The sequence below is a fragment of the Stegostoma tigrinum genome, chromosome 25, assembly GCF_030684315.1.
Source record: "Stegostoma tigrinum isolate sSteTig4 chromosome 25, sSteTig4.hap1, whole genome shotgun sequence".
Lineage (NCBI taxonomy): Eukaryota > Metazoa > Chordata > Chondrichthyes > Orectolobiformes > Stegostomatidae > Stegostoma > Stegostoma tigrinum.
In genome coordinates this window covers 34,723,894-34,868,072 of record NC_081378.1, presented here as the reverse complement: position 1 = coordinate 34,868,072, position 144,179 = coordinate 34,723,894, and the positions used below count along the sequence as shown (strand labels likewise).

Genomic DNA, 144,179 nt, shown 5'->3' with positions numbered 1-144,179 from the left:
GTATGGCGCTATGGACAGTGTTGCTTGATAGTCTTCAATTTCTTTCCATCACATGAGTGACCAGGAATCTCTCCATTTTTTTTACCACCTGCCATCAGCATACATATGGAGGATTTGCAAGTTGATATTTAAATTTAAGAGGCTAAGAGGCAGGGAAACTAGTGACTCTGTCACAAGGCCTCCTTCCCATGCTATTGTCATGATTGATTTTCTCAGAGCCGCTCTTCTCAGTTTTGCGCCAAGGTAATAAATCTGAAATATGCTACATCTTTCCAGGTCCCATGTTACAGAGAGGTTCTGTCCTGAGCTATTAACAAGGCCTCTGAATGCTTAATACTCACCAGAAAACAGGGAAGACACCACAGTAGCCTGCAGCCTACTTTAGTTTGGCATTTGGTGTTAGCTGGCTGTTAGCTAAAGGTCCAAAAATCATCTTAAAGGGTGACAATAAAAATTTAATTGACTGTCCTCTTTAACCTGATCCCTGTCCATGACCTCTCCCCACTGACCCTCAGCATTTAATAAGACCATAAGACATAGGAACAGAAATTAGGTCATTCTGCCCATTAAGTCTATTCTGCCACTCAATCATGGCTGATGAATTTCTCAACCACATTCTCCCACTTTTCCCCCATAATCCTTAATGCCCTTGTCAATCAAAAATGTTTCTATCTCTGTCTTAAATATACTCAATGACCTGGCCTCCACCAGCTCCCATGGCAACAAATTCCATAGATTTACCACTCTCTGGCTGAAGAAGTTTCTCCTTATTTCCGTTCTAAAGGATCTTCCCTGTAGTCTACGGATGTGCTCCCAGGTCTAAAGTCTCTCCTCCCAATGGAAACATCTTCCCAATGTCCACTCTGTCCAAGCCTTTCAGTATTCTGAGAGTTTCAATTAGAACGTCCCTCAACCTTCTAAACTCTATCAAGTACAGAGCCAGAGCCCTCAAATGTTCTTCATATGTTACACCTTTTATTCCTAGAATCATTCTTGTGAACACCCCCTGGACAAGCTCCACGTCCAATACTTCCTTCCTGAGATATGGGGTCCAAAATTGTTCACAATACTCTAAATGTAGCCTGACCAGAGTTTTATAATACCTCAGAAGTACATCCCTGCTTATATATTCTAGTCCTCTGAAAATAAATGCCCACATTGCATTTGCCTTCCCAACTACCCAGCCTGCAAGTTTACCTTCATAGAATCCTGCACCAGAAATCCCAAGTCTCTTTGCATTTCAAATTTATAAATTTTCTCCCCATTTGGAAAATAATCTATGCCTCTATCTTCGTACCATGACCTCATGACCTCACTTTCCCATGTTGTATTTCCTCTGCCACTTCTTTGCCCACTCTCCTAACCTGTCGAAATCCATCTGCATGTTTCCCGCTTCCTCAATACTCACTCCACCTATCTTTGTATCATCTGCAAACTTAGCCAGAACACCCTCACTTCCTTCATCTAGATCATTCATGTAAAAAGTGCAAAGCTGTGGTCCCAACACGAACTGTTGTGGAACTCCACAAGTTACTAGCCATCCTAGAAGAACCCTTTCATTCTCACTCTCTGCTTTCTGCCAGCCAGCCAATCTTCTGTCCATGCTAGTACCTTGCTTCTAACACCATGAACTGTTATCTTACTCGGCATCTTCCTGTGTGACACCTTGTTAAAGCCCTTCTGGAAGTCTAAGTAGATAACATCCATTGGCTCTCCTTTGTCTAGCCTGCTCATTACCTTCTGAAAGAATTCTATCAGATTTGGCAGGTATGACCTTCCTTTGATGAAGCCGTGCTGACTTTGCCCTATTTTACTATGCACTTCCAACTAGTCAGAAGTCTCGTCCTTCACAATAGACTCCAAAATCTTATCAACGACCAAGATCAAGCTAATTGGTCTGTAATTTCCCATCTTTTGCCTTCCCTTCTTAAACAGAGGGTTACATTAATGACTTTCCAGTACTCTGGGATCCTGCATGCCTCCAGTGATTCCTGAGTAATCGCCACTAACACCTCCAATATCTCTTCAGCTATCTCCTTCAGAACTTTAGGGTATAGTCCATCTGGTCCAGGTGATCTATTCACCTTAAGACTTCTCAGATTCTCTAGCACCATTGCCTTGCTGATGGCCACCATACTCGGCTCTGCTCCTGACTCTCTTGAATTTTTGGTATGTTATTCCTGCCTACCACCCTGAAAACTCAAAATATTTATTCAGCTCCTCTGTCATTTCTTTGTTGCCCATTACTACTTCTCCAGCATCATTTTCCAGTGGCCCAATACCCACTTCTGCTTTGTTTGTGCACTTTTATATATCTGAAGAAACTCTTGCAATCTTCTTTTATGTTACTGGCTAACTTATCTTCTTATTCAATCGTTTCCCTCCTTATTTCTTTTCTCATTATCCTCTGTTGGCCTCTGTAGGCTTCCCAATCCTCTGGCTTCCCACTACCCTTCGCCACATTATATGCTTTCTCTTTTGCTTTTAAGCTATCCCTGACTTCCATCGTCAGGAATGGTTGCCTCACTTGGTGTAATGTCTACTTTTTCAAATATGATCAATCGATAGAAGCAGAGTCATAAGGCTGGAGAATATCTGTGCCCAAGGAAAACCCAATTATATTATCTGGTCCTTTTCTAACAAGTTACTGATCCATTTACCACGTCTGGGAAGCTCTAGAAATTCTAGGTTTTGTACAATGGATGGAGACCTATCAAAACCTGCCTGTCCCCTTTTTGAATGAACCTTCTCTCTGGTGTATTGCAATACCTGGGACAAAGATCAAATAAATCAGTCCTGAGAATTCTTACAAGAAAATCCCTACTAATTAATCTGATTAAAGATACACAACAACAGTTTGCACTTATATAGCACCTTTAACACAATAGAAAATGCTTCAGTATATTAAAAAAACACACCGAACTGTACACACCTAAAATGTTGTATCCCAGTTTTTCTCTCTATTGTTCTGTATTCCCAGTTTTGTTCTGTATTTGTGACTTATTTATTTATATTTCACCTTTGCAAACTCTTCTGTTTTCCATCTTTTCTGTTCACAAATCATGTATTTGTCTGACAGTGCTTTGCTTCTGCATTTGAGTAAACAGCTGCTCCCCTGTTGGCAATTTTCAAAGATTAAAACCTACATCTAAGGCTGTGCTGGAACACAAAAATGTTCACATGGAGCTGCTGATTTATTAGGCACCAAAAATCACTGGAACCAATTTATCTCGACAAGAGCTTTTTGCATCAAGATATAATTGTTGCTGATTTTAAGTATAAGAGTTAAAGGGTAAAGGATAAATATTTCCACACCCTATCTTACTGTGCATCTCTGAAACCACCCTCTGGAACATTGCTCAGTGCTGATGGCTCTAATGTTTCTAAGCATTTTTTGTATAGATTGTTGTTCCAGTTTCCACCAACAGCTTAATACATATGGACTGAAGTTGTTTTAGGTTGCAGAGTTTCCACAAAAAGACATCAGATGGTCTTCAGTCCAGGCTGTAATTCTGGTCTGAATCCCAAACTGGGCCTCACTTCAATACTTAAGCACAGTTGGTCCCATTAGTGTTTGTATTACCTCTGATCGAACTCAAAATCCCTCACGCTCTGAGAAGATGCAAATTTCCTGCGTACCTGTGTCCAACTGGAAAGCCTGTGGGTTATCAAACTGTTATATATTTCCTTCAAATAGAACAACAATCAAGAGTCAAATTCATGTCATTTTTTATTTGATACTTAAAGTAATTGTCACCATTCCTACATTTCCAGCTTAAAACAGAATTGATATACTTCACGAATGTTGGAAAACACTGCTAACGATGAAAATTTCTTGTACGGCCATAACAGACTTTGATTGAATAAAAGTCAGTAACAAAATTCTCAGAATTTGAGGATTTCATTAAGTACAATCAAGTGCAATGACCTAGCAATTCTAAATGCCTCATCTGTTCCACCCTAGCAATGGGTAGTTCAACAGTAGAAATGGCAGGAACTGGTGGTTGACTTCACAGTGTCAGTTAAACTTTAACCAGTTAGTATTTGGATAGGTGCTACTGGCTGCTGACCTCTGACCTCAATCCCAAGGAGAACATATGTTAGGAATGGTAATTTGATGTGTGTGGGCTGGTTTGCTCAGTGGCTTGTGCTTGTTCGTGGAAGCCTGCTTCCTTGACTTGCCTTGTGTTTCCTGTTGAGCGGTGTCCCTTCAGCTGTATAACTATGTGTCTCTCTCTGACAGAGAAGATACACTGTAGCCTTCAATGATGATGGCTAATTACTACAGATGAAAAATTTACTCTGGTGTCCCGAAACAACTCAAAGTTGATATTAGAGACTCCAGCCCCCTACTTTTGATGTTAACACGGCCCTTGAAGGCTTGGGGATTGGTACGTGACCTGAAATCCTTCAGTATCTATTTTGCGACTTGGATGAACTTTGGCAGCCTATAGCTACTGTCAGACTGAGAACAGAATTTGTCGTGCCAATACTAGTTGATCAGTGAACATGATCAAGGCATAGGCGTCACTTTCATGTGAGACAGCTTTAGGGAGATGCCAGGTATCAATAATAGAAAACATGGTTTTTTTTTCAGTCATAACCTTGAAAATCTAGATAAACTAACTTGAACTGGATAACACTCCAGTTATACAGGAAATTACTTTTAATGTAATTATTTTCTGTAGAATTATTTTGACATTACCTGTTCAAACGATTGAAACTTGTGTTTGAACTTTTCAGTTTTATGCAATGTCTGGTAAGAGAGTTTTCAGTATTTGCACATTGGCGTCAATGTTACTTATTTACTAATTTTCTGGTATTGATATAGGTTTTCAGTTATATTTTACGTGGCATATCATGATCATTCTGTACCTCTGACTCTATGGACCTGTGTGCGCATGGGCTCATACAACAAGTAGGCACATGTGAGCTTTCCTACAATTGTTGTAAAAAGCCAAATACAGAGGGTGACCCTGTGTACCAATACAATTGCCAAAATACATCATCCAAAAAGTTGCATTTTTAGAGTTTATATGCCCATTGTCAAACAACTTATTAACAAACAGAATATTCCTTTCTACTGGATAACATGCTCAAATACGGAAAGTTCAATCCTTCTTTTTTAAGTGTAATACATTTAATACATTGCCACCGATTTAATACAATAATAATAAAGAAGGCATTCCCTGGTTAATCTTCCAGGGACATATGGAGATGGGATTGTTTTAAGAGGCAAAAACCAATATTATTGGTTTGGGTTGGGTTTGGGTGCCTACGTAAAATTAATAAAAATCAAAGCTTGACTGCAACAAAGTTTCAATGCTCCAAATTCCAAGGTGTGTTGTGCTATGTGCTATGTGTGACCAATATACTGACAGGAGTTGACCCAGTCATGAACACAGGCAGATGGGCAATGAAGGCCATTATTTTAGCATTCCCTGTGATGGCCAATATGAGAGGCACTTGTTTTATTTCTCTGGCTGGCTTCCCACAGGTATGCCAGGCATGCCTTCATAGCACAAAGGTTCAGTTAGTTTTTACAGCTGTAATTAATGCTGAGTGGAAGCTGGCCAGCTAAAGGCACCAAGTCTATGGCTGAAACCAACTGCCCCCACCCCTTTCACCAAATCAAACCACACATACACTCATTGTACATTTATCCATGGGCATCAACATAAATTGATGTTCATCATGAAACAAGTGAACGATCAACAGGCACTCAAGCCACAATAATAGGCAAGAAGTGGTAGTGGTGTTGTAATTAAAGGTTATGGTGTTATATAATTTAGCAACATGATACTTTGTGAAACACTTTAATCAATTACTAATACTTTAACTTGGACTTCCTGTTGTCCTATTGTTTGCATCTGATAAGTGCAATGTAGTTTCAAGAGGTGGAGGCAGGCATTTCAAATGCTTACCCTTACAGCGGAGATGCTTTTGGCATGCATCCATTTGCAGCCCCTCATGACACCACTAAAACGGATTCATCTGTATCTATGGAAAGGTCAACTTGTCTATCGGGAGACAAGATAACATGGATAAATGCTTCCATATCCTGTTCCACCATTTCCCTTTCATTGGCTAGTGGCACATTTCTCCTACCTCTCTGTTGAATGCCAGCTTGGTGGAGATCATAGAGCTATGGATATGCTAAAGCTGCCAATGTGTTGGCATCCAAACTATACCTGGCCTTGTCCATGGCTTGCATGGATTTAAGTCAGATTTATGTTTGAAGCACTCACATTGCAATCATTCTCTCCATGACAGTCTTTCTTGCAATTGTCTGACCCATCCATTCACTAGTGAATAAGTGGATTATAGCAGTAGAGAGAAGGTAAGGATTCAGAAAGGGTGTTGGCGTTAGGTGTTAATCATAAAAACACAGCAGCTCTGCTGGAACAAATCCATTCAAACAAGATGTAGGGGGATGGTAAAGGGTGTATGCAAAAAGCAACATACAGGATTCAACATTGAGTTCAAGAACACTCATTTTAGTTACATACTTTTTACTCATCTCCTCCATACAATGTCCTGTTTGTATAGGTTTGTTCTCAGCAGAACTGACTTACTTTCTGCAATTCACAATTACCATCAACACACGTTTTGCATCTGTATCTCTCTGCTACGAACGATTAGCACTCCTTTTGCTCTGGACACTGTCATAATTTGTTCCACTTGTTCCTCTTCCCTATTAGTCAATAACTTAATATGATTATTTTTCCAGCCCTTTCAATTTGAAAGAAGAGTCATATTCAACTTGAAATGTCATCTTTGTCTTTCTCTCTCCACAGATGTCACCAGAACTGCTGAGTTACTCTAGCACTTTCTGTTATTATTTTACTTGTCTTTGACCTCTGAAGCCCTAAGGCCCTAAAACCTTTGCTTGGATGACCCAAAATGGCCCTGGCAAGACATAAACAAACTTCAAACTCTTGTTCCTGGTGACGCTGTCGGTACTGGATAACTGCTGAATTCTTCTCGGCCAGCAGCGACTTGAACAGGGATTTTCTGTCTGTTAGGGACAGACATCCAGCCTTTAGTCTAACAGTGGCTAATGGTTCATTAAATGGCTCTGGACTAGCCACACTGTTGGACAGGCACTCCACTCCCTCCAAACTTGTTAGATGTAGATAGAGAGGGTTAGCAGGAATCATGGTGCGCAATAAAATCCAACCCAAAGGACTAGAAAACTTCAGGAATTCAAAGGCTAGCGTCCTGGCAGCTAAAGGCACAATCACCCATGTGGTATGATCAAAATCAGGGATGTACAACAGGTCAAAATTAGAAGAGCTGAGAAATGTTGAACTATGAGAGGGCTGGAGGATGTTACCAAGATTGTGAATGGGATGAGGTCTTGTGGGATCTGAAAGATTTGAGAATTTTAAACTCAAAGCATTTCATAACGACAAACTAATTCAGGTACTCAAATCTAATATCTCTGGATGTCAGGAATTTCATGCTTTCTGTTATGAAGATAGATTGGAGAAGGTGGGACTGTTTACCTTGGAGTAGAGAAGGCTGAGATAAAATCTGATTGGATCGTTCAAAATTATCAAAGATTAGGACTGAATAGATAGAGAGGGAAGGTGGAATCTTATAGAGGTCTGAGTGACTTACTCTACGGCAAGACACATGACAGAATCTGACAAGAAGTCGAATGAGACAAATCTAGATGTGGGGAGCAAGCTAGATGTAAAGAAAACTCAACATGGAGACCAGGGCAGTTCAGCTCATTACTTGTTCTGAATGCCATTCGTGTCACCTGTGACCAAACTGCAGCCCAGGGCATGATTACACATGCACCCCTCATCTACCGACATGGCACCCAGCATCTGTCAACACCTTATGGCCATCATGGTCCCACTTGCAGTGTGCCATGGAAACACAGACTTGTATTGCAAAGCACACCAACAATGAGGTTTGAAATGCTGTACCAGGGACACTTTCCACACACAGCTTATGGATCGGACTCGGCGGCATGACAGCTGCTTGCTTGCTCTTTTAGTGATTGCTCTCTTAGTGGATGATTACAGTATCCATGCCTTGACTTGTCTTGTGTAATAGCACAGTCACAATCTCTAGAGAACCGAGGATTACAATTTTGAAGGGAGATAACAGTATCTGCAAGGTGGCGGTGTATGGTAAAGCATGGCTGAGAGGGTGTTAATGTGGGAGAGAGAATTGCGCAGTCAGGACAACTCTGGTTTTAAGAAGGGGTTTGATGACAATGAATGACCACTGCTGATATCATCACTTCATATGCCAGGGAGGCTGGGTAGGAAAGGTGGGCAGGTGCAGGCACATGTACATTGCTTGGGTGGGAACTTGGGAAACTGTGAATCCTACAGCGTTTATGGGATGGGCTACTAGGAAGGGATTGTGGATACCTGGAAGTTCGTTAACATGTTCAGGCAGATGTTGCAAGCCATCAGCTCTACCGTCAAGCAGCTGGAGAAAGAGTGGCTGTGAGCACAGTCAGACCGGTTGGGTAAGTGACTCAACCTGTGATGAAAGAGACTGCAAGACCCACCAATATGAGGACCTTTAAAGGAAGCAATGTTATGCACAGATTCATCTGGTTATCTATCATTGAGTGGTAAGTTGGAATGCTGCTTTGTAAGATGGGGCCAGAATCATAGATGACAAACACCATGGGAGCCTGATAGGTATTAATGTGGAAAATTTGGTAAGAAGTGTGGTTAGGCCTTGCAGTGAAAAGTCTCGAGGCAACTTGGAAATCCTCCGAAAACCTCAAGGCAACTTTGACTCAGCCAATATAAAAGAATCAGCCCAAAATGTTCTCATTCATTCAAGGATCAAGGACTAGAGGGCGCAGGTTTAAAGTAATTTGTAAGAGAAGCAAATGAGATATGAGGAAAAGCTTTTTCATACAATGATTGGTTGGTGTGTGGAATCCTCTCCCTTAGCCTTTGGTGGAGCCATTCCCATTGAGGCATTCAAATGGGAATGAGACAGTAATTTGAAAAGGAACAATCTGCAGAGTACAGGGGCAAGGCAGAAAAATGGTTCCAAGTGAACAGCTCATTTGGAAAGTCAATAAAAATACAATAGGCAGAATGACCTCCTTCTGCTCTGTATAATTTCTGAGAGTCTAAGGTGAGCAAGCACAGCACTGATAGGTGAATGAGATTTGATGCATTGAGGAAATGGATAGCTTGTTGATAAGGTTAAGGTTCTGGAGGATGGAAGGTGCAAGACCTGCGACGAGTGCATCAGAACAGTCATATGTTGAGATAAAAAAAATGTGGATAAGTTTCAGCAGCAGATGAGTTGAGTCATGGGTGGACTTGGATGATGTCATTGAGGTCTGAGTGATGGCATAAACTTGTACACCATCTTTGGGTCAAATATGACATGAAAGTCGCAAAGCATTTTTTTTTGTTGGCGATTGCCAGGGAAATAGTTGTCCATGTATTTACAGAGAATGCAGTTTGTGGAGGGGACCAGAAACAATGATTTCACTCTTCCCAATATTTATTGGAGTACTGGATGTCAAGTTAGCAATCTGCCAATGAAGCTGTAAAGGTGTTGAAGTAATCTGCTCTGTGGTCAAATATCACACCCACATCTGAAGCCCATTAACGTTCTCATAATTCACTTGCTGTAGTCTTTGAACGCCAGGCTTCCCAACTCCTCTTTGTGCTCCTAAAATTTTTCATTCACTGAATTCTCTTAACAACTTAGCATTGTCTTTCCATTCCTCTTGCAGTACAGTCTCTTTGACTCTCATTGTTTTTCTCATCTTGTCGAGTTTTAACAATCTGCTGTTAAATATTTGCTATCCTCCAAAAAACAGTGACATATATTTTAATAAATTAATTGATGGTGGAAGGAAATTATTTATCACCTCTGAATTTAACTTGTGTACCCATTTTTGTTTTGTTACAATTGTTTTCATTTCTCGGTTGTTAATGTTACTTTTTCAGTTCTCTGCTGTTTTCCTGGTTGCACGTTGCGATGTGTTAGTTGAATGTTTGTTTGCTGCTATGGTAGCAATTGGAGGAAGCGCTCTGTGTGGCACACTGGGTTTTAATGCTTTGTGTAGACTGTGTGTCTGCCAAGTGGGTTTAATGTCTCTTGTTGCAGTGGTTCCCAAATATGGCGTCAAGTAATGCCAGGAAAACAATCATGTCCAACATTTATTGTCCAATGGGTCCAACTCCACTCTGTAAAGAGCATTTTCACTCACCTCTCAAAAACAGATTCAATGCCAAACCCAGTTTCTAAAAGTAAAAATGTTTACTTGTGCTGGGGTTTTGAATTTTGTGACTCCATGTAACTGTTTCGTGTAATTCTATATAATCTCAAAAGTAAAAGCAATATCTGTAAAACACTGTTTTTACTGATTTGCTTGTGATTCCATTGTAGATTATTGCTACTCACCTGCTGAGCATTTCACTTAAATCTCATCCTTAAAACATAAAGCTAGCAAATTCAATCATCACTGATTTCAATTAACGATTTAGTCCACTAGCTAACTTAAATAATTTCACTTAAGGTTATTAATTATTCTGAACTCAAATGCTTTATGAATGTACAAATAAGAATACGAGAATTTTTTAAAAATTAGCTGGCTATCAGAGCTGCATATATTCTACATCGCACAACAGAAGTTGAAACAGAAGCATTAGCAATTATTATGAGTAAGAAAGGGAATCATATTTAAAAGAATACACTTCATTTTTTAATTCTTTTCTTCAAATTTCATTTCTAACCTATCCCTTCGGTGCATCCATGGCAATTCTAGCCTACTTTCACAGATTGTAATTTTGCTTTCTCATGGACCTATCACTGAATAAAACAAGGACATTCCAGCAAAACAAAATAACTTCAAGAGCCGTGCATTTCCAAGGGCAAAGCAGAAATAACATTGTCAACCTCCAGGCAACCGCAGCAAACCTAAGCCAACAATGGCAAGACAGGGCATCAGCTCCACACAACCAGGTCAGGTTCAATCACTGAGCACTGCACTTTTAGACTGCTGCAGGACTTTTAAGTCCATTCACAGGCACAACATATACTTAGTATGTTGCTGCATCTTACTATCAACTAACATTCCTCTGTTGGTACTCATTGCACCTCTGGTTGCTTCTGGCACGGCACACGTCTCACCATCGGGGGATAGGTGCTCCTGTGGACATCCCTTGTGAGCACCCAATGCAACCGAATGCTATCATGATATCACACAGTTCGATTGGTACAGGGGATCCCCATTTATTAAATGTGGATCTGGAAGATCCATTCAATAAATTCATACGTCACTTGCAATTGTCTGGGCATTCACCAGCCAAGGGCATCCTGCACTCATGTTACTTAAAGGGTCAAGTGCCCAACTTGCTGGTAAGACGATTTTTGAAGAACGTCTATTACAAAGTTGCTGAAGGTTTCTTGGAGTGTTTCTGAAGATTTTGTGGCATGTTTCTGGAATTGTCAGAGACTGTTGTATTCCCAGCAGTAACCTGTCCACACAAAGACCGCTACAGTTATGGGGGCAGCAGTGGCAGTGTCTCTGTGTTTGCACCATTATAGGGAGAAGGCGTAGCAGCTGGGAAGAGGGAAGATACGATGACCTTTCCAGTCTTGCAGCTGGGAAGAGGGAAGATACGATGACCTTTCCAGTCTTGCAGCTGGTCTGTGCTCCTGGACAGTGGAAGGAGGCTGTCAGGTAGGCCAGCCATTGCATCCTGCAGCTAACTGCAGATGTCTGAATATGCTCTCCTTTATATCACCTGAGCAAGTCCTCTACTGAGCTGGAACATGAACCCATCCAATGGCCTGTCTTGTCTGCAGCTCCCTTCTAACCCAGTGAACCCAACATTATGCAGCTTTTAGGATAACCACAGTGCCACTACCTGACGTTTTGACTACAAGTATCAAATGAAGTGATGAGGTCTCTTCATCTGTGATGCACTATTGCTTTCTTTGCTGCTGCGGTTGTTCTCATTAGCCACTCCTAGAGTAAACCAGAAGGAGGACCTTAAAATGGAATTGAAGTGGTTGAAAGCCTGATGAGTTCTATGGTAATGTCACCTGCATCTTGCTCATAGTACCAGGTAGCAGAAAGAAGGTGGCATAATGCAGGAGCATGCCAACATGTTCACAATGTTCACAGCCACCCTCATGATGTGGAAATCCGCCTCCTCCATTGGGCTCAAAGAATGCAGGCTTCCTTGTTCATTGTCAGCTCAGCACTGCCCCATTTTATCATGTGCCATCTTTTCCTGAAAAGGGAGGGCAGAATGTGTTACAATGTGTTTAGGTGATGTGCCTTCTACAGCTGAACAGCTGGAGGCATGTGGAAGCAGCAAGAAGTGTGTGTGTGAGGCTGGTAGCACGGGGAGGTGTGTGAGAGTCAGCTGGAGAATCTGGATGTTAGCACTGAGTGCTCAGCAGCAGACAAGTGATGGGCGAGTGATGTTAGCTGCAGTGCATTGAACAGCAAAAGAGATTGGTGGAACAATTGGGAGGAGGTGTCATCTGAGGACAGATTGACCCAACTTAATAACCCATGTGTGATCATCAGATTTCCTGTGGCAGTGAAAGTGACCTCCCCTGGATACCTGCTTCCAAGGCTTCTGGGGGTCAATTTGGATGGTCTCCTGGACCCTTCACTGAGCTGAGGTATCCTCCCTCCTAACTGTTTGCATCAGTAAGGCCTCAAAGCAAGCCACTGACCCTCCAGCTCAATGGAGGACATTCATTCATATATTTGGAGCTCCCTCTGTGTCATGATGTTCCATTCTTTTTCATTAGGACTATGATCAGACTATTTAGCAGCATCATGCTGTTATTCAGTACAGCTTTCTTTTAAGAGGGACAGAAGGCTGGCTGTAACACTTGCAATCAGCAAATGCTTGCTTGGCTCCGTGCGGAGTGCAGAAGAAGCCTGAAGTACAGCAGAGATTTATCCCATCCTACAACCAAACAACTGTGGTGGCAGCACCAAAATCATGTGAATATACAGAATTGGAGTTAGCTCGTCATAACCCATGACCCCTGTGTCCAGAGAACATTACAATATAATTTTTAGCCTTTTGTGTTTGTGAGCCATTTAATTCCGTAAACAAATTATTCAAGTTGTTGTATCTTTTTGTTAGACCTTCAGTTCAGATGCCTATGTCCATATTGGAATGGACATGATCAATGTCAAGTGATTACTATTGCTGTGGAATCACAATCCCTGGCCAATAGATTTAATAGTGAGTCAGTGGCAATAATGATCAAACTGTATCAGTACTTTGGATGATACGGGGGCCCCCAATTTATGAACACCTGATTTACAAATGTCTGTACTTACAAATGTGATTCTATATGATGGGTAATTTTTACAATCTAACATATGAATGCTTCCTGTTCTTATGAACACCTGCTTTACATTGCCCTGCATTGCGTACAAATTGATTTGTGAACAGACTCAGGAATGGAGCCCATTCACAAAGCTGGACTGTCTATACCTCCACTGTCTGTCTTCATCCTACTTATGGGTCATATCTAAACTTCTGACAAGTTTCAACAGTCTTTTGTTGCCTGCAGCTATCTTGGCATCAGCTGATAGTATGCTTTTGCCAATTGGCTGGACAATTTTATAAGCTCCCAAACCACACAGAATCATAGCATTACAAAATCATGCAGTACAAAGAGGCCCTTCAGCCCATCAAGTCTGCATTGTCAAAAACTACTGTAAATCTACACTAGCCCCAGTTATCAGCATGGCATGAATGTGATTATCCAAGTCCTTCTTAAGTAATATTCAATAGGGACATGCTGCCCACTGGATAATTAAGCAAAAATTCTGAATTGAACCTTTTGTTTCCAGTTGAGTGGGATTAGAACATCCCTTTTTTTATTCAGCCATGGATGCAGGCTTCGCTGGCTTGGCTAATGATTATTGACCATGTCTAGTTACCGTGGCGAAGGTGGCTTTGAGATGCCTCTTTGAACCACTGCAGTCTATTTGTTTTGCATAGATCCACAATTCCACAATGTCCTACTGATGAGGTGCAGACTATGACATGAAGAATCACAGTGTTACAGCAATGGTTACATAACAAAATTAGTTATTTGGCTGAGGAGAAATTTAGAATGTCCTGAGGATGTGAAAGGTGCTAATCAAATGGCAATCAGGTCCTTTTCACATTCTTCTGTACCTTAGAATGAAAGGGAGATGCATCTTAGAAAATGATGGAAATTCAGTAGGATGGATTTTACCAGACTAAGCTATGGCAAGCCTGTCTCCATATAGTCAGGACACTCGAGGACTGCGCAAAATGTAAAGAAGAGTTTTGCGTTTCACTAGGAAAACCTGCCAGCTCCGTGGTAAACAATGGTGAGGTACCAAATTTGGGAGGGAAGTGGAGATGGAATAAGCCGGACGAGGGTAATATCCTTAGGCAGGACTTCTTTATTGACACAAGGGAGTGATGAAAAAAACTCAGATATTCAATGGCCTGTGCACTTCCTGTCACTATTAGAATTTCCCCTTTATTCAGAAGTGCTCCTACGCTGAAGCCTCTTATGAGGAAGTTCTGCCCTTGGTCTTTGGTTTAAATTCCAGAATTCATCACTGATAGGCAGCGACAGAGCAGATAATGTTACCCAATGTTTCAAAAGGAAAGGTCAAACAAACTAGAAAGGACATCCAGGATTCTCAAAGCAAAGAATGGAGTCAACAAAGCAGTTGTCTTGTGGATAGGAAATACTGAGCACTACCAATAAATCATCTATGTTTTCCAATTGAATAATTTACATGCAAAGCCCATCAAGGGCAATGCAACCACCAAAGAGGAGAAAGAGGGGGTGGGAGGCCACTGACAGAATATTATTATCTCTAGAGAAAGTGGAATTTCAGCATGTGTGTATCCACAACACCCACTGGTAGAATAGATATTTTTTAATCAATCTGTTCACGGAAGCTGTTATAGAGCTGTTGCACCTCTGGAGCAGGTGAGACTTGAACCCAGACTTCTCAGTTAATGGTAGGGACAGTACCGCACATTCACAAGCATCCCCATCTACTGATGGAATATCAGCGGCAGTGGGAGGAGACACCTAAGTAGCATTTAATGAGCCACTGTTGGTCAGGTGACCCAACCTCTTCCTTAACTCTGCCAAATACCAGTAGAAGAGGACAGGTGATTGGCAGGGAGCCAGGACACCTGATTTTACACCACTCCTGGTGAGTTGTGGGGAAGGGGTTAGCGGGATGTTGGATTTCATCTGCTGGTAATTGTTGTTGCCAATTATGATCTTGCATCTTAAAAAGAGATTCCTGAAAATAAATGGTGACTGGAACGCTTGTTCCATTTTAAGGCAGTAAGGTAACAACTTTAGCAACTTGAACAGGGCTAAAGCAAAACAAACCTCTCATGGTTAAATAGCATCTCTCATATACAAAAAAAATTCCATGTTCGTTTGCTCACTGCACAGATTGTTGAGGTGGAAAACTGTTCAACAATAAACAGGGGCAAGGCACTTTTAATAGAACTAGAGCTGTGTACATGTACTTTCCTTTTTGATTTTCTGCACATCCTATCATGATGCTGGATTACAAAAAAGGTAACCACATTTTTAAATGTGAATAAAGTACTTGCTTGCACATGTTTGAGTACTTCCCCTTGTCATTTAGTTTTCTTCTTTCTGGAAAATGTTCGCTTTTTAAACTTCATGGTGCAGAAAAAAAGGACTGCCTAATTCCAACAGTCAGTAGGGTCTTTGAGATAACATTTAATTTATCCATAATCAGTTGCTGAATAAAGGAAACATCTGTTCTTGTGTTCTCTGATTGAGAGCCTGAAAGAAAGAAAAGCTTCTCATGTGTAAATGAGTAACTGCAGCCGTGAACTACCAGCTGCTCCTAGAATCTGTCTTCTGGGCAGTCAAAAACTGTCTGTGGTTATACGTTGTTTAATTCTACTGCAGCATTAACAACACAAAGGGGCATGGTTAGCATTTTAAACTACTGTGGATCAATTTAAATAATACTGAGGCTGGTCTATTGCTGACCAGTCCAGGGAAATTGATTTGCCATTTAACTTGCTTTGCAAGCATAAGCATCTAAAGAGCTCCACTGTGGAGTTTCAAAGGTTCTGGCATTCTGTGGGTTTCTGCGAATAGTTAGTGAGCAGTAATGAATGGCAATGTGATCACAGCGCAACCATATGTAAGTCTTGCACATGTACAGCTAGTTTCCTCTGGGTATGAGCTAAATTTGCTTAAACTGATTTAACAAGTCCCATCTATAGCACTTGGGCATGCTGTGATGAATGCCAATGTAATAGAATGCAGAGCTGTACTGAATCATTTCCTTCATGTATGTCTTTTAAAGTTTTTGTTTTAATATGGCTACATGTTAAATGTCTTTAATACTGTGGCAGTTTCAGTGCTCACGCATTTACAGGCAGATTATTTATGTTCATGGTTGAATTGATTTTACTGTTCCTTGCTTTGTTTTGTGTTCTTCTTTCATGTAATATTAATGCCTGCTGATTGTGTGTTTCTTTGAAAGCTAATCACTTCTGAGCATATATTATATTTTGCATGTTGTTTTTCTTTGCAGCAGTGAACTTATTTTTCCAAGCAAAACAAAGGTTCATTTAATTAAAGGATTCTTTTTAAAATCATGGAAAAGTTCAAGTCTTGATTTATTAATTGATGCAGGCAGGACTGAGAGGGAAGTGGCTTGGTGTAGAGCTTATCCTTCTGGTTAATTGAGGAACAAAATCAACTACGTAATCAAATGTCAGTAGGCTGCAAAGACAATTGTCCGCAGTGTCTTTCTGTATATTTTGGAATTGACGCTTCGTGATAGTGAATGCCTGCTGCCTGGTTTTACACCTTGATTTTACAGTGCACTTGCCCTAGCACTGCAGTCATGTGTGTGGTCTCCACTTCCCCTCACAAGAGCGCACAAAGGATGCAGCATACTGGAATACAGAAAGTTTTTGTTTGTTGCTCACGAATGTACTGAATGCAACTTAGTTTTAACATTTATTTTTGCAGAACATTTTTCTGAATCATTACTTTAACATGTACCAGGAGGAAAAGTTCATTTGATGAAGTGTAAGAATTGTTACATTTTGTTGATGGCAGCTGTGGATAACAGTAATTCTTTTTTTCTGAAATACATGTTCTTTTGTCAGAAATTGAACTCACTTTTCTAATGTGATGTTCAGAATTAACAGTACAATTTAATGGAGCAGAGCAAAATCAGAATCGGCACTTCACATGGTTCAACACATTTCCCAGACTACATCAGTGATTACACTTCAAAAGCATTTCTTTGATTTAAAATGCTTGGGACATTGTTATGCTTATAAATGCAAGTCTTTCTGTTCCTCTTAACGTGTTCCTTAATCCAAATGTCCATACGCTAAGCACCCCATTAAGTTGGTAAGTCATCTTTGTGAATTCCCTTTACAGTTAAAAATATCTCTCAACTTCACTACAATATCATAAATAATGAAGCCAGCAGCTGTAATATTTTTAATTTGATTTAATGAGTTCTAAAACTGTTTTGTTGTTCAGGTAAATAACCATTATTAAAGATGACTTTAAAGGCAGTATGGAAAGAAAATGTGAAAGTTCAACGCATGTATCTTCATAAGTGTGCTCTTTTCTGTTGTGGAATTCCAATGCAACTACTAATGCAAATCTCATGATTGAAAAGTAAATTGAACAAATTTTTTTGATAAAAACCAAAAGAACTGCAGATGCAGAACTGAGTTCTGAGAATGGGTCACTGGACCTGAAACGTTAACTCTGTTTTCTCCTTCACAGATGCTGCCAGTCCTGCTAAAATTTTTTTTTTGGAATTCTACTTACGTACATTTTTTAACTTGTGTAATTAATCAGGAAGGGTAATATTTTCATAGGTTTTTTTTTCCATTTTATTCCTTCATTATCAACCAGCTGCTGATCCTCCTTATCAAAACTCTGTTGCCATCCTCAGAGAAACCTTTCTACAAGGCTTTGGCTCTTCTCTACATCCTGAACTGTCATTAGCCTGTGCTGTGTAAGGCAGTCACAAATAAACCCTCGAGGATTTGAGAAACTTCTTTATTCAGAGTGTGTCTAAAACGTGGAGCTTGCTAATGTGTAAAGTCAGAAGTCACATGACATCAAGTTATAGTCCAACAGGTTTATTTGAAATCAGAAGCTTTAGGAGCACTGCTGCTTTGTCAGGTGAAGTGCTCTGAAAGCTTGCGGTTTCAAATAAACCTGTTTGGATTATAACCCGGTGTCATGTGACTTCTGACTTTGTCTACTCCAGTTCAACTCTGGCACCTCTACTTCGTCGCTAATGTATGTAATGACTCCGGTCCATAGTATTAATGCATCAAAAGAGCTAAATACGTTTGAAATGATGGAGGTTATGTTGATTGGATGAGAGGAATCTCATGTGGAGCATAATGAGAACATATAAGCCTGTTGGGAAGATATGATTGTTTCTGGGCTTTAAATTTCTAAGTACATGGTACATACCCTCAGACAAGTGACATTCTCCTTCATCACATCACTATTTGTTTTTATTAATAATACTTTTAGATAGTATCCCACAATAAACTTCATGGTTTTAAGTTTTAGGAACATAGATGAAAAGGGTGAAGAAATAACCACGCATCCGTTTTTAAAAAAAACGGATTGGTCAGGCTATAGTTAAAGTACTGTGTGTATTTTTGGGCACCTGTTAGAGAAAGAACACTAAAATGACCAAGAGTGCTAAGTAAAGATTTACCAGGATGATGCCATGGTTCAGGAACTAAAGTTATGAGGACAGACTTGAAATACTTGGACCATTTCCACTAGAGCAGCGTGGCCTAAGAGAAGATTTAACAAAGGTTTTTAAAAGAGATTTATGAAGTGCTTTGATAGAGTGGCTAGAGAGACCATTTCCTCTGTTTGGGGTTAAGTGTTAAGGAGTGGTGTGACTTAATGTAAAAAAAATCACTAAAAGATTGGGGAAAAAGGTTAGGAAAATTTCTTTCCACAGAGCTGTTTAATCATGAAATCATTTCTACAGTAGCTGTTGAAAGAAAAACTATTGCTTCTTAACCCGGAAACAAGATAAACGTATGTTGGAGAAAAGGGCTGAAATAAACAGTGGTCTTCCTGTCCTTCAATTTCTTTTGTATCAAACATTGAAGAAGTCTGAAATTTTTAAATTTGAGAATCACAGAAGTATACCTATTTTAAATTCTAAATGTCAGTGTTGGTAACAAGGATAATCAAACCGAAAGTATTAATTGGAGATCCATTGTCAAATCTTTCTCATTTCCTTATTGACTCCATCCACTGAAACTATACGTCCAGCAAACTCCTTGATGTCAACCAATATTGTTCTGGAACTCACTTCATCCTCACTTTATTTCATTGAACTCGAGAATGTACTCAAAGAAGAACAAACTGTATGCATTGCCTTTGAAGTCCTTCAAGCACCTGGACTTAGGCCCTCCTCCTATTTTACCTCATTGTAAAAAGTCAGTGTGTAGATATCACCAACAGTTTTAGACAACTTGAACACAGGAATAGGTCAGCACAATTTCTCCAACCAGTAAACCCATTGTGGAGAGGTTTTCAAAGGTCACATTATTTGTTGTTTTGTTTGGACAGAAAACAAAGCTCAAATGATTGACAGAAAGAAAATGTTTTTCTTTTTTTTTCTGATCTTTGATTTTGTTTTTGTCTCTGAATTAAAAGGTAAGCTTTTACTAACAGTCAAATCTGAACATATTTTCCTGAAGATTTTGAACATTCTTCTATCATACTGTGAATGACTAAGCTGCTGTCAATGATAATTCTGCAAGCTCCCACTGTTAAGTAACATTTGTCTAAGATAAAAGAACCTAAAATTCATGGTTTCCTGTTCTCAGACTTTCATGCAACAGATAACATATTTCCCACTGCTTCCCAAGAGAGCCAGATCTACATTTGGACCCTGTAAATCTCAGGGTCACACACCCCAGCGCAATTGCCAAGATGCATCAGACTTTAGCCATAGAGTCACACAGCACGGAAGAAGCAAACAGGGGTTGATATTGACAATGTTTGTGGATAAAGTGAATGTGGATCAAGGGAGGAAAACCTTCAGTGTGGGGTAATTTTCAGGAGCTTCAGAGAAACCGATCTTCACTTTTATACGGACGTTTCTCAATGCACCTGTCCTCTCCCCATCAATCAAAAATACTGGAAGCACCAGCTGTATCTGGAGAAATGAGGAGAACTGTTGTGGGCCTCCCCCACTGATTCAACAGCAAGACCAGTTTTTCTCTCCCTGCGGCTTTCCTAAAGAAGCTTGTGTTGATTAAACTTTGGTTCCGGACTAAAGATCCAGGAGCAAAATGTTCTGAATTAGAGATTCCCACCAACTACTGGCCTTGTGATGCTGGGTTTGTAGGAGTAGATGGAATTCCGTCTATCTAAAGACTATCTTAGAAAGACGGCTACAAGACTAAGACTCAGCCAATGGCCACTCTAGTCTGACAACGACATGATTTAATGCAGGAGTCTATTTGAATGGTTACAGATTTTCACCTCCTTTGACCTCCCAAGACTCATTTTATAATATGAATGCAGACACATCTTTTTTCAGCATTAACATCTGCTACATCCATTGTTATATTCAACTAATTAATGCTAAATGTTCAACATTTAGATTTCCATCTTTAGATAAATACGCACCATTTAAAGTACCAAATCTATTCTTCAGTTCTTCACCCAAAGACAGGTCTGAACCACAGTAATGCAATATCCACCAAGGATAGGGCAGGAAGGCAGGTCCTGAATCCATTCCACCTGGATAGGTGATCAATTACTGTGCTGTTGCATCAATCTGATCCACATTGGCCAAAAACCTAAATTATTGTGATAAATGTAATAATGACAAAGAACTAGTTCCATTAATTGTCACCAATAATTGATGGTATTGTGATAAAATTCACCAAATAGGATGCAATAAGCAGAAAGTATTCTTCAAATTCTTGATGAAATACATTCCAGTTCAGGGATGGTACAGGAATGATTGTACTAATAAAATCTCTAATTAAGGCTGCAGATATCTTGGAGGCTAATATGGAACTGTCTGTTTTTGCACAGGTGCAGCCTGTGTGTTGTAGTCTGGACCTAAGTATAATGATGCTAGTTGCTCAAAATGTTTTCTATCACTTCCTTCTGTCTCTAATGGACCCACTTCCCACTAAATCTCATGCTCCTCCACTCACTGTTACCTGCAATATCTTCCTCACTCACTCTCATCCAGCCTGTGACACCATTGACCCTGTGTGCCCTTGACACAGGGCTATTCACTTGCACAGGTAACCTTCCAACCAGCACTAACAGTAATAACTGTGTCACCTACTTTCAGACTGAGTGCTGCTAACAACCTAAGTAATGTTCTGCTCTAAATGACATGCAATACAGTTATAATATGAGCCTGATATTTCTGGCTGACAGGGGCACTACATTAAATGACAATGCAAGGTATAGACACTGTCAGCATCCAGGTAGGCTCAGCGGTGGTGTTATGGAGTGGACTGATAATTAAAACTGAAACACCCAGAGAGGGCTTGCCTTGCCTTGTAATCAGCTAAAGGAAATGGGAAAAATGGTATAACCTGCTTTTCACCGCCCAAACTGTTATGAAGGGCATTTTAAATGAAATGAACTCTTGACAGTCACTCTATAGTCAACAAGTAACAATTTAATTATCTAACTCTAACAATGAACAAATTAACAGAACTATTAACAAAACAAACAATTCCTCCCTAACTATTAATTATTCCCTAATAAAACAAAATTCTAATGGTATGCTGTTATAATAAATACAAGTCCAACTTATATAAGCCAAAGTAATAAGAAAAAAAACTTAGACTCTCAAAATATCAGTAAGGATGCATCTTCCAGAAGGCTCTGCACCCTTCTTCTGATCCTCAGTCAGGAATACATTTCTCCATTGAATTTTGGCGTCTGAAACACCTCTCTCCATTTGAATTCTGATGTCAGGAATGTTAGCTAAGAATGTCATGATACCTTTAAGATGGTGCTTAATCAGAGAGCTTAAAGATTTCTGTGAGGGCTAGAGTTTTACTCTTCCGATGGCAGTTTGCTCTCATCCCAATTTTTCAAAACTCGTCTTCTTATATACCCTTGATGATTTGTCAATTTTTTACTAATAAGATTGGTCAGAGGTTATCAGTACCATCAGATTTAAATTCAACTGGTTTTCAGTCTTTAAGTGCCTGGTTTAAATTCATTGGCTGATATTCAAGCTAGTTGACTTCACATCAAAACAAGCTAGGTTTCCAACCATACAACCAATTGATACATATGTTTCATTTTCAAAATTGTCTGTATATCTGCATCTGCTACATTTTTCTGTCTAAATCTCCAAGCTTAGAAAAGCACATCACCTCTTTAAGGGACAAGGCACTCTTCCTCCACCTCCATCATTTTTACAAACAAATTCTAGCTTCCTGCCTTCCAAATCACAAATACCCCACAATCTTCACAATATGGGTGAATGTTATGGCAGCAAATGAAGAGCCCAGAGTTGCAGCCTGGTCCAGTGAATGAGCTGGGTGTATATCCCTGATGGCATTTCCTTGCTGCAACATTACAATGATAAGTGCCAGTGTTTTTCAAGTTAAAGCATTGAAATTCAGAAGTGTACTGTAAATGGATCAGAGATGAGGGTCCTTAGAGGCTGGCACTTGTCAGATGCCAATGTCCAGAAATGTGGGAGCATGGCGCTGGTGTCCATGGAGTGTACTCGAGATGTTGGTGGTTGGTGACCAATATGGAAGTCTTTTGGACTTGAACCTGCCAACAACGTACAGGAGTGTTTGCAGCAGCTTTGGATTGGAGCTGATTCATTCATAACTACTACCAACCTTCTCACTGGTAGCTTGGATGTGGCATCATTGATGAAATTTATGTTTTTCAATTAACTTTGTGTTTTACCTATGCGAAGACTTTGTAATAAATATAAGATATAAATGAGTACTTCCTCACACAGGTTCTGCAAGCTGTAAAGACATCTATTATGAATGCAGTAACTGCAGACATGAGAAACCACTAGACTGATTCACATAAGCACACAGAAAAATAAAACATAACAATGAAAGGGGGAAAGAAAATCGAACAAGGTTCCATTAAGAGGAACTTGTACAGCAACAGGCTTTGATTCCACAATGAGTTTTTCCAACTGCTAGTTTGTACGGTGAGTTTGGTAAAATCAGAGGCTGTGGTGAGTAAGACTGTTAAGAGCATTTAACAAGCAGTAATGAATGCCAGTTGGAAACTCACTGCAGCCAAGTGAAAATGAACCAAGCCACTTGAGAAAAGAATAAGATGTAGCAAGATGATATCAACATGGAGACGGGGCTTAATGAACATCTCACCCAAATCTGCCACTCATCTCACCATAACTCATATCATTCAGACCCTGACAAGATTCCACACATTAACTCTTGTTTCTTTCTTCACAGATGCTTCCAGATCTGCTGAAATGTATAATACTTTCTGTTTCTGTTTTCATTTCAGATTTTCAGTGTCCATAGCATTTTGCTTTTGTTAGTGATTTTTTCTTGTTCATTTATTCTTTCAATTGAAGTGGCATTTAGCTATCAATTATTCTTCCCTGTAATTCATACAGCAGCTGGCTGCAGGAAGCCAGTTCCTTGTTGTTCTTCAGCCATCGGCTTATTCCAGTTGGCCTGTGCATTTTTTTTTAAACATTATGTGCCTGGTGCTGCATAAGTTCCTCTTCGTGCTTAATGGGGCCTTGTTAGATTTTCTTTCCCTCTTTCATTATTATGTTTTATTGTGTTGTGTGCTTATGTGAATCGGTCTAGTGACTTCTTATGCCCACAGTTATTGCATTCTTAATTAGTGCCCTTACTGCTCATGAATGCTATGTGAGGAAGAATTCAGTTTTTTCTATCGGCTGCAATGTTATCTCACAGTTTAAAGATAAGTCACAAAATTAGTTGAAACACATGAATTGTATCAAACATGCCATGTCCGAGCCAATGGGGAGAAGGTTGGTAATAGTTACGCACCAGTTGCCTCCAATTCAAAGCTGCTGCAAATACTTCCACACATTTCCTCCTTAAGTAACCCATGTTCATTGCTGAGACTGAAATTTGCATATTAACATTTTTAATGCATAAATTGGAGACAAAATTCCACTTTCTTTATTTCCAAAAGTAAGAGTATTTATTTTAATATCTGTGGAAGAGCAGTCTCACCTGTTAGTGGAATTAAGCATTCACTGCAGATTACTTCCTTTGCCTTCATGTACAGCACTATCTCCACATTCTCTCTTACACAGCAACATTTTTACAGTAGTGTAAAACATCTTCATTGTTAGACAAATTTATCTCTACCTTAGTTCGCCATCAATAAAATGTTTATACTTACGTTAAAGCAGGCTCTGAACTATACCATTACAAAGGGCTTATGACAAATGATGCGTAAATAGACAACTTCAGCTGTGCCTAATACACTGGAACATAATGGCATGCCATTACAGTCGGTTTATATTAGGTAATGTTCCTGTCCTGTTTTAAGCTGTTCTCTCAAATTAACTGTCAGAACACATTGAAATACAGTGGACCTTACTGTACTTTCCTTAGTTGCACATGATGTGTACTGTATTTTTTTCCGCGTTATTTCTTCTTAATGCAATTACAAAGTGGGAAAATTATGAAGGTGACTGTGCCATCATACATTGCTTGGCTATTCATGCCAAGTCTAATCATAAGATTACCACCCATGTCTTGCTTGATATCTTGAATATCAGTCTTCTATCCCCCAGTAGATAAGTCAATATTGTATACATAATGGACAGGCTACGCTAACAACTCCTGTCATTCCCTTAACATTGGACAGTTCTTAACATTATCAATGAGTTGTGCTGAAGTTGTCCAATGTCAGGAGGTCACAGAGGCATTAAAAAGGGCTCTAATCAATCTGATTCCTCCACAGATTGAACCTATGCAAAATAGACGTCTGTATATTAGCATCAAAGACATCAGCAGCCTCAATTAAAGGTCATGTTAGAAAAATCATACCTGCACTTAAGACACTATTTCCTGGAGTGGAATATATTTGATCAAGAATTTGAAGAACATTTTCCATTTATTGCATCCTATTTTGTAAATTTTATCTGTTACAACACTACCAAATATTGGTTGCAATGAATAGAAATAGTTCTTTGCCATTATTACAGTGATTATAATCATCTAGATGTTTGGCAAACAGAAAGAACCTTATTACTTTCCTTCCCAAATCATTTTTAAAAGTCAACAATCTAACTCAAGGCCATTACAGATTCCAAAAGCATCAGGAAATGTATGGCCTTTTATCTTTAATTTAATTTTGACATTTTTTTGCAGAAGCCTGCAGACTTTGTGCAAAGGTATAGAAAAGTCCAATACCCATACCTGTGCTGCATGACCACTTAGCCATAGACCATGTGCATGTTTGTGGACTAACATGTTTAGCTTCAGAAGCTTACACGGTGACAATGGAACAATGATGTTGAGTTGCGTAACTGGTTAGATCCAGAAAGGGGCAGAAAATCTAACCTCCTATGAAAGCCCAATTTATGTGCATCATTAGCTGTAAATAGAGAGTTCCTGTGCAAATAAAACTGTGGGCACATACTTCTGAGAGCCTAGATGGTCCAATGTAACACTCTACACACCAACCACACAGGAAGACAATTTTAACCTCCTGTCTTCCAGAGAGAAAACCCTACTTTTCAGCATTTAGAACTGTAATGTTCAGTATTGAAACCATTGTGGTCAATCTTTGGTGGGTTTTAATACTTGTACTATAATGCCGAATACTTTGCCATATCCTAACTGTACTAATCAATGTATTTTATAAGTCCTCTGTACACTGGATGTGAAAATCAAGGATGAGTCCAAATTAACAGGATACATTTCTCTATTTTAAACAAACTTTGTAGGAGTAAAGGTATTTTTTGAATTGTTTGTTAAATTAGAAAACCTGATTTTATGTTGGAACCACTTTACTGCTCTGTTTTATGTAGTTTATAGTGAATTTTATTATGTCTCAGTGAGATCCTTGATATGTCAAGGAGCAAACCTTAGTAGTAAAGTAAAGTAAATCCTTTCATTACGTTACTCACTTCCTTCAGAATTTGGTGAATGATTTCCAGCTGATTCTTATTTTATAGCTAATAACATTTTGTGGTCACTTATACAGACTGCCTGGGTTGTCTTGACTTTTTTGTTATGGGATTGATGTCCCTGTGGATTCACAATTCCCATGTTCAATTTTCAATGAAACGTTCTCATTTGAGTGCACGCTTATACAGCTTTCCAAATGTTTTCATACAATATGTATTAAAACAAGTTATTTTACATGTTTATTTCCAAACATAATTGTGACAAACAAGAAATCACTTCAGGGTGATGTATTAAATTATATGTTTTGAAATTAAAATGTGAGTGTGCTACTTTAAATTGATTACTAAAGGTATGATTTTATTGAATGTTGGAAGGGGATCTACACTTTTATTGCTTAAAGTTTAAACACATTTTGAGGAAAAATTTGAATGATGCAGTCCTTTTAATCACAGACCTTTACCTATTAGAATCTGAATTTAAACCCATTCCAGAATGAACAGAATGAACGTCTCCTTCATTGTTTTTGAGAAGTCGTTCAGGGTATCCAGGCCCTAGCAGTTTGGAGTCTACAGTTTTCTGTACTAGAATCCCGACAGTATGGGAGCAGGCCATTCAGCCCATCAAGTCCACACTGACCTTCCAAATAGCCAGATCACCCAGATCACACCCCACTGACCCTATCCCTGTAACCCTGCTTTTGCATGGCTAATTCACCTAGCCAGCCTATCCTGGACATTGTGGGCAATTAAGTATGGCCAATCCACATCTTTGAACATCCATGCACATCTTTGAATTGTGGGAGAAAACTGGAGGACCCAGAGGAAACTCACTCAGACACGGGGAGAACATACTACTTTAGGTGAAGTTAACAATCTCACTCAAAGAAACCATGGAATTATTGGTGTAAGAAGTGGAAATAACAGACACATTTTCTTGCATTGGGTAGTAAGGTGTTGTTGATATAAACGAGAAAAGGTTTTTGGCCTTTCCTGGAGGTGTTTGCTGCCTTGTGTCAGGGTCACTTTCCGTGGAAGGTGAATAACTGAACTGCAAAAACATATAGCTTTGAAAAGGTCAGTGTTCAACCATGCAAACATCAGATGGTGTTAATGACTTTCTTACGATTCTGACCAGAAAAGTGTTATTATGAGAAATGCTGTTTGCTGAGTTTTGAAGGTAGATAAATGCTCGTTCCTGATCCACCGGGAGAGATGTTAGATTTGTTGACACATTACAGTAGATATTCTAGCCAGGCTTTCAATGGTTTTTCTTTCTATTGATTGACAGCTCTAGTTCATAAATTTATCCTGTTTCACTGTACTGTTATTAGAAGAGAAAGTGTGAACTAATGCCCTTTTCTTTCAAAATCAAGAATGTGTAAGCTTGATATTGTAATGTAGTATCATACTTTGTCTTATATTGATCATATGAAACACATTCATTAAAGGCATTAAATAAATAAAGTTTGTTGGTGTAATGTATCTTGCAGCGTTGATCATTTGTACAGTTTAATTTTTACTTTTAATAAATGTATTAAATAAAATGCAGCAAAGGCTACATGGCCATACAGAAACTCACATCAATTAAGTTACTTCAAGAAAGAAATTCTGTATAGCCCTGTGGAATCTGAGATATTATGCAAGTAACATCACACTTTGATTTGTATGGACATAGCTCATTTTACAGAAATTACCTTTTATGTTGCACACAGAAAATTATTATGCTGGCAGCGAAGGTGAGGAAGAACAGTGAATGCTAAACAGAAGCAGACCTCTCAAATTTTATAAATGAACGTAGGTTGTCATTAACAGACAATGATGTTTGGAATGGCTATCAGAAGCTATTGAGTCCATCCAATTAACAATGGAGAAGTACTTCATCTGGATGCTAAGTGCACACACATTGCGTGCTAGAGGATGACAGGAAATGACATTAGGATAAAGAAGTAGTATTTTAGTATAGGTCCTAAACAGGAGGAAATGGTGAATAGGGCAGCATGATCTTGCAATGACTGGACATGTAACAAATAAACTTGAGTAAAGCCACCATACGTGCTGGTCTAACTAAATCTAACAAAGGGTGAGTGTTTAAGTCTGACAGAAATAAGTCTGTAAAGCCTATTAGAAGGATAATTTCTCAACCACACGTACTTCTATCCAGAAATAAAGTTTTCAGTTTAAGCCAGTTTTGACCCTTTAAATTGCACTTTTCTTTAACAGCTGATCCTGGCAAGTCTGTTTGAAACAGGCACATAATACATTCAATGCAAATGAAGCAGAAAATGACAGGAAATTAGATGGATAATGTCATCCACTATTACTGCAATATTTGCATACATCTGCACATAAGTGAGCAGGCACTTTTCTTGCAGCAACCTGGGCTCCCAGTGAAAAGCCTGACCAATAGAAATAACTAATAAAATGTGAGGCTGGATGAACACAGCAGGCCAAGCAGCATCTCAGGAGCACAAAGAAATAACTAATGGTTTGGTTTCACTGTTTGTCACCTTATTTTATGTAACTGCTCTTCCATGATTCAGTGGTGCAACAGCGGGGAAAGTCAGCCATGACACTAAAATACTTATATTTACATGGCACCCTTCACTACATCCCTGAGGACTTCCAATGTAGTGGATGTGGGTGATACAAAAGGTTACTTGTGCACAGTGAGCTCTCACAAACAATAACTGAATAATTTGTTGCTGTGCTGTTAAATAAAGGATAAAGACTGGCTAGGATGCAAGGGGTATCTCTTCTTTTGTTTCAGAAAATTCCACCAGAGATCCTCCACTTGTATTGGAGAGGAAGCAGGATTTTTATTCAACATCTCACCTCCAACTGTGTGGCAATGAGTGAACAGGTTTGAAGTGGAGTGGAATTGGAGCCTTCTGACTAGAGAGAAGACTGTTACAGCTGATTCTGTTGTACCTGCAGCTGATAAATAGTGGCCAGTAACAAAAATATGAATTGCCCACACTTTTCATGGCATTAGAAACAAAGCTTGGGCTAAGCTTGGCTGAGAACATACAATCAGGGCCAATGAGTAAAGGTTGGGACTCAGACACTGATCCTGAAGGGGCATTAGAACTAGAAAGAGTGGCAATCCACAGTTGGTTAACAACACAAGGAAAAATAGGACACAGAACAGACATGGCCATGGGTACCCACATGGGCACAAGTTATGCCTGCCTCTTTGTAGGATACGTGGAACAATCCCTCTTCCAAAGCTACACTGGCTCTAAACCCCACCTCTTCCTCCGTTACATCGATGACCGTAGTGGCACTGCCTCGGGCTCCCACAAGGAGCTCGAACAGTTCATCTACTTCACTAACACCTTCCACCCCAATCTAAGGTTCACCTGGGCCATCTCTAATACTCCACTCTCCTTCCTGAATCTCTCTGTCTCCATCTCTGGCAACTACCTGGAAACCGATAACCATTTCAAGTTTACCGACTCCCACAGCTACCTAGAATACACCTCCTCCCACCCACCTTCCTGCAAAAATGCCATCCCTTATTCCCAATTCCTTCACCTCTGCAGCATCAGCTCCCAAGATAAGGCATTCAACTCCTGGACACCATAGATGTCCTCATTTTTCAAGGACCACAACTTACCCTCCACAGTGGTCGAAAATGCCCTCAACTGTGTCTCTCGCATTTTCCGCAACTCATCCCTCACACCCCCTCCCTGCAATAATAATCAAAACAGAATCCCCCTCATCCTCAAGTACCACTTCACCGACCTTTAAACCAACGCATCACCCTCCGTCACTTCCGCCATCTGCAATCTGATCCCACTACCAAAGACATTTTTCCCTCCCCATCCGTATCTGCCTTCAGGAGGGACCACCCTCTCTATAACTCCCTAGTCCACTCCACACTCCCCACCAGCCCCACTACCCCCGGCACTTTTCCCTGCAACCACAGTAAGTGCTACACCTGCCCCTACATCTCTCGCCTCACCTCCATCCCAGGCCCCAAGAAGACCTTCCACATCAAACAGATGTTCACCTTCACATCTGCTAATGCAGTTCACTGTGTCTGCTGTTCCTGTTGTAGCCTCCTTTACATCAGGGAAACCAAGCGGGGGCTTGGAAACCGCTTTTTGGAATACCTATGCTCAGTTTGCAACAAATGACTGCACCTCCCAATCGCAAACCATTTCAACTCCCCCTCCCACTCCTTGGATGATATGTCCATCCTGGCCTCCTGCAGTGCCACAACGATGTCAGCCGAAGGTTGCAGGAGCAGCACCTCATATTCCGCTTAGGAAACCTGCAGCCCAATGGTATCAATGTGGACTTCACAAGCTTCAAAATTTTCCCTCCCCCTACCACATCCCAAAACCAGCCCAGCTCGTCCTGACCTCCCTAACCTGTCTGTCCTTCCTCCCATCTATCCACGCCTCCCACCTCAAGCCCCAACCCCACCTCCTACATACCAGCCTCATCCCGCCTCCTTGACCTGTCCATCCTCTGTGGACTGACCTATCCCCACCCTAACTTCCCACCTCCACTCACCTGCACTGGATCCATCATCATCTCTTTGCCCTGTCCATCTCCTCTCCAACTATCTTCTCCTCTATCCATCTGCTATCTGCCTCCCCGTCTCTCCCTATTTATTTCAGAAACCCCTTCCCCTCCCCCATTTCTTAGGAAGAGTCTAGACTCGATACATCAGCCTTCCTGCTCCTCTGATGCTGCTTGGTCTGCTGTGTTCATCCAGCCCCACACCTTGTTATCACAGATCTTCAGAAGATGTTGTTAAACTTGAAAGGGTTCAGAAAAGATTTCCAAGGACATTGCCAGGATTGGAGAGTTTGACCTATGTGGAGAGGCTAAATAGGCTGGGGCCTTTTTCCTTGGAGCATCGGAGGCTAAAGGGTGACCTTATTGAGGTTTATAAAATCGATGGATAGGGTGAATAGCCAAGGTCTTTTTCCCAGTGTAGGGGAGCCCAAAACTAAAGGGCATATGTTTATGTTGGGAAGGGGAAGATTTAAAAGGGACCAGAGGGGCAACTTTTTTTATGCTGAATGTGGCGCTTATAAGTAACAAACTACCATAGGATGTGCCAGGAAGGGTTTAAAAGGATATGGGACAAATGCTGGCAAATGGGGCTAAATCAGTTTAGGATATCTAGTTGGCATGAACAAGTTGGAGCAAACGGTCTGTTTTCCTGCTGTGAAACTCGATGACTCTGACTCCACAAATATATAGACCCTTAAAACTTAAAGATATATAACACAAAGTGGGAGTCATTGTCCGTGAAAGAAGATTGCGCAGTCCAACTGATGCAAAAGGCCCAAAACATTTTTATGATTGGGCCTCATAAGAGTATAAGAATTAAGAGCAGATGTAGATCATATGGTTCATTACGCCCAGTCTGCCATTCAGTCTGAGCATGGATGAACTATACCTTCACCTCCTTTTGTCTGTCTGGTATCTGTATCCCTTGGTTCCCTGAGAAACCAAATATCTGTCCATCTCAGCCTTAAATGTATTCAACAATGGAGCACCTATTCTGCAGTTGAAAATTCCAACAACTTACAATGACAGTGTTGGAGGAACTCAAGGTCTGGCAGCATCAATGGGGAATAAAAGAGTTAATGTCCCAAATCTCATGTGACCCTTTGTCAGAACTTTCAGTATTTTGTATATTATATTTTATTATTTCTCATGCTTCTAAACTTCAAACATAGACCTAATTTACACAGCCTTTTGCCTTTCATCATAGGGGCCAATCCAGTGGACACTCACTGTACAGCTTCTGAAATGGAACCTGAATCTGCACAGAAAGGTATGGCTTCTTGTCAGTCCATTGGCTGAGTGCTAACTGCTCCCCCAACCAAAAGCATCAATGATACCTCACTCTTGTCCAAGTTTAAAAAAAGTGTCAAAAAATCACAAATAAATGATCATTTGTTTCAAGGTAATTAAGATGTCAATTAAACAAACTATAGATTAGCTTCAGTAGCATTCAAAAATCTTGACAGTCTTGCCCTTTGGCTCTTTACACAGTTGTGTGAGGAGGTTTGGAGGAAGCATACAGTGCATTTAAGGGAGATGAGGGTATTGACGGAATATGAAGCAGCATGGAGCGAGTATGGTAAATATGAAGGGCCATGGTGGAGTTTTCGCGATAACAGGGAGCATTAGCAAGCCGTTCCAAACTTGCCTGTGGAAAGCTTCCCAATTCCACATGAGGTTTCCACCAAGGTTCATGCACTGAATTAACAGGCAGAGCTCCCACAGTCATCAGGGACCTGCTCATCTACAAGAAGATACTGACAGTAGGGAAATTTGTATTTCTGGCTGGGATTTATATTCTGAACTTGGCCTCACTTTAAGTTAGTTTTAGCCACAATCTGCCATGATTCTGGACACAATGAAAATGGCAAACATGGGGAATCAATGAGGAAGTTCAAAATTATGGTCACTTATGCTTCCACCCCTCTGGCTCGTGTTTGCTCTGAGCCTGGAGTCAAAAGATTAAGCAATTTGTGTCCTTGTCACAGCTTACACCTAGTCACCTAGCCTTGTCACCTCGCCTTGCATCATGATTAGTTTTGGTGAGCTGCTGGCACTGACTGACAGGAGGTCCATTAGTTGGGACTGGGTGTGAAACTCGCCAAGTCAATATTGAATGCATAAATAGGAGAGATAAGCAATCTGAGGGTGAGGGTGAGTTTATGGGACTGTAAAGGGGCCGATGGCAGATTGGAAGATTTTTTTTGCGAGGCCAGGGGTATTCATGTCAGACAGGAAAAGCAAGCAGTTCTCATTTTATTTTAAATTTATCTGTAGCTAATTGCAGCTTCAAACATACATCAAGTACTTCTGTAAAAATATTTAACGCATTAGCACTGAAAAACACCCACAGGTTGTCTGAACCGATGAAGCCAAACGCAGATTACCATGTACTTAATTTTCTAAGTTAAAAATGTTATAGCCTCCATTAAGCAAAGTGATTAAAGAATGAAAACAGAATATTACTGGCATCTAATCAACAGAGAATCTGCAATGGATGAAATAAATAACTTTAATACTGCAATATTAACACCTTTCATGCCTGAGTTATGTAATGTCTGATTTGTATGAGCCGGAGGATACTACTCTTGATCAAGATGGCCTATCTTTGTAAGTATGGTCTGTACCAGTTAAACCATTTGACATGAAGCATGACTTACAAATCGGAACTCATGGGTAGTTGGGGATGATCATTCATTTTGGGCAATAAGATCCTTCTAAAAATTTGTCCAAACATTAACAACTTGACAGTTGCAAATTCTGCTGAATGCAAATGCACAATTCTTCAGAGATTTCACAGAGTAAAAATGAACCCTTCATGTATTTAGATAACACAGTGTGGAGCTGGAGGAACACAGCAGGCCAGGCAGTATCAGAGGAGCAGGAAAATTGACGTTTCGGGTCAGGACAATTCTTCAGAAATATTTGTACTTTTAAAGGCTCAGTGGTTACCATAAACTACTTTGAGTTAAGATTCATGGAAATGTGCTAAACAGGAGAGAAGAAAAAACAAAATGCAGTCAGTATTTCATAGGAAATCATCTGCCTTGTTTAAACTTGCTTATTGTATTTAACTAGTTTCCTCTTTATAACATATTTTCAAACTCTCTTAGAAAATAGGCCCCATACATTTTTTTCTCTGTTTTAAAGCCTAAGTCATGTGTCAAATCTTTAATCTTTTGCAATCTTCAGCTGCTCGGTTACGTTTTTATTAATGGCAAGGCAAGCTGAATGAAGCAGTATCGCACAGTACTCTGGGATACCATCAAATCTGCTTAGCTGGATTCCAATGATGTTTCATGCAATGAAATGATAAGATATCCCTTTGTAGTCTCTCAATAACATTTTGTTTAAACAACAAGCGTGCTACATTCCAACTATAGGTTCCCTTAAGACCTACTTGAGCTGAGGACAATGCAGTTATCCAGAGCTTGGGACTAGCCCCCTTCTTTCAGTCAGTGCTTCATTGTTCTCCACTGCCAAGGAGACATCTCTCTGTCCGATTTGTCATCATTTCTAGGAGAATTCCAGCTGCCTTCTGTAAGGAATGTGAGCGGGAAGAAGCAATTGCTTCCCCCGCAATCATACCCACCCCCATCCCTTTCTCTAGTGAAAGCTTTCATCTAGAAGGACTTGTCTGAGATGCTAGAGTTTGTGGACTGGCAAATGAGCCTGTGTTATTCAGTTCACAGTTCTACACAGTTAAAAATGAGGACTAAAGTCTGTAGCTTCATATGTGGATATTTTGATATTGCATTAGTGGATAATGATTAAGAGTTCCTCTTGCTAGAAAGAAAGATGTGATCTCAGCACTGAAGAATTTGATCTGCTGTGCCCATCTCAAGAATTAACTCTGATTGTTCCACTGGACAGCTCATTAAAGTAGTAAACTATCAAGTACAATACAGTTTCCCCAGCAACAACATGCAAAGTAGCTCAATTGGCCTAAACAGTGGGAAATAAATGTAGTTATATACCTTATACACAGAGTACAAGTTCATTCTAATAAATGAACACCATGATTTGAAATGCCTGATCCTAATTAAAAAGTAAAAACTCAACAGTTTCAGACTGTGTCCAATGGGCTTAAGAGCAATGTAACTTTAGTCAAATTCCTTGCCAGTCAGCAGCTATAATTGCTTCCTATCACTGTCACTGGGTAGGAGTTTAATGCAAACTGTTTATTTTAATCAGAGAATTTATTGCTGATGATGGATGTTTGTCATGCTGTGCTGAAATATATGAGTGCTTTTACTAACATGTAATATGGACTGAGGTGTTTCTCATGGCTCAAAGTGATGTAAATTGGATGGAACGAGCGTTGATCATTTGTATGTAAACATACCTGGAGATCTCAAAAGTTCACATCCCCTGTGCAGTCAGTCAAAAAAACAGTGAAACAAGAGTCTTATTCAGAGTGTTTGTTTTTCAACAAGAGCATGTTTGCAGCATTCAGGTTACTAATACTTTTAATATGTTTAAGAGCTGCCAAAAATTATTAACTGTTTATTTTTCCCCTGAAGTAAGCTAAGTGAGGCTTTATTTTAAACGTTTGCTTGTCCTTCACTTACATCATTAAGAACAGCAGCATCACTGATGAGAAGCTCCAATACACAAAATACTGCAGGGTTAGAAATACTTAATGAATTAACTTAGCAGGACTGTTTAAAGCACAAGTTTCCAATTTCTTTTCAGAAGTTAAGAAAGATAAATTTTGAAAACATGAATGAGTGTTTATTGTAGTAAGTTGGCAAATTCAAGTTTCTTCTGTATTTGCTTGTCAAAAATATCAAAATCCACCACATTTTACTGAATAGTTGTCTAATGAATTGTATTAACATGAAATAGTTGTATAATAGAGTTGCTCCCTTCTGGTTGCTTCCCTACAGTGAATTATATTGGTTAAAACTATAGACAGGTCCTGAAAACTAATAAAGGAAACAGAAGCTAAATAGGATAAGTTTAGATTTCACCAGTGAAGGGAGTATGGCAAGGTTTATCTCTCTGGTAGGCTTCATTTGATTTTTGATGGATTGACGTTAAAGTTGAAAGAAAATTTCAAATGGAATAAATTTACTTATTGTTGTTCCATTCTGCATCACATTGTGTATCAGTTGTAGATCAATCAACTGTACTTTTGGTTTTGAGTCAAATGTTATTGATTCAGAGTCCCAGTCCAATGTCTTGTGTGCAAAAATCTAGACTCCTACCCCAGTGCAATACTGCAGAGAGTGCTGCAATGTCAGAGGTGATATCTTTTGAAGGTGGTGTTAAATCAGGGCCCCATCTGCAGCCACAGCATTTGAAAAGAGTAAATGTTGAAGTTGGTGAAATGGGGAAAACCTCAAAAGTGCAGTATTGACCTGAATGGTGAAGCTTCTTGAATGTTATTAAAGCTGTACTCATCCAGGCAAATGGAGAACATTCCAGTACAGTCCTGACTTGTACCTTGCAGATTGTGAACTGGCTTTGGGTAGAGTGGAGATGAATTACTTGTCAGAGAATTCCTAGCCTCTGACCTGGTTTTGTAGCAATAGCATTTTTATGGCTGGTCCAGTTCAGTTTCCCAGGGATATTGATAGTGGCAAATTCAGTGATGGTAATGCCATTAAAAACCAAAAGGGCAATACTTCAAATTTTCTGTTTTTGGAAATGGCCATTGCCTAGCAGTTGTGTGGTGTGAATATCTCTTGCCACTTCTGAGCCTAAACCTGAATATTGCCCGGGTCTTGCACACAGACTGCTTTAATATTTAAAGAGTCACGAATGGTAATTATCGATGAGCATCCTCACTTCTGAGGGAAGGTTATTGATGAAAGAACTGAAGGTGGTTTGGCTGAGGATACTACCCTGAGGAATAACTGCAGAGATGTCCTGAAGCTGTGATAACTGACTTCCAAGAACCACAACCATCTTCCTATGTGCCAGGTATGACTCCAGCCAATGGAGAGGTTTTTTTCTTGATTCTCATTGAATCTAACTTTGTAAAAATGCCTCAATACCACATTCAGTTAAATGTAGCCTTGGTGTCAAGGGTAGTCCCTTTTGCCTCCTCTCTGGGCTTGAACACTTTAGTCCATGTTTGGACCAAAACTATATTGAAGCCAGGAACGAAGTGACCCTGTTGGACCTCAGTGACAGTGAAGAGACATATTCCAAGTCAGATTGGTGTCTGACTTGGGAGGTACTGGAAGGTGCTCCCATGTATCTACTGCACTTTTGCTTCTAGGTGGAGATCATAGGTTTGGAATGTTTACTCCTGGAACTTTGGTGAGACTGTAGTGCATCTTCTTGAGGGAACACACTGCTGCCCTTGTGTATCAGTGGTAAAAGCAATGAATGTTGAAATCAGTGAATGGAAACCAGTCAGGAGGGCTGTTTTATCATGGATGGAAATAAGCCTCTTGAGTGTTTTTCAAGTTGCTCTCATTTAGGCAAGTGGGTACTATTCTATCATACTCTTGGCTACTGCCTTGTGGATGGTAGACTGGCTTTGAGGAGACATGAGGTGAGTTACTTGCCACAGAATTCCTAGACTCTGACCTCCTCTTATAACCATTGTTTTATGTTGTCATGACCATAGATCATAATCCTAGTTCATCTATGGACCACATTGAACTTTTAATTACAATGTGTTATTTTTTAGAAAAGTTAAACTTCAGATATAAACTCAATAGCTTGAGGGAGAGACTCTGGAATGTCACACGTGTTAAGGAAGCTTCAAAGAAATGGGATTAAAAGGGAGAAAATGTATCACAAACTGAACAGCAATCCCCTGGGAGCTCTCAGGTTGTGAATATGATGGCAGAAAATGCCGCAGTCTGGACAAGTAACATATTTTGTCTTTTTCTTCTTTCAAGAATGTACAAGGCTTGAAAATCAGTTAAATCCCAGTCTATGTCTGCTGGTAGAAGAAGGTGCACTAGTGGGAGGTATGCTATTTGTTTAAGGGGCTTAAGTGGGCTGAGGTGCTTATGTATGAGCTTGCATTCAGGTACAAGTGTGCTGCAAATGTCAAAGTCCAGGAGTTGCAGGCAAAGGAAACTAACTCTCTAATTGCTAGAAGCTAGCCAACCAGATAGTCGGTCAAGGACAAGGAGGGCTGTCTTGCTCCGACTGCTACCAGCCAACCACCACCAAAATGAAACAAGATAAAAGGATTTCAACTAATCTGCAAAGTCAGGAATCCTGAAATCAACTGTCTGACCATCAAATTTCCACAAACCATTCTTCTTAAACAACCCAGAACATGGGCTATATATCTTATAACATTTGTAATACTTTTGTATTCATACCCATTTCCCATCTGCACAAATGTTCATCACGTTATTATTTATTCTTAGTAAATGCTTCGTGCTTAGTAAATAACGTTCCATTATTAATTTGGGAAAACCTAGTTAAATTAAATATTTTTTGAGTTGCGGCAGATATATTCTTGATTACCAAGAGACAAAAGATTATTGGGATGATGTAGGAATGTAAATTTGAGGTTAAAATCACTTTGGTAATGATCTTATTGAATGGCAGAGCAGACTCGAAAGGCGAGTGGTCTACTGTTGTTCCTTGCTTATATGCTAATTCTCTTTGTACCTGTGACCGTTGATACAGGGACTGCCTGAATGACAGCACCACCAACCTCCTCCCACTCTTGGTTTGGACTGAGGAAGAGCCCTAACCGACTTTCAATATTGTCATTTGATAAATTAAATGTTCAGTGTGTTTGCCACACAGGCAACTGGCACATGCTGTAGATGTTCAATTGGTGCCTTGGTGTGTCATTGCACAAAATACTCATACTCCCATCACCAGCACCTCCCCCCCCAAGCCAAAACGATACTTATTGAGAAGACAAGCAGCCTGCCTGCATGCGCACACAAAACAACACTGTATGGATAGTCTTTGGTTCTGGCTGAAGTGTCAACATGTTAACAAACATGATACAGCATGGCAAGGAAAGGTAGGGCATTGATGCATGCAGTATACAGGCAGGTCCTGAGCGAGTGAACACTAAAAGATCAAGTGAGCAGCCCCAATTTGCAGCCTATCCAATCCATTGCATTTATAAGTTGTATTTTTTGTCTATTTTCTTTTTATTCAATCACGGGATGAGGGCATCACTGGCTAGGCAGCATTTATTGTCCACCCCTAATTGCCCAGAGGGCAGTTAAGAGTCAACCACATTGCTTTGGGTCTGGAGTCATATGTAGACCACACCAGGTAAGGATGGCAGTTTCCTTCCTTAAAGGGCAGTGAACCAGATGGGTTTTTCTGACAATCACCAATGGATTCATGGTCATCATTAGATTCTTAATTCCAGATATTTATCAAATTCAAATTCCACCATCTACTATGGCGGGATTTGAACACAAGTCTCCAGTATGTTTTCTGGGTCTGTTAATTGGTCCATTAATACCATTCGACCATTGCCTCCCCTACACTTGCAAATATTTTGATTAGCGTTTAATAAGTTCTGGAGTTGATTAACCTCTATATCATTGCTAGTTTCTTGTGCACCATTGTACTTTCCATACTGTAAATTGGCTTCAACTGCTAGGTCTAAAGATTTCTCCCTTTAACCTAATCCTAAGCCTGTCTCCCTCTGTCTCTTCCTTTAGGATCAGCCATAAAACCCACTTCTTTGGCAGACACTTCTGTTTATCTGTCTGAAAATATTCTTATCCAACTCCTGTGCAGCAACTTGAGATAATTCATTACCTTAAAGCAGCAATATGTTAATGTAATGAGTAGTTAAACAGGTAATTTGGGGTTAATTGATTATTTGTTTGACTAACCAAGTTGATATGAAGGTGGAACAGATATAACTGGTGTGTGGAAGGAGCTGTAAGACTGAGTAGTTAATAAACTCTATCTAACAAAGAGAAGTGTCTTAGCTTCTGTCTTACCACCTGGCTTGGATCCAGATTGACATTATATAGATGCAAATTGCTATTCATATACTTCAGTCACATTGGGATTGATTCTTTAAGGACGTTCTGAAAACATGACATACTATGGTCTTCAGAAATGTCTGGTCCCAATATTTAATGTTCAGCAGGCTTATAATTTCACTAATTTTATCTCTTATCTTCATTATGTCTCAAGCTACCTGTCCATAACTGCAGCACTTAACCCATTCTTAATTAAACCCCAATCTTGTCTATTCATTTCTTTCAACAAACCCTGTTTGCAAATTACCTCATTACATTGAATCATTGTGGCAATGTTCACTCAATGTCAGGCTGCTGTTCCTGCATTTGTTCTTATGCCTATATTTAAATCTTTTTAACACTGCTTTATACTATGCTATTGAGCACTTTACTGTTGCTCTTGTTTCAATGAAACCATGCCAAGAATGACATTGATGAGGATCCTGGACTATTTCACCTCACCAACCTATTCTATCTACTCCAGATAGTTGATGGCCCAGAAAAGAATAATCGATGATGGAAGAAAGTGTTGAAGAGGGGGATCCATAGTTTACAAGATGTCAATCTATCTTAAAACATCAAATAAAGTTCTTTTGGATTTTCCTTTCTTTTCCTGTGGGTATATTTTGCCAAAGAATTGACACGTGGTGACCTTGGTAGGAGGGCAAGGGAGAGAGGGTGGGGGTGTGGGCATGTGTAGTTGACAGAGTAAAGCATTTTGTCGCCTGGATAATCCAGTTTTGATCCCACTCAGAACTTTGGAACACAGTCAGCATTGCCTCATCCTCACCTGCCAATTTTTTTAAAAAGCTGACTATCACACACTAACTTGAAATATAGGTTATATATTGACACAGTTAACTAGGCTCCACAATTCTTTTAACTTGAAAGGAAAAGGAACATGTTGTTCACTTATACTTTTCTTAAAATGACAGCAGTAAAGCAAGTAAGTGGGTGGCTTGGGTGGTGGGTGGTCCATTGCTTACTGTCCTGTTCTTTTACCTCGATGACATCTGGGTTCGACTCCAGATCAGACAGATGGGATGAAAGTCTGATGGCTATTTGTATCCTAATTAAGATAGGTTTTGGCAGTCCCAGTGCAATTCCCACTGACAAAGTAAGGCCACAATATGAATCTGGACTCACAACATACAGTTGAAAATACAAAGAACTAAAGAGTAAAAATGTATCAGAAGATTAGAGAGATATTCCAACTTTGAAGTTGAATATTAACATTTATTATTCTGTTAATGATACCAAACTTCATAGGATAACTGGAGTACAACACTTAATCATTAATGCCCCTTACCACTGTGTATATGTTTAACGTGGCTGGATACTGAGATTATTTCATGATAGGCATTCCTGCATACTTTCCACTGTATTACGGAGGGAGTTTCAACAACTGTTTTAAAGGAATGGGAACAGATGCAGCTGACAGAAGCAGTCTTCTGACAGCCAGCAGTTTCTTTCACCCTTTGTGGAATGTGGTCAGGCACGACTCAGATTGGAAAAATCCTCCAAAGTTTCAAATTTTCAAGGAAGGAAATATTTTGTCATTTTTATTTATCTTATGCTGCTGGGTCATGGTGCACAGACCAGGCAGCAGAGCCTGACCTCAAGTAAACCTATTTAGCAATTATTTTAAGCTCAGCAGCCACAAAGACCCGTATTTTCCCAGGTCTTCCCAGTTGTGGCTAGACTGCATGGCTACAGTGAGAGTATTGTTCGGGGTAAGCTGCAAGTCCCACCTGTGGCAGTATGATATCAGCACTTGGATGCAAATGTGCACAACTGGCGATATGACAAACAGTTTTCCAGTCCACCAGCTCTGTGGATTTGTACAACTCCAGTTTCATTCGTTGCTGAATAATCAATCCAGATTGTGAACAAAAGAAAGCATTACGAAAATTAAATTTGCTGAAAGATTCTGCTTATACTATTGCTAACTTTCAATATCTCATCATTGTTGCATTGTGCAGAATGTTTTGCATTTAATATCTTAGAAAAGCAAAATCCTCCAGATGCTGGAAATCCGAAATAGGGGCCAGAATATACTGGAAATACTTATCAGGTCAGACAGCTTGTGTAGACACAGGAACAGAGTTAGCATTTTCAGGTTGTGACCTATCATCGGACTAGGGAAGTGTTAGAGATGCGAAAGCTTTCAAGTAGGAGAAAAAGAAAACAAAAGGAAGGTTCTGTGATTGGCTGAAAGACAGGAAGCATTAAGCAAGGAAAGGTTTGGTGATGGAGGGGCACTGGGAGTTATAATGGGAACTGTAAAGAAATCAACAAGAGTCTGTAGGTGGTGTGAATGGCAGAGTAATAAACATCTGTTAACGAAAAGTTTAAAAACAAGAGATAAATGAAAGCTATACCAAAACATGGGAAGAAAAAGGAAGCAAAATGCAGCAGGGATTCTTCTCTGAGATGACCAGATTCAATGATGAGGCCAGAAGACTGTAAAGTGCCTAAACAAAAGATTAAATGTTATTCATCCAGCTTCCATTGAGATTCACTGGAACATTGCAGTTGGCCGAGTACAAACTGGTAGGAGCAAGGTGGAGATCTATAATGGCAGGCCACTGGAGTCTTGGGTCATGATTATAGACCAAAGAGAAATGTTATACGAGTTGGTCACCCAATTTTTGCATTTGGTTTCACCATATTTATTGCATGACTGGGGTTTCTTAATTATTGCAATGCTCTGTGGGGATTACACTACTGAATTTGGTGGCAAAGGGTTAGATTCCTCACTTGCAGCTACAGCGTGTTGGTGAGTGGGTTTCATAGCATTCATTCCTCAATGGCCCAGGGTGAATTTTCTCATGCAATCATCTGCTTTTCACCCAATTAATTATGCAAAAGGAATATTGCAGGCATTTCTTGGGGAATCTTGTGGCAAGCAAGATGAGGCTCTTGTCACTGAAAGAGTTCACCAACTTTCATGCCTCTAGCACTGTATTTAAAGCATAGCTGCACACACGTCAGAGGCCAAAGCCAGGAACAACCCCTCATGCTCTCTGGCTCCACCCTAATAACTGAAGTGCTGATCCAGAAGAAAGGCAAGCTCGCTCCTCACTTCATGAGCAAAGATCTATAGGAAGTGATGGATAAGATCGTGGAGAGGGGATGAGTTGTATTCCCAGTGGACAACTATAGGATGCTGCCAGACACAGCCAACTTTGGATGCACATTGGCAGTATGGGTCAGTTCAGAATCCAGCATGAAAAAGAACACTGAGCAGTGCTATAAAAAAATCAGTGATCTTCTGTGCTCTGCAAAGATAAGTGCTATCATCTTCTCTCTGTTACTACACACTCACACGGGACCAGCTCTAACTTTAACTCTGTCACAACCACATCTTAACAAGGCTGATGGACTACAGCAGTCAGTGTTACATACATAGTATCCACTCAAGGGATAATACCCATCCCCGACAACTATTAACTCTTCCAGTCTTCTACAAATTCTACACTTTCACTGGGGATGCTCACCACCTCTCACGCTCACATATGACTATTAACTGCTCTGTCAAACACTGACATCTTACTCAAACCTTTCCTCTGTCTCATTGTGAGATAAACCAGTGCCCCCCCAAGACTGATGCTTCAACAGCATCCCAATTGTAATCCCCAGACTGCACCCAAACCCCCATCCTACCCCCATAACCCTGCATTTCCCATGGCTAATCAACCTAGCTTGCACATCCCTGGACACTATGGGCAATTTGGCATGGCCAATCCACCTAACCCGCAAATCTTTTGACTGTGGGAGGAAACCGGAGAACCCAGGGGAAACCCAAGAGCAGGTGCACACTTTGTACAGACAGTTACTCAAGGCTAGAATCAAACCCGGGTCCCTGGTGAAGTGAGGGAGCATTGCTGACCACTGAGCCACAGGGCCAACACAGAGCTCCGGAACAGGAGAGCCCTTTCCTGATATCATAGGGAGACCACCAATTAAGGTTCTCAATTGACCGAGGGTGGAAAGCCAACATCAACATGATCTAATTAAGCAAGGGCCTGAAAGGCAGCAGATTGTCCATCCAGTGAATACGGCCCACATCTTCCAACATGTGCAAGATTTTCAAATCATATTATTTGACTCGCAATGAACATACAGGCATGAATATTTTAGATGATTAAGATCATCTGGTTTATAAATAATCCTAAAGTGAGGGACAATGTAAATCATGATGAATAATGCAACCAGATTCAACAAGATGTTAGATTTTTAGTTGAGCTTCCTGCGTCAGATCCTGTTGATAAAGACTAGGATAAAGACAAGGAAGAAAGACAAAAACTCCAAGAAAATGTGCTGATAATATCAAAAGCCTATGATGACCAAACACCAAAACCAGTAGTACTGTGTGCGTGTGCCATTTAAAAAGAAGTGTAAGTAAAGCTTGTACTTTATCAGTGGAGAAGTAGAGCGCAGATTTTAGGAAGTTGTGCCATTGCTATAGGACCTCAGTAAGCAGAGCATGTTTTTTAAGTGCCTTGCTGTGAAAAAGTTCTTACTGCTCAATAGGGGAATGAAGGGAACAACAGACACGTTGCTGAGGATCTGGAATTTAGTTTGTGAGGGAAGATTAAAGCAAATAGCCAATGTCTTTCGAAAAGAAGCTTTGGTTCTCTTGTGGCACAGATGTCGAGCGCCTATCTCTGGAGAGGGAGGCCCAGTTCAAGTTCCACCTGCTCCAGAGGTGTGTAACAACATCTGTGAACAGGTTGATTAGAAAAATAGGGTAAATTTAAAAAAAACTGAAGAAGCTCTGAGAAATTTCAACTGATCTTGTCCAAGTTATGAAAGAAGTTGACCCTCTAGTCAATGAACATGGTTAAGAACAATGAAGTTGAGATTAAAGAAAAAAATTAGCTGCAAAAAAATACAGATTACTTTTGTATGGCACCTTTCATAGTCTCAGGATCTCCTGACAATCTAGCAGCCTGTTGATGAGTTAAGTGTAACATGGTAGGAAACCACACTCATCAGTGTTTGCTTAGGGTTGTCCTGGGAAATGGAACCATTATGAATGACTAGTTAACTTAGGTGGTGTGTTTGAAGGCAGAATGCTGGCTAGGTTGTTGTTACTAGGGGAGCTCTTGGTTCTCCTTACAATCAGGCCATGTGTCCTGGAGAGGAACTGAGAAATTAATCTCCCAACTAAGAGATGTCCAACTACTGGGAGATGGAAAAATCAGACAAATGCGTAATAGAGTTGTAGACAACAAAGTGTGTAACTGGATGAACACAGCAGGCCAAGCAGCATCTCAGGAGCACAAAAGCTGACGTTTCAGGCCTAGACCCTTCATCAGAGAGGGGGATGGGGAGAGGGTTCTGAAATAAATAGGGAGAGAGGGGGAGGCGGACCGAAGATGGATAGAGGAGAAGATAGGTGGAGAGGAGAGTATAGGTGGGGAGGGGATAGGTCAGTCTGGGGAGGACGGACAGGTCAAGGAGGCGGGATGAGGTTAGTAGGTAGGAAATGGAGGTGCTGCTTGAGGTGGAGGAGGGGTTAGATGAGAAGAAGAACAGGTTAGGGAGGCGGGGACGAGCTGGGCTGGTTTTGTGATGTGGTGGGGGGAGGGGACGAGCTGGGCTGGTTTTGGGATGCAGTGGGGGAAGGGGGAGATTTTGAAGCTTGTGAAGTCCACATTGATACCATTGGGCTGCAGGGTTCCCAAGCGGAATATGAGTTGCTGTTCCTGCAACCTTCGGGTGGCATCATTGTGGCACTGCAGGAGGCCCATGATGAACATGTTGTCTAAGGAACGGGAGGGGGAATTAAAATGGTTCGTGACTGGGAGGTGCAGTTGTTTATTGCGAACCGAGCGGAGGTGTTCTGCAAAGCAGTCCCCAAGCCTGCGCTTGGTTTCTCCAATGTAGAGGAAGCAATACCGGGTACAGTGGATGCAGTATACTGCAGTAATAGAGTTGTGATGTGAGCTTCAAGAGGATAGAAGTGAAGGATTGGGAAGTAATGAGAATTTTCCAAGGACCCAGTAACTTTGTACTGTTCCTTTAAACTTCTGAGGAAGCAATATTTCGCTAAGAGTGGAGTTGTGTTATTATTCATGTCTCGATACCAAAGCCTTTTTTGGTAGTTTGGTAGTGAAAACAGGAGGAATCTGGTGCCATGAATTCACATTATGATGTCCTGAACCTGAGCTCATAATCATTGTCTTTCCCTAACGCCACCTGAGAAGCCAGAGCGATTCAAAAAATGTTTCCCAAAATATCCACATGCTTAGCAAATTCTTATCATCTGATGATATGCATAGTTAGTTCACATTCTCTAACCCAACCTCAAAGCTTCTTTGCAATAAAAGGGATGTCTACCATCCACTCAAGCTCCAAACCACTTTCTTGAATATTGGTTATTGTCTTTAGTGTGTCCAGTGGTGGCTCCCAATGATCTCTCCAGCAGCAAGCAAAACTCTGCTACTGCAGCAGGAGGAGATGCTGCTGATGCTGCAGTCTCTCTGCTGCTCCAATATCTGAAGAATCAGGGAAAATTTAAAGTGGAAGAGCACCAAAAATCAGTATTCAATTTTGTTGTGCTCACTTCAGGCTGGTGAGAGATAGGCCCAAGATAGGGCTGACCAATTGACTACTAACTTTCAATACCATCATTCTGTGATTTACAGGATTCCCAACAGCTTTTAACCTTAATCTCAGGATCCTGCCCAGGTTTACTTATTTGAACTAATAAGGGGATAGGCAGGAGGGAAATGAGCCAAAACCAGAACTTCCCACTGTTACTTAGATGAAGAGCATAAAAAATTAGGATCAGGACTGGAGGAGGAATTCCTACAAGGTAGCCATGCCCAGATTGATATGCATTTTGAGATTCCAACTAAGACAGAGCAGAGCTTAACATTCTAATTGTGACAATTAGTTGGTCACATGCAGTTCAGGGTTTTGGATTTTGTCTGCTTATCATATCTCAACATCAATTTGTTTGCTTGGCATTCAAAATGAACTGACTTGTTAGTGAGCCAGGGACAATATTACACACTTTCCAAGGAGAAAAGTAGCCTGAACAATCTCCTCTCTCTCAATCCTTACAATTGCATCAATTCTCCTGTGCATGTGTTGAGTTGGAAACACTATATTCCACAACATTTGGGCTAAATTGAAGGCATACTGCAGATTATCAAAGTAGAGTGTTGCATAGTTATTCTCTGTTTACCTAAATCTTGCTAATCTGAAATATGGGATTCCTCTGAAATGCTATTTTACAGGTCACCATAGTTATTGGAAAATTTATCTTTGAACTGTTACAGCAACTTCAAACCTAATTTACTTGCAAACACTGTTTCTGCTAGGAGCTTCAAAGAATACTTTTTTGGTCCTGGTTCTTGTAAACTATTCAATAAGTCCAATTCCGCTGCAGAGTCTGTTCACCGAGAACACTTATGAAGTTACATGAGTGCTGCCAGACGTAACACCAACTCACCTCCTTCCTTGCTCCAACATAACACATTAAAGCATCATGAACTAACTCATCTACTGGAGATTATAGCATTTTCTAAGTTTCCATTATTTTGTGGGATGGCAACATCATTGTCAAGATCAGCATCTTTTATTTGTCTGTTGCTGTCCTGAGCAGGATGGTTTGAGCCACTGCTGACAATGAGCTGTAGATATACACACCATACTATTAGAAGGAGTGGTCTAGCTTTTTAATTCAGTGACAGTTAAGGAAATTGAACAGAAAGACTTGCAACTATATACCATTCATCATGACCATCAGATGTCTGAAAGAACTTTTAAAGTTAGTAACTGTTGTAATGGAGGAAACATAACAGCCAGTTTGTCCAGAGTAAATTATCATAACAGCAATGTGATACTAATTAGCAAATCTGTTTCTGTGATGTTGTTTGAGGGATAAATAACAATCAGAATGCAGATCATGGCCATAATTAAGATGTATGTATGGTTTGAATGGAAAATTACAAACGTTGAAGTTCCTATATCAGTGTTACCCTCATCCTACTATGTCATAAAGGGTGCAGGTTTAGATGGTGCTCTCATAGGCAGGATGTTGCAGTATATCTTGAAGAGGCCACTACTGTACACTAGTGCTATGAATGTTCTTAAGGTGGTGGGTGGTGCGACAAGACTGATGGGCTTCAGTGGGGAGACTTTTATGTGCTCAATTGATGAGCAAAAACTGACAAATTAGTTTTGGGAGGCTGAAGATTAAAACAACTACTTAAGGGAGAAGAGAAATGTGGAAAGTACTAGTGGATTGAATCAGATTATTTTAACTTGTGGTTTCAAAACTAAACTACATTAGGAGAATCAAAGTCTTTACTTGCACAGTACTGGGATGGCTTAATAAAATCTTTCCTGTTTACAACTGCCCTGAAGGATCTTCTTAGGAGGTTACTTTAGAGGTTTTTGGGATCTATTCACATATTATACTGCCTTGGTTTTACTGCAAATTGCAATTATTTAACAATAAAAACCTTTTACCATTTCTTTGCTTGCATTCTTGCTGCAGACCTCTTTGGTGTCAAGTAGTTTAGTTTGCTCATTTTTGTACTAAAATTTCATTGGATTCAGACTTTCCTTATTATATTTCTTACTTGCTTTTTTTGTCTTGGCTGTTTACTTCCTAGTCTTTATTTTAGTAATAATTTTTAGGAATTTTTGTGTCATGTTGCAGTAGCCATACTGTTTAGCATTTATTCTGACATCTGTTTTTTCCATACATTTATAGTAATGTATTAGTAGGATGCTAACAGCATTCATTTTCATATTACTGCAAAGTTTCCAATATATCCTCTTTTAGGAACATGTGAACCACACAACAGTTAATAAAACTAATACAGCATCCTTTTACTTTAACTCTATCAAATGTTGGGAGATCAAGAACAGAAAATAGGTAATCCATTCCTTGTTCTTTTATCTACATTTTGTTACTAAATTAATCACCACTTACTCCTAAGTTAATTAATATTTACTTCCTGCTAAATTAAATATCATTTACTCCCCACTGGACACAAGTTAAAACCTCCTTGAATGGTTTTGTTACAAGGCAGTAAAGAACTTCTCAGTGTGCAGTGCTTTTCAATTACTATTACATCTAATCCAGCCACTATTGACATAGTGTATTATGGAGGTCCTCATACTTTTGTATAATTTAGCTAGTCTTTCCCACACTCAAGTAATAAAACAGCACTTTCGGTCAGACAGCTGTTGCTGTATCTTCATAATTCTTTTGGGGCATTTTCCCAAGTTTGTATTGATAGTCTTCTAGTTCCTCTGTTTAGAACAGCTGCTGCCTGATACCAGACGTAGTCTCGTTTGTTTCCATTGCTACCCAGGCACATTTGTGAACAAGCTTTGTTAACGATATATGAACAAGGATTTTTGAGTTTGCTCTTTGCCAGAGGTTTTCAGTAAACTAGGTTGCATACTCGCATCAGCAGATAATATAACAGGAAGCACTTGTCCAACAAATGTTAATCTATGCTCAGGACAATTGCAATAAAAATCTTAACCTCTCAGCAGTTCTTTACAACTTCACTCTCGTTAGCTTCTCTAACATTGATTTTTTGAGAACAATAGGGCTGAAAACTCACAGCCCAGTGGGTGCAGAGGGGATTGAAGGGAATAATAATAACTCAGTACTGCAATTACAAAGGTTAGGTTCATGTACTTAAGTGAAAAAAAGACTTAAAAAGGAATGTGATCAAGGTTTGTAAAATGATGAAGTGATTGAATACAGTATGTGGGTCACCACTTCCTTTTGGTTTGTGACTCTCATCCCTTAGGTTTCTATCTTTCTTTCCACCTTTGATGACTGCGGCCACAGCTGGTATAATCCTGCAATTTGCACATTTTCCCCAAACTCCATCCTTAACTCACAACCTTTCCAGCTGTTCCACAAACATTCAATCTTTTGGGTTTTTTCATCTTTTTGTTTTAGATTAGCATTTGCTACACCCTTTCAATTTTGAACATTTGAAACCAGCACAACTAGCAAAACATTGTGAGAAATTAGTACCCTTATTGCAACACTACTTCTTTAAATCCCCTCACCATGCCATTCTATCCTTCTTATGCCATCTCTCTCATGTTATTCCTTTCCTTTTTTTTAAAAACTGTATCCCATTCCTGAATACAACCCTTTTTCTTGTTCCATTCCCATTCCTCCTCTGTATCCTCCCTCCCACGTCACCTTCCTCCTTCTTACACTGTTCCCCAAATGCTGTTGTATCTCTCCTATGTCATCCTACATCATGCCATCCTTCCTATACTGTCAAGCTACCCTCTGGCTTGTCCCTAACTTCTCCTGCTAAAGTTACTTTGTATCAGGTATTCCTTACGTTGTGTCATTCTTTCTCTCCACCAACAATCCTCCATTCTACTGATGCTACCACCACTAATGATTGGCAGCTGCATGTGCTCCAGCTCTCTCTGCATGCACTTAGGTACCACCCAAAAACAAAAATCAACCCACTAACCAAATCAGAAAAGTTCAGATGGAGTACATTAGATCTCTATTTTTAGTAGAGACTGGCTATATAGGACATTTAGTTCATTCAAACCTCTAATGTAAACCAGCTTTATGGGAAATCTCATTATTATTGCAATTAGCCATGAATATTGTAGATTGATGAGACAAACAAGTTTATAAAGGGATATTCAACACTGCCGGTAACATGAACACCTGTGTCAATGAGTGTTCCGCAGAATACTGACATCAATCTTCTAAACTCTTTCTTAACAAAGCAGGGCTGAATGCTTCCAGGGAAACCAACATTAGACATCTAATAATAAATAATCACCATTTCTTGAGATCTCCAAATTCATTTGTGACACTGACTTCCCCTCACCGTCTTGATGTCAATCCCAACTTCTTGGACAACCTTGTTAGCAATCTTAATCCCTTAAAGTGAAATAAATGCACAGAGGCCTGTCACCATTGATTCACTTGTACACATTACACTAGCTGGGGAAACTAGCTCAGTGTCAGCCCCCTGAACTGAGGAGATTCTAAACATCCTGTTAATTTTGGTCAGGCAGTGCCTCCTGATTGGTCCAGATTAACAACCGCAATCAAGTGCCTCATAGCCAATGAGGTCCACCTGCCTCCAATCACTACATAAATTAACACATAAAGTTTACAATATTCCTATCTGTTCCCTCAATTGTTCTCCCGAGGTGTACAATCTTCCTATTCAAGCGCACAACTACTATTATTATGGCTAATTTGTCTGCAATGTCCTCACTTGCAATTAAATACTGCGGGATGGACATCATTGACTCTTGCCCCTTTTTGTCCATTCTGATTTTTAAAAAAATTGATATTTACCAGATTTTATGCCACTTTTTCTAGGTTTCCAGTAAGCTTCTATGTACATTTTGTTGGTGGGTGAATATATATCGATGGATGTAAGGTAATGGTGCTAACAATTTAGCATGCAAAATAACTGATGTTGGTTTATTAGAATATTTAAGATTCATTTCTGTTTACCCATTACTGTAGTTTTGAGCTTTTTTTAAAATGTGAAATGAAAGAATTATTTTTGTTAATCTTGTTTTCATTTTGATGAATAGTGCAGCACCTTTACATAAGCCAGATTGCATTTCAGGCATGGATTATGCCCCTGGTATTGCACTTTAACTTTCAATGCATGCTCCTGAAGGCATTGGTCAAAGAATGGATTTACTGTTATATTTTTATTCATGTATAAGGAATAGATATAGATCTGTTAAAGCCATTTATGGTGATTGTGACTGAAGTCTCTAAAAGCCATTATTGATTTCTGCATGGAAAAGAAAGATCAATTTATAGTGGTAATTGAGGTTTACAGAATAACATTTGTATCCAAAAGATTACAGCAAAAAAAGAAATTTTCTTGCATGACAGCTCACTAGCACCTTTCCAAGCACAATAGGGGATGAGCAATAAATGTTGGCCTATAGTGAGCAACACCAAAATCCTTGGAATGAATAACATATATTTTTAAAAAAGCATGCCGACATCCCATTTTACATTATACCTGATTTTCAGAGTTTGGCTGTAAAATTTAACTACATAGCATCCATTTTTTCAGATTTACAGGCTTCATTGTGGATGTAAAATGCTGCCTGTACTGTGTATGCACACTTCCAACACAGCCCACAGCGGGTGTAACTTTATACATGAGTGTTCATGTGATATGGGCATTGCTGACTAGGCTAGCACTTAATGCCAATCTTTAACTGTCCTTGAGAAGGTGGTGGTGAGCTGTCTTTTGAACTGCTGCAGCCCTTGAGGTGTTTTAAGACTTTAACAGCGATGATGATATAGTTGCAAGTCAGGATGGCGTACTCAGGAACGATGGTGGGATTTTCATGCATCAGCTGCTCTTGCCCTTCTGTGTGGTAGAAGTCTTGGGTTTGGAGGGTGCCGTTGAAGAAACCTAGGTGAGCTGATACAGTGCAGCTTGTGGATGGTACACACTATCGCCACTGTGCATTGGTGGAGGGTGTGGATGTTAAAGGTGGTGCATGAACTGCCAATCAAATGAGCTACTTTGCCTTAGATGGTATGAACATTCCTGCGTGTTTTTGGAGCTGTATTCATCCAGGCAAATGAGGAGTATCCTGTCATATGACAATTGAAAGAACTGTGGCTGCTGGAAAACAGAAATTGCTCAGAAGATGCTGCCAGACCTGGTCAGCCTTTCCAGCAATTTCTGTTTTAATTTCAATGATCCATCATATTCCTGACTTGTGACTTGTGAATGGTGGACAGGTTTAGGGGAAACAGGATGTAAGTCACTTACCCCAGCATTTCTAGCCTCTGATTGGCCTCTGTGTGTGCATATGTGTATACTTATATGGATGGTCTAGTTCAGTTTCTGGTTAATGGTAACCTCTCAGTGATGGTTTTGGTAAGGTCATTAGCACAATTGATAGAAACTCTTGCTGAAAGTATACAGAGCAGATTGCAACATAAGTCACCTTGTAACTCTGATTTGAAGCCAATTGTGTCATTTCCAACTTCAATGTTTCAGCTAATGTGCTCTGTTAAATACACACAAAGCTGAACCTGTGTTCAGCAACAGAAAGGACCTGTCATCAAATCTGTCCTTTAAAGGAATAATTAATCTCATTCTGTTTAGTTGATGATTGATTTCTACTGGTTCTTGCTATGATTGGAGAATGTTTCATGGTTCCTGCACTTAGTTGTTACTGCTGCTGCACATGAGAGCTTTCATTTTGACATCAAAGGTTCTGAAGATCTCACTCTTTACTGAAGTAGTACCCTTCCCATTGGCCTGCAGGATGCCAAGGAGATTGGACAGAAGAAACACCAAGGAGAAGGGCTTCCCTTTTAACACAGAATCTTCAGAGAGAAATTTTCATACTTCAATCAATGAATAGTGTCTTCAATGTCTATTTCCTAAAAGTATTATTACTAAAAGCTGCCCTACCTTACAGGCACCTGCAGAACAAGGCAAAGATGGTGTTGCCAGTAAAATCAAAGGTAAAATGTATCAGGGTCCTTCCAGGCTGCAGCAGCTGATATCTAAACAGTTCCCAATTTGTTATCCAGTGCTATATAAGGAAGTTGATTTATGTTGTATGTCTAGAGAACAGGGTACATTATGTTTTGTCTGATCAGGAAGATGCAGGTTGAGCATTTATGTTGCTTCAGTTGAATAGCTGTTTTCCCATGCTGTGAAAAGCCATTGACCACACATATGTGGCTTTTCACTGGGTGTTGCATCCAAATGCAGAAACGGATCATAACAGCCAAGAGTTCCATTCCCTGAGCCTGCACGGCCATGTTCAGAAAATGATGGAAGTCAATGCCCAGAATTCTGGCAGTCATCATGATGCTTTCATTCTGTATCAGTTCACTGCACCATCAGTACTTAAAGCCAGCATACCAAACCACAGGGTACCACGGAACAACAAGAGCTACCTGCCCACCCACCCTAGTGACCAACCCAAGCACATGTTAACAACTTATTTTAACAGGACAACATACCTACTCTCTGTCATGATGTGTCATTCCTGTGTCTTTCCAAGTCATTTCTGGAACTAATTCAAGTGCCTCCTTCAGGGAAAATGCTCCTGCTCTTTAAAAAATGTGGGTTTGCTTTGTGTACAGCTGGTTGGCTTGAACTCATGCTAGCTTTGAAAGATTTTGAACCCTCTACTGAGGCATGCAACCATTCAGCAGTGTTAGCTTTATGCTGTGATCATGTAAATAGCCAGGCAGCATAAAGCTTATATACTGCCTGCACTGTAACAAATAGGTGTGGCTAAACATGCATCATGCTTGCTTAACCTGTTTTTTGAGTTTTAACCAAATTTTCATCTTCTTTCTCCCAGAATAATTCTTCATAAACTGTGCACAGCACTACTGAATTTAGGCCCCAATGTCTCCATAAATCAAATAAGAATTCAATCATTCTGTTTGTGCTGTGTAAATCCTCTAATGGTGTATAGCCCAGATTGATAGTTAAGAACATATTCTCTCTGAATTAGGTCACATTACTTCAAATGCTTCATCTCCACTTCAAGAAAAATGTTGTTTTTCCTTCAATGCCCGCTGTTGAAATTCCGAATTTATGCGTAGCACAAAAGATAACAGTTTACTGGAAGGAATCTTCGAGTCTGTTCCATTTCAAAGAATGTACGAGGGAGTTTAGTGGAATCATAGTTAGACAGAACCATTATTTATAAACTCTAAGTGACCCAACAGTTGGTTTTATCTTGCAGCAAGCGTCATGTGGTCCTACATAAAGTATTTTAGAGTTGGATTTTAACGTATTTGAAAATAACTAAAATACTGCATTATGACGAACTTTTGGGACATCAGAGAGATTTAATTCTAACCATAGTGATCTTCCACAAATTGCAAAATTTACACCCTAATATGCAGTGAACAAAATTTTTGAAAGATCTATTTTTATGTTATAGGCAATGATATAGTGCAGGTTGCAATTTACAAACCACAAGAGCAACTAACAGGTGACCAATATCACGTTTGCCAGGGCCAATATTGATGTTGTTACAATCGATAGACTTTAAAATGACTCTTTTAACATTGGTGAAACAGAATTTTATGGTTAGGGAGGTTAATGATCATGGACACAAGTCCATGTGGTCTGATTGTCATGGAGAAAGAAATTCAATGCAAAATCTATCAGAAACTAAGTGATAGTTTTCACATCTTGATACTCAAAGTGTTTTTTTTTGAGAAAGATCCAAAGACACAAAAACAGAGAAAGAGAAAAACAATGAAATATCTGTAAAGCTGGGAAAGACTGTTCCGGTATTAGCAAACAAACAGGATGCTGGTGAGAGTTGGTTCTCTGTTTCAAACAAAATGGAAAAATTGGGACTTGTGGAGATTTATGGGAGAAGTAGTCACCCAGGTGGGTCTGCGTTGGGGATATGGGATCTGGGAGGCTCAGGTTGGTTGAACCAACTTTAAAAGAAATTTGCAACCCGGTGCAATAGGGAGAAGTGAGCTTGCTGGATATGTGGGAATAACACAAGGCTCTTTCTTGTCAATACTGTATGTCTGCTTGATGTGTGGTGTATAGCTAAAGGAGTTGTAACACAAATCCCAATTGTGTTAGTTAATGCAAAAATACTGTTTCTTCACCTCAGTGTATTGGCTACTTGTGAAACTCGAAAGACCTTTTATTCTTCTCTGGCTCCGATGCTGAAGGATCACTTGAAGTACCAGGAAAGGGGGTGATAGAAGACATGAATCCAACTAACAATGTGAAAAGGTTCTCAGCCATTTTTGTGCAGATCATGATTTCTCATAGCCAGTTGACATCAAATCACAGAAGTGAGTTTTAAATGCTATGAGGCTGCTTGATGTTTAATTCTAGAGGACCTCCATCTCCCCAAGTCCCAGGTCACAGTGTGCTGAAAACTGATTTATTTTTTGAATCCACCTCTGCAGTTGCCTAAATGGAGATGACTGGATGGTCAACCCCAGTTCTCTGCCTCTCTCTGGTATTCTGTACTCTTTTTCTCCTCGAGAGACGAGTGTGACAAAAGGAATGTTTTGAGGGTATGTATGTACAATATATGTAGGGGGTCACTGTGAGAGATGTCTGTGATAGTACATTCCATTCGTGCTGCTATACTCTGCTGTGAGCAGACTGGGAAGTTACAATTCAGCCTACTGTACCTGGGCTAGTTCTTTGTTACAGTAATGTAAGCTATTCTCACTATTCTTCTTTCCCTTCAGCACCCTCTCTTTACCCTTCTCTTTGCAAGTTTATTTCCACTTCCTCTAAAAGTTGCATTTGTTCTTGCCTTGACTACTCCCTGTGAGAAATTCTGTGCTCCAACGTTCTCCACGGAAATAAATTTCCATGATATATTCCCCTCACTCTCTCAATGATAATGTTTGAATTCACATAAGCTTCACAAATGCATAGAAGTCATTCCCTTTTCATTCTATTAAACCCTTGTTGTAATGTTAAAATTGTTTACTAAATACTGTATCTTCTTTGCCTCTTGGTTCACATTTTCTCTTGTACGCTTTTGCATTCAATTGATCTACAGTCTTGGTTTTGTGCCATTTCCATAATGGAGCAGCCAAACAGCACTCAATGCTCTGCCACCTTACCTGGTGCAGAGAGATGTCTCCTTCTTCCACTCCAGTTATAAAACTCAATATTTGATTCAACATTTTGTGACTTTCTCTAGCTGTATTTTTATTTTTCAGAAATAATGTATTTGACCTCCAATGTCTTGAGTTTCATTCATAGGCTTCAGCAATTTTTGATTTGAATTAATTATTTAACTAAAAACGTATAACTTCACACATATCCACATTGAACAATTTCTTTATATCATCTGTAGATTTCACTTTCCCTGTACAAGTCTAAATCATGTTACAATAAGAAGATATGTATCCAATCCCTTTTTAAACTTCTCATTGTTATGTCCAAAAAAGATTATCACTACTACATCTCAATTAAAATAATTGGCTAAAAAAGGAAACAATTGCCAAGGTTTTCTTGAGAGAATGAAAGATGAAATTTATTATCTACTAACCTCTTCCAAAATAGAAACACAACATCAAACACACATACACAATACAGCTAGTAAGTTTAATACAATGTATCTAGTATAGAGAGAATAAAGGTTACACTGTTAAATAATTCTTCGAGTCCTTGAGTTGTTAGAGTCTTAATGTGAAACCACAGTAGTTTAATAGTTGATTTGATTCATCAGCAACAGAAGAATCTGTGGATATTTTTGAGTTCATGGTGAATGGTTTATTCCCAATTTGTTATTTCAGTGAGTGCTGTTTTCTGAAAGGCAGGGATAGGGGGAGCAAAACAAAGAGCAGCAGATACTGGAACAGGTTCTGAACCAGCTAAAGAAACATTACAGGACTCAAAATGTTAACTCTGTTTTCTCTCCACAGATGCAGCCATACCTGCTGAGTTTCTTCAGCAATTTCTGCTTTGTAAGGAGAGAGACAGTTCCAGCTCTTGTTGTCACAACTTCATTTTCCTTCTTTTTGCTGTTCTGCTCAAGAGTAGCAGGTAAAGTATAGTTCTGTATATTCTAGAGTCTAGCTTCATTGTCTTTCTAAGATAGTTAATTGGCAGGTGAACATTTCATCTCACCAGTTAAGTAAATGCTGAGAGGATGTTTGTCCTCATTGAACAGTCTAGGGCCAGAGGGCAAATTCTCAGAATAAAGGGGCACCAATTTAAGACTGAAATGAGAAGGAACTTCTTCTCTCTGAGAGTTGTGAGCCTTTGTAACTCCTTAGGAAAAGAGCTGTGGAGGCAGAGTCCTTTAATTTATATTTAAGGTTGAGGTAGATAGACTTTTAGTCAGTAGTGGAATCAAGGATTACAAGGAAATGGCAGGAAAATGGATGAGAGGAATGTTGGATCACCCATGATGATTCCATTGAATCGCAGAACAAGCTTTTTCAACGTCCGTAATTCAACTGTCCTGTCCATTGGCCCTAATATTTTGTTTCTTCTTCTTCAGTCAGGTTTTGATTCATCCGTTTCATTCTGGTTGCAAAGTCTTGTAAATTTATGGCTTAAATCATTAGGCATCTCCTTCCATGTGTGATATCAATTGTTAAACTTTTTACAAAAAGTTCCCATTAGAGCAGTATTGCCTTGCACTTTGTATAAGTTTGATTCACACCCTGACATTTTCATAAATAGTTCTAAAAAACTTGAGCTACTTCAGCTGTGGTTTAATCTGCATAGTATCAAAAAGAAAAGGCTTGTTTGCAATAGATAACACAAAATAGTTGACAAATGAGGTGACCTTTTTTAAAAGTTGGCCCGTGGTTTATGTAATGCAGGGGTGAGTGATATGTTACTTCTGCATTAAACTGACACCATAGACCTGAGGAGTGAATTCTAAATTACCCTTCCTCCATTACAAAGATTTACTGAATAATAACACACTGCTGGCTGTCCAAATGAGCCAAGAGTAAGCTTCTCCAATGTGTACATGGCTTCCCAAAGAATGTCTTCAGCTCCTATCGCAATTGTAAACTCATGTCTTATGTTCCCTTCCCAATTCAATGACACATTAAGAGCAACTAGAAAATTGGCATCTGTAAATTTCAAAACTAGTTGACTTACACACAAGCTTCAAGCGCTTTCTTTACAAATTTGAAACCATTTTGCAAGACTCGCTGGATAGAAAGCAGGCCTAAATGAGCAGTCCATTCTGTTTTTCTCAAACATTGATGATAATTCATGCTTGTTGCTAATCTACAGTAAGTGACATGATACTGTTAAAATATCAATAATTCAGCCTGAAAGGTACCAAACTGGGTTTCTCACTGTTCAAAAAGGCCATAAAAGGAATTGATATCTGACTCATAAATGTCATGCTGCTGTACAGGAAGGAATGGTTTCCTAGAGTGCTTATATGATTCAGTCAGAGTCACTGAATCCAAAATGTTAACTTTGATTGTGCTCCACAGATGCTGCAGGACCTGCTGAGCTTTTCCAGGAAATTCTGTCTTTGTTTCTGATTTATTGCATCTGTGGTTCTTTTGTTTTTTTATATGATTCACTAGTTCAGTTCTAGCTTGGTACCCAAACATACTCACCTCTGAGTTAAGAAAGTTATGGGTTCAAGTGCTGCTCTAGAGACTTGAGTACAACCGAGGTTGACGCTCCAGTACAGTACTGAAAGGCTCCTGTGCTTTTTGAGGTGCAACCTTTGGAATGTAATTTTTAACTGAGGCCATCTATTCTCTCCGCTGGATGTAAAAGACCCTATAAGACCTTTTCAAAGAAATGCAAAGGCATTATCACTGGTACTTACCCTAGCCATGTTTATCCCTCAATTAACATCACAAAATCAAATGTCAACATCACAAAATGACAGTATTTGGCCATTATCACATTGCTGTTTGTGGGGGGTTGCTATGTGCAAATTAACTGTCATGATGCCTAAATTACAACAGTGACTACACTTCACAAATAATTCGTTGGCTGCATGGGATCAAAAATCACGCAACAACAAGTTATAGTCCAACAGTTCATTTGAAAACTCAAGCTTTCTCAGCTCAGCTTCTCCCCCAGGCATAGTATGAAAGAGAGGGTATAAGACACAGAATTTATAAGCAGAAAGGTGACAACCCTAAAACTGGCTGGCTCTTGTTGAATCTTTAATCAGTTAGGAAGGAGACTACTGATTAAAATGCAAAATCTAGATTCCTTTCAAGTTATCGTCCCAAGATAACCATAAGTTTTATCAATGTATACAAGAGGTAGCATCTCAGGTCAGACAATTCAGGTCAGTATTTAATTCATTGCAAAATCTCTTCTAGGGATGCCCACCTTGCAGAAGTTCTGTTCCTCTCTTCTTGCCCACTGACATTAATTTTGTCATTCCTGGTGTTTGACTGAGTATTTGCTAAAATTCGTTTCCACAGCCACATCACATTCCTCGGTGACTGCCTCTGTCTCAGACTCATGCCACATGGATTCCAACTGAAGTTTCATCCTCCTGTTTTGAATCCTCCCAGGATCACAGCTTTCTCTGTGATGTTCACCATTCCACGGACAGCTGCTGAGTCCACATCCTGAGATCCACACTCAGTGCTGTGCGGCGTCACCTGCACGCTCTTGACCTTTCCTTCCAACAGCCTCACAACACACTGGCTCAGGGCTGTACCCTCAGCAGTTCCAATTCCTCCTTTCTTTTCCTTTCAGGCATCAAGGCCCACAAGATGCAACAACTCAGAGATACCCATGGCCCTCTGGAAACTTCCTCTCCTGCCCTTCCCTCTGACCCCATCCCCTCTCCCAACCCCACCTCCTATCAGGTATTCACCATCCCTCCTGACCTTCCGCTCTCTGATGCTGAACGTTCTGTGCTCAGCAAAGGCCTCGGCTTTATCCCTCTGCGTTCCCACCTTAACGAATTTCGGGCGTGACGCTGAACTCTTCTTCCAACGTCTTCATCTTTGTGGCCATTTCTTTGGACAAGAGTCCACTCCCCATCCCACAGACCCCTTCGCACAGTCCCAACATGCTCCCTCCGCCTGGACCCCTCCCTCTGGCTTTTTACCTGCATTCGATCTTTTCATTGAGAACTGTCGATGTGATATTAGTCACCTCAATTTCTCTGCCCCCCTCACCAAATCCAACTTATCTCCGTTTTAATTGACTGCACTACATGCGTTTAGATCCAACCTTGACTTTGCTATTAAGCCTGCTGATAAAGGTAGTGCTGTGGTAGTCTGGCATACTGACTTTTACCTTGCAGAGGCTGAACACGAGCTCTCAGATATCTCGTCCTCTCTTCCCCGACCATGACCCAACCATGGCACATCAGACCATTGTATCTACTACCGTAACTGATCTCATTTCATCTGGTGATAACCCCAACACTGCCTCCAAGCTGATAGTCCCCAGCTCTGCACAGGTCATTTCCACCTCCTCCCAAAAGTCCACAAAGAGGGCCGTCTGGGCAGACCCCTTGTTTTAGCCAGCTCCAACCCCACAGAACTCATCTCTTCCTGCCTTGACTGAGTCTTTTCTCCTGATTCAGTTCCTGTCCATGCACACCCATGATTCTGCTGATGCCTTACTCTGGTTTCAATAATTCCAATTTGCCAGTTCCAGCACAGCTTTACAATGCACATGCAATCTCTTTACATGTCCATTCCCCACCAGGAGGGTCTGAGGGCTCTCTGTTTCTTCCTGGAGCAAACACCTGGACCATCCCCACCCACCACTACCCTCCTCTGCTTGGCTGAGCTCATCCTAACCCTCAATAACTTCTCTTTTAACTCCTCCCATTTTTTTTCAGGTAAGAGGGACAGCCATGGGTACCTGCATGGGCCCTAGTTATGCCTGTCTCTTTGCTGGTTTGTGTAACATTCTGTGTTCCAGTCCTATTCTGGCCTCCACCCACAAATCTTTCTTGGATATATCGATGATATCATTGGTGCTGCTTCCCTCTCTCGTCTGAAATAGGAAAGATTCATCGATTTTTTTTTTTCCAGTTTCTACCCTGCCCTCACTTTCACCTAGTCTATCTCTGATAGTTCCCTTCTTTTCCTTCACATCTCTGTTTCCATTTCTCGGGATAGACTGGCCACTAATATCCATTATAAACCCACTGACTCCCACAGCTACCTGTACTATACATCCTCGTACCCTGCTTCCTGTAAAAACTCCACCCCCTTCTCTCAGTTTTTCCGTCTCTGTCATCTATATTCAGATGAGGCCAACTTCAACAAGGGAGCCCCCGAAATGTGCACCTTCATCCTCAACTGAGCATTCTCTAGCACCGTTGTTGACAGGGCTCTCAACTAGGTTCAACGCATCTCCCACACTCCACCCTCACCCCTTCTTTTTCCTCCCACATCAGTAGGGTTCCCCTTATCCTCAACGACCATCCCATCAGTATCCACACCCAGAAGATCATTGGACTCCATTTCCGCCATCTCCAATGAGATGCCACCATCAGACACATATTCCCCTTCCCTTGCTTGTCCACCTTCCACAGGGACCGTTCCCTCCGGGACACTTTCTTCACCCCCAACACCTCCCCACAGCCCTACCGCACCTTCCCCTGTAACCGGCAAAGGTGCAAAACCTGCCCATTTACCTCCTCCATCCCCAGTTATCCAAGAGCTCAAATATACCTTCCAGGTGAAGCATCACTTCACCTGCACTTCCCAGAATACTCTGTTGCATCCGCTGCTCACAATGTGGGCTCCTCTACATTGGGGAAATTAAGCATGGACTGGTGACCATTTTGCAGAGATCAATATTCTGCTCACAAAAAAGACTCTGAGTTGCCTGCCACATCAACAGACCACCCTGCTCCCAAGCCAACGTCTCTGTCTCTGGCTTGCTGCAGTGTTCCAGTGAAGCTCAGTGCAAGCTGGAAGAACAACACCTCATTTTCCGCTTAGGGACCCCACAGCCCTCTGGACTCAAAATTGAGTTCAATAATTGAAGGGCCTAAACTCTCCTATGTCCTAGCCCCCTATCCCACACATCAGGCCTTGTTTTCACATTGTCTGCCATTACACACCACCTGTTGTTAGTCACTAATGATGTCCCAGCAAGATATTATCAACTCCTTTGTCTATCCAACTTTCTTATCTCTCTTTAGGCTCTATCCTATTGTTTACTCACTACTTCAATCCCCCCTCCATATTCTGCATATAAACTGATGTTTTTGCAGTTACCATCAGTTCTGAGGAAGTGTCACTGGACCCAAAACGTTAACTCCGATTTTTTTTCTTCACAGATGCTGCCAGACCTGCTGAGCTTTTCCAGCAGCTTCAGTTTTTGTTTTCAAGTCAGACCATATATCTTAGAGATAATGGGAACTGCAGATGCTGGAGATTCCAAGATAATAAAATGTGAGGCTGGATGAACACAGCAGGCCAAGCAGCATCTCAGGAGCACAAAAGCTGACGTTTCGGGCCTAGACCCTTCATCAGAGCTATATCTTAGGTGTGTGGTCTTGCTTAGAATCTGTCCATGTTTTAAACTGAGGTCAAGTTTTATTTTTTGAGCAATACTCAACAGATATCCTTTAACAGAAATTCAATATTAAGATATATTTTTGCTGTACCAAGTTTTAGGAGGATCAATGAAAGTCTAATTATCTCTGACCTGAAGAAGTGGATCAATGTGTGAATTGAGTTGATTGAATGTGCAGGTTTCAGGGTGATTAGAAATTCATTGAAAACTATTTTTAGTGTGATTTTTGACCTTGTCCACCCTTGTCCAACACCAGCATCTCCACATCCTGGTTGCATAGCACTTTGGAACATTGTAAACAGTGCTACAGAAATGCAATTCTGTCTTTTCTGTGGAGGACTGTAGCAAGAACATTTTACATTTTCCCATCTAATCTTATCTAAGGATGTTTAACTATATTACTAAAGAACAAAGGTTCTAGAGGAATATGAGGTTGGAGGAGAAAGGGTCATGTGGTTTTAAGTGGAAAAGCGTTCTATTCTGGAGCACTGGCTTTCCTAACTTTAAGTACAGCATTTGCCCCATTCTGAAATTTAAGAAAAAATATATTCTTTTCTAGGTATGATTCCCATCTTAGCACAGTATTATAACATTCAAAAAAGAACTAAAACAGTGCACACTTACAATTTAAAATACTTGATGTAGTATTTAAGAGCATAGTGTTAACATTGTTGAAGAAATGCAATGCTGTTAATTTAATTATTTGGAGGGTAAGTGAACCAGTATGCAGGAACTGAACTTCAACCCTTTCAGCATTGTGCTTACGGCATTTTAAATCTGCGTCTGTTTTTGATCATCGTTATAAAAATAGTTTTCAATGAATTCCTAATCACCCTGAAACCTGCACATTCAATCAACTCAATTCACACATTTATCCACTTCTTAAAGTCAGAGATAATAAGACTTTCATTGATCCTCCTAAAACTTGGTACAGCAAAAATATATCTTAATATTGAATTTCTCTTGACGGGTATCTGTTGGGTACTACACAGTTAGTGAGATAACAGAAAAATAAGTTTGGTGATTAAATGATATTGGAGATCATATTAGCTTATCTACTAATTTGGTGACGTCAGCTACACTGCTGAAATTGAAGTACATATAAACAATTCTATTTGTGCAGAGAATCATGTACAGTAAATCAAATTGTACATATTACGCTGAAAGACTTTTGATCAATAATCTGTTAGCAGCTACTCAGGGCAAGGATCAGAACAGATGATTGATGTTAAATCTGAATGGATTTGAATATGCTGCCTAAAATGATATTGCCAACCTTGGACTTCCATTGAATGTATATTGACCTATGGTTGTGTTCGGAAAAGTACTGCAGTGATTTCTCATTGTCTTATGAAGTATGGGTAAACAAATAACTCTCCTACTCTTAATGCCTGCTATTAATATCTAAACAGGATTTATATGTTGATACACCATCCTCGTGGCTACATTATGATCAATTGAGTGCTGGTAAGGGACTTGAGTCCAGAATTCCTTGGCCGCATGTAGGGATGCTTCCACTGAGCCATAACGCTTAATTTTCTGATATCCATATGTTGAATCAGGCAGCAAAGGACTTTCAAAGATTTACAAATGTTTATCATAAATCTGTAGATTAAAGTAAAAACCAGTTACCATGTTTCTCTTCTGGCTCCTTTCTTTTCCAGAAGCCAGCTCTCACCAGGGAAGAACCCAGCCCTTTCATTAAATATTAGTTTTTTTCTGACAAGTTACACATAGATCTGCTGCAGGTGAGATTTGAACTCTTCACTGCATCACAGGTACTGCAAACACTGTTTTCCCAAATTGGTTATCCGTGAATAACAATAGAATAACCTAGGATGGTTTCAGTTAATCAATTTCTGGGTTATGGGACAAGCATACTCCTGCTGTGCCACTCTATCATGTGTCAAAAATCATACTTTTAAAAAAAATTCAACCAACCTATTTATAGATGTTATTATACACCACTGAAGCAGATGGGACTTGACCCAGTCCTCTTGACTCTAAAGTAGGGATACTACAACTGCATTACAAAAGCCTCAATGTAAGGACACTGCCATACAATGTCCACTCAGCATCACCTGCACTCAATCAACTCTGGATCTCAGATAATAAAATGTGAGGTTGGATGAACACAGCAGGCCAAGCAGCATCTCAAGAGCACAAAAGCTGACGTTTTGGGCCCAGACCCTTCATCAGAGAGGGGGATGGGGTGAGGGTTCTGGAATAAATAGGGAGAGAGGGGGAGGCGGGCCGAAGATGGAGAGAAAAGAACATAAGTGGAGAGGAGAGTATAGGTGGGGAGGTAGGGAGGGGATAGGTCAGTCCAGGGAAGACGGACAGGTCAAGGAGGTGGGATGATCTTCCCTGGACTGACCTATCCCCTCCCTACCTCCCCACCTATACTCTCCTCTCCACTTATCTTCTTTTCTCTCCGTCTTGGCCCGCCTCCCCTTCTCTCCCTATTTATTCCAGAACCCTCACCCCATCCCCCTCTCTGATGAAGGGTCTGGGCCCGAAACGTCAGCTTTTGTGCTCCTGAGATGCTGCTGGGCCTGATGTGTTCATCCAGCCTCACATTTTATTATCTTGGATTCTCCAACATCTGCAGTTCCCATTAACTCTGGAGCTCCTTTGTTTTACCTATACAGAGACCTGCATTCCTAACACTGACATACCAGGCTTCTCAGTGTGGTATTAGACTCCTTATACTAAGGAATAGTAAATACATCTAGAAATACAAATACAAGGAAATATCAACAATCTGAGAGCATGCACTAGGCATAGATGACTGTGAGGTACACAGATATGAACAAGAAAAATATGGAGTTGTAATGGCACTTGCTCATAATAGTAGATTCCAATTGCTTGGATATGAGAATGATCAGATTTGAGTCTTATTTTCTGATAAATAGAGAAAAATTGTTTATTCCCTTGGGGGAAAGATGGTGTGGGGGAGAGAAGGAGTAGTAGGACACTTCTAATGGGTGATTTTGGCATAACATTAATTGCAACAAAATTTTTAAATGTTAATAAAGTATTAATACTCCATTAAACTTACACCAGCCATTCAAGGTTATCCTCATGGAAATTTAACCAAATAGAATGTTACTGAATCCATGTAAGCCATTTGGCACATCATAAGTGCCATTCTGTTGTTCGTATTCTATATCTTCTCTGGTTTAATTTTCCATTTTCCCCTTCTGTTGTTCCTTAGGACATTTTTCAATGTTAAGGATGAGATCTCCTAATATTTGGAAGTGTATGGTAAAATAGGGCAAAATCAGCATGGATTCATCAAGGGAAGGTCACGCCTGACAAATCTGCTAGAATTCTTTGAGGAAGTAATGAGTAGGGTAAATCAAGGCGAGCCAATGGATGTTATTGACCTGGACTTTAAGAAGGCCTTTGACAAGGTGCCCCACAGGAGGCTGCTGAGTAAGATAAGGGCCCATGGTATTAGAGGCAAGGTGCTAGCACGGTTAGGAGATTGGCCGTCTGGCAGAAAGCAGAGTATGGGGGCGAAAGGGTCTTTCTCAGGATGGCAGCCGGTGACAAGTGGTGTTCCACAAGGGTCAGTGTTGGGGTGACAACTTTTCACTTTATATGTTAATGATCTAGATGAAGGAACTGTGGGCATTCTGGCTAACTTTGCAGATGATACAAAGCTAGGTGGAGGGACAGGTAGTATTGAGAAGGCAGGGAGGCTGCTGAAGTATTTGGACAAGCTAGGAGAGTGGACAAAGAAATGGCAGATGGTGTACAATGTGGGAAAGTGTGAGGGCATGCACTTTGATAAGAAGAATAAAAACATGGACGATTTTCTAAATGGGGAGAAAATTTAGAAGTCTGAAGTGCAAAGAGACTTGGAAGTTCCAGCCCAGGATTCTCTCAAGGTAAACTTGCAGTTTGAATCAGTAGTCAGGAAGGCAAATGCAATGTTGGCATTTATTTTGAGAGGGCTTGAATATAAAAGGAGATGTACTACTGAGGCTTTATAAAGCCCTGGTCAGGCCACATTTGGAATATTGTGTGAAGTTTTGGGCCCCATTTCTCAGTAAGGATGTACTGGTCCTGGAGCAGGTTCAGAGGAGGTTCATGAGAATGGTCCCAGGAATGAGAAGCTTAACATATGAGGAACGTTGGAGGACTCTGGGACTGTACTCAGGGGAATTTAGAAGGATGAGGGGGCAATCTAATTGAAACTTACAAAATAATAAATGGCATGGACACAGTGGATATTAGGAAGATGCTTCCATTGGTAGGAGAGACTAGGATCCAAGGGCACAGCCTTAAGTAAAGGGAAGACCTTTTAGAACAGAGCTAAGGAGAAACTTCTTCAGCCAGAGCGTGGTGAATCTATGGAATTCACTGCCACAGAAGGCTGTGGAAACCAGGTCATTGACTATGTTTAAGACAGAGATAGATAGGTTCTTGATTATCAAGGGTAATGAGGAGAAAGTGAGAGAATGATGTTAAGGAACTTATCAGCCATGATTGAATGGCAGAGCAGATGCAATGGGCCAAATGGCCTAATTTCTGCTTCTGGTCTTATGGTCTAATGTCACTATACAGATGCGAGTTGTTGTTTGTGGGTGAGTGAAGCAATACTGATAGCAAATTACATTTGCATCCCATTTATTTTTATTACTGTTCCTGTTGATGTGTTCTACACTAGAACATTTTTATCTTCTGCTTCCATAACTTCAAATGATCAAAGTGGATATCCCACAAACTGAAGTCTTCATATTCAGGAGTGAACCTTGAACCAATGTGAAGGATCAACAAAATGAAGGACTAATTTCCTGTAATGAAAATAATAAAGCAAAAGAGCAGGGTTGAAATATACGTGTGTATTACTATTAGTTCAGTATGGCTGTTTTCAATTAAACTCACAAAACATAAACTACCTTGGCAAACACTTCTCTGAGTAGTAAGAGTGGGACAAGTCAAATCTGTGCGTAATATTTCTAAATCCAGAACACCTTTGATGCGATTGCTAATGTCTATTAGTATTAGTCTTCAAAGGCCGGAAGGGGACAGCCCAATATTTTAAACATTTTTAAAAGTATTACGACTGCAAGAATATATTTTTCACAGAAATAGCATCTTTGATGCAATACGAGAAAAATCGTTGTATAAGCTATAACGTGCAATATTATTGAAACTTAACTCAGAACCAAAGGGCAACCAAAAGGAGAATCCCATCCATTAGCGTAAGTACAGCGGCAGCCTCTTGTGAACAGGTTCTATGTCCTGCCTCCCATGTTAAACAAGCAAGAAAAATAAAAAATTCTGGTCTATGAAGCCAGGTTTTACCTTTTTTTAAAATAATCAACCTGTTTAGAGGTGTTATTACAAACCTCTGTAGCAGGTGGGACTTATATTCAGGGCTCTTGGCTGACAGCACACAAGAGCTCCTTCACTCAGCGATCTGGCTTGTTCAATATTGCCATCAGCTGGGATCATGGCTCTCACCCTCCCCCTTTTCTTTCCATTCTTTCCTGAATACCTTGTGGTCTAATCAATTTTGTATTTTTTCTCTGCCGACAAACTTGCACAATTCATCAGTGAATATATCTTTCGGCAGTAGGGGATTAGTAAATTCATTTTTTAAAAAAATCATAGCCTCTTATTTGTTAACATGGATTTTACGCGAGCCTAACTATCACTTAAGAGTGACGGCACGCTCGCGTCAGTTTTCGCCGCTTTCCTTACCAAGACTAATACCGTTCACCCCGGCCCGGTCCTGAAGGCAGTAGGATAGCTGGAGTCTGCAAGATCTTCGCGGCACAGGTAAACCCCAGTCTCTCCACCAGCAGGTGAACCAGGGGAAACGAGGCCAAGAGTTGAGTTGGGTCGGGGGGGAAGGGGCCAAGAGGCGGGGCCAAATAATGCAAAAGCAATTCATATTTGCCATATGGCAAACAAATTCTGGACAATTCCACATCTGTTGTCTCTAACTGCCACAACAGGATGCAGTCCGCTTCGTTGCTGCACTGGGCACAAAGCTATTGTAAAGTCATCGACTTTGTTTTGGTTGGATTTTTAATGTGGGTAATTGCGTACTTTTTTCATTAAAGATAAACACGCCGCGAAGCTTAAGGCAGTGCATGTACACAATCCGGTAAAATAACTATCAAACAAACAAGGCTTGAATTTGAGTTGATGTGGCAGTGTTGGCTTCTCGCTACCACACGGGTTTCCGTATTTTGTAGCTATAAGAATCTCAGGGCGATCTCTAAATAAACATGTCCCCAAGGGGAATCCAGATGGTCTTCGCATTTACTGTTTCACTCTCACATGTAAAATCTGGATTATGGGGAAACTCCATCCTTTCCGTGAATTGCAAAAAGGATTTACGTTTCAGAACTCGTGAAAAGAAAACGTGTTTAACATCCCTACGGTTGCAACGGATGGTTCTCCTTCTGTTTACAGTTGTTGGCTTGTACGTAACCATCATTTTTAAATGACTTTGCGCTTCTCCCCGATGGGTAAGTTATTGGTGTCAACTCGGTAAACCCACCTCAGATGAGTTTTGACGGTAAACAACGGTCGCTAATTCCTTTAACCCGTGTTAGTCAAATCTAAACAGTTGGAGCTCAAATAATCCCTGTTAAAGGGATTCCGCGTCATTCAATAACTTTTTAAAAGCAAACACCTTGGCAATATAGAGATAACACAGTGTGCAACTGGAGGAACACAGCAGGCCAGGCAGCATCAGAGGAGCAGGAAAGTTGACGTTTCTTGCTCCTCTGATGTTGCCTGGCCTGAGGTATTCCTCCACCTCCACACTGTGTTATCTCTGACTCCAGCATCTGCAGTTCTTGCTACCACCTTGGCCATATTGCCTGAGAAAATCTTTCTCTGAAATGTGCATTTAAAGGAAGAGAAGGATACTATATGGAACCTTTGATAATCAAATGAAAATGCCTTTCCATTCATAGAGATTGTAATGCTGTGCAGCATTACTAAAGGTTACAAAGAATCTCTGACATAGTGTTTGTTGCCAGACAAATCCAAGAAATATGTCAACATCAATACAAAGATGTTTTGCTTTCAGTAACTTGATCAAAGTTCAGAGGAAGGGTCACCGGACCCGAAACGTTAACTCTGTTTTCTCCTCCAGACCTGCTGAGATTTTCCAGCAACTTTGCTTTTGTTCCTGATTTACGCAGTTCTTTTGGTTCTTAACTTGATCAAAGTATTTGATTAAGTAAATCTAAAGAGTCTGTGGATTGTATTACAAAAATAACCAAGAATCTTCTTCACAATTTTCCATGATGGTGCGGCTGTAACTGTCTTGAGTGGGAGACCTGAGAGAAGCACCTTAAAAATCCAGACAAGGTGAAGCAAGGCCTATACTATTACCCAAATACGTAGTAGTGGCTATTCACCTCATCAAAGATTAATTGTCTTCTTTTGTCAGCATGAAATACTGTCAAGATTGCAAACCCTTTTAACCTCAATTGTCTCTGTACTAAGAATAAATTGAGCACTATACAACTATCATGTAACAGTGGGTGATTGCTGTCGTGTTTGACCGTTATACACTAAATTTACCAGCTACTCTTGATCACTGCAATTCTGCCTGCATGACACTTGGCGTGTTCTTGAATATCGGCAAACTCTTTTTTTTAGAAAAAGATATCATTCACAGGGTGCAAAAATTATTGATTGGACTAATATTAATCACCCATTCCTAATTGCCACTGAAGTGTTGGTGATTTGCCTTCTTGAATCATGGCAGACAATTTCATGCATTAACTCCCACAGTGCTTTTAAGGGGGGAGTTCCAAAGTTTTGATCCAGCAAAACTGAAGGAACAGTAATATATTTTCAAGCCAGGATGGTGAATAATTTGGAGGGGAACTTGCATTTGGTGGTGTTCTGTGTACTTCCTACCCTTGTTATTTAGATGGTGTGCATATGGGTTTGGAAGTTGCCATCTGAGGAGCCTTGGTGAATTTCTGCAATGCATCTTGTAGGTGGTACATAATACTGTCACTGAGAATTTGTGGCATTGGGTGTGAATATTTGTGTATGTGGTGCTAACTGTGTGGGCTGCTTTGTTCTGGAAAGATGCTAAGCTTCCTGAGGGTTGTTGGAACTACACTCATTCAGGAAAATGTGGGTTATTCCATTGTACTCTGAGTTGTGTCATGCAGAAGGTAGACTAGCTTTGAGGTATTAAGAGGTGAGATACACACTGGAATTGATTCACTGGCCCCCAACAATCACAACCATCTGCGTACCTGCTTGGTGTGACATGAATCAGCAGAGAGAAGCCCCCCCAATTCACATTGGCTATTATTTTCTTTTCTTAAAAATAGAGTCAGAGTCAACAGCATAGAAGCAGGCCCTTCAGCCCACCGTATCTATGCTACCCAATGAACACCAAACTATACAAACACCATTTACCTGTACTCGGTCCAAAGCTGACTATGGCCTGGCATGTACACTGCTCGTCCAATTGCTTCTTAAGTATTGAGTGAGTACATGCCTCTACCATCCTCTGGCCTTGATTTCAAAGACAGTCATTCTCACTTCAACGCTGACAAGAACCTCTTTTGCCCATGTTTGAACCAAGGCTTTAATGAGACCAGGAGCTGAGTTGCTCTGAAATCCAACCTGAGAATCATTGATAACAAAGTGTAGAGCTGGATGAACACAGCAGGCCAAGCAGCATCTTAGGAGCTTTTGTGCTCCTAAGATGCTGCTTGGCCTGCTGTGTTCATCCAGCTCTACACTTTGTTATCTCGGATTCTCCAGCATCTGAAGTTCCTACTTTCTCTGAGAATCATTGACCAGGTTACTTCTAAGCAGGTGTTGTTTGATAGCACTGTTGATGAACTCTTTCATTTCTTTGCTGGTGATTGAGAGAAGATTAATGGAGCAGCATTAACCAGGTTGGATTCGTCTTGCTGCTTTTGTACATACTGTCCCTAAGCAATTTTCTACATTGCTTGATCGATGGCAATAAGAGCAGAAGAACTCCTAGACAGAAATACTTGATTTGGAGTAGTGTCCCTCCAGCTTTAGGCGCTGGCTTGGGCTCGTGGCGTTGTCCCTGAAAAGTAAACTACCAAAAACAGATGTAAACGTATGCTTTCTGTACGTCTTGTATATGTACTGGATGTCTTAAATCTAAAACTGTTGCTGACATTTATTCGGACAAACTATGTACTGCAAATGCTGGAAATTCGAAATTAAAACAAAGATGCTGGTGAAACCTCATCTCCCTCAGATGTTGTCTGGTTTACTGCGTATTTCTGGCATTTTCTTTTGTTTATTCCCTCATTCCAGGCTTCCAATGTGCTATCATCCATTTGTCTCAAAATTGCTGAGACTCAATCGCGTGCACTGCGCGTACCGATACTTAAACTCTTAAGGCCAGATACAGTGCAGGTCACAACTCATCCTTATTCTGCACAAATAGGCAGGGAGCAAAATAGAGGCAGAATCCAAAATATTTCAGAACATCAACTAAAATGAAATGCCCAAAGATGAAACTAATCGAAGAAAAACAAAAGGCTGCTTTCACAAACTCGTATCTGAAACTATAACTTAAACGTTGCACAAATTAGATCGACAGGTTGACATTTTTAAAATATAACGTTTAGCTGGTTAGAGGTGTTGGATTTTTGTTGAGGTCACTTTATGTTTCTGTAGTTATGTGGGTTTATGATCAGCTTAAACACGCAACTTAAACACGTTGCAGCAACTTGAGATAATTACAAGGCTCAATAAAAATCAAATCAACACAACCCTTTTGTTATAGACGGCGGATCAACAGGCATTTTTAATGGGATATATCTGGAAAGGTGGTTCAGTGATCCATCTCTGCACACACAGAACAAATCCTTGAACTGTGATTAAAAGGATTTGTACAGATGGCATTGGTTACTGAAGCCGTTTTGGTTCTTGGCCATAGTACAGTACTTGAAACGGGGATTTCCTAGAAGGTTGCAGGCATGTCAACAGCACAGACACTGATACTTCGCCTTTAGTATTCAAGCCAATTTTAAAAAGCACAGGGGAGAGGCGTGGCAATCTGCACCAGAAAGCTTCAAACCTTGTGCGGCCCACTGACAATCTGTCAGTCAGGGGCTCCAGCCTCCTGTCAATCTCTGGCAAGTTGCTTGGCGTTTACCGGGCTCTCGATGTCTGTCAATTCAAAGCAGTTATGTCAGATTCGAAAAGTTAATCATAGTTTTGCAGCGCTATAACAGGCCCTGCGGCTCCTCCTTCCTATCCACACCTGTGATCTGGCATCTACCTATTCTAATCCGATTTTCCAGCACTTGGCGAGTAACCTTGCATGCTATGGCGTTTCTCTTCACAGAAGCTTCCAGACCTGCTGAGTTTCTGTTATTTCAATTCTCCAGCATTCACAAAACTACTTTTACCACACGTCAATCATTGGTCATGAGTAAGGCACGGTCTTTGATTGGAGGCGGAACTCCAATCGGTCAGGGTTGTGAGTGGCTATAATGACTAGCAATCACCGGCGGTGGGCGGGACTCCCCCGTGTACCTACTAATCACTGACAAGAGGCGGGAATATCTGCAACAGTCCGTCTGGGGAGGGAGGTAATCTGCATCTGCCTGTCTCTGGGAGGGGTTCGTTCTTGCAATTGTCCTTCACAGGGAGCTTTCTCCACCTGTCCATCACGGTGGGTTGGTGGTAACTCGCATCTGTCCATCTCTGGGAGGGGATAAACTTGCAGCTGTCCATCATGGGGTGTAATGGCTATCTGAATTCTGTCCACCACTGCGAGGAGGGCTACCTGCCTCAGTCCATCACTAGGAAGGGGCCATCACGGAGGGAGAAGGTATAGCTTGCAACTGTCCACGCCGGGGTGCGGGGAAAATACCTACACTTGCCCGGGGGGAGGGGGTTTGCCTGCGCTCGTCTATTACTGAGAGCCTGTCGAACACTGGGGGAGGGGGCGCGAGTGAGCACCTGTTAATGCTGGAAAGATTGAATTAGAATCGTAATGCTGTTGTTTTTCAGTGAGATAACAACGTGTGGAGCTGGATGAACACAGCAGGCCAAGCAACATCTCAGGAGCACAAAAGCTGACGTTTCAGGCCTCGACCCTTCATCAGGGAAGGGAAAGAGGGGGAGGCGGATCGAAGACGGATAGGAGAAGATAGGTTGAGGAGAGGTCTCATTTTTCAATGAGACTTTTTTCTGATGGGGCGGGTCGGAATTGTATGTCAATCACGGTGTGGGCGTGGCAAATGCCGCCTGACAATCAAGGAGGGGGCGGGGTCCTAATACCATCAATCCCGAAGTGGTGGGATATCAAAGTGTGGAGCTGGATGAACACAGCAGGCCAAGCAGCATCTCAGGAGCACAAAAGCTGACATTTCGGGCCTAGACCCTTCTTCAGAATGGTGGGATCCGCTTCTAACGTCTTGTCAATTGCAAAGGGGACGTGATATTAACTGTAGGGGAAGGCACCACTTAGCACAGTGTCAATCACGGTGCGGGGGGTGTGGGCACAAGCCTAACAGCCAGTCAACAGCGTGGTGCGTGGGGATTATCTCCAGGCTGCGTGGAAGGATGCATTCCTAGCTGTCAGTCACTAATAAAGGGGCGTTATCAGAACCGCGCGACCAAGTGGGTGTGTTCATAACCTCATGTCCATCAAAGTGGGAGCGAGCCCCCGTTGGCTCGTCCGGGAGGGAAGGGAGCGTGGGTGTTACGTCATCTATAAATAAGGAGGCGTGGTCCGCCGATCGGAGGGGCCCCTCTGGCTGCATGCGGAGCGCCAGTGGTGGGGAGGTGGACTCGGGGTTTAATCTCCTTTAAACCCGCAGTTTCGCTCCTGGACCCCCGATTCGAGCGTGGTTTCTTATCGGTGGCCGTGGCTCCCTATCGTGCCCGGAGATGAAAGGCGCCTGCCTCGGGTGCCACCCTGGCGGCGGCCTTTCATGAGTGTCCCGATGTGCATGGCCGCTGTCCCCTGCCGCCGGCCTCCCCGCTTCCCGCTGCCCGTGTCGGATGTGCGCACTGCCTGCGCCCGCCCAGCCGCCGCTCCACACCACCAGCGGCTGCCCGCTCCGTGCGTCAGCGCGTCCCGTCCGGAGCCGTAGCCCCTGCCTTGGCCCCGCACCGCCTGAGAGAGGTTAGACCAGGACACGAGCTTCCCGTCCCCTCCCCCTCTGTCTCTCCCTCGCTGTCTGTCTGTCCTTCCTCCCCCGCGGCCGCCATGGAGCTGCTGTGTTGTGAGCCGGAGACCGTGTTGAGGGCGCTGCCCGACCCCAAGCTGCTGCAGGATGACCGTGTGCTGCACAATCTGCTGGCCGTGGAGGAGCGCTATTTGCCGCCCTGCCCCTATTTCACGTGCGTGCAGCAGGACATCCAGCCGTACATGCGGAGGATGGTGGCCGCCTGGATGCTGGAGGTTCGTATTCGGAGGACGCAGCCCGGATCCCCACCCCCCGCCCGCTTTCCCCGGATCCCCCCCCCCCCGCTTTCCCCGGATCCCCCCCCCCCCCGCTTTCCCCGGATCTCCCCCCCCCCCGCTTTCCCCGGATCTCCCCCCCCCCCGCTTTCCCCGGATCTCCCCCCCCCCCCCGCTTTCCCCGGATCTCCCCCCCCCCTCCGCTTTCCCCGGATCTCCCCCCCCCCTCCGCTTTCCCCGGATCTCCTCCCCCCCCCCCCCCCCGCTTTCCCCGGATCTCCCCCCCCCGCTTTCCCCGGATCTCCCCCCCCCCCCCGCTTTCCCCGGATCTCCCCCCCCCTCCGCTTTCCCCGGATCTCCCCCACCCCCCCCCCCCGCTTTCCCCGGATCTCCCCCACCCCCCCCCCCCCGCTTTCCCCGGATCTCCCCCACCCCCCCCCCCCGCTTTCCCCGGATCTCCCCCACCCCCCCCCCGCTTTCCCCGGATCTCCCCCCCCCCCCCCCCCCGCTTTCCCCGGATCTCTCTCTCCCCCCGCTTTCCACGGATCTCCCCACCCCCCCCCCCGCTTTCCGCGGATCTCTCCCCCCCCCCCCACCCCTTCCCTCTTCCCCCCCCTTCCCCGGATCCACTTTTCCTCCTCCCACCCCTTTCCCAGATCCACTCTTCCTCTCCCCCCCCCACCCCCCTTCTCTCCCCCCCCCACCCCCCTTCTCTCCCCCCCCCACCCCCCTTCTCTCCCCCCCCCACCCCCCTTCTCCCCCCCCCCCACCCCCCTTCTCTCCCCCCCCACCCCCCTTCTCTCCCCCCCCACCCCCCTTCTCTCCCCCCCCACCCCCCTTCTCTCCCCCCCCACCCCCCTTCTCTCCCCCCCCACCCCCCTTCTCTCCCCCCCCACCCCCCTTCTCTCCCCCCCCCACCCCCCTTCTCTCCCCCCCCCACCCCCCTTCTCTCCCCCCCCCACCCCCCTTCTCTCCCCCCCCCACCCCCCTTCTCTCCCCCCCCACCCCCCTTCTCTCCCCCCCCCACCCCCCTTCTCTCCCCCCCACCCCCCTTCTCTCCCCCCCACCCCCCTTCTCTCCCCCCCACCCCCCTTCTCTCTCTCCCCCCCTTCTCTCTCTCCCCCCCCACCCCCCTTCTCTCTCTCCCCCCCTTCTCTCTCTCCCCCCCCACCCCCCTTCTCTCTCTCCCCCCCCTTCTCTCTCTCCCCCCCCACCCCCCTTCTCTCTCTCTCCCCCCCCACCCCCCTTCTCTCTCTCCCCCCCACCCCCCTTCTCTCTCTCCCCCCCACCCCCCTTCTCTCTCTCCCCCCCACCCCCCTTCTCTCTCTCCCCCCCACCCCCCTTCTCTCTCTCCCCCCCCACCCCCCTTCTCTCTCTCCCCCCCCACCCCCCTTCTCTCTCTCCCCCCCCACCCCCCTTCTCTCTCTCCCCCCCCACCCCCCTTCTCTCTCTCCCCCCCCACCCCCCTTCTCCTCCCCCCCCCCACCCCCCTTCTCCTCCCCCCCCCCACCCCCCTTCTCCTCCCCCCCCCCACCCCCCTTCTCCTCCCCCCCCCCACCCCCCTTCTCCTCCCCCCCCCACCCCCCTTCTCCTCCCCCCCCCACCCCCCTTCTCCTCCCCCCCCCACCCCCCTTCTCTCCTCCCCCCACCCCCCTTCTCTCCTCCCCCCACCCCCCTTCTCTCCCCCCCCCACACCCCCCTTCTCCCCCACCCTTCTCTTCCCCCCCCCCCACCCCCCCCCCACCCCCCCCCCCACCCCCCCCCACCCCCCCCCCCACCCCCCCCCCCCCCCCACCCCCCCCCACCCCCCCCCACCCCACCCCACCCCACCCCTTTCCCCGGATCCACTTTTCCTCCTCTTCTCCCCCCTCCCACCCCTTTCCCTGGATCCACTTTTCCTCCTCCTTGCGCCCCCCCCCCCCCTTCCCCGGATCCACTTTTCCTCCTCCCCCCACCCCCCAACCCTTTTCCCCAGATCCACTTTTCCTCCTCCACCCAACCCCTTTCCCCGGATCCACTTTTCCCCCCCACCCCCCCACCCCCACCCCTTTCCCCGGATCCACTTTTCCCCCCCCACCCCCCCACCCCCACCCCTTTCCCCGGATCCACTTTTCCTGCTCCCCCCTCACCCCTTTCTCCCCGGATCCGCTTTTCCTGCTCCCCCCTCACCTCTTTCTCCCCGGATCCGCTTTTCCTCCTCCGACCCCTTTCCCCGGATCCACTTTTCTTCCTCCGACCCCTTTCCCCGGATCCACTTTTCCTCCTACCCCCACCCCCCCCCCCAACCCCTTTCCCTAGATCCACTTTTCCTCCTCCTCTTCCCCCCCCCCCCTTCCCCCAGATCCAGTTTTCCTCTTCCCCCGCGCCCCCCCCCCCCTTCCCCGCATCCACTTTTTCTCCCCACTTTCCCCGGATCCACTTTTCCTCTTCACCCCCACCCCCTCCAACCCCTTTCCCCGGATCCACTTTTCCTCCTTCTCCCCCCCTGCCCTTTGCCCAGATCCACTCTTCCCTCCCCCCACCTTCACCCCATCCTCGGATCCACCCCCCCCCCACCGATCCACTCTTCTCCCCTCTACTCACCCTGTCCCCGGATTCACACTTTCTCCCCCACCTTACCCCTTCCCTGGATCCACTGGTTTCCCCCCCCCCCCCCCCCACCCCGTCTTCGGATCGACTTCCCTCTTTCCCCCCATACCCGGATCAACACCCTTCTTTACCCCCTTCCCCCATACCCAGATCGATACCCCTCTTTTTTTCCCCCCATACCCGGATCAACACCCTTCTTGTCCGCATAGCCAGATCAATACCCCTGTTTTTCCCCCATGCTCGGATCCGCACCCCTCTTCTCCCCCCCCCCCCCCCCCCCCCCCCGGTACCTGGATCGCCCCAACCTTTCACCTGCCTCTTTCCCCTACTCCAACTCTTTTCCTTCCCTTCTCTTCCCATTGCCACCCACCTCGTCACCTTCACCCCCACCCCCCGCCACCAACTGTCAGGGCAGGGGATGGTATGAGGAGGAAGGCTTCCATATTTTCTGTTTTATCACAAATGTGCATGATGAGTTGAGTTTGGTGTGCCACTGGGACAGTCGTCAGGATTTGGGAGTGTACCATGGTCTCAGTTACCATACTTTGACAGAGTAGCTGTGGTAGTTTGGAGGGACTGAGATTAAGCTTGGAAGGTGAGTGTTTGCTTGTGTTGGTTGTTTTGTTGGTTTATGGGCTGACTTTTATTTGAATATTTTTTTGGAAAGTGACATACTGCAGCGGGTTGTCTTTTCAGCCTCTTTGATACTTCAGTTCATTTCTTGCTCAATGAACTGGAGGCACATGATGGAACAAGGCTGGTGCTAAGGCCTTGTTCACTATGAACAGTACTTTCTACGACCTTGTTATTCCTCATTTTTATCCATCTCTTCCCTTAGGTCTGCGAAGAGCAGAAGTGTGAGGAGGAAGTGTTTCCTTTGGCAGTGAATTACCTGGACAGATTCTTATCGATTGTACCAACTACCAAAAACCTCCTGCAACTGCTTGGAGCTGTTTGTCTGTTCCTTGCATCCAAGTTCAAAGAGAATAATCCTCTGACAGCAGAAAAGCTTTGCATATACACTGACAACTCTATCAGACCTTGTGAACTTCTGGTAATTTCATTAATCTATCTTCAGTTGTCTATATGTAACTTGGAGTGAAGCAGGTTAACATTTGGGACTGATCTGTACTTTGGAGGGGGCACAGTGGCATATGATTAACGTTCCTGCCCCACAGTGCCAGGGACCCAAGTTTGTTTCCAGCCTTGGGTATCTTTGTGGAGTTTGCAAAATCTCCGTGTCTGTGTGGGCTTGTTCCAACAGTCCAGAGTTGTACAGGTTAGGTGGATTGGTTAAGGTATATTGCCCTGTGGTATCCAGAATGTAGTAGGCTAGGTGGATTAGCTGTGGTAAAAATGAAGTTGAGTGGAGTGCTCCCCAAAGGATTGGTGTAGACTCAATGGGTCGAATGGCCTCAATCTACATTGTAGGGATTCTATTATTGATTTAGATTAGATTCCCTACAGTGTGGAAACAGGTCCTTTGGCCCAACAAGTCCAGACCGCTCCTTGAAGAATCCCACCCAGACCAATCCCCCTATAACCCATTTAGCATGGCCAATCCACCTAGCCTGCACATGTTTGGACTGTGGGAGGAAACCGGAGCACCCGGAGGAAACCCACGCAGACACAGGGAGAATGTGCAAACTCCACACGGACAGTCGCTCGAGGCTGGAATTGAACCCGGGTCCCTGGCGCCGTGAGGCTGAAGTGCTAACCACTGAGCCACTGTGCCACCCCATAAGTTAAACTTCCAACGTGATTGTAAACTCTTTACAATCTCTGCTTTCTAGGAAATTTAATGTTTGGCTGGAAAAATCATTCAGGTCTTAAAAATGCATCTAAAATTGGGATGAATCAAATTATTTTTCTGCATTGCAAATAAAATATCAGAACAACTACGATATGAGTAACACTTTTGTTCTGTTCTTTGAGATTTTTTTGTGGGGGGGTGGTGTAGAAGGGAAAGCCGGGTGGAAGTTCAATTGCTGCTATAGAATTGTTTCTGTGGTTATAAAAGTTGGTAAATTCTCCCAACCTTTGGGTGAGCTGTGTGAGTCTTAAAATACAAAAATAAGCAAACCAAATTGTAAATGTGCTCATTTAGTTGAGCAACAATAATTTCAGTCACATCTGGTGTCATTGCTCACTAAATAATGTTAATAGGGCTGAGTTTTGTTTGAATTTCAGTGGTGAAGGTAGTGTGGCTCTTCCTACTGCGAATAGTGCAAATCACAGTCGGTAGCTCCCTCTAGAGGTAGATATTCAAACGTTCACCCTAAATAGGTGCCAGTTGTGCTTTTACCATTTTTTAAAATGGTGTGGTCGTTGGCTTGTTTGAAATATCCTTTATTTTTAATAAGAAAAGGCTTTACAGTATGCTTTATTTCCTTTTTCCATGCACATTGGTAGCTCCCTCTAGCGGTAGATATTCAAATGTTCACCCTGAATAGACGCAAGCAATGCTTTTACCATTTTTTTAAAAAAAGTGGCTTTGCAGATAGCTTGTTTGAAATATCATTCTTTTTAAATAAGAACAGGTTTCCCTGTATGGCTTATTTTCTTCTTTTCACTGTTCATTTCCTGTAATGCATTTAACCTTTTCCTCTGTTAGGAGTGGGAGTTGGTGGTTTTGGGAAAGTTGAAGTGGAATCTTGCAGCTGTGACTCCACATGACTTCATTGAACACATCCTGAAGAAGCTTCCTCTTTCTAAAGACAAGCTACACTTGATCCGAAAGCATGCACAAACCTTCATTGCTCTTTGTGCCACAGGTATGAGTGGTTTAATATCTGGAGCTGCTTCTGTTTAAGGCCTATGGTTAAGAATATGTTGGTGGGAGAATAGGGAAGTTCAGGAGTGAAGCAGACTAAATCTTGCTTTGGCTTTGTGTTTTGAATGTGCAGAGGAAAGTTCCATGACTTGAGATTCAACTGTCAAAGCAAAATTGTTCATTAATTGGGCTCAGTATTGTATGGTGATATGTTAGTTGACAGAAGGGCACAGACCTGAAGCATAATCCTACTACTCTCTAATGTTGCCAATTCTGCTGAGTATTTCCGTTATCCTTTTTCATATGGTTTTTTGTATCTATTATTTTGCTTTTCTACGATCTTTCAATATTTGCTGGCGAATGTTTTCACAATGGAACTTTTTATCAGTTTTCATTATTGCCCTTATTTGTTCATCTATTTTGTTAAAAATATTGTCAGCTTGGAATCTTGCCTATTTCTGTGTATTCCAATTTTGTATGTATAATAGAAACTGAAAACGTGTAACATTTGTTCTTCTGTCCTGCCAAAAAAAGGGCTGCAGGCGCTTCAATCAGTTGAGGGTCTATGACTGTAGTGCAACAGATTTACATGGGCAATTTCCGTTAGGAATGTAGTTTATGAATTCATTAACAAAACCTGCAAATAAGGACAGGATGAAAATATTAGCGGTTCATGGAGTTCACTATATATTATATGTTGCTATATGTAAAGCTTGGAAAATGTTTGTTTCTTTCATGATTTGTTACAACTCACTGGGGTAATGTACTGGACATTGAGCCCTGCTATTCCCAGAGTCGTCATACAATTTTAATGAAGTATGTGAAGTTCCCAATTTACCTGACTTTCAGACCCGAAGTGATGGCAAGCACAGACCTGGTTTCTGTACTAGTCAAGAATTACGACTTATTACAAATAATTAGATTTTAGTTACAGTTAAACAGTTAATATATTGGCATAAATAAAACTCTAATCCCCATTATAAACTTCACTCACTCACTGCCCCTCAGTGTCTCTCTCTTACTCGTTCTCATTCTCTCTGTCTGTCTCTGTCTCATTCTCTCACTCATGCACACAAATCAATAGGGTTAACTAGATTATAGACTGAGTTGAGAGACAGTTCATTGGACTTTGCTCCTATGTACTGTCTTTAAGATGATTTGTATAACTATTCTGCTGGCCAGCATAACTTCTGTCATCTTTCTCTGGTTGCTTCCACTGGTTGGTGAGAGACACAAGGTGGCTATAAATAGTCTCTGACTTATCAGTTAAAGGTTATGCTGTACATAATAGTTCCAGGTAAGAGAAACTGCTTTTCTTCAAGTTTACGGTGAGGTTTGACTGCAAGGAGCAGGAAGACCACTTCTGCGCTAGGGAAGAACTGATCAATTTTCTCTGTCTACCATTGCAGCTTGTTTTGATGTCAGTTACTTGACAACTAATCGTATTTGCTGGCAGGCAGAAATGTCTCTCTTTGTTAACTGTTCATTAGTCCATAGTGCACTTAACTTAATGCCAGCAAAAACTGCATTAGTACACCTTCCTTTCGCTCCAAACCTGCGAATTAAACAACAATTACTGCCTGTTCAAACAGTTCTTTATGATACCTGCACTACGTGACAAACTACTCAGTTTTCAAAACTGTAGCCATTGTATTTTTCAAAAACAAATCTTTTTCATTTCAGTCCCCAGTTTTTAAACACACAAAATTAGTGGTCCTCATAAGGGCCATCTTTATATGTGAGGCTCAAATTTAGTATTGTCTTTTCAAAAAAAAAGAAACGAGTCTTCAAAAAATGCCAGATTGATAAAAACGTAGTTCTGCTGGTAGCCAAGAACATGTAGAATGGATGCCATGGCTTTTGTTCAGTATAATACAACAACAAAAAGCAAAGACTACTGGAATAACTGTAACAGTGGAGGATGTATGGAGTGACCCACAAGGTTGGTCCCTGTTCAGGGATTTAACATTCATAATTAACTTTAAAGCCACCTGTCAGTGTTTGTCTGAATTATGTTGAGAAATTTGAAATGAAAAAATATTGTTATACCAGTAAATTGTACAAAAAGAAATGTGTAGACAAAGGGTAGAACTTAGACCAACTGGATGGAGCTTCTGTAGAAAATAAAATTATCTCCCAAGCATTTAATTGTATATGAAATATGATGTAAATGGGTCAATGTTAAAACAATTATTTCATACTTAATGGCAAAGTCGGCCCCAGCATTTTAAAAAGCAGTATATTTTGCCGGTATTATCACAGCATTTGTAGTCTCTAGAGTATATTTTCAGTTAATCATGGACAAATCAAAAGTTGAACTTGTGGCCCTTTGTAATGATTGCATCTATCAATACTACTTTATGTAGATTGTTTCATATTTACAGCAGTCCAGAAAATAAGTCTGAGCAGTGTGCAAATCTGTTGTTATTACCTCAGTGGAAACTTTGGGGTAGGGGGAAAAAATCAGTATCTGTTGCTGATTCTCAGAAGAGGTACATCCTCTATCTTCCTTTGACTCCACCCCAAGCTTCTTCATTACTCGGAGTTGGAAGCAAGCTGACAGAACAGCATGTTATTTTAAATGGGTTTTCACCAGCTTCTAAAGTGTGATGTAAGGATAACATTTGAAAGGATTGCATTGGAAAGATATGGAATTGCTTCCAAATAAGCATAATCGTATATTCAGCAAAAAAAACCTAAAAAGTGCTACATGAATTTCATTAATCGTAGAAATCTGTTGGGCAGACTTGTGATACAGCTGTGCAGTTTGCATTGTAAAGAGGAAATTTCTGATCAGTAATATTTATTTCTTAGACACAGCCTCAGACACACGTTGAGCATTGTTGGGTCTGCTCTGTCGTGTCTCACTGGGGTAGTGGACTGGAAATCCAGCTCTGCTATTCCTGGATTTAATCACAAAAGTTAAAGATTTTTTCATAGATAAATTGAGGAATTTTTGCACACTCTTTTGACCTAAGTAAATAGAACAGATCATTTTTGTACTTAACTAGAATTGTTATTTTTTATAAATAGATTCTAATCACTATCAGAATCTAAACTTTAAACTGTTAACATGTAAATATACTCGTTAAAACGCTACTCCCCCTCAATAAGATTTGTTTTCACATGAAGATACAAACAAAAAATAAAATGTGCACCTTAGGAACAGGGAAAAAAAATTGGGAAGGCATTTCGATGGTCCCTGTTTCAAATGGTATGAGAAAACAGACACTACCTCCTTTGGAGGTCCAAAGGCATTTGATTATACTGTTCACACCCACCTGCTGTTCAGCCACCTGGGAGCTAATCTCATTTGTTTGCAGGCAGAGGACCTTTATTGTTAATAAAATGTGAGGCTGGATGAACACAGCAGGCCAAGCAGCATCTCAGGAGCACAAAAGCTGACGTTTCGGGCCTAGACCCTTCATCAGAGAGGGGGATGGGGGGAGGGAACTGGAATAAATAGGGAGAGAGGGGGAGGCGGACCGAAGATGGAGAGTAAAGAAGATAGGTGGAGAAGGTGTGGGTGGGGAGGTAGGGAGGGGAAAGGTCAGTCCAGGGAAGACGGACAGGTACGGCGGAAAAACTGCTCTGTGTCCGACCGTGACTGGTATTCGTTGATGTGTGGTTGTAGGGGGACAAAGGTGAGCCCCTTGCTCAGGACTGACCGTTCGTCTTTTGTCCCCCTACAACCACACATCAACGAATACCAGTCACGGTCGGACACAGAGCAGTTTTTCCGCCGTACCTGTCCGTCTTCCCTGGACTGACCTATCCCCTCCCTACCTCCCCACCCACACCTTCTCCACCTATCTTCTTTACTCTCCATCTTCGGTCCGCCTCCCCCTCTCTCCCTATTTATTCCAGTTCCCTCTCTGATGAAGGGTGTAGGCCCGAAACGTCAGCTTTTGTGCTCCTGAGATGCTGCTTGGCCTGCTGTGTTCATCCAGCCTCACATTTTATTATCTTGGAATCTCCAGCATCTGCAGTTCCCATTATCTCGGACCTTTATTGTTGATGCTTGTAACCAGTCTACACACCAGGCGGGTACGTGTTGCCTGCTGAATCTCTCCTTGTACATGCCACCAGTGCCAGTTTGTGTGCTACTAAACTTCCCTATTTGGTTGAGCAAATGCTAATGTAAACAGCATTTAAAGTAAGTGGTGGTATCTTGCTCTTTAAAAAAGGCAGCAATCCCTTCCCTGATCCTTAGTTTTTAAAACAGTCTCTGGTGGAGCTATCTTTAAGGTCAGAAGTCATACAACACCGGATTATAGTCCAATAAGTTGTTTGAAATCACAAGCTTTTAAAGCACTGCCCCATTGTTCAGTGAAGTGATGAAGGAGCAGCTGGCTCAGGAGGTCTGCTGCAAAAGCTTGTGATTTTAAATAAACCTGGTGTAGTGTGACTTTTGACTTTGTTTATCCCAGTCCAACACTGGCATCTCCACACCATCGCTTTAAGGCTACCCTGTTGCTGATGCTGGTGAGGTTGATTTGTTTCATGCTGCAGTTCAAAACCATCTTGTTATACAACTTGATTAGCCAGATCAGCCATTCGATATTCTGGTCTCTGTTGGGTAAATTATTTTCAATGGCAGATTATCTTTTTTGCCACACTTGATAAATGTTATTTTGAAACATTACAGCAGGAAATGGTGCATGAGGTTGTGATTAAAAATTTTCTTTGTCTCCACTGTTAACTTTGCTGCAATTAAAGTATGTGGTGTCTTGTATTGAAACAAGTACAGTATCATCTGCACAATGTATATTTCTACTGCCACAGCAGAACTTTGTTTAAATTGCTCGGTCTTCCAAAAGGACAAATTACTTGTATTTACTTAATGCCTCCTTTTTTTTTCCTGTGTCCCAAAATATTGTTCAATTACTTACAATTTGAAGTGGTTGTGTAGGCAAAATGATAGTGAAATGAGCATAGCAATTTTCCACAAATAAAACTGAATAAATGATCGGTTAAACTTGTGTTAAATGAAGGTAAATAAATGGTTGAAAAACAGTCATTTGGTTGGTTGGTTAGTTTGTCAGGCAGGGTTGCAGATCATAGTGTACTGAATTACAATAGTCAGCGGCAAAGCACCAAATGTGCATTTGTTTTACATCTTCACCGTGCTGAAGTGCATTTTTTAAAATGGGATTTCCTGGAGCAGTGATCATAATTCAAATGTGCTTTAAAGAAATATCGCAGACCGTATTATTCTGCTGGAACAATTAAGGTCGCAAGGCCGGGTTGAGGTTATTTTGAGCTTAAGTTTTAATTCAGTTCGAGTTCTGAATTTACAACGTAATTTTTTTTTAAAGTTGGGATTACTTTGATTATAGATGTTCTGACTTATCTGCAAATGCTTTTCGATGTGAGGGAAATTTCTGATTAGCCCAAGTTTCAATGTTAAGTGGTTTTATACGTGGCATGTGAATTGCAGTACAAGTATGCTCAATATAATGGTTTTTGCATTTAATTGTGTATTGTAAAGTAAACTTCAGGAATGCAGCCTTTATATTTTTAATCTATGTACACTAGTGGTAGGAAAATTTATATTCACAAGAACATTAATTTTTTTAGAAAATTCTCTATAGGTTTTATTTTGTTTGTCATTCCATAATTATTCCTTATCCTCACAGCTTTGTAGGTGACCCACAATGATGTTGTCCCTTTCACATTTTTAAAAAAATCCCTTCCTTGTTAGCTTGGTTGGGTGAGCTGGAAAACCGCATGTATGAAATTGGTGCCCTGCCCCCCCCACCCCCCTAGTCCTTTTGTGAAAATGTCAGCTTGAATTCATATCAGTAGGAGGGTCATTTCCCTGATTTTTAATGGTGAAGATGAGGGGATGGTTTCAAACAATGGTGCCACACTCTCCTGTTGGAGACACTTGCCTCAGACAGTTGCAGTAGTTAATTAATATACTAAAAAAAGGAGCTACTGATACAAATCACTGCCTGTTGAACAACAAAGAGGGGACATGCAGAGCTTTGATAGCCAAGTTTATGGTCCTTCCTAGAGGAAAGGAAGAGGGGAGATTGAAGCTATGCAAGTCTTTTGGAACCTAGGCATTAGTCACTCTGGGCCTCCAGCCATTTTCTAGCTGTCTCATTTGCATTGTGAATGACATTAAAGGAGCTTACAATGTTATTCGGCAGTGAAATATGTTCATGTGCCCACATGTAGGAGCAGACCTACAGCAGTGTTGGTTGGCAGGGCCACTGGCTTTTTATTCAATCATTCGTGATATTTCTGAGATGTCATTTTATTGAAAAGTGGATCATATGCTGTAATAGAGTTGTCTTTGGATCATTCTGTTCAGATGTAGTTTAATATGTTGTCTTTGGATCATTCTGTTCAGATGTAGTTTAATATGTGGTGGGAGTGAAACTTATGCTGGAAATTTTAGTTTAAAAATCATGATTGAGAGCATGTACAGTTTTTCAACTTTCTTTGTACCTGTTCCTGCAGACTTCAAGTTTGCCATGTATCCGCCATCAATGATTGCGACTGGAAGTGTTGGAGCAGCAATATGTGGACTTCAGCTGGATGTTGGTGACAGTTCACTTTCAAGTTATAACCTGACAGATCACTTGGCCAAGTTCTCCCATGCAGATGTGGTGAGTATCCTGTTATGTTCGTCAAAAAATTGCTGACAGTTGATTGGCAACCAATATCTTGTCTGTGAAGTAGTTTTGGTCTTTGTTGCAAATCCTTGTGGAGTTAATTTGTTCCAGGTCTAAGTAAGATAATCGTTTTAGAACACTGTAGGACATTTATAAATTTAAACTATTTAGGATGATGTGTTTAAATGACCAAAGTTTTGGGGAAATGTGAGAGGCTTTATTTCATGTAGCAGTGAATTTTGCGCCGTGCAAAACTTTAATCCATTACATTGGAATGATTTTGCAAAGTAACATCCTCAGGAATGGCTGAGTCTTCATTCCTGTTTAATGAATGTGGGTATTCTGGCTTAGCACCGTACATTTACTTTACCTTTTTGTATCATTTAAAATATAAAAATGCAACTACTTGAGGTACTGGTTGAAGTTCTTTCAGAAAAGAAAACTCCATCTGTCAGGTAGAGTTGCTGTTGTGATTAAGAGCACACATATAATTATTGAGTTAGTCTCAGTGCATTTGGAATGCAAGAATGGAATTCTGTCATTGAATTGTAGAAACTTAGAATGCTTAAAAGTTGATTTTGAGTGGGTTACATTTCCAGTAGTTTAAACTTGTGGAATCCAGGACTGGCGATAATAGATCATCTTTTTCTTAGAATTTACATTTCTGAAAATGTTGATGTTGTGGCCCTCCTGATTTTCATATGGACTGTTCAACTGGAAGATAGTTTGTGGGGGCAAGATAATGCACAGAGGATGGCTGTGATTCAACTTATTACATCAGCTCAAAAGTCCATTTGAGAATCAGGGAGAAATAAAATCCAATTGTATTTTCAAGGTCTCCATGTTATTTCTGTATCCATTTTTAACATAACTAATTAGTAACAGCAAACAAATTTTAAAGAGAATCAGATACGTACTTTTTGTCACTTCGTATGTAATTTGATGCGTGCATATCATAGTCATATTTTGGCAGAGTAGATGATCATGGTGTTTCCTTAGGTTTCTGCAGCCTTGCCATAGCTGTAGCATGACATTATTTTCCAGACGTGGCACTCTGTTTCAGTATTTTCCTGTCCAAAATAGAAGTACAGTCTAAAAGCAACACTGAGCTTACAGTTGTGGAGTATGAAATGTGAATAAATATACATGTTGCCTTTTTTATTGCCATTGATGGAGTGGTTTTTGCATATTCAGGAATTCTTCAAGTTCTAAGCCTGAAGCCTGGCCCTTGGTTGATTATTCACCAAACTGTAGAAAAATGCTGCGTTGATTTTACTGGTTGAGCAAGAAGACAAGCAGTGAGTCCATCTCAGCTGGAATGTAGATGATCAAACCCTGTGCTGTTGGCACACATCAGATGCACTTCTGTCTAGCTGACTTAATTAATTTGCTCTTAATTCAGAGATTACAAGTTTTTACTATTGTAGTTGTAAATTTTGTTGAGAAAGACACTCGTTAACAATTCTTTTTATTGCCTACAGCTTTTAATCAATTATGATCCAAGCAGGAAAAGATTTAAAATGTGTCCGAAGAATACAGTTTCATTTGCAGTAACAAGTTATTTGTTGAACAGCTGCGCAAAGATCCTTTAACACTTCTCAGGCAGCTAAAAGCAAAGTAGTGAAGATATTAGAGAATGGAACATGAGATAATGAATCGCGAGTGGGAGTGGACTACTCAGCCTCTTGAATCTTTTCTGCCATTCAGTAAGATTATGCTGATCTGATTGCAACCTCAAGTCTACACCCCCACCTGTTTTAGGATAACTTTTCACCTCACACTTAACAAGAATCTATCTACCCCTGCCTCAAAAATATTCAAGGACTCTGCATCCATGAACTGTTCAGGAAGTGAGTCCAAAGCCTACGGTCCTCAGGAAATTTTGCTGGACCTTTTTTTAAAATGGGTGACTCTCAATTTTAAAACAGTGGCACTTTTTTCTAAATTCCCCTAGAAGAAGAAACTTCCTGTCTAACTCTATCCTATCAAGACCCATCAGGATTTTATAGCTTTCCATCAAGTTGTATCTTACTATTCTAAATTCTAGGTTCAAGCCTAGACTGTCCAACCATTCTTTATAAGACATCTTGTCCATTCCAGGCATCAATCCAGTAAATCTCCGAATTGCTTCATACATGCTTTGCTAAATTAGATAACCAAGACATTGTATTCCAGATGTAGTCTCACCAAGAGCCAAGTATAACTGAAGCATAACATCTTAGTTCGCGGTAGAGTTCTATTGACTAGCCTAATATTAACTGTACTTGCATGCTAATCATTTGCAATTCATGATACAGTTATGGATATGGTCCACAGACACAGTCAGATCTACTGAGTTTCTCCACTTCTTGAATTTTAGTCACTTGTGATAAAAACATACAGCTGTCAAACTATCTACGGAACCATCAATACTGTAGATGATGACTTGATGACAAGTGAGATGAGCCAAATTTGCCAGCTCGGGCTTTGTAAGTGCTAGTTGCAAATATCACGACATTGCAATTAGGTTTTTGGGACAAGTGCAGAATCTGTCAGGGACTCGGGAACAGATAGTATGATGCAAAATAGGTGCAATTTATTGATGTCAAATAATAGCATGAAATATGTAGGAAATCATTTGATGTAAGATCTACATATTAAAAGACTGCATTGACTCAAACATTACTAGGGTTATTGATTTTTATGATGCCTCTTAATAACTGGACTTTTGACATGCAGGGCACAACTTCAAAATTTGCTGGAATCATAAACATGTTACTGTGAACCGAAGAGGGTGGTGGTAGACCTCAAGAGGACATAGGATAATGAAATAGAAGCATATAAATCAGGAGCAGAAATAGATTATTTGGCTTATTCTATCATTCAGTAAGATCATGGCTGACCTTGATAATTCACCTTTCCACATTCTCACCTAACCTTGATGGCAGTACATCCTTGTAGGGTAAAGTAATCAAACCAGCTTCTCCTTTTAAAGCCTTCTGAGGCAATGTGTTCCGAAGTCATGCGGCTGTCAGAAAAAATATCCTGAAATAGAAGGGTGATCCCTACTTGTGAAACAGTGCCTGCTAGTTCTGAATTTGCCCATAAAAGGAAACATCCTTTTCACATTCTCTTTAAGACTGCTCAGGGTCTTGCATATTTCAATCATGTCACCCCTCACTTTTCTAAATCTAGTGAAAATATGACCAACTCTTCCTCATAAGACAGCATGCTCATTGCAAGTATAAATCTAGTAGACCACCTCTGAACTCTGTCCAATGCATCCTTTTTAAAAATACATTCTTTCTTAAAATACTGCGTACAGTACTGGTGATGTGGTCTCATCAATGTGAGCAGCTGTCAGATGAAACTGACATGGGACTTTTTTGTGAGAACAAGGGGGCAATATAAACTGAAATGTTTAATTTTAAAGGTTAAGATGTTCAAAATGTCACATGGGATCCTTAGTTTTATAAACAGGCATGTTGTAGACAAGGAAGTAATGATAAAACTTCCCCAGACCCAATGAAGGGTTTCAGTCCAAAAATGTTGACTTTCCTGCCCCTCAGATGCTGTCTGATCTACTGTGCTTTTCCAGCTCCACATTTATTGACCCCCAACCCCATAAACCTTAAAGTGCTGGCTCAACCTCATTTGAGGGATTGTGTCCAATTCCAAGCACCACAACTCGAAGGACTTGAAGGTCATAAAGTGTGCAGGAAAAATTACAAGAATAATTCCAGGGATTAGGACTTCAGTTGAATAGAAAGGTGAATCTGGGTTTGTTCAGTTTAAAGAATAGATGGTTGATAGGACATTTGATAATATTCAGAATTGTAGTGGCCGAGATGGAGGAGATGGAAACTGACTTCATTGCTGGAAATGTTTGAAACTAGAGGAACTGATGTAAGATGAATGCTAAGAATCAATAGTAACGTATTTGGATTTGGAGTATGATGAGGGTAAAATCTAACTGAGGGCTCTAACAATGAATTGGTGAACATATGAAGAAGAGAATTTGTGGAGTTTGGGGAAAGGGACCGACCAGTTGCTTTTGCATGGAACTAGGGCAGACACTGAGCTGTATGACTTAATTTGCTGCAATCATTTTATGATTATTAAAAAATGGAATGTGTTAGATTCTTAGAACTCCCAATACATAGGAAGCAATTTTAACTTGTTTGGGAGATGGCAGTTATACAATTAGGTTAAAACATTTGAACTATAGGTATGCAGCATCTGTTCATTGATAGGTATGTTCTTGTGTGCATTTTGTAATGCTGCAAATAAACCCAAATAAGTAACTAATATACTATTACTGAACCACTTGGTCTTTCCACAGATGGGTCTGAACCCATTTGTCAATGAAATGTGACCAAAAGGTACTGTGCTGCACGCAAGACAGCATCACTCCCAATTGAAGCCAGCACCATTGCAGATACACCCAAAGGGGAAAAGTTCATGGTAACTTTTGAATGAAAGTTAACAATAAGCACTAATTTAGAGCCGGAAAGAACAACCGCTAAAAGAATAGTCATATAGCACAAACAGTCTCTTTGATCTAACTTGTCTATGCCCACCGAGTTTCCCAAACTAAACTAGTCGTACTTGTCTGCATTTGGCGCATATCCCTGCAAACCTTTCCTATTCGTGTACCTGTCCAATATCTTTTAAATGTTGTAACTGTACATGTGCCTACCATTTCCTGTTGATTCACTCTATATACAAACCACGCTGAGTGAAAATGTTGCCCCTCAGGCCCCTTTTAAATCCTTCTCCTCCCACCTTAAAACTATGCCCCCTAGATTTGAAGTCCCCCACCCTGAAGAACAGACCTTTGCTATTCACCGTATTTAGGCCCCTCATGATTTTATAAGCCTGTAAGGTCACTCTTCAACCACTTACGTGCCAGTGAAAAAATGGTCCCAGCCTATTTTTAGAACTCAAACTCATAATTCCCAGCAACATCCAGATAAATCTTTTCTGAAGCTTTTCCAATTTAATAATATCCTTCCAATAGCAGTGAGACCAGAACTGTATTTAACATTCCAAAACTGGCCTTAACAGTGCCCTGTAGAACCTCAACTTGACATCCCCAGCAAGTCACAGCACGAACCAGAGGAGCAACATCTTATCTTCAAACTAGGCAGTTTACAATTTTCTGAGCTTGATGTTGAGTTCAGCACCTTCAAACTGAACTCCTTCCTTCTCTCTTTTAGTTTTCCTTGTTATATTCTGTCACCCTCTCTCCTGTCACCACCCCATCACAGAGGGACTGCCTATTCTTTCCAGTCTGGTAGCTAGATGCACTATTCTTCTGCTCTTGTCACACCCTGATCACTTATTTTGAACTATCAACATCCTTTCTCGCCAGCACTCCAAACACCACCTCCCACTATTTACATAAATGCTAGCCCCCTCTACTCTTCACTTTACCTGTGACGGAAGAGCCACCCAGATCAGTGTTAGCTTGCTTTCTGTCTGTAGATGCTGCGTGACCTACACATCACCAGCATTTTTTGTTTTTGGTTATAAAATAAAGATTCACTTTACTGAATGTCCTTCCTTGATTGTATGGGAATGCAGACCTTGGTGAGATTGTCTTATAGTCGTTAGAAGGCAGAGGAGTGGAAATTAGGCCATTCGGCGCATTGAGTCTGCTTCATCATTCAGTGAGGGCTGATAAGTTTCACCACCCCATTCTCCTGCCTCTATCCCCATAACCTTTGATCTCCCTAACAATCAGGAACCTATATGTCTCTGTTTTAAATATACTCAATGACCAGGCTTCCATAGCCTTCTGTGGCACTGAATTCTATAGATTCACCACTGTCTAGCTGGGGAAGTTTCTTCTCTTCTCCATTCTGAAGGGTGTTTCATTTACTATGATGTGTTCAGGTCCTAGTCTCTCTTGTTAATGGAAACATCTTCCCAGCCATGGAATCCATACAATATGGAAACAGGTCCTTCAGCCCAACAGGTCTACACCAACCCTCCAAGCGTCCCACCGTGACGACCATATAAAGCCTCAGCAGTACATCCCTGCTTTATATTCTCGTCCTTTCAAAATGAATGCCTGCATTGCATTTGCCTTCCTAACTGCAACTCAGCCTGCAAGCTCACCTGAAGAATATCCTGCACTAGGACTTCCAAGTCCCTTTGCACTTCAGATTTCTGAATTTTCTCCCCATTTAGAAAAAAGTTTGCCTTTTTTTCCCCAATCAAAGTGCGTGACCTCTCATTTTCCCATGTTGTATTTCATCTGCCAATTCTTTGCCTACCTGTAAATCCTTCTACAGCCTTCTCACCACCTCAATGCTACTTGTCCCTCCACTTATCTTATTTAGCTAAAATGCCCTCCGTTCCTTCATCTAATCACTAAATGTATAAGGTAAAAAGTTGTGGTCCCAACACTGACTCATGTGGAACTCACTAGTCACTGGCTGCCATCCTGAGAAGGACCCTTTTATTCCTGCTGTCTGCTTTCTGTCAGACAGCCAATCTTATCTCCATGCAAGTACCTTGCTTCTAAAACCATGAGCTGTTATCTTACTCAGCAGCTTCCTGTGTGGCACTTTGTCACAGCTCTTCCGGAAGTCTAAATAGATAACATCCATTGGGTCTCCATTGTCTAACCTGCTTATTACTCCTTCAAAGAATTCTAACAAATTTGTCAGGCATGACCTCCGTTTTGATGAATCCATGCTGACATTGCTCTGTTTTACCAAGTATTCAGAAATTTCGCCCTTCACAATGGCCTCCCAAAATGTTACCAACAACAGATCTGGCCTGTAACTTCCTGTCTTTTGCCTCACTCCCTTCTTGAATAGGAGTGTTACATTAGCAATTTTTTCCCCTCAGTCCTCTGGGACCCTGCCTGACCCCAGTGAGTCCTGACCGATCGCCACTAACTCCTCCACTATCTCTTCAGCTATCTTGTTCAAACCTCTGGAATGTAGTCCAACTGGTCCAAGTGATTTATCTACCTTCAGATCTTTCAGGTTTTCTTCCAACTTCTCCTTAGTGATGGCCACCATACTCACCTCTACCTCCCCCCGACCGACACTCTCTTTGGAATGCTACCCATATCCTCTACTGCAAAGACTGAAGCACAATACTTGTTTAGTTCCTCTGCCATTTCTTTGTTCCCCATTACTACTCCATCATTTTTCAGTGTCCCAATGTCCAATTTTGCCTCTTTTACCCTTTATATATCTAAAGTAACATTTGCAATGTCCTCTTATTACTGGCTATTTAATCTTCTCACTTTTTTTTAGTTGACTCAACTAATGAGGTACATGCTGCAGAACACATAACCATGGCATTTGAAAGTGCTATATTTAAGTTACCTAGTCATCCATAAGGTTGTAATTGTAACCTCAACTGTGCAGACAATAAATCAGAAGATCTTTCTTGCATCTGTTCTCTGCTGTAGTGCAAGTTTTGGGCGCCAAACTGCACGATGCTGTTGTCCTCATCGTGCACATAACAGGAGATTGCTTTCTTTTATTCTCACCTAGAACCATTCTGAAACCAGTGATTTGGGGGTGTGGAGGTATACACTTCAATAATAGCCTGTGTGAAGTACCCATGGAACCAGTTCACTGGCAGTCAGAGACATTGCGCATGAAGGAAAGTTCCACCTTTTTGAAAGTGCAGTTTAAAAAGAGTCCAGCCAGTGGGAACTGTCGTGCTCTATTTCATGTATGTGTAATACTGTAGTCCTTTTATCTTAAGGAGCTATGCAAATAGGTTTGAAGCCATCCACCAAGTGACACTTAATCAAAGAGATGCATGATGGTAACAAGTGCCATAAGCAAACAAGTTCGTGAACATACAGGGAAAATGTGATGGTCCAAAATGTAAAATATATAAATCACTATGGAGAAGTTCAGTGAAATTTATTGACTTTTGTGTATACATTTTACTTTTATCCCCCTCATTTATTGAAGAAGTTTAGCAGGTATGAATTTTGGTGTGAGAGGAGATGGCAGAAAGATTGGCAAAACCACTGACACCGTGCCCATCCTGCTTTGATCTGATTTCTAAAGTCTGGATCATTGTATTCTAAAGTTTATTTAATTTTGAATATTTGTCTGCAGATTTTGTCTCAATTTCCAGCTTCCAACCAGAAACCATCTTTTTTTAAAGTGTCCGGTATTTTAAATAAAAGGAAATTTAACGAGTATTATTTGACTCCCTCCTTACCTTAGGTAAGCATTTCAGTAGATAACCCATGCCTTTGTTACTTGACTGTTCAGGTATTCTACTGACCGGCCTTGCATTCGCTTATTCAGCAATAACTTGAACTTACTAAAAATTCTGCCTGCATCATTACATGCTCCCAAGTCTCATTTCACACCGGACTGCTGTGCTTGCTGGCCTTCCGTGGCCTAGGATTTAGTTACTATATCAGTGGCTAACTTTTTTACTTGCACATCAATGAGTTATTGCCATTTTCTGTCTTCTTTCATCGGGCAGTCCCTTGAATAAGCAGATTCAATCTGCTTTGTTTAAAAGTAAATAAAATTTGACAGGTAAATATTAGTCACCAATAACTGGTTCATTCTCCATGGCAAAGACTCTACCAATGAGGGTCCACTTGTCAGCCAGCGAGCAGAGTCTTCTGATTGTATGAATGTTGTTTTCCCTTTACTTCATTGTTCTTGCAAATTGTTTTGAAAAATGCAAGATGAAAGGCTTCAACAAAATGTCTTTTTTAAAAAGAAATTGACTTGATTAAGCAAGTGAGAAATTGCATTCTCTTCTGTTTATTTGTGGCTAAAACCAGTAAATAAGTCGTATGTCAAATGTAAGGTCATGGGTTCATAACGTTTTACATCTCAAACTTGTGTATGATTAAGCTAACAAATATGAAAGTGCTTTGAGGTAAAAGGTCTTTGCTCAAAGACAGCAATGGTTTAGTTTTGTAAATTGTTGATTTAAGAGAAACTTAAAATATGTTACAGACTTATGTTTCCGTTTGTGTAGTTATTTTGAGCTATACATTGTTTCAGGCATAATTGTAGACTTACACATGGTTTTTATTAAATAAAGTTGATCAATTTTAAGGAAAACTTGGATGTTTGAGGACATTCAGATGATAGTATGTCTCCCTCTGCCCTACACAAACACACACGCGCACACACCATTCACACACATACGCGTACACAGTCACTCATACACCATTAACTACATAATCTAACCAGGCACTATTTGTTTGGTGCCAGTCAAGATATTTGAAAGTAAGCAAAGAGGAATTAATTATTTTTACTTAACCAGTTCAAATCTGTTATGACATACCTCTTGAGCAGGTGGGACTTGAACCTGGACTTTGATCCAGAGGTAGGGGCTCTGGTTAACAGGATCAAGGATGATTTTAATAATCTAATGGGCATTTCAAGGAGCAAATTAGGAGATAGGAACTGTGATCATTAAGATCTTCAAGACTTGACATTTTTTTAAATAACCTATTCAGTGATATTATCATAGACGTCTGGAGCAGGTTGGATTTGACATAACCACTGCTACAAGATCCCTCAGTCCGTTATGTCCAAAGAACCCAATTTGGAATTAAGAGTAGGGGATTTTGCTAATTTGTGTTTGACCTTGTGCTTTTCATGCGTTGGCAGCCCAATTTAGAGTTCAAGCTGTCCGATTAGCTACTACCACACGTGCATGTTAATAAACAGTGATGCGAGTGTTTGTGCAAACAAGAAAAGACAAAGATAACTTGAGTCAGCAGAAGAGAACAAGAGGCACATGTCCAGTCAACCAGAAACAAGCTGTTGTCCCCAGGTGTTGTGACTAAACCACTGCTTGGAATGAGTGAGATAACCTGGTGTGAATCTGGATGAACACAGCAGGCCAAGCAGCATCAGAGAAAATTTTTCTGAAGAAGGATCGCGACCCGAAACGTCAGCTTTCCTGCTTCTCTGATGCTACTTGGCCTACTGTGTTCATCCAGCTTCACACAGTGTTATCTCGGATTCTCCAGCAATAGCAGTTCCGACTATCTCTGCTTAGAATGACTGTTGTTTCCTTTGTACTTATGAGAAACCAAATTCTAAGAGACATGTGAAAATGTACTTGTATCTGGAATGGATCTCGTAACAGAAAGGCATTTTAGATTACTTCTTACAAATACCAACTATAATTGTAATTGACTCCAGTTTTTGCGGTTAGGAAGCTCCAAAATCCGACACTGACTCCAAATCTAACAACATCTCAATAGGGCATTTTATTGCATTAATATTGCCTACATTCTATGTAGAAGAAAAAACTTGCATAAATATGATGCTTTGCACAACTACAAAACATCTAAAAGCATTTTACAGCTAGTGACATTCTTGAGATGGTTACTATTGCAGTCTAGGAGATGTGGCTGCTAATTTGTGCACCTCACCTCCCAAAAACAGAAACATAATAAGGTAATCAGTTTCTATGATGTTGGTTAAGAGATCTACATTGGCCAGGACAATGGGGCTAACACCCCACCTCTTCAGAATGATGCTGTGGGAATCTTGGCATCAAACTAGGGAGATGGAGCTTTGGTTTATTTTCTAATCTGAAAGACAGCACCTTCACTAGTGCAATGCTGTCAGGATTGGAACATCAGCCTTGGTTTAGGTGCTTAAGGTCTGATGTGGGTTCTTTCTTGAACCTGGAATTTTGTGACTCTGGTGAAAATTGATTGAGCCACCCTTGCCATTGTAAAATGCAATTGACAGTATAATGCTGGGTTCTCTTTTTCATTTTTTTTGTAGTATGTGGGTGTTGCTGGCAAGACTAGAATTGTAGACTAATCCTTATTTCCATTGAACTGCATGGCATACTAAGTTACTTCAAAAGACAATTAACAGTCAGCTACCTAGTGAATCTAGAATCATATGTGGGCCACAGCAAGTAAAAATGGTTCTTTTCCTTCAAACTAGTTCTTCAGGTGCCAATGAACCCATCAAGTCAGAATCAGAGACAGTCCTAGATTGCAGGCCACTATTAGTTTGGAGATACAACATCACAGGCTGTTACATTAATTCAGCTCTTCATTTGCTGATATTTGTTTTGTTCAGCTTTAGGCTAATGGAACGCCAGAACCCAGCTCGTAGGCAAGGTATGGAAAATCAGGACTGAATATCCTTGTCCCTGTGCTGTTTCTACTAACTGCCTCAAAAGAGCAGAAATCCTGCCCCAACAAGATTACTTTGTAAACTTCAACCTGTAGCCACGATGTCCCGGCCAAGTTTTGACAATTCCAGTAGATAGTGATCAATGATTTTTGTGAAAAGTTACTGGTCAGTGTATCTTAGTATTTCCACTTTCTTTGTCTATGCCTTATCCCTTCCCAAAAAGGATATTTTTTCTTAATTGCAAAGCTGTTGGATCTCTATAAACTCTTTGAATTTTGGAGTGCTGTTTTTTGGTAAGAAAACTAAGTAATAGAAAGTTTGTATCTCCAAGATAGAGTGTCTTTAGGATGGGATCATGTAATACATGTTCAGGCAAACTGAAGGTTTATCCATTCTTTGTACTGCTTAATGCTTGTGGTTTGGAAGCATATGACAGGATTTGCTTCCTCATCCTGCTTTGTTTGTTTGCAGACTGTACTTAGTATGCGAGAAAACAGCAGCCAGGATTGACTGAAATGAATGGAAGAATGAGATCGTTTCCTACTTGTATTTGGTTCATTTGGCAGCTATTAGCATCATTCAGCTTCTATTCAAAGCGCTTTGCATGTGGACTAAGAGTGGGGTGATGCAACTATCCGAAATAATTGTGCTGTGCCATCACATCCCACACAATGGAAAGCAGGACTTACAGAGGACCCTGCCAGTGAGTTTTAAAATATATCCAAAGGTAGTTGTAAATAGTTTTTGGCTGTTTGTGTTGAAGTAACCTCATTGTGTTTTATACATAGTTATCAAAAATTTTGTCACTAACTTACTTCAATTTAGATTGCCTTTTAGGATTGTTACACTTTGGACAATAATCATGTTATTGCTGAAAGACTTCGAGTAACATCTTTCAACATTCTGAAATTCAACATTTAGGAAAACTGTGTTGTGGAAATGAACTCTCTTTAGCATGGGTAGATTTTAACAAGTGAGGCACACTGATCCTTTTTATGTAAAATCTGTTGCATCTTTCAAGGTGAAAGCCATTGCAATGTTGAGTTAGGTCTTATTTATTGAAGAATAAGTTCTGATCTCAGAGCAGAGTTCAGTTTTGAGTACAGTCAAATGGATGTTTGCTAAAAGTCCTGGTGCTAAGGACTGTCACTTAATTTGTAACTCCTATTTGAAGGCAAAGTACTTTGTTTCAATTTTCCTATCCAAATTCATTCATCTAATTGAGAAATCCTTTCTCTGTATCAAAAACATCTAGTACTCTTTACAGATTGTTTACATAAAATCTTCAGTAACCCCTCATCTGCTTCGAGAAACTAGCAGTTGTCTCTCACTCTTGGTTCCCTTCCTAGTTTAGTCAGCAAAAAATAGGTTCCTAGGTTTGAGTGTTGCTAAGGAAGAACACCTTGTCCCACTGCCAGAATCTAATTTCCAGTGTTCTTTTGATCCTAGTAGTCAGCTACTTTATACAGCTGTAAATGGCCACCAATAATTCAATACGTCTATTAGAGTGCATTGTAAATTGAGGTTTGACTATTAGAACAAATGTATCAGGTCATGACTGGGACCATATGATTGCTCTGTAAAATCTTTTAATAGACTGGACTTGAAAGCAGTCTGTGTGCAGCAAGGACCAGCAGTTTTCCTAAATCAAGTTTTTTGAATTCAGATTTGTAACACGAACATTTTGAGAAATGTCTTTTTCTCTTGAGGTTCCCTTGGGTTGAATGTTGTCTTCTGAAAATTTGAAATCAGGAACTTTGCTTCATGCCCGCTGTCCTGCAAACTTGATCATCTATTTCATGATGCAGGGCATAATACACAGAACTTGTCAATTTTTAACTTTGTTTTGTGGAAGTATAATCCATCTGTATTTTAATACTAGATTGTGCCTGTTGCAGTGATGTGTGTAAAAAAAATTGAACGTTTGTGTTCACTGTCATAATTAGAGATTTTTAAAAAAGCATGCTCAGTTACAAGTGCAGAGTGTTTGTAAGTTTTATTACTAGTAACCGATCTTTCCACTGGCTGAGTTGTTTAGAACAAGGGCTCAAGATCAATAAAAAGGCAGTAAAAGATAGGCAACAAATGCTGACCTATTCAGCAATGCCCATATTACAAGAGCTAATAAAAAGTTGAGGACAGGCGGGACTTTGGTTTAATATCTCCTTTTGAGAAATGGCACCTTTTGAAAGAGCAGCACTCCCTGAGTAGTACAGTGGAACATCTGCTTGGAATTTTGTAATCCTGGAGTGGGATTTGAAATCTCTAACCTTCTGAGGTAGGACTGCTATCATCTAATCCACTGATACTTTTTTTTCTATGAAAAGCAGGAAGTGACTAGGATTTCACCTGGACAGTTATCTTGGAAAGAAAGTTGTCATCAATTTGCAACTGACAGGAAGACAGCTAAGAGGTTTTGTTCAGTGCAGTGATTCTGTTGCTATGTGATGTGGATGTGGAAGATTGAAAGAGCTGAAATACTTCTTGTTGCTTTGCATTTGTTGATGTAAAGCTATAATACTTAGTGCATGTGTGCTTTGCCCCTTTATTTAGGATTGGCACTTTTTTCACCTACACCCTGTTCTTTGAGCCACAGTATTTGTGCTTTCTATTAACTTGCAATGCAGTCTGTACAACTCGTCTGAGGAGGAAGCCTCGGTGCCAAGCAGGGTAATTCTTCTTTTTTCCATTTTAGCCGAGCAGCTGCAGCAGTGAATGGAGAGACTCTGCGCCATTCTTCAGCAACTGCAGTGATTTCCTGACTCTCCTCTTCTTGTTGCAGCAATAAATCAGTTTTCTTTTAATTTGTAACTGCAGCTGTGCCAATTTCACAGCATCTTCTCCTCTCTCTCTCTTTCCACCCAAACTAGAAACTGGCATTGAAATTATAAATGAGCTGCACCCAGAAGTTTTGGTCATGTTGGTTCCTGAGCATGCTTATTCAAAGCCTGCAGTGCATAGTTCCCAGATACCAAATGTAGGATGGGAAAATCTACCTTTTATATTGGTAGAGCTGAACTGAAGCAGTTCTAGGGAATGCAGTGAGCCTTTTAAACTAGCAGTTCAGAAGTACATGACGTCTACATAATTCTGTATCTCTAACATTGAGAGTATGTAGTGTAGTAAATAGTCAGGTGGGTATACATTGACTTTTCGAGGAAGTGAAACTGTACAATAAATTTTGAATATGAAGATTTACAGAGATGATAAAAAAAACCTTAGTTTAATATAGTTTTTGGGTGTCTTTAGAACTGGAGATGTGGCTGAAATATTAAAAGCTTGAGAGGGTGCATTCAGGTGTAGATTGGCATGTAAGATCACGTTATTGGTTGAATCCCGGAAGTGACAGAAAACATGTCTATGTATCTCCAATTAACTTGTTGAGTTTATTGCAAATTAATACTCGTTAAGAGTCTGAAAATCTGTTACTGTCCATTTGGGAGGAAAACAGGTTCTCTTGTCAGTGTGGCTGTAAAGGGCACAGTTTTCAACTGTGTTCCATCACCTGCTTGTTCACTTGTCACAGTTTCCTTGGACTTGCTCGGCTAAACTGACGCCCATATGCCAGCAGTCCCTTTCAGGATAGCATCATTTAGATTCATAGAGATGTACAGCATGGAAACAGACCCTTTGGTCCAACTTGTCCATGCTGACCAGTTATTCTACACTACTCTAGTCCCGCTTGCTAGAATTTGGTCCATATCCCTCTTAAACCCTTCCTATTCGTATATCCATCCAGATGTCGTTTAAAAGTTGTAATGTACCAGTCTCTTCCACCACCTCTGGCAGCTCATTCCATATTTGTCTCTGCTTGAAAATGTTACCCTTGGGCTCCTTTTAAATCTTTCCCCCTCTATGCCCCCTCACTTTGAACTCCCTTGGGGAAAGATTGCCCTGTTCACCCTACCCATGCTCCTCATGATTTTATAAACTTCTATAAGGTCACCCCTCAGCTTCTGACACTCCAGGGGAAAGTAGGTCCAGCCTATTCAGCCTCTCCTTGTAGCTCAAACCCTCCAATTCTGGCAACGTCCTTGTAAATGTTTTCTGAACTCTTTCAAGTTTTGCAAATCTTTACTGCTCAAAAAATATGAGCCTGTCAACATTTATCGTGGAAGTTCTGTGCCACTAGTTGAGCCACTGAGTACAAGTCTCCATTTTTCTCATGTTGACTAATGCATCCATTATTCTTACTGGATCTCTACTATGTACACCGTAGTGAGGAGAAACTTCAGTACATGCAGGTCAGGAGGTGGCCAGAGGAGCAGAGCATGGCGGGGGAAGCTGCTTCCAACCCAAGTTATTGTGTATAACAGCCAAGAGTCAGCAACATCTTAAAATGACAGTGCCAGAGCTTAAAAGGTGCACCTCCTGCAGGTAACTGGCTTCTGATATTTGGACTCAGTGCTCCAGTGACCTGAGGTGTCTCAGCCCCGGTTGTAGTTAATTCTTACCTGGGGCTGTCAAGGTCAGGTCACTCTGAATTTTAGTGACATGCCTGCTGCTGATTTGAATAGCTGTCTGTATCCATGGTGAATTCTTCTGGATGCTGGGAATAGTGCCTGTCATCTGAAGTTACATTTGTTAAAGCCTGAGGAAGCTATCTAGAAGGTGTGCAACTGCCTGGTCAATGCTTGTCCGGGCCATCACAGAACCTAGATGGTCTTTCCTGCTTCATAGTTTCAGTCAATGGAAAGCTTAGTTTTAGCTGCCATTCACTTTACCACAAGGCCTTCAAACACTAGGATTTGTCTCTAGGTTATTCCTGGTGCTGCTGGTTGACTGCTAATCTTGCCTCAGAATCAGACTTCTGTTCTGCATTTTTAAATCGCACCACATCAACGATGCAGGTTCTGATCAGAAATCATCTGGGCTTTGGTCTCCTGACCATGAATTGAAAACTCAGCTGGTCAGATTTACGGAAGAGAGTTAAGTGTAGTAGAGATACTTGATGACTCAAAGAACAACAAAGAACCAAGAAACCTACAGCACAGGAAGAGGCCCTTCGGCCCTCCAAGCCTGCGCCGATCAAGATCCTCTGTCTAACCTGTCATCTATTTTCTAACGGTCTGTGTCCATTTGCTCCCTGCCCATCCACGTACCTGTCCAAATATATCTTAAAAGACGCTAACGTGTTTGCGTCAACCACCTCTGGCAACGCGTTCCAGGCACCCATCACCCTCTGTGTAAAAAAAAAAAACTTTCCACACATATCTCCCTTAAACTTTCCTCCTCTCACTTCGAACTCATGACCCCTAGTAATTGAGTCCTCCGCCCTGGTGGGGGGGGGGGGGGAAGCTTTTTGCTGTCCACCCTGTCTATACCCCTCATGATTTTGTAGACCTCAATCAGGTCCCCCCTCAATCTCCGTCTTTCTAATGAAAATAATCCTAATCTACTCAACCTCTCTTCATAGCTAGCACCCTCCATACCAGGCAACATCCTGGTCAACCTCCTCTGCACCCTCTCCAAAGCATCCACATCCTTTTGGTAATGTGGCGACCAGAACTGTACACAGTACTCCAAATGTGGCTGAACCAAAGTCCTATACAACTGCAACATGACCTGCCAACTCTTGTACTCAATACCCCGCCCAATGAAGGAAAGCATGCCATATGCCTTCTTGACCACCCTATTGACCTGCGTTGTCACCTTCAGGGAACAATGGACCTGAACACCCAGATCTCTCTGTTCATCAATTTTCCCTAGGACTTTTCCATTTAGTGTAATAGCTCGCCCTTGAATTTGATCTTCCAAAATGCATCACCTCGTATTTGCCCGGATTGAACTCCATCTGCCATTTATCTGCCCAACTCTCCAGTCTGTCTATATTCTGCTGTAATCTCTGACAGTCCCCTTTATTATCAGCTACTCCACCAATCTTAGTGTTATCAGCAAACTTGCTGATTAGACCACCCACACCTTCCTCCAGATCATTTACATATATCACAAACAATAGTGGTCCCAGCACAGATCCCTGTGGAACACCACTGGTCAGAGGTCTCCAATTTGAGAAACTCCCTTCTACTACTACTCTCTGACTCCTGTTGCCTAGCCAGTTTTTTATCCATCTAGCTAGCACATCCTGGACGCCATATGACTTCACTTTCTCCATCACCCTGCCATGGGGAACCTTATCAAACACCGTACTGAAGTCCATGTATATGACATCTACTGCCTTTCCCTCATCAATCAACTTTGTCATGTCCTCAAAGAATTCTATTAAGTTGGTAAGACATGACCATCCCTGCACAAAACCATGTTGCCTATCACTGATAAGCCCATGTTCTTCCAAATGGGAATAGATCCTATCCCTCAGTATCTTCTCCAGTAGCTTTCCTACCACTGACGTCAGGCTCACCGGTCGATAATTACCTGGATTATCCTTGCTGCCCTTCTTAAACAAGGGGACAACATTCACAAGTCTCCAGTCCTCTGTTACCTCACCCGTGTCTAAGGACGCTGCAAAGATATCTGTTAAGGCCCTGGCTATTTCCTCTCTCGCTTCCCTCAGTAACTTGGGATAGATCCCATCCGGACCTGGGGACTTGTCCACCTTAATGTCTTTTAGGATACAATTCAAAGCTAATGTTAGACAGTGGTGGAATGCCTAAAGGAATTGGAGGTAAAAAGTGAGGCAGTAGGGGAATTTAAAGTTTGACAATTTTGTTTAGTTGGAGTTCATACAATGAGACATTGTGGGTCAGCGATATCAGGAGTCCACTAAGACCTGGTCTTGAATGGATGTGGGTGGTTGAGTTTTGGACAAGATTTCACTTTTTGCAAATAGGAAAACTCCAATAACTTGGGGCATTGAGAGGAAAGATAAATAGAATTTGGAGTTTGAGTGGAGCATAGTACCAAGAGCATAAAATGAGAAGTGACTTGAATTGTATTACAAGAGGAGCTGCCTTTACTTTTTGTATGGCATGGCTGATCTTCACTGCAAAGAAACTGAATGAATGAAGAAATATTAGGGGTATATACAAATGACCAAAGTGATCCAACTATTTTGCGTGCCAGCCTGTGAATAATTCTTCCCAAGCTCCAGTCCCAGTGCCTTTCGTAAGGCTTCATTTAGCCGAGGAGTTGCTTGAGATGGGAACTGAGAAAGTGTTTAGACCAGAACGTTGACTTTGAGAAGCTTGGGAGAGCAGTCTAGACTTAACAATAATAAAGATCCAGTTGTTATACTAGATACAAAATAAAATGTATGGTGACACAGTTTGGAATATTGCAAATCAAAATTTTGTGAAAGGAACGTAATTATTTGTTAGTGTTGGAGATAGATAATAACGGCAGCTTTAGTATCACTGTCTTGTATTCTAATCACATTTGTAAATGGTTGCCAATAATTGATTCTGGATGTACTGTTTTAATAGTTGTTTTAAAACAGTTGGAAAATTTGGTTCCTGTGTACTTAATTGAATGTCATATCAAAATACAGAAATAGTGACTAACTTTTCTTTCAGTTGTAAATGTTAAATTCCAGGGCTTAACCATGCAGCAGTAACATTTCTTTACTGAAAATAAAACTTAAACTACTTGATTGTAATTGGTAATTCATTGTTAACAAATAAAATGGCACCCTACAGTGAAACAGAATGTGAATTGCAGGACAGATATTTTCTCTCATTCTGCAACAGAATAATTCAAGGCTGAGAGATTTGGCAATGTCTCAGTTATGTTTATGATTTGCTTTGTCTTTTTCCTAATAGGATTGTCTGAAAGCTTGCCAAGAGCAGATTGAATCATTGCTGGTCAGCAACCTGAGACCAATTCAGCGGGACCCTTCGAAGAGGGTGGATGAACTGGACCAGGCAAGCACACCCACAGATGTGAGAAATGTAAACCTGTGAGGCTCCAGGAATGGAAAAGTCTGTGTGTGATCTTTCCTTTAGGAAGGTTTTTTGGTTTGTTTTTCCTTTTTAAAAATGCTCCCACATAGAAACTATCTAAAGCTTCTTTTAGAAAACAAAACTGATATTAAAAACTATGGTGCCTATGGTGTTCTGCAGAAGGGAATCCCACCTTTATTTGTTTGCATAATTGCTGTTGTATTATCAACAATGAACATGCTTAAGAAGCATAAAAATAGCTAGCTAAATGCAGGCCTGTGTATGTGGGATCAAATGATTAGATATTTACTGTTCTATTTTATGGTGCATGCACCCTCTTCAATATATGAAAAATTGTGGCTCAATTTAGATTGCAAAGCAATAGCCTGAGTGAGGTGGGGAGGGTTGCTGGAAAATAGTCTTCTTTTGTGAGTGAACCATCTTCAGTGGACGGATTGCAATACTGCCACAACACATTGAACTTCCCTTCAGTGAAGTTATGGGCAGGATTGCTGCTCTATGGATTTGTTTGACCTTAATGAGTGCATATGTGGAAGGTTCCTATTTAAACCAATTTGAGCGTCTATGTCTTGGCTGTCTGTGAACATTTCTTCTTCACATCTGTTTCTTCCTATTGTTGCTATTGTAGTATGGTATTCGCCTCTCCCCATGTTCGTCTGTCTTTGTTTATCTTTAGCACATTAGTCTATCAGTACCCACCCATGCATCTCATTCCAGCTCCCCCCAGAATGTTTCTTAATACCCCCTTCTCTCTTTCCCACCCCCCTCACTCAAAATTGCACCTAGTCCTAATTTTCTGTCTCTCTCCTTTATCCCCTTTAACAACGTGTCTAACTGGTCCTGTTCCGCCTTCAGAAATGGTTCATTCTACACAGCAGCATTGTGAGCTGCTCCTCTAACTGTGGGCCAAACTTGAATGTGTCTAGGAATTCCTTTTCCAACTGCCAATCAGCTGATTACACTGCCATTGAACTCTGCATTACACAGCATTGTCCAGATTGTAAGAATCTTGGTAAATCTTTATTGGTCTCAGATTTCAACTTTGATTACCTGGCATTCTGTGTGGAAAGCAGAGAAACCAAACTATATCCTTCCACTTGAAAGGATGCTTAAAACTCGCTAAAGAGGAAAAACTTCCAAACATATATTTTTTGTGCCGAAATTGGCCCACAGTTAGCATTATTGTAAACCATTTCATTTGAAAAGCACTTTGAATATATTTCCCTAGGGATGAATGAAATGGTTTATGAAATTGACTTGTTTTTGTTTGCCAGTTTCTGGTGTATTATATTATGGTGTTGCTGGAAAAAGAAACAACACTTTGTATGGAAGACATTCCAGTTTGGGTTGCAACATTCCACAGATCTTTAGTAACTTCATATGTTTTCAGTGTCACAGAAGGATCTTTGCGCCACAGAGATGCCGAGCCTTGGACATTTTGGATGAGAATCATTGCTGGTGCAAGAAGCAGCAAGTACCATGGTTCACAACTTGTTATTTGAGAATTTGTATTCAGTCTACTTGAATTTTTCTGCTCCATCGTTGGGCATGGATGGTAAAGAGTTGGGGGCAGTGTTTATTTGCACATGTTTTGTAACAGTCTGAAATTTGCAAAATGAGGAAATTGATTGAAATGTTGAACTAGGGATTTGAGAGAGGTAAGACTAAAAATATTTGAGGGAATGGATTTTGCTGAATTGACACAGCCTGACTTGGGTTGATGAGGGTAGAAAATGGAGTACGAATCTTTATTTTGCGCTGCTATGAAAAGCTATGATTTGTTTCATTCTTATTCACATTAACAGTACTTGGCTGTATTGTTTCACTGAGTGTGCTGCTATTTTATAAACATTTTTATAATATATTTTACTGCTTAAGTTTCAAAATTCTGAAGTAGTGGGAATGGAAAATGAGTACATGGATTTAATGAAAATACCCATGTACAGTGTTGTCCAGTATTGTTCCATGATTTTCTCTCTTGTCACATTCTGAGAAACAGCATAGTTCCCTCAGGTTTATTGGACAACAGTATGGTTAATTTCACAATACCTCACACTTTTACAGTTTCTGGGAAGCCTTGAGGATTTTGTTGTTATAAAGAGATACAGGTGGGCACAATGATGCCTTGCTGAGATGTACAGACTGATTGCACAGACAAAAGGCTCCCACTGGACTCAGATACATTACCATTTACCTCATTTACTTTCCGATTCACAGTTCTGTTCTTAAGCATTCTTGCTTTACTGAGTGTGATGCCATATCAATAAAATGTTATTCTCTCACAATGTTCTCTTACGCTTTGTTATTCATATGGTTAAGGACAAATGGAGAGCACTTATGACAATGTGGAAAGCTTGTGGGGAGTATATGATCAGTTGATGGGTACAAGTCTGAATTCAGTATATTTGTGAATAAATATAAGGTCTTGTTTCTTCAGTATTGAAAAGGTTTTATTCAATTAATGACTTTGAAAAGATCATAATGGTTTGTGAAGTAAATGGCATTTCTTATGGACAATAAAGTTTTAGTCAAAAGTGCATATGCTTAGGTCTTTGATTTTTCTCAACTGTCACCCAAAAGTGGCAACTCTAGTTTTCACTTAATTCTAATATACATCACACTGACAAGATGTGTTAGCTATTAACACAAGGTTTGTTTCTTGCATTCTGATGAATAGTGAAATTTTCAGAAAGAAGTGTAAACAACTTGCGTTCTTCACTTTTTTTTGCAGAAAGAGTATTCAAGGTATTGTAGCTAACCCAGCACAACTCCTATCAATACGATACAATTCAGTTGACTAACTTATAGAAATATCTCACACAAAGCATGGTGTAAAGTTAGCATGTTTTTCAAACACATTATCTAAAGTTTCAATTGAAAGTCTTTCAACTTTAGAACAATAGTGAAATTGTTTCATTTGTAACATTGTGCAATGAGTTTGGTATTAACCCAAATCCAAAGATAGACAAGACAAAAATACTAGCTATCAATCTAGAACTGAATTGGGAATTTTTGAAAAGCATGATTAGCAGAAGTGTACAAACTCATACTGGGGGCCCTCTTGTGGCATGGTGGTAGTGTCCCTATCCCAGGACTTGGAGACCTGGGTTCAAGTTCCACCTTCTCCAGAAGTATGTAATAACATCACTGAACAGGTTGATTATAAAAATAGGTTAAAAAATTATAAACGGGTAGGCTTGAGATTGCGTCATATGCTTGGAGTGTTGAGAAGCTTATGTAAATGGCCATATTGGACCTACATAATTCATCAGGCTATTAAAACCTTGAGTGAAAAGTGAATCATTTTAATCAAGTGGACTTTAAATAGATTGTGCTTCTTTAGTTTCAAATTACTTTAGCATTGTGTGGTTTTAAAACAAATGTTGAATCTCAAAGTTGGAAAATAATACCATGTTAAAAAAAAATCTAACACTCGGTGTACTGAATCTTTCTGAGAATGTGTCCCCCTTGAAAGACGAAGGTAACACTTTTCCACTGGATTTAGAAATGACCAGAAGCCCTAATTTGAGCTGTGTAGTTCTAATGTAAAGTATTTTTATATTCAAAAATCTACCTGTAATGACAACTGCTTTACCTGCTTCAGTACATTAGAGAGTGAGTGAGTTATTGAGTTGTATTAGCAGATGATTATCAGGAAAAATGAAGTTTCAATTTCATATAACGCTTTTCATATTCATATGAACAAAAATGAGCTCCCAGCACAATGTGAGAGTTAAGGTGTAGTGAGGGAAGTGTATGAATGTTGATTTAGAGTCAATTTATTTATTACCCTGTGTAATACTAAGCACTTTTATTTTGTTTGGGTGCTGTCTAATTTTTCTGACAATGTGCTATTATTTAAAAGTTTTCTCAATTCCTTAAAATTTAAGCCTGCATTTAAAATCTACCCTTGTGTTGCCTTTAAATTCAGTAGACACTTTATCAAAGCCATCAATGCAGGCTTTTCAGAAAAAATGGGCAGTTGTGGATAGTCTGAAAAACCACGATCAAAATTCTGGAACTCTCCATGTAATAAAATTGGAATTTGACTTATTCAGTCACCATAAATTTTTGACCTTAAAAACAATTCTTCAGTTTGTTTTAACTTGAATAAGAATGAACTTTCTAACACTAAATTATAAATAAGAATATTTTAGTAAATGGTCCTTTTCAGGACTCCATCACCAGTATGTTAATACCAGTGGTTTGAAAGCAGGCCCAATCCCTGTTATGCTGGTTCTAACCATGTTTCTAACTTATTTCTCACTGCATTTTCTTTGGAATGCATGGGTATTGCAAAGTTTAAGCAAGAAATATCCAAAGTCTTGAAGCCTAAAAATACAGGGTTATTGTACTTCTATGTTCCAAGTACTAAATGAACCAATAAACTGCCCCATAAACAAACATTTTGATGGTTTGAATCACTGCTTCTTGTGTCAGCTTTAGATGAAATATAAGAATTCAGCAAATTTATTTTACTTGGTTTCATAGTGTGAAGTTGAGTGTAAATAAATGTTGGAAATGACCCATTGGTAACATGTCAGGTATGATTTTATAACCACTACTAGCTCACTCCTATATAGTATTTTGGATTACATGAGTTACCACATTGCTGAATCTTAAGCTAAATTTGATTTTCTAGTTTTACTACCACTGCAAAACCTAAGGAAACGAAAACCGAAAGAACTGTGGATGCTGGAACAAAAACAAGTTGCTGGAAAACCTCAGCAGGCCTGGTAGCATCTGAAGGGGGAAAACAGTTAACATTTCTGGTCCAGTGACCCTTCCTCAGAACCGAAACAAAACTGAAACGTTAACTCTTTTCTTTTTCACAGATGCTGCCAGACCTGTTGAGCTTTTCCAGTAACTTTGTTTTTGTTCCTAAGGAAATGAAGACTGGTTTGGGAGGGGGGTGGATTATCATTTGTACTAAAAGTATTTTCTTTGATCATAGCTTGTATTTCAGACTCCATTTATGTAATCAGTACTAACTGTCAAGATGGTGGTCTATTTTTGCTGTGTGCTTTGTTCGAGTTCAGTTTCACAGACAACAGTAGCACCTATATTGCTACATGTCAGTATTACCCTGGGCCTTCTCCTATTCCAGTATAAACGTCTACTTCAGTTGGAGCCACCAGACAGAAATTATGATCAGGAACACACTCTCTGGCTGCCCTCCCGTTTCTCCGTTTCTCCTCTTATCCCTGTGCCCTGCTATAATTTAAAAAAAAACAACTTTGGCACACTTGCCTTCATTGCTCAGTCTTTTGAGTATAGGAGTTGGGAAGTCATTGAGATTGTACAGGACATTGGTGACGCCTCCTCCTGAATATTGTGTTCTGGTCATCCAGTTATTGTAAGAATACTATGAAGCTGGAGAGGTTTCAGAACAGATTTACTAAGATGTTGACAGGTATGGAAGGTTTGAGTGATAGAGAGGCTAGATAGACTAGGACATTCCTCTGGAGAGCATAAGAAGCTGAGAAACCTGTGAAAAGTTTATCAAATGAGAGGTATAGATAAAGTTAAAGGTGGTTGTCTTTTCTCTACGATGGAGGAATCTTGGGTGGGGTCACACTTTTAAAATGAGGGAGAGTCAAAAAAGACAAAGCAATACTTTTCAAAATACAGGGTGGTATGCGTGTTGAAGGGGTGGAAATGGGTACAATTACAACATTGAAAAGACATTTGGATAAAATAGATGAATAGGAAGGGTATGGAGGGACATGGGCCGGGAGGAGGCAGTTAGGGCTAGTTTAGGATTGTGTTTGGCATGGACTGAATGTGTTGCTGTATCACTGACCCCATGATTACTGCATTTTTGACAGTCACATGATTGTTAACTTATTGGAATTTGGTCTTTGTGTAACAGTTGCAATCTTCTCTGCTTGTAATGTCAAGGGTTTTTCCTAACTTGATGAAATTATTAGCTAACTGTAGCTGGATATTTTAAACTAAGCTGACATGTACCCATTAGAATTTTATTATTACCCCCAGCTGCACTCATTGCTATACATTCGTTCTATATTTTAGGATTATTTCTGAATGTGAAATATCTCTTTATTTCACTGAGTTGCCTCCAGAACATGTCCCATGTCATTCCTCCTTAGTTAGCTGGTGGGGCTGGAGTTACTCTGATGGCATAAGGCAGGCAATGGCAAAGACATTATATTGTAGTCAGTGGAAAAGAAATTAGGGGTTAAGGGTTGCTGATATCAGTCATTTGGCACTAACACCAAACCTGTACACATTCTGTGGTTTACCTAGGCCAAAAGCATTTATTTGTTCAGCTACCACTGCATATTTCTTGAGACAGAATGTAACCTCTACCTCAGTACAGTGTTGTTGAATAATCTTGAACATGAGAGCACAGTTAGATGACACCCTGTTCTCTCTGTGGCTATGATGAATTTGCTAGCTTAAAAATCTAGGTTTTAAGTTTTCTTTCTGCATTTAAAAATTTCCAGAGTCTGCAATTCAAACTGCAATCTTCTCTCAAAAACTAATTTGTCAACAGTTGTTTGGAACAATTAGGCTTTTGAGTTGAAAGCTAGAACCAAAGAAGAAAATAATTTTGATGATCTTTCGCAAAGCAGGATCATCAACACCCATGATTTTAAAAGTCTCCTGACTCAAGACCCAAGAGGAAGTGATGTGTGGCTGCTCAGAGGATGCTTTATCCTTACGGGAAAAGCTAAAATATATATGTATACAAGTAAAGGGTGTTTTAATCAAGAAAAGAATTTTTTTCCTGAGGCTTTCTAGTCTGGGGATTTTTTTTCTTCCAAGAGTAATGTATGTTGCATAATCCATCAACTCTGCATTAAAAGTATTTGAAGTAGACAGGCACGTGTGAAATGAGGCCCCAATCAGATCAAACCATAATGTTATTCAAATAAGCAAAGAAGCTTAATGAGCCTAAGATCTGTTTTTTTTGTTAGACCATCATCTGAAAACAAATAAGTAAATGATGAAATTTCATCCAGGAAAATGTGTTTTGCATAAAATGGAGGTAAAAGCTCAAATTATACTCTTGCTCTCTAGGATTGATATTTTGTCATTTTAAAAGACAAATGAAAGAAAGACCCTTCCAATGTCTGCAGAAGAAAAATATTCCATGGCAAATATTACTGGCAAAGCTTTGCCATTTTCTGCATGGTGGCTGTCATATTCATTGTTCATGTAAGATTTTGAGTCTGTATAATTTATTGCCTAAGTAGTACATAAATTTGGGAAGGTTAGAATGATGAAGTTGTGATTGTAGCTTTACCACAAAACGGCTGTCTAATAGCTTTGATTACCTTCAACTGTACTTGATGGCAGTTTTAGTTTTTAAAGGAAGTTTGGTGTGTATTTGAGGCCAAAGTGTTTGGTCCCAGATGCTGTTTTGATTTGATATTATCACCTGATAAATGATTTTTCAGATGGTTTTTGTCTTTTTGAATATTTTAAGTTGCACACCCTGACCTTTGCTATGAAAGGATTTTAGGCAAAACAGAAATATAAACTGACTACAAAACAAAGAATTGTATTTACTACTTTTCTGCAAACCCAACTCCCTGTATCTTTTAGGAGTTTAAGAATTCTGAACTTCGGACTGTATGTAACAGATGTGTTTATGATACGTCTTGGTATCACTCCTTTCCACCATTTAAGGTGTAGAGCTGGACAAACACAGCAGGTCGGGCAGGAAAGCTGATGTTTCAGATCTGGACCCTTCCTTCAGATAAATCTGGAGATAATGAATAAAACTAACTATAACAATTAGGGATCCAATTTTAGACACATCTAGAATTGAAAACAGGAATAATGTTAACTATGCAAATACCAGATTGATTACATAACCTAAGATAACAAAGGGTGGGGCTGGATGAACACAGCAGGCCAAGCAGCATCTTAACAGCACAAAAGCTGACATTTTGGGCCTAGATCTGTCGTCAGAAAAGGGAGAAGGGGAGAGGATTCTGAAATAAATAGGGAGAGGGGGAGGTGGACTGAAGATAGAGGAGATGATAGTGTAGAGGAGAGTATGGGTGGGGAGGTAGGGAAGGGATAGGTCAGTCTGGGAAGGATGGACAGGTCAAGGGGATGGGATGAGGTTAGTAGGTAGGAAATGGAGGTGTGGCTTGAGGTGGGAGGAGGGGATAGATGAGAGGAAGAACAGGTTAGGCAGGTGTGGTTGTTCTGCTAACATCCTTTCAAGGAATGAAAATCTGCCATTCTTACGAGTCTGTGATTCTAGGGCCACAGCCAAATAGTTGAGTCTAAATTGCCTGCTCAATCAGCCTTGTCTGCCAAGAAATAAATATGTTTCTGGACACGAGGTAAATCCAATCTAATCAATCCTTAGCATCCTCACTATCATCTGGGGCTTTGTGTTAAGGTTTGAGTTTGTGATAAAAGAACCACAGAGGGAAACAAAACCTGTCATCCTATAGAGATGCACCTGTACTGACTGTATTGGTGGTATTGCTCTTACAGAGACAGCTCAATCTCTATACTGATGATATACTCCATTTATTGTGTGGTACTCTGTTCATTAGGGTACATTGAGAGCTAATCTAGGCTCTTGAAACTGGAATTGAGATGCCTCTAATCATTTGTAGGTGCAGAATTGGATTCCTCTACATTCTGTAGCCACCTGGTCTGACATATGCCTTACTCATTACTATCAAGGCAAGAGACTAATTCAAAAGGGAGTGTGAAGAAGCATGACCAGATGAACCTGAGGTGCCAAGCTATTCCAGTTCATTAGAACACATGCACCTAACAACAGCGTGGGAAGTTGCCCAGGTAGATCCTGTTTTTTAAATGAATCTGACTCAGAGTGCCCCATCAGTCTACTTTCTATCATAAAGTGATGGAAGATGTCATCAACAGTGCCATTGAGTAGCACCTGCTCAGTGACACCCAGTTTGGGTTCCTCCAGGACCATTTAGCTCTTGACTGCTTTTTATAGCCTAAGTTCAATCATGGACATAAGCACTGAATTGCAGAGGGGAGGTGAGAGCAACAGCCCTTTAATCTCAAGACTGCATTCAACTGCGTGTAGCATCATGGAACCCTAGCAAAACTGGAATCGGGCAGAATCTCCCCGGTTGGAGTCATTCCTGGCACATAGGTGGGTGGTTGTAGTTTTTGGATGTCCGTTAGCTCAAGAACATCTCTGTAGGAGTTTGTCAAGGTCATGTCCTCAGTCCAACCACTTTCAGCTGCTTGAATGACCTTCCCTCATAAAAAGGTCAAAAGTGATGTTTGCTACTGATTGCACAATATTCAGCATCATTCACAACTCCTCCTATTGATGTAATCTCTGTTCACGTGTTACAAGACCTGGACAATAGTCAAGCCTGGACTGACAATGGCAAGTAACATTTGCTAGGTATTGACCATCTCTAATAAGAGACAAACTAACCACTACCCTTTGACATTCAATGGTGTTACCATCACTAAATCTTCCACTATCAATATGCTGGGCATCACTAGTGACTAGAAATGCAACTGAACTCATTAATATAGTGGCTACAAGATCAGATCACAGCCCAGGAATACTCCAGCGAGTAACTTGCCATCTGAATCCCCAAAGCCTGTCCACAATCTACATAGCATGCCAGAAACGTGATGGGAACGCACCTATCCAGGCAAGTGGCAAGTATTCCAATAAGCACTCAAGAAGCTTGACACCATCCAGGACGAAGCAGGTTGATTGACACTGCATCTGCTCCCTCTACCAGTGTTCAGTAGAAGTGTGTACTATCTACAAAGCTGCAGTGTAGAAATTCAAAGATTTTTAGGCAGCATATTCCAAACCCAGTACCACTTCCATCTGGAAGGATGAGGACAGCAGAGGCATAGGAAAGTTACCACCTGAGGTTTCCTCCGAGCCAATTATCATCCTCACTTGAAAATGTATCGTCATTTCATCACCGTCAAAATGTTGGTATTCCCTCCCGTTGGACACTGTGGGTCGACCTGCAGCACTTCAAGCTCACTACCACCTCTCGAGATGACTATGGGCAGGCAATAAATGTTGGCCAACCAGTGACGCCCACGTCCGAGTGGATTAAAAGAGAACTGGTGACGCTACATCAGAGGTGAAACCGCTTCCCCCTAAACGTTCAATTGTATTGGTCTTATCGAGTACCCCACTTCACATCCTAGGGTCATCGCTGGCTCGAATATATGAAATAAAAGTATAGCATCAAGCTCCTTGAGCCCGCGCCACCATTCATTAAATTCATGACTAATTTGTGTTTTGAATTCCACAGCCACTTCTCATACCCTCTGATTCCCTTAGCCAACAAGAATCTAATGACCAAGTTTTCATGCTACTATGACCAGGCTCCTGCCACTTCCTGCGGCAGAGAATTGCAAAGCTGTACAACGCTGAGAAGAAAATAAAAACGTTAAAAAGGAACCTTTAATTTCAACAGTGCCTACAAGTTCTGGACTCTTTCGCGGGAGAAAATACTATTCCCACATCTCCCTCACCAAGATGGAACTCCTGTAAAACCTATATTTTATCGAACCATCAGAGTCCGGGGTTTCTGTAGGGAGTAACTCACCTTCTCAAAATATTTCTACTACTTAGAAGGCTGGAGGAGAACGCAATGTTATGCGCTTGCCCCAGTGTGTGGGTGAATAGACCTACTTATGTAGGTAACTATGGGGCAGGAGCACAATGAATGGAACACAGTGTGTCCGCTGATGGGAATAGGGACAATGAATGAGGCGCTGCGTCTCCGCGGGGATCCTTGTGCATTGATTGGCTGCTATGGGGATTATGTCAGTTGGCCGGAGCAACCTATCAGAGAGGCTTTTACTTCGAGGTGAAGCCGTTCGCAGGTTATTGACAGGATGAGGTTCAGGGTTATCTTGGTTCGACAGTGAGTATCGGGGTAAAGGGTGCAGCGGGGCAGCTAAGACCAGGCCGCCTTCCGTTCGAGTCACTGGGTCCAAGTTGACTGCTCCTCAGTCGTTCTGTGACCGCAGCCGGTGTTCAGTCAGTGCAGCTGGAGTTGTTGATGTCAGTTGCCCGCCGGCTGCTTTGTTGTTTGAATGTTGTGGGAGGTACGATTCCTAAATCTTCCCCTTGAGGCCCCACTGGTGGTTTCCTTCTAACTCTCAGTCTGATTCACTGCTCCTGAGGCTCCATAACGTGGACCCAGCAGAACTTAAGATTGGCACTCGGCTTGAATCTTTTAACTCATTCTCTGTCTCTCTCCACAGATGCTTTCTGATCTTCTGAGCATTTCCAGCAATTCCTGTTTTTGTTTCAGATCAGTATTTGACCTGGTCAAGATGGGGTACCCTTTTCTCGAAGTCATGAGCACACGAATAAACGACCTCTTTTCTGTTGAACGTGGCTAAGGATGTCATTTGTAAGTCAGCAATATGACAGGATCTTGCAGCACAGGTGTAGGCCGTCCTTGTCTGGAAGAGCTATCCAATCACTCCCACTCTATGCTACTGTTCCCAACAGCTAAGCAGCTTTTTTTTTCCATTTGATGCTCGTACATGTATCGCAATTTTGAAAGTTCTGGTTGAACGTGCTTCTCTCATTTTCAGTAGTAGATTAGTAAAAGCCACGTGTGAATCGCTATAACTGAAATTTTAATATCCATATAAACATTTAATATTTAAATAGAAAAATGGATGAATGGAATTTTTCAGTCACCTTCACTGACAAGGTTGCTAAAAGCTGGCATAAAGCACTAAAGGGAAGAGAGCACAGAGCCAAAACAGATGCTGGTATGATATAAACGTTCCCCTGCCCCTTTATATGTGGTATGTGGTGTGTTTTGTCCATCACATTTGGATGTTGCACTTCTCTCTAGCAGACTTTTGGAGATATTTGAAACTGATGCGCCTCAAATTTCTCATTCCTGTTTGACAGTGCTTAGGTATGTGTCCTATGATGATGTGCATTTTGGAAATGAGTGGCAGGTTTCAGGGTATGGTATTTTTATTAGTTTTCCAGTTATTCAGAGCATTGCTGATAATGTCCAGGGGCTCATTCCAGGTCTACTGGGCCAGCTGGTTCCACATGTAAGTAGAAAATGAAGTTGGTATCAGTTTGAATATATAATGGCAACTGGGGTGCTGTTAAGTAAATATCAGGTGAACAAAGATAAGCCATAACTATGACAGGCTATCATTCAAGATCTATCTTAGGGAAAAGAGAAGGATGGAAGACTCCTGGGGAAAACTCTTTATCTATCTATCTATCCTCTTAGACCTTGGCTTATGAGGCTGGTTGCCATGGCAACCAATGAGGCGAAGCAACAAAGCGGTTAGGGCTTTGCCAAAACCTGGATGCTCACTAAGCAGTGTTTTGAAGCAATAATTCTGTTGCCTGGGTGACTTTGAGTGCCTTATAGTGCACATGACAAAAATTGTCCAAATGAGTGGTGATGTCCTGTATGCTGTATAATATCACAATGAATAGAGGCATCAACATCCAGGCGACCGATGAGCAGAACAAAGAGGGACTCAAGGATGTGGCTGAGACATTCTTGCTTGATAGCCAGTAGTGTCAACAAGTCACTCCAACATTCTTCAGCTAAGCTGCAACAGTTTCACTGTTTAAAAGGTTGGGCTATTATGACTGTTCATTTCACTTGTCCTTGCAGTGTTAATGCTGTTGTGCAGCTTATAGAAAGTGTGCTGTTACTTGCTGGACTGTATGGCTGCTAGTTGCTTGCCAACAATTAGGGTTAGTCACAGGGGCAGATGTAGTGAAAGGAATCCAACTCTTTAAGGTACAGTGCGTTTACTGTAAAGGATCTGTTCATTAATTCCTCACTCCATTCACACTGTGATATATGCTGTTTTTAACAGGCATTTCTTCCACCCTTGACATGGCATTGTATTTGTGATTTGCTGCCATTCATTTAGAATGTGAGGCTTTCTTTTGTGTAAAATTACTCTTTGGGTTGTGACTGTCACTGGTCAGCATTTAATGCCTTTTCCTAATTAACCTTGAACTGAGTAACTTGGTGGGCCATTTGCGAAATCAGTTAAGAAGGAATCACATACTTTAAATATGGAATCGCATTAAGACCAGACCAATTAAGGATGGTAGGTTTTCTTCCTTTTAAAGACCATGAGTGCAACAACGAATGGGGAAGTCATGCCCACATAATGCTGAGACTAACTTTGCATTCCAGATTTTTCAAAAAGTTCAATTTGTTGTTTGAAATCATGCCATTGAGAATTAACTTGGGTTTCTGAATTATTAGTAGTAATAAATATGCCACTCTTCTCCTTTCTTTAGAACACTTGGTAAAATCTACTATCCTCTTCACAGACAACATTGTAACAGATGTACTTCTTGCAGACTGCTCACTTCTGGAGTCTCAATTTCACTATTGCAAGTTCAATACAATTAAGCGTGCGTTCTTCCTAGATGTCAGAGAGCCGTTGAAGCTAAATCCTGACTTCACTGTTGAATTCTGCGTATCCTTGGCCTGCAGCAAATAGTACTGTGAGATATCATGGCAGTCTTTACCATTGATTCAGTAACTTGAAATCTGCTTGGCTTAGTTTTGCCACATTTGTTCAGTTTTCACTGTGACTTCCTGGAATGTGGAGTATAGCTGTCGGGTCTCTCGGGTAGTTTTCCTCTGGCTTATTTCAGAAGATGTTTTACCTTTTAATACCATCTGAATTTGCCCTGCAACTGGAAAGAAAAACAAAATTTTCTGTGGAGTTGATCTTTCAATCCACATGCACTCTGATTGTACAATTTTGTTAATTTGTAGAAATAATGTCTAATTGTGTAGATATTTGTGAACCTTGTACTGTGAAGGACAAAACTGGGATTGTCTTGCTATTTACTGCTTTAACATAAGACTTTTTTAAACATTATGTTTTAGTGGTGAAACAAGATACAACAAAGCAAAACTTCTTCAAGGTAAGTAATATTTGAAAATAATATGATGTTTTAACTCTAACTTAGAGCTCTAGCTATGTTTGGCTAACCATATTCTCCTTGTTTCATTTTGCTTTGGTAACGACTTTTAATGTGTCATCTCTAGCTTATCCCCTATAACAGGGATCCTAGAGGCTGAGCAAAATTGTTCGAAGGATGACCTGCCATCAAAAAAGTGTGCTTGGATTTGTGCAAAGGATCTGTGCAGAGTTGTCATGAAGTGTCTTGAACACTCTTAGTCGGTGTCTGTTTTAATGGCTTTTCTTTCTTCCAGTTTTTCAGCTAAGTGTTATTATTTTGTGTAACACGTTATATAACCCATCACTAAGCAATCTGTGTAACCTTGCTATATCACTGTACAATTTGGTTTCTATTTAGAAATCTTAATGTAGGATTTATGTAGTGCTTGATAGTACATTGTGGTGTTAAAATTGCAAATTAAGAAGACTTCAAGGTCAACCACTTGCCTGCCGCTTACTTGGGTTGTCAGCTTGAGCATTTGAATTTTCTTTATCTCCAGGTGAAAGCAAAGGAAATACTAGCTCAAGTTATTGACCTCAAATAAACAACATATTTTAGATTGCATTATTCACATTTTAAGACCATTCCTACAGTACCGTATTTGTGTTATAAAGACAAAAATCATTACTATTTCTGTACAGCAGCAATCCACAAATAGCAAATTATCAGTTAATCTGTTCTAATATCTGTGTCAGTCTAGGTTTTGTTTTAACTGTATAATGGAGCTTGAATCTGCAACCTCAAGCTTTTTTTTTGAATCAAGAGTGAGTACAGTGACCATTGCAGAAGAATGTAGATGAGCAAGCATGAATGACGTGGAATATCCGTTTATATGAAAAATGTGGAAATATTTTAATGAATAATCTTTTCAAATGCAGTAATTATCAGGTGGAACTACTGAATAACTAACCTGCACCTGCAATATATCGCAATAGCAATAAGCTGAAATAGCAATTAAGGTATTACCAGCAAGAACAGTGGGAAACATCTTTGTACTTGGATAGTGTCCAATATCTTTAGCATTTGTCTGAAACATCGTAGGCAGATTAGATCTTAGTTGAACATCTGAGGAACGACATGGCTGGCAATGCAGCAAGTGTATCCGGCTACATTCGGAGATCAAATCTTGATGAAAGTGTGAGGAAGAGGTAAAAGCGCTAGCAATTAAACAAGCTGACAGTCTATGGAGTGAGGACGAGTTTAATTTTTCACTGTGGGGTTTAGAGTATGTACAAATTAGGAGCAGGCATAGGCTATTTGGCCCCTCAGGCCTGCTCTACCCTTTGATAAGATGACAGTTGATCTGTTGGCATCTGAATTTCACATAACCCTAGATTCTTGTTAGGCAAGTGAATAAATCTATCTTTGCCTTAAAAATATTCAATGACCATATCTCCATCACCACCTGAGATAGAAAGTCTCAAAGAGAATGCATTCTATATGTAGTACGAGTAGTAAGGTGTAGGTTGTACCCCTAAGCTGAGGAAAGGAGAATGTGGAGGACCGCGATGAAAAGTTGATTTTACTGATGGATAGTGTTCTGATTCACTTCTGTGTTATGAAAATCAGCTTGTGATGTTGCCTTGTTACTTTAAGGCAGATCAGGTCTGACTAATTTATTAGAGTTTCTTGAGTAAGTCAGAACCAGGGTAGATAGGGGGGAAACCGTAGATGTGTTGTATTTGGACTTCAGAAGGTACTCAACAACGTACCTCTCAAAAGGTGAAAAGAGCCCATGATTTTGGAGGTAATATAATATCATTACAGAGAATTGATTATTGGGCAGGAAACAAATGGTGGTAAGGGTTCTTTTTCAGGTGGCTGACCTGTGACCAGTTAGGTTCCACAGGGATCAGTGCTGGGACCAAAGCTGCTTACAATAGATATTAATAACCTAGAAGAAGGAAGTGAATGTAGCCAAATTTGCAGACATCACAATAGATGGTCAGGATACAAACAGTTCACAGAGATATTGATAGGTCAAGTATGTGGGAAGACAGTTGGCAATTGGAGTGTAATGTGGGAAAATGTGAAGTTGTTAATTTTGGAAAATTGAACAAAAGAACAAAATATGTTTTAGCTGAAGAAAAATTGCAGAAAGTCCCAACACACACAGATTTAGGAGTATTTGCGCATGAAAACATAGGAAGCTGGCATGCCGGTGCAGCAGGTAATCAAGAAAGCTAATGGAAATTTGGCCCTTATTTCAGCGGGGCTGGGGTATGAAAGTAGGAAAGTCTTGCTGCAACTGTACATTCTGCTGGTGAGACAGCATCTGGAATACTGAGAGCAGTTTTGGCCCTCTTATTTAAGGAAATATATAATTTAATTGGTGTTCAGTGAAGGCTCACTCAGATAATGCCTGGTATGGAAGGTTTTCTTATGAGCAAATGCTAAACAGGTTGGGACTCCACTCATTGGAGTTTAGTGGAATGAAAGGTGATCTCATTCAGACACATCAGATTCTTAAGGGGTTTGACAGGGTAAATGCCAAGAGGATATTTCCCCTCATGGGAGAGTCTAGGACCAGAGGGCATAGCTCCAGAATAAGCAGATGCACATTTAAGACAGAGGTAAGGAGGAACTTCTTCTCTCAGATTTTTGACAATCTTTGTAACTCCTTTCCACAAAGCTGTGGAAAGAGTCCTTGTGTGTATTTAAGGCTGAGACAGATTCTTTATCAGTAGGGAAATCCTGGATTGCAGGGAAAAGATAGGAAAGTCGATGTGAGGAGCATCAGATCAGCCATGGCCGTATTGAATGACAGCAGGCTTGAGGGGCTGATTAGCCTACTCCTATTCCTTTTTTTTAATGGTCTTATATGATTAGTTACCCAGTAGAAGACCAGTTGGGATGGAGGGGTGCAGCTTCAGGATGGCAACCTGTAACTAGTGGAGTGCCGGAGGAATCAGTACTGGGGCCACGGTTATTTACAACATACCAATCTTGGATGAGGAAAGTCAGTGTACAATAGACAATTTTACAGATGACACAAAACTACTGGGAATGCAAGAGATGAGGATGGCAAAGTCTGCAGAGGTTAATAGCTAGGTTAAGTGAATGGAATGCAACTTGGTAGATGGAATATAATGTGGGGAAAATGTGAGGTTATGTGCTTCGGCAGGAAGATTAAAGGAGCTGAATGAAACTTAAATTGAGAGACTGTGGAAAGCTGCAGAATGAAGGGATTTGGGATTCCTTGTGTGGGAGTCACTGAAAGGTTAGCAGTCAATTTCAGCAGGTAATGGGGAGGAAAATGGAATATTGGTCTTTGTTTCAAAGGGATAGACTATAGAAGTAGGGAGGCTTTGCTTAAACTGTACAAGGCGCTAGTCAGTCCAGATTATCGTGAACAATTTTTCTCTTATCTAAGGAAAGATATACCAACAGTGGAAGCAGTTTGGAGAAGGTTCACAAGGCTGATACCTGGTATGGAGGAACTGAGGAGAAGTTGATTAGGCCTGAGGTAACCTTATTGAAACATGATTCTTAGGTACTCGATGGGTAGATTCTAAGAGGTTGTTTCCCCTTGTAGTGGAGTCTAGGACCACAGGACATAGCCTCAGAAAAAGGGCTCACACACTTAGTACGAAGCTGAGGAGGAATTTCTTCTGAGGGTAGTGGACCTGTGGAAATATTTGCCGGAGAGGGCTGTCAAGGCTGGGTCATTAAGTTTATTCAAGGCTGAGGTAGACATTTTTAATCAGTAAGTGAACCAAGGGGCACAGGAAAAAGGCAGTAGAGTGGAGTTGTGGATTATCAGATCAGCCATGAGCTCGTTGCATGGCAGAGCAGACACTTTAGGCTGAATTGTCTACTTTTGCTCTTGCAAATTATAGATATGTCGTTGTGTAATATCAGGAAAAAAAATCATACTCAATTGCAGACAGTGTAAATTATTATGTTTCCGACACAAGCGATGGCCATAGTCTTTATAAGAGAGATTGTCAAGTTAAAAGAACTTTAAAACTGTTGTGCACAACAATTTGAGTGTTTTATTTTACAAAAGAATTTTACTCATCTTGTTTCACCGAAAAGCAAAAACTCATTGTAAATGAGTGCCAATCCATGCAAGCATTGTAGAAAGACAGTACTGCAAATTTAAGCAGGCCCTCTTATTTTGTTCTTTTTATAATTTAAACATTTTTATAGATATACATCTGAGAATACAATGTTACAAAGGTTATTCTATAATCTTTCTGTTCCTTACTAGGGCAGGGTGTGGATGAACCTTTGTCTGAGTTTGGCTCCAAGCAGGCTAAGGCTGCAGGCCAGGCTCTCAGCAAAATCAAGTTTTCACATGTGTTTTCAAGTGACTTACAGCGTGCTAAACAGGTGTGTTTTACTTTCTTTCTCTTCCGTGCCGATTCTGTTTCAAGAAGTTGTTAATTTTATAGCCATTACTGTGTATTATAAATTAGACTAAAATGCAACATGTTAGGAAACGGGCTAATTACAGTATTATAATAAAATGTGAGGCTGGATGAACACAGCAGGCCCAGCACCATCTCAGGAGCACTCCTGAGCTGCTGCTGGGCCTGCTGTGTTCATCCAGCCTCACATTCTATTATCTTGGATTCTCCAGCATCTGCAGTTCCCATTATCACTAATTACAGTATTAACTGTTTCATGAAAGTAAGTCATTGAACCTTGAAATATTAAGACTGCAGCTATTGTAATAAGAACCCCTTCAGCATCTGGAAATGTATGTGGAATCTTTTTTGGAGCTTGAGAACATAAATCGCAGAGTCATACAGGACAGAAGAGACCTTTGGATCCATCAAGTCTGCCCTGACCTATCTACACTAATCCCACTTTTCGGCACTTGGCCCCTAGTGTTGAATGATGTGGCATTTCAAGTGCTCATTCAGATACCATTTTTAAAGGTTGAGGTTTCCTGCCTCTGCTACCTTCCCAGGTAGTGCATTCCAGATTTCCATCCCCCTCTGGGTGAAGATTTCCTCAAATTCCCTATAAACCTTCTGCCCTTCCCCCTAAAATTATGTACCTCAGTATTAACTCTTCATCTAAAGAGAAGAGCAGCTACCTACCCACTTTGTCCATGCCCCTCATAATCTTCACTTCAATCAGGCCCTTGCCTCAGCCTTTTCTGCTCTGAAGAATACAACCTGTGCCAAATCAAACTCATCGTAGCTAAAATCCCAGGCACTTCCTGATGAATCTCCTCTGCATTCGCTTCAGTGTAATCACATGCTTCCTATAGTGTGGTGATCAGAATTGTACACAATGCTCCAACATAACTCCCTTCCTCCGATCAGCTGTGCCACAAGGCAAGTATCCTGTATGCTGCCTTAACCATCCTATTAACGTTTCCTGCCGCCTTCGGATCTGTGGATCAGCACCCCAAGATCCTCTGAGTGTCCTAGTGTACCTCTATTCATTGAGTACTCCCCTTGTCTAGATTCTTCTTCCGAAGTACAAGCTTCACGCTCTTCAGGGTTAAATTACATTGGTCACTTCCCATGTGACCAATCTGTCTGCACCTTCCTCACTAATAACCACCCAGCCAATCTTCATGTCATTCCTCAGACTTCAATATCGAGTACACACCACCCCCCAGCACATTCTTAGCTATATCATTTGTGTCATGAATAATAAGAGACCCAGCAGTGATCCCTTTGATACACCTCTGAATACTGGTCTCCAACCACACAAACAGCTTCTACCACCACCCTTTGTCTCCTATCACTGAGTCAATTTTGGATCCATCTTACCAAGTTATTCTGAATCCTGTGTACTTTTGCCTTCTTTATTAGCATTCCATGTCGGACCTTGTCTCAAACTTTGCTGAAATACGCATAAACTATATCAACTGCGCTGCACTGACTGAAATCTACATAAACTACTCAACAGTAGTATCTCTCTTGTTTCAAATGGTGACTTTAAAGGCCAGACTTCATCCTGGAGTTGGGAAAATACATAGCTGGGTTTACTTCAAGCCCTTTACGCAGCACGTCGGCCCAGTGGTTCCCCCTGCTGCCTCTCAGCACCAGGGATCTGGGTTCGATACCAGCCTCGGGCGACTGTCTGTGTGGAGTTTGCATCTGCGTGGATTTGCTCTGGTTTCCTCCCACAGTCCTAAGATGTGCAGTTTAGTTGGATTGGCTATGCTAAATTGCCCATAGTGCCCAGGGATGTTTAGGTTCAGTTGGGTTAGACATGGGGAACAGGTCTGGGTGGGTTGCTGTTTGGTGGGGCGGTGTGGACGTGCTGGGTAGTATGGTCTGTTTCCACGCTGAAGGGATTCTATTCTATGATCAAGGGCTTCAGAATTGGAAAAGGTAGCATAGAACCCACATCTTGTAGGCAGTTTAGATGCAGACAATAAATTCTCATTTCACCAGCAAGCCCAATATCCTGGGAGTGGATAAAGTGCCGTAAAGCTTGTTATACAAGTTCAAAAGCATATAGTTCAGAAACTATTCATCGATAATGGTGACACCAAGTGAATACTAGAAAAGAGCAGCTTCTGATGTGCGTCAACCGTTCTTGGAAAACTGAACTTGCCATCAAAAAGGAATTAGCTGTGTTTTCATTTCTGGCGAATCAATAGTTTTACTGAATATGCAAACCAATTATTTTGAACACGCTTGTCACAATAATAAACAATGTAACTAACTTTTCCAAAAGTTGGTTTTACTTGGTAATAATCCACTGCACTTTTGTTGTTTGTAAATATGAGCCTGTATGTTTCAGACTGCATCTGCTATTCTATCAGAAAACATTTGTGGGCATAAACTTCAAATAAATTGTGATCCAAAGCTTCGAGAAAGAGTAAGTACTAAACATAAATACATACAAAGCATTGCAGTCTGTCTTTAACAATAAGTTTAAATATATTGATAAGTGATTTCAAAAACATGAGATTATTTCAATTTCACAATCTATTGAGTTATGTCCTGCTTAAGCTCAGTGTATTTATGTAGCCGGAAGATAAAGCCTCAACAAAGTGGAAATAATCCTGGGGCACTCGAACAAAAAAAGAAGCAAAAACAGGCTTCACAGGAGGACACAGTCCAGCTATTGAAATCTCATAACCTTGCTTTTTCTGTTTACTATTGCAATTCCCTTCCCTGTAATTTGATATTATTCCTGTTCATTTTGCAAACTCTGTTTTAATGAACTCAGACAAGACACGTAACTTGACATGATTGGGCCTGTAGACTCCGAGAACATAGCCAATACTTGACAAGAATAATTCAGCAAAGTTTAACTTAAGTTGATCAGGTGACAAATGAAGTCCAGACAGACAGACATTTGTATCTAAAGTTTAAAAAAAAGGTAGGTATGTGAACTTAATGAGTGAGATTGACCTGATTAAGACAGCAGATTTAAAAAGACATGGATTCCTATCACAGAATAACAGCTATTGGCAAGCAGAATTGCTGAGATCAGAATACTGAATTTAACAGCCACTTGCCTGCAATGGGAAAGTTGATGCATTTTTGAGCAATTACACCAGTTGGTCTAGAAAGCTACTTCTGTTTGATCCTATGTTGTAATTTTTAAATTATCCAATTGGCAGCTGGCTATTTTGAAATGTAGCAAAACTTGGCTAAAGTTGATAAATCTGGTCTAGTGGCTTTACTTCTTTACCACTGCACTGCTCCTCCTCCACCCCAAAAAAAAGTTAAAAATTTTCATTTGAACAGAATCAGTGAAAATAACTTTGTTCTACATTTCTTATCAGTTGATGAAATATGAGTCGGGCTTTAATAATTCTACAGGCTAGTTTTTGAGCTACAATTCTTTGTAATAAACTAAGCCTACCTCTGAAATGGCCTGCCTCTACTCTTGCTTCAGTATATCTGCTTCTGGAATTCTCATCCATGCTTTTTATTGCCATTAAACTCAATTACTTTAATGGTTTCTGGATTGTTCCTCTCATCCTCTACCTCAAACTATAGCTCAATTGAAGCTCAGCAGTTGTATTTCATAACACATACCACCCCAATCACTACTTCCTGTCACATGAGCAACACATTAAGTTTAGAATTCTCATCATTGTATTAAAATCCCTCCACAAATCTTCCCCTCACTATCTCTCTAACTTCCTCTACCATACAATCAGCCAAAGACACTGCATTGATTTAATTCTGGCGTGATGCTTTCATAATTTTCATTACATCATTCTTCGTTGTCTTGTCTTTGGTCAATGTGTCTTTAGTTATTTAAACCCTAAGCTCTGGAATTCTCCGTCTAAACTTCTCCAATATTAAGTTTTTTGAGATTCTTTTGAAACCTATTTCTTTAGCCAGGTTTTTGGTTATTTGGCCTGATCCTGTTACATGGTTCGTTGTCAAAATGTCTCTGTTACAATACTCTGATGTCTCATGGGATGTTTTTCAACATTAAAGTATATAAATGCAAATGGTTGTTATTGACTCTTGATGGGATGAAGTAGGGCAGTTCACATACAAGATCCTGAATGGTACTTTCTGTTCAGGTGATATTTTATGAATGAAATCATCACATTAATTTTTAACATTAAGTAATTAAAATATTTGAACATTTCAGGTTTCTGTGTATTACTTTTCTAATGTAGATTTATCTACATCAATATTCTTGAGCTGCGAAATGTAATTTTCAATTTTTGGTAAATATAATTTCTGTTTGATCCCTTCTATACTGAATTTATACGTGCCAATATTAATTAACCAAACTAAAAGCTTTCTCCTTTCATTACGAGTAAAAGCAAGCAAAACCTGAAACTAGTTTTGAAATTGGAAGAAATCTTTTACTTTGTATCTACATTGTTATATTGCAGTGCTTTTGAAATGATTCATAAAGCAGCAGACTGCATAACATTATACTAAATTATGCAAAAACTTTAGTGATTTTTGGAATTGATTTCTATGCTGAGCAAATTACGAGAAAATCAACATATAATGGCCATTTAGGTTTATACTTAACCAGGCGAAAATCTACACAAACTTTGTTTCTGATAGTGTTTTGTATATTGCACTTTGTAAGTTTATTTTAAATAAAATGCAAATGGCATTCCTAACATTTGTGCAGGAGGTAAGTAACTTTCCTAGAAACTCTGAAGTACAAATTGAATATATTTATATAAATTCTTCAGTTTTTGATCCATGAGTGTTCTTTACTGGATTTTTGAGATTGCTACAGAGGCAGTTGTGCCATAGACAATGCGCCAAAAGATAGTCATTTTAACACTTGACTTTATAAATACTGAATAAATGATTTGTTAACTTTAGTAAAATGATATTACTGTAAAGGTTTTTGATAATACAGACAACAGCTTGTGTCGAATTACCATGAGTTTATGCAGATTTTCTGTGGAAAGCCTGGGTTTTTCTATGAGCTCTCAGGAACTTGCAGCTTTCTGGTAATGCACATTTGTTGATTGAATGCCATTTAATCTCCATGGTATTGCATTTACTTGGAATATTGTGTCTAGTTCTGGTCGCCCTATTATAGGAAAGATGTGGAGGCTTTGGAGAGGGTGCAAAGGAGGTTTACCAGGATGGTGCCTGGACTGGAGGGCTTGTCTTACGCAGAGAGGTTGACTGAGCTCGGACTTTTCTCTCTGGAGAGAAGGAGGAAGAGAGGTGACCTGATTGAGGTGTACAAGGTAATGAGATAGAGGCGATAGCCAGAGACTTTTCCGCAGGGCAGGATTGACGGCCACGAGGGGTCATAGTTTTAAGATGTTAGGAGGAAGGTATGGAGGAGATGTTAGAGGGAGGTTCTTCATCCAGACGGTTGTGAGCGCATGGAATAGTTTGCCTTTGGTAGTCGTGGAAGCGGAGTCATTAGTGACATGTAAGCGACTACTGGACATACACATGGAAGTGAATTGAGGGGAATGTAGGGTAGGTTAGGTTATTTTATTTTTGGATTAGGATTATTCCACGGCACAACTTCGTGGGCCGAAAGGCCTGCACTGTGCTGTACTTTTCTATGTTCTAAAAGGTAAATTGAGTATCATGTTTGAGTAAAGTGAAAGCAGTGCTAGGGTGTGGGAGATCATTGAGACAATACCTATAGTCATAATTCAATCTCCATTTTAAAGTAATAGATTCTGTCCTTTTATTTTAAGTATCACGTGCAAAGCTTGATCCAGTTTGGGAAGCAATTAAGTAAAGTTAGTTCCAGTGTAGGTACATTATTTTCAGTACAGACTGAAGCCTATGGAGGTACAAAAGCTGAAGCACTGGAGGACCAGTAGAATCATGGCATATTAAGACCACAGAAAGTGGCTGTTTATACCTGCGCTGGCTGTCTGCAGCAACAACTTGGTGAGTCTCATTGTCCAATCGGTCACCATCAAAGTTTTTGAAGACCGTAATTGAATCTGCTTCTACCAGACTCGGGCAGTGATTTCTAGATCCTTAATACTAGATTTTTTTAAAAGGTGTTTGATAAAGTATCTTGATGTGTGGTACAAAATAAAGTAAGAGCGAATGTTGTCGATGCTAGTACATTAGCATGGACAGAGGATTGGCACTAATAGAGAGCTGCGATAAGGGAGCTATTTTGAGGATGGCAAGTTGTAACTAGTGGAAAGACACAAAAATAATGAAAGTCATGCGATGAGGATGACATAATGTCTACAGAAAAATATATACTGGTTGTGAGTGAGCAAAATATTTGGCAGATTTCATTTTTGAGTTAATCGATCTAGTATTCATTTATGGTTAGTATAATTCAGCTTAAATAAAAATTAATAGCCTACCAATATATTTACCTGATGTGACTCTTCGTGTTGTGGTGTCGCTATGCAAGCCTGCCTCTTGCTGCTCCTATTAGTGCAATTGTCATTAGTTCTTACTCTGGATTTAAAGGGAGTGCTCTCGTAAAGGGCTTTGCTGTTCAGTTGGGAAGATGTGGTTTTAGGATGTTAGTGTACATAGATAGTTCACATTACTGTGGACAAATGAATTAATAATGGGAAAGGCCTAATTGAAAAAAATAAAGAGGCTATGTACTTATAAAAAGTGAACTTGTAAAAAGAAGTCATTAATTTAGATGTTCTATTTCTTGGAAAGCAGAAGTGCAGTATTCAATTCTTAATAAGATAAGTGCATTACAATTTTTTCAATTTTATGTTACAACACATATTTACAGCTTTAATCCTATTTTTGTTCTTAGAAATATGGAATTGTTGAAGGAAAACCATTAAGTGAATTAAGAGCATTGGCAAAAGCTGCAGGGCAGAGATGCCCTGCTTTTACTCCTCCAGGAGCAGAGACTGTGGACGAAGTAAGTCATTGAATGGATGTGATGGATCCCTAATTTAGACCAGACCTGTTAAACCCCACAGATTTGGATTAGAATTTTGATCAAATTCATGTAGGTTATGCACCTAAAATTGATTCAGACTTATTTTGAGTTAATTTGCCCATTAGTCATCGAATTAGTTGAGGTAAGAATTAATTAATGGATCTGCAAAATGTGTTTGTATTGCTAAGAAGTGCAATATTGGACTTGATCACTTTATATATCTCTCTGTTCCACTTTCTGTTAGTCATTGTATTTATTAAGCTTTGTCTGAGACCTATTATATTCAGCCTTTGCTTAGTGTCACTCTTGCCACTGGATCAAAGGTTTCGGGTTCAAGTTCTACTTTGTGCTTGAGTATATAATCTAGGTTGGTTGCTCAGTGTCGGACTGTTAAAGGTGGCATCTTTTAATTGAAATTTTAATCAAAGAGCTTTCTACCTGCTTGTGTAATTGTAAAAAACTTCTATGGCCGTTAATAAGAGGAGCAATGACTTCTCAGTTTCCTGACTGATATTCATTCATTTTCTGGTTATACCTCATTGTTGTTCATGGGATATTGCAGTATACAAACTGTTTTGTTTCTGTGTGTTTCGCAGCAGTGATTACACTTCATCATTGCAGAGCATTTCTTAGATACCCTGTGATCATTAACATGACCCTACAGTTTTATTTCTATTTGTATGTATGCCTCAGGCTGGATTTCAGTTTCCTAAGAAATATGAGAGATTTTGGCTTCACGTAAGATTGCAAATGAATGAAATCTCCAGTCAGAACCTTTTTACTGGCTTTACTTTTGATGATTTTCGTATGAAATCAAACCCATCACCTTATGCTGTGCTTGTGAGAAAATTAAAAGCTATTGCATTGCATGGTCATTCTACTGTAGCAAGAGGATTTTTTAAAACTCATTTTTGCAAAAGTGGTTTAAAGCAAGATTATAGGCGATGTCAAAATACTCCACCCTGGTCAGTGTGGATTGTATGAATGGGCAATGAGTGCCAAATGGATGGACGTAGGCTTTTTATTCTGATTTTGATCCTGGGGAGAAGGAAGGTTTAAATGGTTGTTTGAGTTTCAGTTGCCACTGTTTAAAACTGCTACCTCAAATCAGAGGGTTCTCTATTCCTATTTTAACATTTTCAAGTTAAGTTTTTTTTTACTGACCTCAATAATTGGAAGTCAGTATTACATTATATAAGATTCCCTGCCTTAAATATGCTAAAGTTCAGTTGTTCAAACTGATATGAAGAAAAGATTCTGCAAATTAGTAACCCAAGCTACTGAATCGAATGTACATTCACGGATTTGCCTAGGTCAAATTTAAGTTAAGTTAATAGCTGTCTATGAATGTAATTATGCTTCAACTAAATAACCAGAAAATTGAAAGATTCCGAGTCATAGAAATGTACAGCATGGAACAGACTCTTCAGTTCAACTTGTCCATGCCAACCAGATATTCTAAATTAATCTAGTCCCATTTGGTCCATATCCCTTTAAAACCTTCCTTTTCGTTATACCCATCCAAATGCCTTTTCAGTGTTGTAATTTTACTAGTCTCTTCCACTTCCTCATTCCAAACATGCGCCGTTCTCATCCTGAAGAAGTTGCCCCTTAGGTCCCTTCAAAATAATTCCCCTCTCAACTTAAACCTATACCCTCTCGGTTTGTACTCCCCCACCCCAAGGAAAAGACCTTGGTATTCACCTTAACCGGACCCCTCGTGATTTGATTAAAAATCTATAAAGTCACCCCTCAGCCTCCGACACTCCAGAGAAAATTAGTCCCAGCCTCCCCCTGCAGTTCAAGCCCTCTAAGCCTGGCAAAATCCGTGCAAATCTTTTCTGAACTCTTACAAGTTTCGCAACATCTTTCCTATAGCAGCGAGTCCAGAACTGAACGCAGTATTCCAAAAGTGGCCTAACCAATGACCTGTACAGCCGCAACGTGACCTGCCACCTCTTATGCTCAATGCACTAACCAATAAAGGCAAGCATGCCACACACCACCTTCACTACCCTGTCCACCTGCGATTCCATTTTCAACAAACTATGCATCTCCACTCCAAGGTACCTTTGTTTGGCAACACTTCCCAGGAGATTACCATTAAGTCCTGCTGTGATTTTCCCTACCAAAATGCAGCACCTCACCCTCATCTAAACTGAACTACATCTGCCACTCCTTAGCCCGTTGGCCCATCTGATCAAGGTCCTGCTATACTCTGAAGTAAACTTCTTCACTGTCCACTACACCACCAATTTTGGTGTCATCTGCAAACTTACTACCTATATCTCCTATAACTCCTATCCAAATCATTTATATAAATGCCAAAAAGCAGTGGATCCAGCACCGATCCTTATGGCACCACTGCAAGTCACAGGCCTCCAATCTGAAAAGTGTTCCTCTGTACCACTGCCCTCTGTCTCCTTCCTTCAAACCATTTATGTATCCAAATGGCTAGTTCTCCCTGTATTCCATGTGATCTCATTTTGTTAACATGCAGAACCTTGTGGAACACCTTACTGAATGTCCATATAAACAACAGCCACTGTTCTGCCTTCATCAATCCTCTTCGTTACTTCTTCAAAAAACTCAATCAAGTTAAGTGAGACACTATTTCCCATGCACAGAGCCATGCTCACTAATCCTAATCAGTCCTTGCTTTTCCAAATACATATAAAACATGTCCCTCAGACTCCCCTCCAGCAATTTGCTCACCGGTCTGTAGTTCCCTGGCTGTTCCTTACCACCAAAATAAGTTTTGATTATTGCTTTGCTACAGTTGCTGAGAGACATAGCCTCAATTTTCAGTCTATCAAAGCAATAATGGTGAGTTAGTTTTGGTGATGGCCAAATAGTAGAAAACGTTTCTGCGATGTATTTTAATGATATGCTGTTTGTTTTGCAGGTTCAGGCTCGAGCAAAGGAGTTTTTCAATTATTTATGTAATGACCTTATGCAACATGCAGAAAAAGTCAACACTGTGCCAGATTGTATTGATGCCGTGGCCGAATATTCTGAAGACTTGCACAGTTCATTCAAACATCTCAACAGTGCAGATTCCAGCAGTTGTAACATAAATAATAGCATTTCGCACAAGGCTGAAGATATAATAGCCACTGTACTCATCGTCAGTCACGGTGGATTTATGCTACAGTGGGTTAGCTATTTTGTCAAGGATCTGAAATGTCCTTTACCACTATGTTTTGACCAGTCCAAGGCCTTTTCTGTCTGTCCAAATGCAGGAATAAGCAGTTTTGTTGTTACTTTTGATCAGATTGCCGTCTCTTCTCCTCAGATAATTTGTGATTATCTGTACGATTGTAGCCACCTTGAAGACATTGGTGTTTGACAGGATGTATTTTTAGTCTGAGCCCCCAGTGATAATAGTTTTTTCAGGCATTTTAGTTGTAAAAGCATTTGCCAACATACAGATTCGGTTTGGATTAAATCCATATTAACTTGTTTAGGCAAATGCACAATAGAGCAGATGCTGGAAATCTGAATATGCCGGCCACACTCGACAAGTCAGGCAGCACCTGTGGAGAGTGAACAAAAATCTTTCAGATTTGAACATTTTTTTTTCTTAAAAATCCTCAGACCTTGAATTTAAAAATAGAAATATATAGCAGATTCTCTAAGCAAGTACAATGGCAGAAAGTGGGATGTAGGAAAGAATAAAAGGTATGAGTTTTGAGAGGGAGAATGGTGGGAAAGATTAAATACCTTAAGGCATGATTGTGCAAGACAAAAGCAAATGGTACGGGCCAAGTAAAGAAACAAAGAATCTAGAGGTAATGTAACTGTGAGTAGCAGAATTGTCATTAGCTGCAATTGAAAATAAGGATGCCTTTCCTGCTTTTCCAGACCTGAAAAAAGGTCATCTGGATAAATCTTAACTTTTCCTGTCTGCACAGATGCTTCCTGATCTGCTTAATATTCCCAGCATTTCTCTCATTTTAGCCTTTCTTAGATTTTTACTCTGGTGTGTTAAAATATTGCAGCAAAACTTTTAATTTATTTTCTAAAATAAATTATTGGTATTTTCTTTCATATTGCATTCATTAAAAATATTCTCCACTTGCTTTAATGGCTAAAAATATTTTATCACACATTGTCATTTAATTTCCTGACTGAGGTAATGTATTCTTAATTGTTTGTTTGAAGACTACAGCTGCTGGTTAACTCTAATAAATTCCACACTGTGGAAGAGTCCTATTCAAAAATGCTGTAGTTATTGCGTGCAATGTGTAAAAACTAGTAGTACATAATAAGACTTGAATGCAGTGACATTACTGAGCATATAATTGAAAGACTTTAAGCACCTTGAGAAGGGCTGTCACTTCTGATTGAAAACTTGAACATAAAGCTGCATCAAGCTGCTTACCTTGTGCTATGTTAATATAAAATGAATAGATTTGTTACAAACGAACATTTGGTTAAACTGAGATTGATCAATAAAACTTCAGATATTTATGTATGTTACAATGGAGAGAAGAATAAAATACAATGTGTCATATTATGGTTTGATTTTCTTTTTACCTTATGTCTTGTATCAAAGCTGAGACCTTGCAGGGACGTGAAACTAATTCTGTCTATGTGGGTTTAAATTAATTTGACGGAGATGAGTACCAGCTTGGAATATTAGCAAGAAGAAACCTAAGTTCTCAGAAGGCTAGGAGAGACCGGTTGGACTGTAATACAGTGTAGTTCAGAAGTAGTAGAGATGGAACAGATCAAAAGCTAAGGAGTCTGAGCTAAGTTTGGAACATGTGTTTATATTTGTAGTGATAAATTGGGTTTCTGAGTTGTAAGCTCCACGCGGTTAATTGAGAAATGATATACGGACACTAGCAGAAGACCTTACTTTATAAATGAAAAAGATTGGGTGCTTGTGAGTTGTACTTGAATGACATGGACGTCCAAGAATTTCGTCACAGTACTGCAATTGCTTTATGACTGAATAATTACAACAACCTCAAGTGGGAGATCTGAGGCACCTTCAACATTTGGACTGGAATCAAGCAAGGTTGTGTGATAGTTCCAGTACTATTTACAATTCACCTGACAGTGGTTATTCACCTCATAACACATCAAGAGCCTCTTGGTGTCAATACAAAATACTACCTTTGATAGAAAGCTCTTTCAACTCTTTGCCAAAACTAAATTGACCTCTGTAACCATTAACTGACAGTTTGCAGATGGCTACAGTGTTGTTGACAGCACTGCTTCATGTTTGCAAACCACTTTGAACTTCTTCAGTTCTGAATAAAATAAAAATGGCTTGGACTTGAATGTTACTAAAACAAAAGTCATATATCAACTTGATAACCAAATATTCCATGTTCCATATATGTTGAAGGGAAGACTCTGGAATATAGTGAATACTTCACAACTTTCAAAACATTATTATCTATGTGGAGATTTAAAGATCAGATAGGCTATGCCAGCTCAGCCTTCTATGAACTACAACGGTTTGTGTTTAACAATAAAGACTTTCTCAAAGCAAATTTATTAGGTGCAACCTGAATGGATTCTTGAAACATAATGTAAATGGTCCAATTAGGGAGGTGGTCATTTTAGACCTTGTGGGGATTGAGCCTGGCCAGATGATCGAAGTTTCAATGGGGGAGCATTTTGGGAAGTGATCAAAATTCTTTTAAGTTTTAAGATATTTATGAAAAAGGATAAGACTGGTACTTGGGTGACAGTGCTCAATTGGGAGATGACCAACTACAGCAGTTTTTAGGTATGCACTGGAAAAATTGAAGTGGGCCAGCTGTTAGAAGGTAAATCCTCATGTGACATGTGGGGGACTTCTAAAAGCCAGTTGACTAGAGTTCAGTACCAGTGCTCCTGTGAAGATGAAAGATAGGGATGGCAAGATTCAGGAACCTTCAATGATGAGAGGTGTAAGTTCAGTTAAAAAGAAAAAGGAAGATTTTGTAAGGTTTTAGAAACAGAAATCAAACAGGACCCTTGCCTATGAAGGAAGCAAAACATAACTTAAAAAGTAAATTGGGGGGGGTTAGAAGATGACATGTAATATCTTTGGTAACTAGGATTAAGGAGGATCTCAAGGCATTTTATGTGCAATTTAGCAGCAAGTGGGTAACAATGAAAAGGGTTGGTCCACTCAAAGACAAATGAAGAAATTTTGTGTGAAACCAGAGGAAGTGGGTGCCATCCTTAATGAGTACTTTACATAGTATTCATCAAGAAGAAAGACATGGATGATAACAAGATTAGTGAGAAGTTTGTTGATACTGTAAAGCATGTTAACGCTAAGAAGGAGGCAGTGTTGGATGGCTTGAAATAATTAAGATAGATAAGTTCTCAGGGCTTGATGTGATCTATTCCATGATACTGAAGGATGCATGGGAAGTGACTGGATCTTTAACAGAGATCCCTGTTTCCTTTTTAACTAATGGCAAGGTCCCTTTGTTCAAGAAGTGCAGAAGGAAATTCTATGCCGGTGAGCTTTACATCAGTGATAAGGAAATTATTGGAAGAGATTCTTAGGGATTGGATTGACTTGCATTTGGAGAAGAATGGATTTTTTAAGCATAGCCAGCATGGCTTTATACAGGGGAAGTCTTGTGAAAAAGTGACAATGATGATTGATGGAGTAAAGCAGGGCATGTTGTCTACTTGTTAGACTTTAGTAAAGCATTAAACATAGTAGGCTGGTCCAGAAGATCAAATTGCATAGTATCCATGGTGATTTGGCAAGTTGGATGCAAATGTGACTTGGCTATACAAGGTAGTTGTGGAGGGTGCTTTTCTGACTAGAACTCGGTGATCAGTGGTGTTCTGCATTGGGACCTCTGTTGTTTGTAAAATATAAATGACTTGGACTCCACCAGCATCCACACCGGATGCCATTTCCACCACCTCCAGTGAGATGTCACCACCAGGTACATATTCCCCTCCCCTCCTTTGTCCACCTTCCCCAGGGACCGTTCCCTCCGGGATACCCTGGTCCACACTTCCATCAACCCCAACACCCCTCCATAGCCCTATGGCACCTTCCCCTGTAACAGGTGAAGATGTAATTCCTGTTCATTTACCTCCTCCCCCCAGTATCGAAGGGGCCAAACATACCGTCCAAGTGAAGCAACACTTCACCTGTACTTCCTAGAATCTAGTCTACCGCATTCACTGCTCACAATGTGGTCTCTGCTATGTTGGGGAACAAAGCGTAGACTGGGTGACTGCTTCACAGAAATCTACATTCTGCTCGCAAAAAAGACCCTGAACTACCCATTGTCTGCCACTTTAATGTACCACCCTTCTCCACGGCCAACATCTCTTGTCTCTGGTTTGTTGCAGTGTTCCAGCGAACCTCAATGCAAGCTGGAAGAACAACACCTCATTTTCCGCTTGGGGACCCTGCAGCCCTCTAGACTCAATATCAAATTCAATAATTTTAAGGCCTAAACTCTCCCCGGTCCCAACCCCCTAACCCACACACTTGTTACCACATAGCCTGCCATTCCACATTACCTGTTGTTAGTCACTAACAGTCCCCATTAACAACTAATCACCCTCCCAACCTGATTGTTATCAGATCTATATCTATCCAACTGGTCTTCTCTCTCTTTAGGCTCTATCCTATTGTTTACTCCCTACACCATCCCTGTCCCTTTTTTCTGCATATAAACTGACATTTTCCCAGCCACCATCAGTTCTGAGGAAGGGTCATCGGACCCGAAACGTTAACTCTGACTTTTTCTTCACAGAAGCTGCCAGACCTGCTGAGCTTTTCCAGCAACTTTGTTTTTGCTCGTGACACAAAAATTGAGTTGTGGATAGTGAGGAAGAATACCAAAGGATGCAGCAGGATATAGATCAGCTGGAAAGTTGGGTGGAGAAATGGCAAATGAATTTAATTGGGACAAATATAAGGTGATGCATTTTGGAAGGTCAAAGTCAAGAGGAATGTAAAGTGTGATTGACAGAACCCTTAGCAGAATTGATATACAGAAAGATCTTGAAGTCCACATCATATCAATGCAAGTGGATAGGCTGGTAAAGAAGGTATGTGGCATGCTTGCCTGCGTCAGTTGGGACATTGAGTACAGAAGTCAGCAAGTCATATTACAACTATGTAAGACTTTGGTCAGGCCACATTTGGAGTACTGTGTGCGGTTCTGTTCATCACATTATAGGAAGATTGTGAAGGCTTTCAAGAGGATACTGCTGAGGTTTACCAGAATGTTGCCCTGATTGGACTGTATTAATTATAAAGAGAGGTTGGAAAAATTTGGTTTGTTTTCATTAGAGCGTCAGAGGATAAGGGACAACCTGATTGAATTATATAAAATTTTTGAAGGCATGGATAAGATGAGTACTTTTCCCCAAAGTGGAAGTATCAAATACTAGGGAGCATAGGTTTAAGGTGAGGGGGAAATGTTTAAGGAAATGTGCAAGGACAGTTTTTTTTATGCAGAACATACTAGGTACCTGGGATGTGCTGCCAGGGTAGGTGGTAGAAGCAGATCCAATAGCAAACTTTAGGAGGCATTTAGACAAACACATGAACAGGCAGGGAATAGAGGGATATTGACCATGTGCAGGCAGGTGGGATTAGTTTAGAAGAGCCCATGGGTGGCACAGATATCTTGGGCTGAATGGCCTGTTCCTGTACTGTACTGTTCTATATTTTAAGTTGACAAAAGTTCTTGATTACAAAGCAGTTTTCATCACAACAATCCTATGGTGTAGTGAGCCATGGTCTGTGTATCAGGGGAACGGAATGCTAGAGAAAGTCCACCTGCAATGCTCTTATTGCATTTTCTGGGTTAGTGGGAGGACTAAGTGTGAGCTTAAAATATTGTCCATCTTGAAGCCAGCTGTACAAGTCAGGCTGGACTGCTGTAAAGCAACTACAGCGTATGGACTCTGTTCTCAGTTGACTGAAATTCATCTTTCCAGCCAGGTCCTGTATTCTCAATCCTCTAAAGTTCAGGGTAAGATTAAAAAAAATGCTTCAGAGATATTCTGAAGCTGTCCTTGAAGTGCAACGGCATTGACATTAATGACTGGAAGGAACTTTCTACCTGTTGTTCAAATTAGCAACTAACCCATTTGAGTTGCATCACGCTTTCAAGTACAAATGCTTTAATGATGAAGCATAGTGGCAGCAGAGAAGGAAAGAAAAGGGTTAGGGTTAGGGTTAGGGTTAAGGAAAGAAAAGGAAGCAAATACTGCACTGCAAACACCATGTGCACAAAGGTCTACAGGTCAAGAACTAATCTGTTCAGATACATGAAGACCCACAGAAAAAAACTTAATTAAAATTCATCCTTGAATTGAGAGGCAGCAGTGTGAGCTGAGCTGTGCATCTGTATAACAAATAAGAGCAATAAAGGAGCTCCATTAGCAATACTTTCCTCACATTCTCTGTATTCAGTGGGAACACTGTCAAGCAAATGCTAATATCCTTCTTAAAGCCAGATTCCATAGATCTTCAGGCAAAATCAACTTTGACAGACTTGGTGCTGTGTCCATGGAGGCAAAATGCAGTTCCCTTGCTAGACCCTTTTTCTCAACTCTCAAATGTCAAACATTCCAAGCAAGAACAAAGGAAACAATTCAAAGTCTCTTTGACACTTTCCTTAAAGTCGGAATGATTAGGAGAAGCTTGCTACCAATCGCCCTTTTGAAAGTTATAGTGATTATTGATTCTAGAGGATGAATGAATAGGTGATGCAGAGCCTGTTGATCTCTGTAGCTGGTGGTAGTTGGGTTCTGCTCAGTTGCCTAAATATTAGGATGTTCTAACTTCCTGTTAGAAAAAGCCTGTTTTTTATCCAACTTCAGAAGGCAGCTGTCTTGAGGACTGCCTCCCTACCTCCAAGCATTTGTTATTATACTTTATTTCCAAGAGCTGGGAGGTGACCCGGTGGCAATGTCTTGCTTGAATGATTCTAACCAGGTTTCCAAGATGTCAGGATGATCGCCTCTCTCTGTTGTCACTTTAGCTGAAAGTTAACTTTTAGCGATCACATGCTGAGATCCAGTTGCTAGTACACAAGAAAGGACACTCAGGGCGCGGGGGACACCCTGGTACCCATCAAGAATGTGAAAGTCACCTCAGTCCCTGAGAATGTCTTTTCTGTAGAAATGAAGGAAATCCCAGGCCCCAAGATGACTTTCCATATCAAGCAAATGTTCACCTGCACATCTGCCAATGTGGTATACTGCATCCATTGTACCTGGTGTGGCTTCCTCCACATTGGGGAAACCAAGCGGAGTCTTGGGGGCTGCTTTGCAGAACACCTCCGCTCGGTTTGCAACAAACAACTGCACCTCCCAGATGCGAACCATTTCCACTCCCCCTCCCATTCTTTAGATGACATGTCCATCATGGGCCTCCTGCAGTGCCACAATGATGTCACCCGAAGGTTGCACGAACAGCAACTCATATTCCGCTTGGGAACCCTGCAGCCCAATGGTATCAATCTGGACTTCACAAGCTTCAAAATCTCCCCTTCCCCCACTGCATCCCAAAACCAGCCCAGCTCGTCCCTACCTCCCTAACCTGTTTTTCCTCTCACTTATTCCCTCCTCCCACCTCAAGCTGCACCTCCATTTCCTACCTACGAACCTCATCCTGCCTCCTTGACCTGTCCATCCTCCCTGGACTGACCTATCCCCTCTCCACCTCCCCACCTATACTCTCCTCTCCACCTATCTTCTCCTCTATCCATCTTCAGTCCGCCTCCCCACTCTCCCTATTTATTTCAGAGCCCTCACCCCATCCCCCTCTCTGATGAAGGGTCTCGGCCCAAAACGTCAGCTTTTGTGCTCCTGAGATGCTGCTTGGCCTGCTGTGTTCATCCAGCTCCACACTTTGTTATCTCGGATTCTCCAGCATCTGCAGTTCCCATTATCTCTGAGCATATGCATTTGTGTCAGGTTTTCACGATATGATGTCTCGTTATTCTATAATATTCTTAAAAATCCTATTTCTTACAGTTGATATTCTTATTCTGCATAAAAATATTCACTTTTCTTCTCTATTTGCATTCTTTCTTACATTTTATATATTTATAAATTAATATACTATTACAAAATATAAAGCATTTTTTATTATTTGCCATTATGCTCCTTGTCAGTCTTTTTCACAGTTCCTGGTAACTTTTTGAATCTTTCTGCCTTCTCTCTCAATGCTTTGATTGCTACTGGATTGCTTTTGTGTTAACAAACCTGATTTTACGATATAACTGGACTTTAAGTGATCCACAAATGAGTAATGGTATTAAAAGTCTTGTATTTTATTGGTTGCTTACGTAGAACTGGAGGCAGGATCATGCAGCTCTGATATAATTGTGTTCTCCTCCACAATCTAAACATAGCCTTCCACCTGTTTTAGTTTGCCATTTATAACCATTAGTAATATTGATGTCTCATTTGGCATGAGTGACAGGAAAATTAATAACAGCTAAATGTATATTGTATGGGGTTAATTCATTTCAGTTCCTGATAAAATGTTAGGTTTTTTTTGTATTTTATACCTATGTAATATAAAGTTAAAAGTTTGTTCAGTAGTTATAGCTTTCATTGTTTTAGATGATTTGGTTTTGATCTTAACCTTAACTGATTTACATGTTTTTGTTCACTATGTGAACAAATTTGTGGAGCAATGGTAAGATTCAGAAGAACAGATTTTATATTGTTAGTGAAATGTTTAAGAATTCTATTCTGTTGGAGTGCCCACTTATCTCTCAGTCTTAATTTCTGATGAAACATTTATTTGTTTTCTCTTTCTAAATACTTTCTCACATTTGTAGTTGTTTAAAAAATACCTTGTATAAAGATTTCTATAATCTGACACTAATTGCCAATATTTAGGGAATCAGTGCTGACTATTTTTACAATGCATTTAATACTCAACACTTATTCACAGGAGAAATGGCATTGCTCCATTTTGCATGGTATGGTACGGATGTGAACACTAGATGGTAGCAAAGTGCAGCAGCTGACAGCTCAAGCCGGAATAAAGTTTTGTGGTCCTCTTGTAACTATCAATCTTCTTTTATAGAAATGAGAAAGGGGGCAGTAGACTGTAAGTAATATTTTTCAACTCCTGTGTCTACCTTTAATCAAGCTCCTTCAATTCTTCTTTCACAAATACAGCACAGCTAATTTGGTAATGCTAATGACAACAATGTTATCAGTCACTGGATTTTGTGATCTGACTTCTTCACCAGCAATAAAGAATATTACTGCAGCTCATGCCTGCATGGAATTCTCCCCTCTTCAAACCCAATTTCTGGCCCCAGGGATTATGCTGGATAAGTTTGTAATTTGTTTTCAGATCTGCGACGAAAGTCATTGCTCCTCCACCGACCGCAAACCCAGGACATTACAGTGTCTATTGACTATATCATCTACGTCACAACATAGTGAGGCAGCAACTCTTCCTCCCTAAACAAAAATATTCCTGATGACTGTTTGGTTCTAATTTCTTAATTTTTAACCAATGCCCGGTAGAGTTGCTTCACAGAAATTAACAAAAAAAACCCGCAGCAGTTTTGACAATTCTTATCAAAATGTTGAAAAGTTTTTTTAGGAACACGGGAAGAAAAGTAGGCCATTCAGCCCCTCAAACTTGCTCCAGTGTTCTAGATCATGATTGATTAGTTTCCTCAATGCCATATTCCTGTTCTATCCCACATTCCTTGATGTCATTTAGTATATGAAATCTAATAACTTCTGTCTTGAACACACTGAATGACAGAAATAAAGCTTTTCGTCCGCAGTGAATCTAAAATCCTCTGTGATGGACAATAATGTCTTTCCTGTATTTTGCAGACATTATGGAGAATGATTCAAATGGAATCTATCACTGTATATGGCAATAATACAATCTCTTTAGATTCATCCTCCATCCCTTTGCCAAGTTGTGACCAACAATGTCGCTGCAACAGATCTGTATTG

At 40.8% G+C, this 144,179-nt stretch overlaps 2 protein-coding genes across 5 annotated transcripts; both read left to right on the top strand.

Moving 5' to 3' along the window:
* The first annotated feature begins 74,372 nt into the window (after window positions 1-74,372).
* ccnd2a (cyclin D2, a) lies at window positions 74,373-108,549 on the top strand. 3 transcript variants are annotated; one of them, XR_007249783.2, is made up of 6 exons: window positions 74,373-75,057; window positions 78,485-78,700; window positions 80,261-80,420; window positions 86,891-87,039; window positions 98,625-98,856; window positions 105,872-105,987. XR_007249783.2 is itself a non-coding variant. In XM_048554088.2 (6 exons), exons 1-6 carry the CDS (start codon window positions 74,863-74,865, stop codon window positions 107,535-107,537), a joined length of 957 nt encoding a protein of 318 aa, XP_048410045.1. In that variant the 5' UTR covers window positions 74,373-74,862; the 3' UTR covers window positions 107,538-108,549. The 3 variants fall into 3 exon arrangements, 2 of the variants coding, with proteins under 2 accessions (XP_048410045.1, XP_048410046.1); XM_048554088.2 differs by lacking the exon at window positions 98,625-98,856 and adding an exon at window positions 107,403-108,549 and having other exon boundaries at window positions 105,872-105,973; XM_048554089.2 differs by lacking the exon at window positions 98,625-98,856 and having other exon boundaries at window positions 74,374-75,057; window positions 105,872-107,522.
* Window positions 108,550-114,504: 5,955 nt separating this feature from the next.
* On the top strand, window positions 114,505-135,753 carry LOC125463423 (fructose-2,6-bisphosphatase TIGAR-like). 2 transcript variants are annotated; one of them, XM_059654633.1, is made up of 6 exons: window positions 114,505-116,898; window positions 119,890-119,927; window positions 124,180-124,301; window positions 126,684-126,761; window positions 131,103-131,213; window positions 134,140-135,753. In XM_059654633.1, the coding sequence occupies exons 1-6, from the start codon at window positions 116,870-116,872 to the stop codon at window positions 134,581-134,583; spliced, it is 822 nt and encodes a 273-aa protein (XP_059510616.1). In that variant the 5' UTR covers window positions 114,505-116,869; the 3' UTR covers window positions 134,584-135,753. The 2 variants fall into 2 exon arrangements, with proteins under 2 accessions (XP_059510616.1, XP_059510615.1); XM_059654632.1 differs by lacking the exon at window positions 114,505-116,898 and adding an exon at window positions 117,089-118,060.
* Window positions 135,754-144,179: the final 8,426 nt, after the last annotated feature.

Excerpts from the sequence above, each read along its gene's own strand:
- ccnd2a (XM_048554088.2), top strand. The coding sequence starts at position 74,863 with ATGGAGCTGCTGTGTTGTGAGCCGGAGACCGTGTTGAGGGCGCTGCCC. Across the intron at positions 75,058-78,484 it reads TGGCCGCCTGGATGCTGGAG|GTCTGCGAAGAGCAGAAGTG; the intron begins GTTCGTATTCGG and ends CTCTTCCCTTAG. Across the intron at positions 80,421-86,890 it reads CATTGCTCTTTGTGCCACAG|ACTTCAAGTTTGCCATGTAT; the intron begins GTATGAGTGGTT and ends CTGTTCCTGCAG.
- LOC125463423 (XM_059654632.1), top strand. The coding sequence starts at position 117,918 with ATGTGTCCTATGATGATGTGCATTTTGGAAATGAGTGGCAGGTTTCAG. Across the intron at positions 126,762-131,102 it reads ATCCAAAGCTTCGAGAAAGA|AAATATGGAATTGTTGAAGG; the intron begins GTAAGTACTAAA and ends TTTTGTTCTTAG. Across the intron at positions 131,214-134,139 it reads GAGCAGAGACTGTGGACGAA|GTTCAGGCTCGAGCAAAGGA; the intron begins GTAAGTCATTGA and ends TTTGTTTTGCAG.